Here is a 144,179-nt window from a genome sequence, read left to right as displayed (position 1 = left end):
AACAGTGTAGTATGGCGATGGATTTTTGCGGCAGTTTAGTGGCCGCACTGATGTTCTCCTCCCCAATTCCTTCTGCAGGCATATCCGCTCCAAAAATCACCACAGCGCAAAACCCCTCGTATGTGTGGTACGCACTTTAGGTTGTTGACCGACATGAGACACCATTGGGAAGCGCTCACTGGGATAAAATGGCTGCTGCGCTGACCTGTTTCTGCAGCCCCATATGCCGAGCCCTGTACGAGTGGCGTTCGGCTACACTGCTTCGCTAAAGGCTACAGATTGTCGATCGGTAACGTCGAGCCTCTCCATTTCTCTGTGTGCTAGCAGCTGCGCAAAGCCTCCGCCGCTGGCGTTCGGGAAGACGCAAACGACGAAGAAAGGAAGGATGCAGCTCTGCCATGTACCCACGATGAGGCATTCCTCTACAAGAAAAACGTTTTCAGGGAAAGGAGACTGTTTGGCATATCAGCACTGGATCTTGTACATTGTACCTAGAGTTATTAGAAAGTGCTGACATAAAAGCTGATAGGAACGTACTGAAGGTTGTGGAACCATACTGAAGCTTGTAATGAACCATACGGCTTCAGCATTCTTAGAAATAGAAGGATCAGGCTGCTTTGTTTCCATAGACGTGAATACATACATACATACATACATACATACATACATACATACATACATACATACATACATACATACATACATACATACATACATACATACATACATACATACATACATACATACATACATACATACATACATACATACATACATACATACATACATACATACATACATACATACATACATACATACATACATACATACATACATACATACATACATACATACATACATACATACATACATACATACATACATACATACATACATACATACATACATACATACATACATACATACATTGATGCATACGTACAGTACTCACGGATTGAAATAGGACATTCGGAGCGCTAGCCTTGCAGTGCCACGCAGGCATGTGGTAAGCCACAGGCCGGCTCATTGGCTACTGGAAGGAACAATTCTGCTTTGTAGATGTTCTCCCTCTCGCGCCATACCACAATGCACCACCTTGGTTCCATGAGCGTCTACGGGCGGCGCTCCATGAAGCGACGGCCACGCGCTCCGAATGTCCTATTTCAATCCGTGAGTACTGTACGTACATACGTACATACATGCATAAATACATATTTATTTTTGCAGAAATTGTAAAGGTCTCCGTAGCTAAAAGCTATGAGCTTGACTAGGCCCAGAAGACCCAATACATGGCAATAGATGTGTCTACAAAAAAAAAATAGATAAACATTCACCCAAAAAGTTCACAAAGGAAATTGATCTGTACTATTTCAATATCATACACATAGCATTCAGCATACATGATGCCTATCACAAAAAAAGATCTCACACAAAGCAAAGCAACAACAAAAGAGTAATAACATCAATGTGCAATTCAATATGAAATATTGTCAACAGAACAAAAATAGCAGTAGAAATCATATATTAGCAAAATAGGAATGCAGCTGGTTGACACTGTATTCAAGAAGAGAATAGTATTTGTTGAGCGCAACAGGAAGGTTATGGGTCAAGGACTGATGTTTATAGAAAGTGCGAAAGCGCGGAATCGCCCATTTGTCTGTGTTTCTTCGGTTTATGTTTGAATGTGTCATGCTCTTTTAAAGACGCCAACAAAGCTATAGTGCTTTTTAGTTGTGGGGAGGAGTGGCAGGCTGCCTGTAATAAACGAAAGTCGTATAGGTTATCCATGGGACTAATGTTTCGGGAGGAAACATATTGTTTAGAAGATGACCTAAATGTAGTATTTGCGATGCAACGGGCAATCTTTTCTTAATAACTGCAAGCTTGTTGAAATTAAACCTCGAGGTTCTGCTCCAAACTAAAGAACAATAGTTTAAGCGAGAGTTAAAGAGGGCATTATATATTTGAAGTTTGACTGATAATGGAAGTAACCTACGACAGCGTGATACTACACTATCGATTGGGGAAAGTCTTATGGAAAGGTTATTTATGTACACGTCCCAGCTTAATGTTGAAGAAAAAGGAACTTCGAAAATTTTATGATGATCGACAATATCAACTACCTCACCTTGTAACATAACTTCACTCGCTAAAACTGCTTTATTTTTAGATTGAAACATAACATCTTCTGTCTTAGATGGGTTTTTCTTTATTCGATTAAGCTTTAACCAAGCAGACAAGTGTTTAAGCATCTGATTACATTTTATTAACATATGTTGAATATTGAAACCAGAGATCAGCATTGGGCTGTCGTCGGTATACATAACGAACGGAACTGTGTTATTTATATTTACTATATCGTTCACATATAAATTAAATAGAAGAGGACCTAATACATTGCCTTGTGGAACACCCCATAAAATGGGCAATAATAGTGCACCGGCAGCCGGAATGTAGGCTAAGCGTAGAGCTTGTCACAGCAGGGTGCAGAATATATGGTGTCCTAGGTAAAAGTGATAAAGATTAAAAAAACAAAGCGAACCTAAATCAACAGATTTTTCTTAGTAGTAATTTAATTCACTGGCTACTATTTCATTCGTTCGAAGTACCAGGATAGGGCAATTTTCATTGCGCTCGACAAGTTTCCTAGCCGCACATCAGGCTTTAAAGTCTTACTTAAGTCTATTTTTTACGGCAAATTATTGAAGTAGGCGAAACAGAAAAGATACTTACCGTTACTTTACAGAACCGCTAGATATATTTCACTTGATTTCAATTCGGAATAATGCTCTTCTTCTCTATTTCTCTCGTCAGTGCTGTAATCAGAAAAGAAGTATGCAGTTAGTAATGGTGACAGTTAGCGTGCATGTTTTTATTGGTAAATTAGGCGCGGCGTTATTCCTACAGCATCCGAGGTACAAAATAATTGCCTCGAAACCTTCAGTTGACGGAGCTGACATTTCAGTAGTTTTTGGTGGGAAGCTCGCCCTAAATGGGGCGCACAAGTTTCACAAGGTGTTTCTTGGCTTTCCATAGCTTGGGAAAATTAGCGAAATGGAACGTTTCGCAGTAAGTATGAGTATTGCAACGTTAACAGACGTGCAAGCGAAGTTAAGCACCTTAAGTTGGAAATTTGATGGTGCAGATCTCTGTAATTGCCTATATATACGACCGCCTTTGAAATTCGATAGACACATTCATTCTATCAGCTATGAAGAAAATAAATAGGAGCAGCTTTCGAGATTACGTCAAATAGCTTTATATATGGGTCCACCTGCCCGCCTAATCTGTGTGGGAAAATGACTTTTACGCACTTTTCTATGTTATATTTTCTCAAATTCTTAAACGCTAAATGCGAACATCATGGGAGGTTCTGAAGGTGCAGACAAGACCGTTCTAAAAGGTAGAATTTCACTGACTGCTCAAATACAGCAGATTATGTTGGAAGCGCGCTAGTACAAACCCACATCTCAGTTGTACATGCATTAATCATTTCATATGCCCCAGAATGGATACACAAATACGAAAGCACTTCCCTGAACTTTACACATTTGATATACCAATGCACCCTTTATTTTTAGGTGATAACCAGATGTTTTCATTAGATAGGTTTTTAAATTTTTAACTGATGTAGGTTTCTTACGAGAAATTTCATATTCAGAGTAACCTCAGCACCACCTCATTGCTGAGGAGAGTGCTGAGCTTACCCATAGCTGCCAGAGGCCTCGCCCTCCTTGCTCAAGCAAGGAGTGTGGTTGAGGCTACCTGGCTTCTTCTTTATATATAAGTCCTCTTAAACCGAGTTTTAGGTGATATTTATCACTTTAAGCCATTCCAGCAGATATTTATGCATCCTGTTTACCCTCTATAATTATGCATATACTCACTACTCTTAGGCCCTATACATCTGGTGCTGATTTGATCATTTGTACTTATTTTAGCCTGAGTCGATCAAAAACATCGTGTTTGGCGCTCTTTGGACTTAGGTGCTCTTGCGCCATAAAAACCTAGCATCATCATCGTCAGTACAAGGAAACTGACAAAAATTAGAAAGGCTGCCTAACTGCGTATTCGTTTGTTTCTGCCGAATGTTATGCTGTCTCTGTAGTTGTAAGCAAAAAATAATAAATGAGATTATTGAAAACTGCATAATCTACACCTAGTCTGCTCACGGCACTACGTTCCAGAAATATTGCCATATCCTTAATACGAAACATAATACACAACATGACCCATCGAGACTGCATGAAATTATACATAGTAATTTGAAAACTAAATTGCGGACATGTTGGGATAATGAAATAAACAAGCTGCATTGGAAGACCTGTAAACAGCGGGAGCGTTTTATTAAAGTAATTTTATGTCGTCTCCGCATAGGAAACACGCACAATACACATAACTTCAAACTGTAAAAACAGGAGAAAGCTCTTTTTGAAAGATAAACCATATTTTACTGTCATGCTCAAATCTCGGAAAACTAAGAAAAAAGTACTTTCCTCTGTTTTATAATGAACACAACGCTTTTCATCAATTGCTTCTCTTAGGCGATAATGCAAATGTTGGCATACCGTATGTTTTTATCTTTTTGCGAGAAAGTTGTTTTTCTTATAAACTGCAAGTTCGAACCGGGAGCCTCTCTTTTCTTTATAGACCTTGTGGTAATCTTTATAAACCTTGTGGTAATAGACCTTGTGGCTCTAGTGATGCACCGCGACTGCAACCCCCCCCCCCCCCCCTCTTCGGCTTCCCTCTGAGCGGCAGCGGAGAACGCGGCGGTGAGGTGGAACTACCCTACCCCACCTCTTGTCTCCCGGCGCGTTCACACTTGGGCATTCGGCGACGACAGCGAGCGGAATCCGGTGCCGCAGAGATCCTACCGAAATACCCAGCGGAAAGCCCGATCGGTCCAGGACGGAATTCTGTCGCCGGAAAAAAAAAATCCGCCCAATCTCGTCAGCCAATAGGAAGGCGAGTACGAAGTTGGATTCCCACGGTGAATAACATGGCGGCGCCCTTCGATGCACGACGCTTCGCTTCGGAGTGAATTCGTCGCTGTTGCTGCCTTTTTCAGTGCGTTCACTGGCCATAAAATAGCCAGCGGTCTTTCGCTTCATCCCATCTCGCCTGTAAGAAAACGTGTGAGTGATAAATTTGCTCTATTTTTATTTCGGGTGACGATTCTTCCCATTTTAGGCTTATTACGGGCGTCGATTTGTTGACAACAATGGTTCCTCTCCTAACCACCAGATAGCGCCACTAGGCTAAACTTACCGTTTAAAGAGTGATAATGTAATACCCCTGTCACACGGACACTTCGAAGGCCCTCTAACCGATAGTCTATCGACTCAAAGGCGATCGAGCGCTGCTACACGGTCAGTTTAAATGGCCATCGAGTCAACGGAGCAGCGTGCGCGGAACTTCATTGAGAATTCGAGGGTCTTCGAGCGTTGCTCAAGGTTACTAGCGTTGCTTCGAGCGACTCCAACGCGCACTTTCGTACACGATGCATTCACGATACAACATCTTGAACAAACATTATTCGGCTAAACTTTAATGCAGTAAGTCTGTGCAATAATTTTATAATTGTATCTGTCTGGCTTTAAGCTCATTAATCGCATTACTTTTACTCTGCGGTCTTCGCGTTGCTTGCGCACGTAGCGTTGACAACATGGCGGCGCCCTGTCCGCCCACTTCACAGCGATAACAGCTTCGTTGCTAATCCCTCAAAGGAATATCGTGTTCTAAACTTTGGTATTCTCCTGCGATTTGATTATTCATACCCTCGCATAAGGTTTAAAGAGACAAATAGGTTTTGATTTTCGGATATAAAGGCGATTTCCCAGATGTTAAGCCTGATGGTGTCTTCGACTGGTCGCTTTAGATCGCTTTAGAGCGCTCTGAGAGGCGACCGCACATTCGGCTGGTCGAAACCGGGCGCTCTGACTACATTCGGCTGGTTCTTCGTGAGCGCTCGCCTCCAGCTCAGAGCGCTCTGACGCGCTCCGAGAAAAAAGTCAGAGTGGCTCCGAGATGTGTTCACGTGACAGAGCCACTTCCGCTACGTCGCGAAAGCGGTGCGAGTTAACCGCGGCGTCCCCTACTCATAGGCAGTAGCAAGTGCCGGCTTTTGGTGTAGTCACGCAGTTGTAGCGTCCTTGCTGTGTTGTGTTTTGCGTGGGCTGCGCTGTGTGAAACAAAAAAATGTCCAAGAGGAGCCGGTTAACGGCGCTTGGAATGCCGTCTGTGTTGCTGTCGCACAACAACAGTGATTCCAGCAGCAGCTCAGACGAGGACGACAGTGCTATCCACAAGGCGATGTTCGAAAAATGAGCGTCCCGTAGGACGGAAACCCGGGGAAGCGATCGATACAGGCTAAGCGCCGACCGCGATGCAAACTGTGTGCGGTCACGTGTGGCTAAAGGTAATCAAGGGACCTTACGTGCAGCTACTGTTGACATCAGCAGCGGTGCCGGGTAGTGGTTCCGGAATTTACGTCCCCCTTCTGCCTCCTGCGTTTCCGCTCTAAAAACTCGCTGACTATTCGGCTTGAATAGTCTCGCTATGCCCTCAGAGCGAGAGCGGCTCCCACTCTGACAGATCCTATCCGTATTGCGGGAGCGACCAGTCGAAGACACCATGACGAAGCAGCGCTCCGAAGCAATTCGACTGGCTTGGTTTTGACTCGTCTTGCATTCGAGTGGCTACAGCAGTGTCTGCATGTGTCAGTAGATTGCGCTAAAACAGCGCGCGGCGTCCGTCGCGTGCATGCAACTAAAAGAACTTTAAAAGACATGCACGCATGCGTGTATTTCAGCATTAAGTATATATTCTTGAAATATTTTTGTTATTTGCGCAAAATCCAAAGTAGCGATTGTGGCGCCACACAAGCTTGGCGTAAGACACGAGAACCATTTCAATGGCTATTGGGATTTGCCGTTGAGCAGCGACACAACTCCTTCGAGTTTGAGACTTTCGAAGGCCCTCGACTCGATGGCCATTGAAATGGCCGTGTGACAGAGGTATTAGAAATGACGTAACGTCCGGCAAAGTAGCTGCATTTAGCCTACGCAAGCGTTCATAAGGTTTTGGTATGTAGACAGCATCGATTCACCTCTTTCCATATCTGTGTACGCCGTGAGCAGACGACACGCAGACGATGAGCGGAGGCGCGCTGGCCGGGAAGTGTGAACGAGGCAGCATTTCGGCGGCCGCGGATTCCGCTCGCTCTCGCCGTCGAATGTCCAAGTGTGAACGCGCCGTCCGGCGGCAGTGAGAGAGTTAGCGGTAGGAGAGACGACGAAGCGGCGGCGATGCAGGCGGGGGGGTGGGGGGGGGTCTTGACCAGGCTCGGAGCCGAGGCTGTCAGAGGGACGCCACTCCCTCCGCGCTGCTCGCCCACCTGCCGACAGTGCTGCTGCACCGAGGAGGCCACAAGTTGAGGAGTTTCCCAATAAACAACTTTGGTTGCTTGCTATTCCTCGGTGTGTTATTCTTCGTGGCAGGAGCTGTGGCCCCAGCTAGTGGAGCGGTCTTGTCTGAGACCGCCACTGCAGACCGCACAACCTAAGCCACTTTCTCATTCCTGCGAAGAAGGTGCCTATTTCATTGCATCGGAGCCTCGAGATTCTTGTCCAGACAAGGGTGGCCGCTGAGGTTACCTGACCTCGTTTAAAGAGTTTACCATAAGCCATTGATGAAAATTTTGTCTTTGATTATCACTCGGTTGTACTAAATCACTCCTTAGGACTTTCACAGCACCGCTGTTTTACACTTCCTCTTTCTGCCCCGCCGTGGTGGCTCAGTGGTTAGGGCGCTCGACTACTGATCCGGAGTTCCCGGGTTCGAACCCGACCGCGGCGGCTGCGTTTTTATGGAGAAAAAACGCTAAGGCGCCCGTGTGCTGTGTGATGTCAGTGCACGTTAAAGATCCCCAGGTGGTCGAAATTATTCCGGAGCCCTCCACTACGGCACCTATTCTTCCTTTCTTCTTTCACTCCCTCCTATATCCCTTCCCTTACGGCACGGTTCAGATGTCCAAAGATATATGAGACAGATACTGCGCCATTTCCTTTCCCCAAAAAACCAATTATTATTATTATTATTACACTTTCTTTTATAAAGTCATGCACAAAACAATTTTCTGTACCTTGTGTTTGGCGCATGATGGCCTTAGATGCTTCTGCGCCACTAAACTCAACGCAGCTTTTTGTAACTCTGTTCGCAAGAACATGCAAGTTTTTCGTGAGTTTTAACAGTTCATGTCATACCTTTCATTCATCAAATTTCATGTCTGTTTTCATTTTGCCCTTTCAATACATCTGTAAATGGGCCTGCACTAGCTTGGACCATTGGCCCAATAAATACTTGTATCTATTTTTACTTGCACTCAAATAAAATGAGGACGATGGCTATAATATAAGTGTTTGAAAGTTTAGGTTCCTTTTCAATTTTTTCGACAAGAATGTGGTCCATTCTTTAAGAAAAAACAACTCAGCATAAGCTTATTAATCTCAAGTTCGAATTCTGGCCTTTCTCAAGCTTTCAAGAAAGCAAACCTACAAAATTCAAAACTTCATTTTAGCCAAAAAAGGAACAAGAAATAAGCGGTTACACTGGCGTCGATTTTGTGCACAGGCGAGAAAACGGGAATAAATTAAGGTGCCATAATTGCATAGTATTTCCCCGTTTCAGTACACTGTGTTCTGAGCACGTGAAGTTTTAAGGAAGTGACACGAGAACTTGTCTGTCAGGCAGCCTTTCGTACTGCTAGTTTCTGGTTGCAGTTGAATAAAGCACTGACCTCGCCACGTACAGGTAGGATATCAGGGCACAAATTATCAACGCCCGTCAGTGTCATGTACGCTGATGCAAGCTCCTGCATTCATCGACCTTTAAGAGACAAGGCGAGTGCACCTCGCAGCAAACAACGTGTCATTGTTCTTTCCCCATCCAAGTTCTCCACTTCCACCCAGCTGGGGAGTCGGCAACATTCGGCACTCCCTCGGTGGTGTCGTTTTCAGCGGTCGAGCAACTTCCAGAGAAACTACAACATAGCAAATGTCATACACGTGTGTTCGACGGCGCGTAAATATAGACGAAAGAAAGCAGTCACCCATCAGATTCTATTACAGTTTCCGTTGCAGTAGGCAGGAAAACTTATGTTTTAGCAGTAAATAATCTCTTCGTTATTTGCACCCCATAAAATTGACTCAATCTCTATTTTCATCATCTACTGCATCCTGTGTTTTCGCATGAAACGCGATTATTGCTCCTGTCACGTAGGCCCCAACTTCCTGTGGGAGACTTCGAGCAAAGACGGGTCTCGACGCACTTGCTCATATAAAGTTAAAAAACAAAACACAGGGAGGCACTTCTTCACCTGCTAATGACCTCAAACGAGAATAAAAAAACAAATTTTTGAAAGCAATCTTTGCTAGCTAACGGCGAGCGTGCTTTAGTTCTCGCGCTTAGTGTTAACTTCTGTACCTTTCTAGTTGAATGGAGCAAATAGTTTTTTTACTAAATAAGGTGTTAGACAAGTGAGGGTATAAAACGAATAACAGTATTTTCTGACCCGCATTGGTAGCTGCATTATGCAGATGTTGGTGCGTTCCGACACCAGGGGTTCCTGAGCATCCGCTGGGCCATCCCCGCAAGGGGATGATGGTGAACACTGCATCACCACGGAACCGAGCACCCGCGCCTAGCCGTGCGTGGCATCGCCGTGTCCAGGGAAAAGGGGATCCTGGTGGTTGAGCCGATGCCGAGCGTTTAGAGCCTTAAGGCCCCTCGGCAGAGACAACACACCACTTTGGCCCCAGCTTCCTGTAGACGGCACCTCCAGCCTGACCCGACCGAGGGAAATCGGCACTCGACTTTTCTATCCTCCCCCCTATCTTTCACTTTCCTGTGCCTTTCTCACAACTCTCCTGCACTTATTTACTTCTTGTATTTTCCTTTTTTCCTAGCTGCAAGGGTTAACCTTGTGTGGCCAACCACCCTGAGTTGCGTCATATTTGGTTATAGTTAAGGCGTACAGCTGGCGTGAGAAGGACTTGCTTGCAACTTCCTGTCCCGTCTCTATGTTGGGCTCCAAGATGGGTGGCTGGCACCATGACCGAAAAATACTCGTATTGTATGGCTAATTCTCTCTCAACAACTGGTCGCCCTCTCAAGAGAGGGCGGACCAATGTAACTAAAAATTCATGCAGATAAAAGCGAAGTTTCCTTAAATTTCCAGTAATACACAGTGAAGAAACCTAGAAATTCGCCAGAATAATCTCAGCATTTATTGTCGAAAAATGTCTGACAAGAGCCTTGGGCTTAGGCTACAAGGTTACAAAAATGGCTAGTGGAGACCTCTTGCTCGAACTCCGAGATGGCGTCCAACACTGAAAACTTTCCAACTTTGTGTCCATGGGTGACATACCTGTCTCCATCACTGCCCATTGATCCCTAAACACAGTCGGTGGTGTAATTCCTGAAATGACTTCCTCCGCCTCACAGAACAGAAATCAAAGAAGGGCTTGCTGAACAAAACGTCGTTGTTGCTCCCAGGATAAAATTAAGAAAAGAGGGCGAAGAAATCCTGACAAAACACATAGAACTGACATTTGCGCATAGTATGCTCCCAGACTCAATTGAAGTGGGTTATCTGAAAATAAATGCGAGACCCTACATTCCTAATCCTCAACGATGGTTTAACTGCCAGAGGTTCGGACACGGTTCACAGAGTTGCCGCGGTCGCAAATCTTGCGCGAAATGCACTTCGAAAGATCACTCTTCTGATGACTGCGACGGCGCCCCACGCTGTGCAAACTGTGAAGGATGCTATGCTGCATACTCCTGTGCGTGTCCGTCATGGAAGAAAGAAAAAGGAATAATCGCACTTAACACTACTGAAACCATTTCTTTCAAAGAAGCAAGAAGGCCATGACCTCAGACAAACAAACACATTATCCTTCACCGTAAAAACAAACTTCGCCGATGTGGTGCGTCGGCGCGGCATACCACACCACGCTTCGGCACTTGCCCAGGCGACTCGCAAAGAGCCTGTGGCGGGGCCATCCGCGCCCCTGGGTGAAGTAGCTAACACTACTGCGGCAACCCTACAGGAGGCATCGCCGACCCCCAGGTCGGTGACCTTCAAGACGCCCTTCTAAAGAATGAGGTCTAATTCTAACATCCACGCGCCCTCTGCACGGCCGTCCAGCGCTGGTTCAGAGGCGATGGGCGCGATCCTGGGCAGCCCCGTGCCGCCCACGTCGAACGGTCGGCGGAGCTCTCTGGATGGGTCAAAAATAGCAGGCCCCGAGTCACTGGACCATAAACAACTTGATCTAGTTTTGCACTACATAGAAAAACAAAATTAGGATCGCTTTCATAATTCAATGGAACTGTAGAGGACTTTTAAATAACTACAGTGACATAAAAGATGTCCTGGGAGAACACGCTCTTGTTGCATTTTTTCTACAAGAGACAAACTTAGCTCCTAAAGAGATAATTTTCTTTAAAATTGTACTGTTTTCCACCGCGATCGAGAACAGGTGAGCAGGCTGTCAGGAGGTGTCGCTATCATAGTGAAAAATGGTGTCCCGGCTAGTGAGCTCATACTAAACACAAGACTCGAGGCTGTATAGCTTCCACTCTGTTTGCGCATAAAATCATTACAGCGTGCTCTGTATATATTAAGCCACAGCTGAAGGTAACACTCCTTGACTTAGAGGGTCTTTTAAAGCCGCTGCCAGAGCCATACTTGGTAGTTGGCGACTTTAATGCACATTCTTCTTTTGGGGAAGCGAGACAACTAACGCTATAGGGCACCTTATGGAGGATTTTCTTCTATCCACTAACGACTGTTTGCTGAACTCGCGTAATTCCACAAACTGTTCTCCATCCTCAGGGAAAATAGTTGTTTTAGATTTGTCTTTTAGTTAACCGCCTGTTTTTAGCGTTTTTAAGTGGAGTGTTTTAGGCAATTCATATGGAAATAATCATCTCCCTGTTATAATAGGTCTGTCATCCTTGCCAATAGTTATTCCAAAGAAACGACAGCGTTGGAAACTACATTTGGCTGATTGGGCATTGTTTACAAAAAAGTCAATTTGCAGGGTATAATTTTAGAACAACATATCATAAATGAGATCAATAAAATGTTGACAACATTTATTCTTTCTGCTGCACATGTACCAATTCCAAAATCCACAGGAGTGGTGCCCCAGAACCACCATGTTTGGTACACACGAGAACGTAAGGAGGCAAAAAACAACAGAATAAAGCCTTGGGAGTCTTTGCAGATACCTAACTCACGAGAACCTCCTTTTTTTTTTCAAAAAGACGAGAACACAAGCGCGGGGTCTTCGGAGCAAGGCCGAGAAAACAATATGGCAAGCTTATGCATATTCTATAAACAGCTCAACGAAATACAAAAAAGTGAGAGCAAGTTCGAAAATTAAATGGCCCCTACTCACCTTTGGCAATTCCTCTTTTTACAACACCTGATACACAATCAAGTATAGAGGAACCGGCAGACATATTGGGGGTGCACTTTGCTGCAGTTTCCGGTTCATCACACTATACGCAGTCATTTCTAAAAGACAAAAATATAGCCAAAAAGCAAAGGCTCCCAACAAGTAGAGGTGCTAATGAACAATACAACAGTCTTATTACACTCCAAGAAATCAATATTGCACTGTCTGCTGGCAAAAAAAAAAACCGCTCCAGGACCCGTTCATATACATTATGAAATGCTTGTCGATCTTTCCGGGCCTGCCGTAGAAGCACTTTTAAGATTCTTTAACACAGTTTCCTTATCAGAGATTATGCCCGAAGCCTGGAAAAAAAATATTATTGTACCGTTTATTAAACCTGGGAAACAACCAACCTCTCATAGCAGTTATAGACCCATAGCTCTTACAAGCTGCCTTGCCAATTCCTTTAAAAGTGTCCTTGATATCAGATTAACTTCCGTCTTTCATTCGTGTGAATTTCTTGATATCCATCAGTGTGGTTTTAAAAAGGGATGCTCCACTACTGATCACTTAGTCCGTCTTCAACATACTGTTCTAGAAGCTTTCGTTCATACACAACAGTGTCTTGTATTCTTCAATCTAAAAAGAGCATACGATACGGTCTGGCGGTTCCGGATTCTTCAAGACCTTGCCGAGCTTGGCATCCGAGGAAGAATGTTGAACTGCCTAAAAGGCTTCTTATCTAACCTTTCATTTCATGTCAGCCTGGGCACACCGCTTTCGAGGAATTTCATTCGGGAAAACGGAGTACCACAGGGGTGTATTTTAAGCACAACTCTCTTTGTTGCTGAAATGAACCCTCTTACGAAAATAATTCCAAGGTTCGTTATGTATTCAGTCTATGGAGACGACCTTCAGATAGCTTGCACATCCTCAAATATATATACATGTGAAATACAAATGCGATTAACAATAAACTGGCAACATGAGCAGACAGAAATGGTTTCCGGTTTTCTCCACAGAAATCGGTGGCCATTCTTTTTTCACTCAAACGAGGTATACAGACTGATCCCACTTTACACCAGAACGAAATACACTTACCCGTGAAAAAAGAACATACATTTCTCGGTCTAATATTGGACGGAGAGCTCACTTTCCTGCCTCGCATAAACGTGTTGAAAAAGAAAGCCTCTCGATCCCTCAACATACTCAAAGTGCTGTCGAGAAAACACTGGAGGGCCGACAGGGCGTGTCTCTTACAAGTTTGCCGCTCTGTAGTGCGCTCTACCTTGGATTATGGATGTATAGTGTTTGGACCAGCCAGACCGTCGTAACTTAAACGACAGGACCCAGTTCATAATTTAGGTTTACGTCTTTCCACTGGCGCATACAGGACACCGCCCATATACAGTCTATATGTAGACTGTAACGAACCAGTCCTCGCAGATAGAAGAGCCATGCTCGCATGTGCATACGTCCTGAAAACGCGTTCACTACCAAAACATCTCTGCTACTCCATAGTTTCGAAATGCCCGTCTAAGCAGCTTTTTATTAACAAACCAAATGCAACGAGACCCCTTGTCCTCCGTTTTGAAGAAAGTTTTCAGGAATTAGGTATTTTGGACACACTACCTGATGTTGCCCCTAGACCCGATCACTTCCACCTTGGTACACCTTTCCCGCTGTAGGTGACTACACATTGACACAGTTTCACAAAAAGCAAACTCCACGTGAAGAAATATTACAAGAATTTTTCGCGCTAGACGAAAAGTGAAAAGAATACACAGCTTCTTGTACAGACGGGCCTAAAACAGCACATTACGTCGGAAGTGCTGTAGTGCAAGATAAATGAGAAAGGTATCCAGATATCCTCAGTGCGGGACAATTTTCTCAACGGAATGTTATGCCATTTCGGTGGATGTATCAAAAATAGTCAAAAAGCACATTCAAAACAGCATTATCTACATGAACTCGCTGCATGCAATCACAGGAGCACTAAACGCAAGGAATGTAAGAGAACCTTTAATAGGAAATATAATACATAACATAATAATAACATTAATGCTGAAACACAAGAACATGAAATTAACCTGTGTTTGACAGCAACCCGTCTTGGAATTTGTGGCAACGAGAGATCTGACACTTGCGCTGCTCAAGCTCGCCTTAAGGAAATCAGGACTCTAAATATACCCTATGAAGACTGCATAAAATTAGTAAAAAATGAACTTAAAGAAAAACGGCAGTCTAAATGGAATATTGAAGAAAATAATAAACTAAATTTAGTAAAACCTATGCTGGGAAAATGGGGATCATGCAGGCATAAATTACGTTTTATAGAGGTAATTTTATGCCGCCTGCGCATCGGACACACCACCAAACACATAACTTTCTACTGACGAAACAAGACAAACCCTTAAGTGCGAACTGTGGAGATGAGCTTACAGTAAATCACATCTTATTCTCGTGCACACAACTCGAACGGCTATGGAAAAAAAAAATATTTTACTGTATTTTACAATGGACGCATACTCCATTACACCCCAATTTACTTTTAGGAGATAGTCCACTTGTAAGAACTTTATCTGTTTTTAGTTTTCTTAAAGAACCGGCGATATTAAACAAAAATATAATAGCACAGAAATATCAATTCTAAAAATTCTTACCCTGTGCTTTGTGATACACCTTATCCTTTTTCTCAGGCCTAAGAAGAAGGCATGAGGTCTACATTCGATTTGTTGGGCTCCTCGGAGACCTCGTCTGGACAAGGGCTTTCGCTGAGGACACCCAATTCTTGAAATAAATTATACCATGTGTTTGGCGCATAATAGCCTGAGTTGTGTATGCGCCATAAAACCCAATACAATACAATACAGTATTTTATGACTTGAGTCCAGGTGCCGTAGACCGTACGCCGTGGGGTAGCGGGCATTAGAGAAGAAACTACGTCTCTCAATGGTTCCGTGCCAGCTTTAAATTTAGTGATGCCGGGAGCGGCTAGCAATTCTTTTCGATGACCGCCGAGCAGGCTTCTCGCTATCGCTCCCGCTGACCTGTACAGCTCTTTGTGATTGCGAGTTCGTCCAATGAAAAGATTTAATTTTACTCCACTCGGCTCCTCGATTGTCTGCGGTGTTGTCACCATCGCGAGACATAACTCTCAAAGTTATCTCTCGTGGTCCGGGTATGAAGTCACTATTTGCCCTAGCTAGATTAATTACCTTCTTCGCATGCAAGCCATCTCAACATATCGTTAACGGCACTTCCCTTCTGACATTAAGAATTACTGCAGTCACCTGCATCATATTTAGAATAACCGTTCTGCTCTGCCTCTTTAGGTCACTGCCACCGTGGTGGCTCAGTGGTAATGGTGCTCGGCTGCTCGCGAAACACGCGGGTTCGATCCCGGCAGCGGTAGTCGAATTTCGTTGCAGGCGAAATTCTGGAAGCCCGTGCACTGTGCGATGTCAGTGCACATTAAAGAACCCCAGGTGATCGATATTTCCGGAGCCCTTAACTACGGCGTCACTCATAACCTGAGTTGCTTTGGGACGTTAAACCCCCTTAAACCAAACCATCTTTAGGTTACTGATCGCTTTTCGCAATTCGTCTCGTGAACTCTTAGCAAGAAAATAACACTTGCGAATCGGGAATTCTAATGTAGACTCGATTACCTCTTTCCACAATTCTCCTTAATCCAGATGTCAGAATGCCCCTCTAAACTGGGGGTGCATAGTACTGGAGAGATCGCGTCTCCCTGCCTGACACCCTTCCATATTGGAGCCTCGCTATGAACGCTTTGGAGAACTATGGCTTTTCTAAAGCCGCTGTAGGTATTTCCCATAATTTTTATATACGCTTCTTCTGCACTCAGGTACAATTATTTTTGCATGACTGCTAAGGTTTCGACTCGGTCGAATGCTTTCTCGTAATATTTGAAAGCTATGTTATCATCATCATCATTTAGACCCTATACACGATATTACATAAGGGGGGAGGGGGAGGCGACGTACATGGAACAATACATGAAAGAGTCAAAGAAGTTGAATCGAGTGCAATCAAGTGGGAACCAAGTTAAAACAGTAACGAAGAATGCAATCAAGTACACCAAAAAAAGTACGGCTGAGCTACTCAAGTACATTAGAATAAGCATATGAAAACATCATAATTTTATTGTTCTAAGCCAGACAGTAACAGATGTTTAAATTTTAAAGGATCACGTTCCATGACAGTAGTATCTGGAAATTCATGCAATTTCGTTATTGCTACTGGTAAAAATGGTTTATTAAAAGCAGACGTTGATCCATGGAGGCGCTGTACACTTAAGGTGGCGGTTCCACGGCAGCCATCTTGCGAGTAGTTCTGATTCTACCACCAGGCTACGACACTGATCCCTGACTGAGAAAGTGTCTTCCCGCCTGTACCCTGAGCGACCTGAGACTGGTTTTGGTTGAGATGTTGAGATGTGTCCTCCGGTCCTTCCTTGACCCGCAGTGCGTGAAGGCTTTTCTTTTGTTGCTGCGCCTGCCTTCAGAGGGTTACAAACGAACCATGGCAAACCCGGCTGCTTGTCCCCGTCGTGCCTTGGGGGGGGGGGGGGGGGGGGAGAGGGGGGGGTAGCTGGGGTGGTTCGGCACGTTTCTTTCTCTGCCTGCCCCTTGCTCGGTTTTCCACATCCACGCACGGTAGCTGAACTGCGGCTTGCTAGCTTGCCTAATGCGCGTGACACAAATAAAGGACGTGGATCACCAACTATAGTTGGGTACAACCGAAGAACAAAGCAGCATATTCCCCTCAAAAGCGACCCTCCAGCCCAGTGCCTCGACCGAACAGCTTTCTGCGGCTATGCAGCCAAGGCTAAGCTATAGAGGGAAGAAGGCCCTTTTGTCCTTGTCGTCACGAGTGGGGCTTCCTTTATTCGGGCTATGGTTGTGGAAGGGTGAAAGGAAAAAAGTTAGAGAGCCGGGACAAAGAGGGTACCGTCTTTGTCCAAACGGTATCAGAGGTGGGGTTATCTTTGTTCGGGATAAGGATGCTTGGCATGGGAACAAAGGACCGTTTCCTTCCCTCTCTTGTTTAGCCTTGGCTGCATAGCCACAGAAAGCTGTACGGTCGACGTTACTGCCTGGAGGGCCTCCTTTGAGGGTATGTGCCACTTCTTGAGTTCGTTCTTGAGTTGTACATATATTAGAGTGGGCAAAGAAAAAGGAAGAAAATTAACGCTGCACAGCCCGCACTACCTAAGGCACAACTTCGATACAGTGGAAACTTGGGAGAGTCAGTGACACATTGTCGGCTTAATTGCACAGCGCAAATTACTAAGCAAGCGAAAAGGGAAAGCGGACGGCAAAAAAAGAAAAAGATGTGATATCATGCAAATTATTTATGTTATGTTTATGTCCCATGCATATATTTCTGGCGGTTTTCTTTTTTCAACGAACCTTATAGTTGAAATCTGTGCCTTCCTTCTGCGCTCGTCTTTTGCGCGTGCAATCACTTCGTCACTGCTGATGCAGTGTAATATTAGTAGTAGTCGGAACACTCCTGGTCTAGAGTGTAACCTACCAACTCTTGCGCTAAAAAAATATTTTTTTTTATCAAATGATATTACATCTATGACAATACAACTATAACAAAGACCGCTTGACAACTTCAGTCAACGCTCGACGGATGCCTGTTGAACCTTAGAAACTAGGCTTGGTAAAGAACAAGCTATAGAGATGTGGGCTATTGCCAATTTCTGTTTACCCTTGAGATAAATCGTCGTTGCGCAAGAGACGTGAAATTGCTGCCGAGAGGGTTAGCACCGCAGGGTGTCCAAACGTGTTCACATCAGAAAAAAAAATATTCGTCGTACATGCTTCGGCATTTGCAACCAATTCCGATCAACCTAGAGATAATTTTGCCAAGGTTCACAAAAATGCGGTATATATGAATATCATTCTCGAGGCCACCTCAGAATAAACATTGTACGAAGAAAAGGGGGGGGGGGCGGTGTGCAGAAACGTTGCCAAAAAAAAAAAGGGTCGGCTACAAAAGGATAGTTCTGTAAACACTTAGGGCGTCTTCCTCCCCTCTCTAGCTTGGACCCTCAACTGCGTGCTTTTATTTGTGTTAGACGTGCGTCTTTCTTGCATCCAGTTTACATCATTAGGTTGCTTATTGCCACTAGAATTTTCCATCGCGTGCTTATTTGGGTTGGATTGAATATGGAAAAACGTGCGCGCGCATGTGTGTGTGTGCGTGTGTGCGTGTGCGTGTGTGTGTGTGTTTGTGTGTGTGCGTTTTCCCGCGCGCGTACCTGAAAATTGAAGGAACAGCTGTTATTTTCACACCGTCTGTTGTCAGACAACTATAACATGCTTGTAATCATTTTAAGAGATTTTTTTCCCGCGGTTTTTTATTCAACACTGAAACGCGTTGTCAAGAGTGGTACGCTATGGAAGAACGTTGGCAGCTTCGCCCCTGTCTTGCTTCAGGTTCCCGTGATAATTCACGCGCTAAAAGCAGTTTTCGAACCGATATATTGGGTGGACTGCTGTTCATTATTTGAGTGTAAGCAGAGTGTATTTTCGCATTTATTGCTTTGGGAACACGCAGGAAACGTGTGTACTTTCGTGTGGACCCCGCTCTTTGGTTTCATGTGTTGGTAGCAAATAGTTTTGAGATGAGGCAGTTGCCAAGCATTCACACATTCTCCGTAAAATATTTGGCTTCTGATTTTTATTCCATGCAACATCGTCCATTGCTTGCGAAGAACGTTGGCAGCTCCTCCCCTGTCTTGCTTCAGGATCCCGTGATAATTCACGCGCTAAACGCAGTTTTTGAAGCGATATATTGGGTGGACTGCTGTTCATTATTTGAGTGTAAGCAGAGTGTATTTTCGCATTTATTGCTTTGGGAACACGCAGGAAACATGTGTACTTTCATGTGGACCCCGCTCTTTGGTTTCATGTGTTGGTAGCAAATAGTTTTGAGATGAGGCAGTTGCCAAGCATTCACACATTCTCCGTAAAATAATTGGCTTCTGATTTTTATTCCATGCAACATCGTCCATTGCTTGCGAAGAACGTTGGCAGCTCCTCCCCTGTCTTGCTTCAGGATCCCGTGATAATTCACGCGCTAAACGCAGTTTTTGAAGCGATATATTGGGTGGACTGCTGTTCATTATTTGAGTGTAAGCAGAGTGTAGTTTCGCATTTAATAATTAGGGAACACGCAGGAAACGTGTGTACTTTCGTGTTGAGCCCACTCTTTGGTTTCATGGGTTGGTAGCAAATAGTTAGAGATGAGGCAGTTGCCATGCATTCACACATTCGCCGTAAAATAATTGGCTTCTGATTTTTATTCCATGCAACATCGTCCAATGCTTCCGAAGAACGTTGGCAGCTTCTCCCCTGTCTTGCTTCAGGTTCCCGTGATAATTCACGCGCTTAAAGCAGTTTTCGAACCGATATATTGGGTGGACTGCTGTACATTACATGTGTGTGAGCAGAGTCTATTTTCGCACTTATTGCTTAGGGAACACGCAGGAAACGTGTGTACTTTCGTGTTGAGCCCGCTCTTTGGTTTCATCGGTTGGTAGCAAATAGTTTTGAGATGAGGCAGTTGCCATGCATTCACACATTCGCCGTAAAATAATTGGCTTCTGATTTTTATTCCATGCAACATCGTCCATTGCTTGCAAAGAACGTTGGCAGCTTATCCCCTGTCTTGCTTCAGGTTCCCGTAATAATTCACGCGCTAAAAGCAGTTTTCGAACCGATATATTGTGTGGACTGCTGTTCATTATTTTAGTGTAAGCAGAGTGTATTTTCGCATTTATTGCTTAGGGAACACGCAGGAAACGTGTGTACTTTCGTGTTGAGCCCGCTCTTTGGTTTCATGGGTTGGTAGCAAATAGAGATGAGGCAGTTGCCATGCATTCACATATTCGCCGTAAAATAATTGGCTTCTGATTTTTATTCCATGCAACATCCTCCATTGCTTGCGAAGAACGTTGGCAGCTTCTCCCCTGTCTTGCTTCAGGTTCCCGTGATAATTCACGCGCTAAAAGCAGTTCTCGAACCGATATATTGGGTGGACTGCTCTTCATTTTTGAGTATAAGCAGAGTGTATTTTCGCATTTATTGCTTAGGGAACACGCAGGAAACGTGTGTACGTTCGTGTTGAGCCCACTCTTTGGTTTCATGGGTTGGTAGCAAATAGAGATGAGGCAGTTGCCATGCAGTCACACATTCGCCGTAAAATAATTGGCTTCTGATTTTTATTCCATGCAACATCGTCCATTGCTTGCGAAGAACGTTGGCAGCTTCTCCCCTGTCTTGCTTCAGGTTCCCGTGATAATTCACGCGCTTAAAGCAGTTTTCGAACCGATATATTGGGTGGACTGCTGTTCATTACATGTGTGTGAGCAGAGTGTATTTTCGCACTTATTGCTTAGGGAACACGCAGGAAACGTGTGTACTTTCGTGTTGAGCCCGCTCTTTGGTTTCATCGGTTGGTAGCAAATGGTTTTGAGATGAGGCAGTTGCCATGCATTCACACATTCGCCGTAAAATAATTGGCTTCTGATTTTTATTCCATGCAACATCGTCCATTGCTTGCAAAGAACGTTGGCAGCTTCTCCCCTGTTTTGCTTCAGGTTCCCGTGATAATTCACGCGCTTAAAGCAGTTTTCGAACCGATATATTGGGTGGACTGCTGTTCATTACTTGTGTGTGAGCAGAGTGTATTTTCGCACTTATTGCTTAGGGAACACGCAGGAAACGTGTGTACTTTCGTGTTGAGCCCGCTCTTTGGTTTTATGGGTTGGTAGCAAATAGTTTTGAGATGAGGCAGTTGCCATGCATTCACACATTCGCCGTAAAATAATTGGCTTCTGATTTTTATTCCATGCAACATCGTCCATTGCTTGCGAAGAACGTTGGCAGCTTCTCCCCTGTCTTGCTTCAAGTTCCCGTGATAATTCACGCGCTTAAAGCAGTTTTCGAACCGATATATTGGGTGGACTGCTGTTCAATATTTGAGTGTAAGCAGAGTGTATTTTCGCATTTATTGCTTAGGGAACACGCAGGAAACGTGTGTACTTTCGTGTTGAGCCCGCTCTTTGGTTTTATGGGTTGGTAGCAAATAGTTTTGAGATGAGGCAGTTGCCATGCATTCACACATTCGCCGTAAAATAATTGGCTTCTGATTTTTATTCCATGCAACATCGTCCATTGCTTGCGAAGAACGTTGGCAGCTTCTCCCCTGTTTTGCTTCAGGTTCCCGTGATAATTCACGCGCTTAAAGCAGTTTTCGAACCGATATATTGGGTGGACTGCTGTTCATTACTTGTGTGTGAGCAGAGTGTATTTTCGCACTTATTGCTTAGGGAACACGCAGGAAACGTGTGTACTTTCGTGTTGAGCCCGCTCTTTGGTTTTATGGGTTGGTAGCAAAGAGTTTTGAGATGAGGCAGTTGCCATGCATTCACACATTCGCCGTAAAATAATTGGCTTCTGATTTTTATTCCATGCAACATCGTCCATTGCTTGCGAAGAACGTTGGCAGCTTCTCCCCTGTTTTGCTTCAGGTTCCCGTGATAATTCACGCGCTTAAAGCAGTTTTCGAACCGATATATTGGGTGGACTGCTGTTCAATATTTGAGTGTAAGCAGAGTGTATTTTCGCATTTATTGCTTAGGGAACACGCAGGAAACGTGTGTACTTTCGTGTTGAGCCCGCTCTTTGGTTTTATGGGTTGGTAGCAAAGAGTTTTGAGATGAGGCAGTTGCCATGCATTCACACATTCGCCGTAAAATAATTGGCTTCTGATTTTTATTCCATGCAACATCGTCCATTGCTTGCGAAGAACGTTGGCAGCTTCTCCCCTGTTTTGCTTCAGGTTCCCGTGATAATTCACGCGCTTAAAGCAGTTTTCGAACCGATATATTGGGTGGACTGCTGTTCAATATTTGAGTGTAAGCAGAGTGTATTTTCGCATTTATTGCTTAGGGAACACGCAGGAAACGTGTGTACTTTCGTGTTGAGCCCGCTCTTTGGTTTTATGGGTTGGTAGCAAAGAGTTTTGAGATGAGGCAGTTGCCATGCATTCACACATTCGCCGTAAAATAATTGGCTTCTGATTTTTATTCCATGCAACATCGTCCATTGCTTGCGAAGAACGTTGGCAGCTTCTCCCCTGTTTTGCTTCAGGTTCCCGTGATAATTCACGCGCTTAAAGCAGTTTTCGAACCGATATATTGGGTGGACTGCTGTTCAATATTTGAGTGTAAGCAGAGTGTATTTTCGCATTTATTGCTTAGGGAACACGCAGGAAACGTGTGTACTTTCGTGTTGAGCCCGCTCTTTGGTTTCATGGGTTGGTAGCAAAGAGTTTTGAGATGAGGCAGTTGCCATGCATTCACACATTCGCCGTAAAATAATTGGCCTCTGATGTTTATTCCATGCAACATCGTCCATTGCTTGCGAAGAACGTTGGCAGCTTCTCCCCTGTCTTGCTTCAGGTTCCCGTGATAATTCACGCGCTAAAAGCAGTTCTTGAACCGATATATTGGGTGGACTGCTGTTCATTATTTAAGTGTAAGCAGAGTGTATTTTCGCATTTATTGCTTAGGGAACACGCAGGAAACGTGTGTACTTTCGTGTTGAGCCCGCTCTTTGGTTTTATGGGTTGGTAGCAAATAGTTTTGAGATGAGGCAGTTGCCATGCATTCACACATTCGCCGTAAAATAATTGGCTTCTGATTTTTATTCCATGCAACATCGTTCATTGCTTGCGAAGAACGTTGGCAGCTTCTCCCCTGTCTTGCTTCAGGTTCCCGTGATAATTCACGCGCTAAAAGCAGTTTTCGAACCGATATATTGTGTGGACTGCTGTTCATTATTTGAGTGTAAGCAGAGTGTATTTTCGCATTTATTGCTTAGGGAACACGCAGGAAACGTGTGTACTTTCGTGTCGAGCCCGCTCTTTGGTTTCATGGGTTGGTAGCAAATAGTTTTGAGATGAGGCAGTTGCCATGCATTCACACATTCGCCGTAAAATAATTGGATTCTGATTTTTATTCAATGCAACATCGTCCATTGCTTGCGAAGAACGTTGGCAGCTTCTCCCCTGTCTTGCTTCAGGTTCCCGTGATAATTCACGCGCTAAAAGCAGTTTTCGAACCGATATATTGGGTGGACTGCTGTTCATTATTTGAGTGTAAGCAGAGTGTATTTTCGCATTTATTGCTTAGGGAACACGCAGGGAACGTGTGTACTTTCATGTTGAGCCCGCTCTTTGGTTTCATGGGTTGGTAGCAAATAGTTTTGAGATGAGGCAGTTGCCATGCATTAACACATTCGCCGTAAAATAATTGGATTCTGATTTTTATTCAATGCAACATCGTCCATTGCTTGCGAAGAACGTTGGCAGCTTCTCCCCTGTCTTGCTTCAGGTTCCCGTGATAATTCACGCGCTAAAAGCAGTTTTCGAACCGATATATTGGGTGGACTGCTGTTCATTATTTGAGTGTAAGCAGAGTGTATTTTCGCATTTATTGCTTAGGGAACACGCAGGAAACGTGTGTACTTTCGTGTCGAGCCCGCTCTTTGGTTTCATGGGTTGGTAGCAAATAGTTCTGAGATGAGGCAGTTGCCATGCATTCACACATTCGCCGTAAAATAATTGGCCTCTGATTTTTATTCCATGCAACATCGTCCATTGCTTGCGAAGAACGTTGGCAGCTTCTCCCCTGTCTTGCTTCAGGTTCCCGTGATAATTCACGCGCTAAAAGCAGTTTTCGAACCGATATATTGGGTGGACTGCTGTTCATTATTTGAGTGTAAGCAGAGTGTATTTTCGCATTTATTGCTTAGGGAACACGCAGGAAACGTGTGTACTTTCGTGTCGAGCCCGCTCTTTGGTTTCATGGGTTGGTAGCAAATAGTTCTGAGATGAGGCAGTTGCCATGCATTCACACATTCGCCGTAAAATAATTGGCCTCTGATTTTTATTCCATGCAACATCGTCCATTGCTTGCGAAGAACGTTGGCAGCTTCTCCCCTGTCTTGCTTCAGGTTCCCGTGATAATTCACGCGCTAAAAGCAGTTTTTGAACCGATATATTGGGTGGACTGCTGTCCATTATTTGAGTGTAAGCAGAGTGTATTTTCGCATTTATTGCTTAGGGAACACGCAGGAAACGTGTGTACTTTCGTGTCGAGCCCGCTCTTTGGTTTCAAGGGTTGGTAGCAAATAGTTTTGAGATGAGGCAGTTGCCATGCATTCACACATTCGCCGTAAAATAATTGGCCTCTGATTTTTATTCCATGCAACATCGTCCATTGCTTGCGAAGAACGTTGGCAGCTTCTCCCCTGTCTTGCTTCAGGTTCCCGTGATAATTCACGCGCTAAAAGCAGTTTTTGAACCGATATATTGGGTGGACTGCTGTCCATTATTTGAGTGTAAGCAGAGTGTATTTTCGCATTTATTGCTTAGAGAACACGCAGAGAACGTGTGTACTTTCGCGTTGAGCCCGCTCTTTGGTTTCAAGGGTTGGTAGCAAATAGTTTTGAGATGAGGCAGTTGCTATGCATTCACACATTCGCCGTAAAATAATTGGCTTCTGATTTTTATTCCATCCAACATCGTCCATTGCTTGCGAAGAACGTTGGCAGCTTCTCCCCTGCCTTGCTTCAGGTTCCCGTGATAATTCACGCGCTAAAGCAGTTTTCGAACCGATATATTGGGTGGACTACTGTTCATTGTTTGAGTGTAAGCAGAGTGTATTTTCGCATTTATTGCTTAGGCAACACGCAGGAAACGTGTGTACTTTCGTATTGAGCCCGCTCTTTGGTTTCATGGGTTGGTAGCAAATCATTTTGAGGTGAGGCAGTTGCCATGAATTCACACATTCGCCGAAAAATAATTGGCTTCTGATTTTTATTCCATGCAACATCGTCCATTGCTTCCAAAGCAGTTTTTTTCTTTAAGTACTAAATGATTAGAAGCATCGACCAGATCTCATGTTGTCGGATCTCGAGTGTGCCAAATTTTCAATGAATTTGTCCACACAAATGCAGTACAGCGGCTATGCATGCCGTATGCGGACAAACAGACGAACATCCGCCTAAGCTATCGCATGTCAAGCCTTGCTAGCATGGTTAGACGACACCTTTCAGAACACGGCAAGGCGACACGCGAGAGCAAGCTTCAAATGAAAGCGGAACAAAATGGGCGCTGACATCACGGATGGGTCTGGCACCCCGATGGCACGAAACCGTTCTTGGTTGAGATACGGGCCCGATTAATTCTCGAAACGCACCGCCTGACGACCTCTTCGGTCGCTACACGATCGAGCTGAAACAGGCGTCAAGATGCGTTAACACGTTTTGGCGGGCTAGTTGGTTAAGCATCTTGAACAAACAGCGCGAACAAAGACGAGCTGTTCGCGCTGTTTGTTCAAGAAGGCGTCAAGAAACAAGACGTTTCCAATCTGTGCCTTTTTTACCTGGCGTTACCAGTCTACCCCGCCTGCAGGAGGGGCGCACAGCTCTTGTCTAAGCTGGAAAGGGAAGGAGGCGGTCTTTTGTGCCAGTTCCGAGGGAGGGAACTTCTCAGCACTATACTCGGTTACAACCACGTGGCTACAAATAAAGAATCAAGCGTCACATTCAACTCAGAAGGAGCCCTCCAGCCGATCACGTCGATTTCTGCAGCAGCCAAGTCTGTGAAATAGAGGGAAGGAGACGGCGCTTTGTCCCGTGTCGTCTAGAGTGGAATGTTGTTTGTACGGGATAAGTCTGCGCGTAGCCTTAGCTGCTTAGCCAGTAGTAGTTTATTAAAAGAATAATAACACAAAAATAAAGGAAAAGGTTTTTGCTGCCACGGGCATCGGCCATCGTCTCTAGGAGCACCTAAGCTGGGGCAGCAGAAAGGAAAGGGATTGCGAGCTGACAGGTAGGAGGGTAATAAGAATGTGAAAAAGAAAGGGAGAAAGGACAGGGTAGTAGTTGATGTGGCGCCCCGTCTATTGTCTCAGCTGCACTGGCCACTGCAGGAGGCGGGGGGGGGGGGGGTGGAGGAGGGGGCGCTCACCTTTTGCACATGTCCGCGTGAGAGCGTCTTTTGCGCAAAAGCGCTGAACGTTCTCGGTGGGGTCGTGTTCGGCATCAGTCGGTCGTGGCGGCTTCAGTCTCCACCGGTGATGTCGCGGCGCACCGGTGGAGACCAAACAGGAAACTGTTCGGTCGACGCGCTTTCCTTGGCGGCCTCCTTTGATGGGCATGTGCTGCTTCGTTCTTGAGTTGTACCTGACTTATAGGTCCATTCGATTCACCTGCACCACATGAACTAGTTCTCGCGGCGCTGCACCTCACATGGATTCATTTCAGCGCTAGAACATGGCGCCCTCTGAACCACGGCATTCGTTTTAAAGAAGTGCAAGTCTAGTTCATAACAACTGTGCACCTTCTCAGTGGTTAGTGCTGAAATAGTGCAGCTGCAGCCGCCATGGAGGCATGATGGTTTGGACGTTGTGATAAACGGCGGAAGCTCAAGTAATTCTAGTCGTCTTCAAGCTAGAAGTTTGAGTTACCCAAAGAAACAGCTACGCGTAATTGACACCACTGTAAAAAGCAAAGAGGTCACGAGGTGCACATGCTTGCATCCAGGCTGTTTCATGGCAACATTTTATTGTGCTGTGCCCTTTGAACATTCCTTCATGAGGTACGAGATTTTGGCAGTCGCTGATGTGGGCTGTAAACAGCTGGCTGCAATTCATTGGCTTCGCCAAGGCTAGCAGACGACCAGGCCCGCACTCGACCATCCGATTTGGAAGCAGACAGTGCCAAACTGCTCTCCAACTGCCGGAACTAGCGCTACACACTCGCGGCACCGCCGCAGAACTTTGCTGAACTGGTGCAGCGAGTACAGGTGAATCGAGCGCTCTCCAACTTCCCCTCCACACCGCTAGCGGGAACAACGAACAACCGACGGCACGAAGCAGAAGCCTGTCCCCTTCCCTTGCCTGTCTCTTTAGCAATGCCAAAGCTGTCCCCGAGAAATAAGACGACGCCCAGAATGCGTTTCGTAGCGTCAGGTGAAAAAGCAATCCAGCAAAGCAATATGGCGGAAATCTGCCTGGAAGTTCAACAAATGTTCAACACACAGTACAGAGGGCAAAATGGAGTGCAACGTGCAAACATCGTAGAGACATCAGACGTTTTTAGCATACCGGAGACGTATACCGGTATACCGGACGTGCAGTGTTCTAGAAGGTTTTGTAGTGGCAAAAGCGGCGGCCTCCGCGTGGAGCTTTAGAAGCGGTAGCCGCGGCGCGGCGCTTGCGTACACTCCTGCAGCAGAAACAGCGCGTCGTCGGTACGCGCGCTGCGCGGCTACGAGGTGCCGACAGGACAGTCGCGCTGCATTTTGTGGCGTTATCACATAAGTATCCCATTTTTTTAATCCATCACCGCTTGGCTGCCAATGAAGATGCAGAAAACGAATGAATAATTATTTTTAACCTTTCAAAGGGAAATCAGTGGCTGTGTTTCAGTGAGGGCGCCAATGGTAGGCCATTAAGGGATGGCGGCCGCAAACCCGAAAATTTGCCCGGCGCTCCTTTCTGTCACTGGAGGAATTGATTTCGTTCGCTCACAAGCACCTAAGCGGCTTAATATTTGTGTTGCGTTATGCAAAATCAATATATCGTTGTCTCAATGCCGCAATTTTTTCTTTTTATTTTGTCTGGAAGAGGATCAATGCACAAACATTTACTCCCCCTTCAACGTACGGCACCCCCGTAGGATATCCTCGGCAGCCTTTGGAATGGTAAAACCATAACTTACAACTTTTGGCTGCAAGTTTGTTATATTTAAAAAAAAAGCAACTGTCAATTAAGGTTTTTCCGGGGTTTTGTTTCATTATTTTTGTTGTCATGAAGGTCAGGTTCAATATCTTCCGGACGAAATAGGATAGCGCTTAAACGATGAGTCCTCAAGTGCCTTTTACTGTTTCGCTCACTCGTTGAGGTAGAAAACAAAGGACACCATATGCTTGTTTTTTTTTTCGTATGCAATAATTCACCACCGTTCTTATTGTAGTTTTATGCGTGAAATTTTTTAATGCTGCTAAAATGTCATGCGTTCAAGTCGTTCTTATAAAGCTACTGGGAGATTTTACAGCTACCATTCCATAGTTGGACATTTCATGGCTGATGGAACGGCCGGATGTGGCATCAGCTGCATTGGAGTACGACGCCCGCTATTTGATGAAGGGCATTCATGCATTAATGAAAATCGCCTTATAGTGCGCGATTTTTACCCATAGTGTCAGTTCTTACTATTTGTTCATGTTCACTGAAATTTTTTGCGCCATTAATTATTATGGCCAACCCATACTGTCCCTGGTTCTTAAATACTCGCTTCACAAAGATTTGTATTTCATTTATAATTATATGCTGACCATTAAATTGAGTTTCATGTCGTTCCTGCCTAATGACTGCTTTTCAAATTTAAGTTTAACGTTAACGTACCTACAAGCCAAATGAATGCAATTTTAGAATTATAAAATGCTAATATTGATGCCGTTAACAACGCAACGAACTTCCGCTTTTAACAGAGCATTCATTTTGGAATGGGACGTACATTCTCAGACGGAACATATTCACTAATAAAATAACTAAAATAACAGCTGTTATGTTCACATGATACATATATGCAGAAAACTGCCCCGTTTCTACTTTGTACTGGTGCTCAAGCGATGGAAAGAGTGATTCAAAGGTACCGTGGCGAATGCCTTAATGGTGTCATTGCAGGGACTGCAGCTGCCTGCCAGTCTTTGAGAGCTGCTCAGTGACCACGAATAGTGACCGCCTTATCAAAGATATAACTGAAACCGTTCAAATTACTTCTGCCGCATCAGCGAGCCTTCTCTTATTCTCACAGAAAGGAAAATGTCGCTTTTGTCCTTGTCGGGTGACGTAGGTATCTAATCTGTTTGTCTCTTGGCATAGTTTTATTTCTTACCTTCTTTTTCCTGCTTAATGAGAACTTGCTTTATTGTATTTTTTGCGCTTCCCTTTTCTTTCGCCGTCGTGATGACTGATCAATGGCTGTAGTGCACGCTCGGCTGCAGGCCCGAAAGTGTCAGGTTGAATCCCGGCCACGGCGGTGACATTTAGATGGAGGAGAAGTGCAATCAAGGCACGCGTGAACTGCGGGATGTTAGTGCACATTAAAAGACGTACCCAATGGTTCGAAATTATCCAGAGTGGCTACGGCGTCCTTCGTAACCCGAGTCACTTGTCCCAATAGCGACTCAGGTTACGAGGATATACCCCAGGTTGAACTTCATAAAACCGTTCCAAACGTTTCACTTTTTTTCTCCAACACCTCCGTTCGTTCATTTTGCTCTTCGTCCACACCCTTTCATTCTTGCTTTACCGTCGTTTCGTGCTATTTCCGAGTGGTTTCACCTCCATTTCATTTAGCCAATCTTCTTTCACCTCCTCCTCGAGCTTCACTGCTCATCGCTTGTAACTGTCTTTAAACTTTGCCCGCGTTCGCTGGCCGCCTAATTGCTCTGCAGTGCACTTTTCTTGCCCCACGTGGTTTTACGCTCTTTGTGCCTTTGTCTGGCAATGCATCCTCAGGGTACCCCACTCAGGCGGTCGCCTGGGTGTCGAGTTCGCGGTCGCCTGGGTGTGGAGTAGTACCCGCGTTTTGTAGACTTTTTGCATATATTTATGTCTCCGAGGGACGCGCTTACCTGCTTTTATTATCCCAACGAGCTTAAAGCGCCACCCTTTCCCACCGACAACGCTCAAACTCGCTGAATGCAACGACGCAGTAAAGCAAGCGGTCGGCTTTTCCCCTCCAGTAATCGACGGCAGCGCCGAGCGCGGCCAACCGTTTTTTTTTTTTTTGCTCCAGCGCCTCCCATCAAAGTCCGCATCGTTGTTGCCACTACAACTCCTTCTAGAACACTGTACCGGATCCCTTTTGCGCACGCGCAGTGGCTGCGCCTCACCCCAACAATGCCACTGCATGCGCAAAAGGGGTCCGGTAAACCGGTATACTCTCCGCTAGTAAGTCTCCTCCCAAGTAACACAATTACAATGACAATATTATTTGAATGATATGAAATGTTGCCCAGTAACATTATTTCAAACTTGCTAGTTTCCTATTTTTCGCATGTGAGGTAACGTTTCTAGAAACGTTCCCCAACGTAAATATAACAATCTCATAACGTTTCTCCAATAAGAAGCTAATATTTACAAATTGTTATATTAAGTGTGACGTTGCAGGTAACATACAGCTTTAACGTTCTTCAAGCGTTAGCATCATGTTGCGAGTGTCAATGGCGGTCATAACGGTTAGCTTAACGGCATCTTCAGCTCTTGCCCATTGTTACTGGTTCCTGACGATGCTCATCAGAAAGCCAGCAACCATGAGCAGTTTTGTATAAGTGATGTGAGGAGTGTCAGATGCTAGCCGAAGGGAGTGCTTGTACGCGTAAAATGTAGGCAATCTAAGCAACAGCAGCTACCATGCGCACCACTAATGATGTGCCACCAAATGAAAAGGTTGCACAGCACAGAGGGCCTGTTAGCCAAAAGCAATTATGTTAGCATACCGCTTCAGCTCGGCACGTAATTTACACGAGGCCCACCTGATTAACGTGGTAAAGATGACATGAAGACCATGCAGCATTTATTGTCTGTTGGCCCAGATATACTTGCCCTTGATGTATGCAGTGAGCAGGAGCATTAAGCGCATGAAGTCTTCAGAGGAACACTTGTCCTACACAAATAGCAAAACACAAAAATTTACCGCAGATGCACTGAGGAGAAAAATGCATATATGGCAGCACTTTCCTGAAAAATGCCTAACAAGCTGCTGCAACATTTCGGCCACACTGGAACTATGTTGGCATAGCTGTTTGCAATACATTTTAGTACACTGAAAGAAAGTAGCAGTTCGAATTAAGCAGCTGGTCTCTTGATTAGGAATTTTTTCGTCCTGAACAAAGTCTCATTTATTATATCACTTGTGAGGTTTAACGTCTCAAAGTGACTCAGACTATGAGCGACGCCGTAGTGGAGGGCTCCGGATAATTTTGACCACCTAGACCCCAATATACTGTAAAACATCAGTGCGCAATATTTCACTGACATTGCATAGTACATGGACATCTATCATTTTGCCTGCATCGAAGTGCGACCGCCGCCGGCGGGGTTGAACTCACATCTTTCAGGTCTGCAGCCGAACACCATTACCACTAAGTTACAAATACACCAAAATTAGGACGCAGATAAACACTGGTGTGTCAAGGAGGCACTTCACCACTGTAAATGTATACAACCGGATAAGTTGTATTCAAATGTCATGGGTGCCATTTTGTTGTCCAGCAGGTATCTTCAGCGGTGCAGACCCGATCTGGGGAGGGTAAGCCGACTAGACACGCGTAGCAACCTTTAGGCATGCTCCGCGAGCAACTAATAATGGTCATTGCCATGTCGTGAATACTCATGTGTCCACATGAAACAGAAAACCACATATAATTAACTGCCTCAGGAACCTTTACTCTGGCTTTCTTCAGATAACCTTGTTTACAGCATGCCAAAGCTACAAATGTTTGTTTTTCTTCAAATAGTGCCTCAAGTTCCACAATTTTGCTTTGTTAAACAGTGAATCTGGCCATAAATAAAGTTTAAATTTGTTTGATTCTTGATCTCCAGCAGTTATTGAATAAATCACGGCCAGAACTGCGATGCAGTGGAGTGCGCTAAGAATCTCTGGACCTAGTTGTTCGAGCCGTAGCTTGCATTACATATCACAGCAGTCAGGAGGACTGGTGAACCACATGCATGCATTCTCATACAGAGGTATGCCAAACGGAGGAGATTGTGGTGTGGTTTTGAATGGTGAACTTACCACAATAATCAAGAAGTGAACAAGTGAAAAGCAAGAGGTAGGGTAACTAGAGAATATTGACACAGTGCATTCCGCATGTTTGCTTAGCGCTGACCTGAAGCACGCGCCGCCTCAAAAAGAGGAAGTGGAAGTGACAGCGATATAGTGACAGCGATCTGGAGCTGTGGTCAAGACGTTCGTCGAAGCCCGCCGCTGCATCTTGTGATCAGTGATCTCCCGCATTCACGCGTGACATCTTGGTGGAGGTGCTGGTTAGCGCACCCCATGCCAAAGACCCCTCCAGGAAGCCGGGATCCCAGCTCGCCTGATTCCTTGAAAGTCGAAGCTACACCCACTCACCAAGGTAGCCGGCGGCTGCAAGGACTGCAACCAGAGTTCTGTCCTCTGCAGTCTCGTCCGACCGTGAGGACATTGACCTCCGATTAGGAGCGACCATCAGTGTCCACAAAAACCCAGTCAGCATTCCGGATGTCATCCCTTCGCCGTCCGTTGTGCTGCAGCAGCAACGCGAGCCACCCACCTTACAAGGTTTTCCAGGCGGGGACCCACAGGACTGGCTCGAGAAGTTCGAGCGCGTAGCCCAATACAACAGGTGGGATGACGACTCGAAGTTGCACGTGTTCTTTCGCTGGAGGGTGCAGCTCGGACCTGGTTTGAGAACCGAGAGGCCACAATAACAACGAGGGCTTCCTTCAAGACTCAGTTTTTTGCAGGCTTTTACCACCGTCTTCCGGAAGGAACGTTCCGAGCTTCTCCTCCAGACACGCGTCCAACTCCCCAACGAGGCCGTCCTCGTTTACTCCGAGGACGTGGCGAAGCTCTTCCTCCGGGCCGATCCGAACATGTCCGAAGAGAAGAAGCTGCGTGTTCTTATGAGGGGCATCAAGGAGCAGATCTTCGCTTGGTTAGTTCGAAGCCCGCCCAGAACAGTCGCCAAATTTGTTTCCGAAGCCACTACGATGAAGATGCTCCACACGCGATCTAGACTGTACGAGCGTCCGCCGTCGCTGATGACAACCAGCGGTGTCGGTGCTCCTAGCCACGACGTCCTTAGGGAGACCATCCGGATCATCGTACGCGAAGAACTCCAAAAGCTCTTTCCAGCCCCGCAGTCGCCGCAGGTTTCTTCCGTTTCGGACATTATTCGTGAAGAGGTCCAACAGCTGCTCACGCCGCCAGACCCTCTTCAACCGAACACAACACCCGAGACGATGACATACGCCGCAGCCGTACGCCGTCCACCGCCGCCTCCAAGTCGCCCTGATACACCTATCCACATTCGCTGCCCCGCGCCCCTGGTTCCTCACCCTTCTTAGGTGCCCCCTCGGAAGAGCGACGTCTGGCAAACTGCTGATCATCGCCCTCTGTGCTATCACTGCGGCGGGCCCGGTCACGTCTACCGCAACTGTCGTTACCGACGTATGAGTCTGCAGGGATATATTGCCGATGCGCCCTGACCACAGCGTGGTCACCGGCCTCGAGAAATAAGCGATTACCTGGCCGCGGCATCCGAAGCACTACACTACTATGCCCGGTCGCCGTCTCCACGTCGTTTCTCGCCTCCGCGACGTTCTTCCGCCGACATTTCGCGCGGTAGGTCTCCTAGTCCCCATCGGGAAAACAAGAAGCGGCAATCTTTGGAGGGAAGGTTGCTCACCGGCGACACGTCCAAGATCCTCCACCGTTGCACAGACATGACCGACCACTTCTACGGCGCACCGACGATTACCAGCGCGATAACACGCCTCATCGCATCAATTCTCCGCCGCAACGAAACTGGCTGGCGCCGCATCGCAGCCGTGAGCGGACTCCGCGACGTTCCCGTACACCTACGGCTACAACTGCTGATGTGAACATTTCAATCGACGGTACCGACGTCACCGCACTTGTGGACACTGGCGCCGACTACTCGGTAATCAGTGAACCTTTTGCCGCGACTCTGAAAAAGGTGACCCCACCTTGGACGGGCCAACAGCTTCGTACTGCCGGGGGTCATTTGATCACCCCAGCTGGCGAGTGCACGACAAGAGCGACCATCGAAGAGGACGCGTACCTGGCCGCCTTCGTCGTTCTCGACCAGTGTTCCCGGTACGTAATCCTTGGAATGGATGTTTTAACAGAAAATGGCGTGGTCATTCACCTTAAATCAGTCACTGACGCTCTCCACCAAGCGCGCAATCCACAGTGCTTCCGAACGTCCCGCGGCTCTTTACATCCTTGATGACGTCACCATTCCAACCCGTTCGAGCGTTGTGATATCTGTCGGCGCGAAGATGCTGCGGAAGTTTGAAGGTGTCGTCGAAAGCAAACAAATGATGCTTTTCGACCGCTGTCTTGCTGTCGCCAGAGGGGTCGTTTGCCTCGAAAATGGAGGAACCTAAGTACTGCTTACGAATTTTGGAGGTGAGCACCAACATCTCAGCCTTGAATCACTGTAGCCCACATTCATGGATCGCCGACATTCGACGAGCGCCCAGCCTTGCCATGGTGTCGTCAACAAAAGTTCACACCTGTGTTCCTGACTTCCAAGACGACATTAACCCCGCGCTTTCGCCGCAGCAGCGAGGCCAAATAGAAAATTTCCTCCAGCGCAACGGCGATACCTTCTCGTCTTCTTCCCGCGTCGGAAGAACCCACTTGGCCAAGCATCGAATAAGTACCGATGACGCCGTGCACCCTCTCAGACAGTCACCTTACCGTGTGTCTTCCAGTGAACGCGCCGCAATCAGCCGTCAAATTAAGGAGATGTTTCGAGACGACGTCATTCAGCCCTCCCGTAGTCCCTGGGCGGCACCTGTCGTCCTCGTGAAAAAACAGATGATACACTGCGGTTTTGTGTTGAATACCGTCGCCTAAACAAAAGTAACTAAAAAGATGTTTATCTCCTTTCTCGAATCGACAATGCTCTCGATCGCCTCTGCTGTGAAAAATATTTCTTCATCCATGGACCTCAAATAAGGATATTGGCAAATAGAGGTGGCAGAACGGGACCGAGAAAAAACCGCATTTATTACTCCGGGCAGGCTCTATGAATTTAAGACAGTGTCATTTGGTTTGTGCTCTGCACCCGCAACGTTCTAACGGCTGATGGACTCAGTTCTGGCAGACCTGAAGTGGCAGAGATGCCTCGTCTACCTTGATGACGTTGTTGTGTTCGCCCCAACGTTCGAGGAGCACCTTCGGCGCCTCGAAGTTGTGCTGCACTCCATAAAGACTTCTGGGCTAACGTTAAAAATGAGACATGCCACTTTGCTTACACTGAGCTAAATTTCTTGGGTCGCGTCGTCAGTTACGAGGGAGTTCGGCCAGACCCACACAAAACCAAAGCTATTGCCAATTTCCCTCCACCAAAGGATCAAAAGGCAGTCCGCCGCGTTCTAGGATTATGTGCCTACTACTGTCGCTTTGTCAAAGATTTCTCCCGAAACGCCGAAACCCTGACACGTTTGACGAGGACAGACACGCCTTTCACGTGGGACGCCCCTCAAGCACAAGCATTTGAAACTCTTCAACGCTACCAGCAAGCACCTCCAGTTCTGGCTCACTTCGACAAAAACGTAGATACGGAGCTTCATACCGACGCAAGCAACGTAGGCCTGGGTGCCGTTCTGGTTCAAAACTACAGCAGTTGAGAACGAGTCATCGCTTATGCCAGCCGCTCATTGTCTTAGGCGTAAGCTAGCTACTCAGAAACTAAGAAAGAGAGTCTAGCGATAGTGTCGGCGACGTGGAAATTTCGACCCTACTTTTATGGAAAACGTTTTACTGTAGTTACGGACCATCATGCCTTGTGTTGGCTGGCGACCCTGATAGACTTGTCATCTCGCCTTGTCAGGTGGAGTCTGCGCCTCCAAGAATACAACATTGCAGTGGCGTACAAGTCCGGCCGGAAGCACTCGGACGCCTTTTGCCTCTCGCGCGCCCCGGTCGAATTCCCAATAGAGGACGGTACCTACGACGACTACATAACCTTAAGTGCGATCAGTGCAACGAGCCTCGCTGAAAAACAATACGCCGACCCGGAACTTCGGCACTTCATGGAGTTTCTTAACGGTGTCCGCCCGACTGTCCCGAAGGCTTTCAAGCGCTCGGCAGCATCAATCTTCGTTCGCCATGGCGTCCTCGTGAAGAAAAATTTCGCCGCAAACAATACGCAGTGCCTTATTGTCATACCGACGAGTCTACGTGACAAAATTATTCAAGCTTCCCACGATGAACAGACTTCTGGACATTTAGAAGTAGACCACACGCAGCAAGGATTAAAGAGAAGTATTACTGGCCCCGCCTTCAGTCGGATGTTGCACACTACGTCGGAACGTGCCGAAGCTCTGAACGTCGCAAAGCGTCCTCAACAAAGCCAGCTGGATTCTTGAAGCCTATAGCACCATGATCGCGGCCTTTCCAGCAGATCGGGATGGACATGCTGGGCCCATTCCTTTTTTCAAATTCGGGAAACAAGTGGGTCATCGTGGAAACTGACTACCTGACACGATACGCGGAAACATCAGCCCTGCCTAGCGCCACAGCCCTTGACGTGGAAAAATTTTTCATCCATCAGACCGTTTTGCGTCACGGTGCACCGGAGATTCTAATCATCGACAGGGGAACAGCATTCATGGCTGACCTTCTACAACAGATTTTACGCCGCACTCATATAGACCACCGAAAGACGACATGCTACCACCCTCAGGCGAATGGTTCAACGGAACGATTAAACAAAACGCTAGGTGACATGCTCTCAATGCATGTGGACGTTCAGCACAGAACTTGAGACGAAGTGCTCCCACAAGTAACCTTCGCATACAAAACGGCCGTTCAGAAAGCGACAAATATGACACCGTTACGTCTCGTTTCCGGCCGCGACGTGACCATGATGCTGGACGCCATGATACAGCATGTGGACGATATCGCCCCGAATGCGGATCTTCACACCTTCCTGCACCTCGCTGAAGAGGCTTGTCAGCTGGCCAGAGTGCGGATCCTCGACCAACAATGCCGAGATGCCCAACACTATAACCTGCGACGCCGTGATGCTCGATACGCATCAGGAGACCGTGTGTGGGTCTGGTTTCCCATTCGCCGACCCGGACTTAGCGAAAAGCTCCTCTGCCGATATTTTGGACACTACAAATGGATTAGGCTAATTGGAGACCTCAACTATGAGGTCGTTCCTGATGGCTTTCAGAAGTCTCGGCGCTTTCTGCACCCTGAGGTGGTACACGTTGTGCGTCTCACGCCTTACTAAGAGCGGTAGAGCTAGACTTTCGCGTGCACATCAAGCTTCCCCCAGTGAACTTTTTTTTAAACACGCAGGCTACGCATTGAGACGATGCTCTTTCTTTCCGGCTGGCCAGTCGCACGGTGCATTCCGCTAACACGCGCCGCCTCAAAAGAAGAAGAAGAAGCAATCTGGAGCTGAGGAAAAGAAGAAGAAAATCTGGTGCTCTGGTCAAGACGTTCGTCGAAACCCGCCGCTTTCTCTTGTGATCAGTGATCTGCCGCATTCACACGTGACAATATAAAGAAACAACAAAGCATGAAGCTCTCAAACCTCACAGTGAACATAGAAGGAGCAGAGCCATCAAACCTAGCCAATAATTCGAAGCTAAGCAGCAGAAGAAAATATATCAAGGCCAGGATTGAGCTAAAAAAATTAATGGAGGAAACCTAAAAGCAGCAACAAGCAAAGAGAGTATGCAGGAGCGAAATATAAGCACTAGAAGACAGACAGCAAGTAAGCTCCGATTTGTCGATGGTGCTGTTAAGTATATACAAGTATAAATTTCAATGTATGCTTGAGCACCTAAGCAGAGAAAGAACTCCGGGCATAAAAAGAATAAGCATAAACCACAAGTGAAGTCTAGTAGTCTTTGAAAGGAACTAACAGCCTATGATGAGTAGAGGAACATTAAAAGCGGTAAGGGAGCTCTATGTAAGTCAAGTAAAATTTGGAGAGCTAGACCATTACAAAGAAATTATCAGGAGATACAGAATACCCTGTAGTGAACTCGATGGGCATTCTTGTGTTCTGAAGTAAAAGAAAAGCCACGTCTTGAAACTTGGATGCTGACAATGAGGCTTGAGATTAAATGCAGGAAAAATAGTAGCCCACACAGGTGAAAATGTTAGCGGTAAGACTGGACTATGGCAACACTGATTTCAGAACAAACCTGAATTGTCAGTACTATGGCAGAAATTAAAAGAAGAAAATGGAACTGGGCAGGGGATACGATGGAGAGAATGAATCACCAATAGTGTCTTATGGCAACAAGATCAACTTCATGATGAATTTTAATGGCACAAGGGCATCTTCACCTCTATCAAACCCCGCGTGTTTTGATATTTGAAAACATGCTGATCTATTGCACTACTCCACCAATAGTTTAGACACGAACATCAGGGTCCATGATCACTTTGCTGGTTATTCATGCCATCGATGCTTGCCCACCAATTTTCAATAAACTAGACCGCATTAACAGGAAGACCGGAAGATCGGGCAGCAAGCATTGCAGAGCTGTCAAATTTGAGTGCTACGAGAACAATTTGGCAGTAAATTTTCAGAAGAAAAACAGTCTCGGAAAGAGGACACTGTGGTCTGCTTTATATTGAGTTGATGTTTGTAGGTTGCCGCTGTACACAAACAATATACAAATCAACTATCCACACATGCAGCAAGAAAGCTTAGAAAAAGCAAAGAAATAGAAAATAGGCTTACTGCGGTTAGTTCGCCATTCCAACTCACACCCTATTCTCCACCGTCTGGCAGACCTCTGTAAGAGAATGTGTGCATATGCTTACTGTAGTGTACAATATTCAACTGTCCCAACAGGACAGAAGAGCTTCTCAATTAAAGTGGTAGGTTGAATTAATAGAAATCACTTCGTGAATAAAATTTCTGCACATATAGCAGTTACTGAGTCGTGAACTAAATGGTCAGTTTAAAACTTGAAATCAACATCCTGCAATATATTAAAAAATGCTTTGTAAAAAATATATACAAAAAATGCTTTATGTGCTCTCTCTGACATGACATCATTTAATCGCACCATAGTGTTGGCACTACACAATGCATGTGCAGAACACATACATGCACCATTTTTGTTCATACCTTACCATGGCCTGTTCTGTGCTGGGCAAGAAACAGGTAGTGACTAATGTTGTGTTGCAACATTTCTTCTGGTAGAATTTTAATCATGTGAAGTGCAGCTGAAAGTTCTTTCATATATAAGTATACTTCATGCAACACAACAAAAAGTGCACAGCCCCATGCTGAGTAGTGGTTCAAACTAATAGTGAGCATTTTACTATTCTATTTATCATGTGATGCAAGTCAGTGATAATGGAGGCATAAAACTATATATTGTGAGGTACCAATAGCTAATATGAGCAATCAAGCCTTTAAGAGATATCGTCAATATATATGCTCCTGAATAAACTAAAGTCATTCTTAGGAGCACTCAGAGCAACACAGTTTTGTAAAATGCCATTAGCCAGAATAGGCCTTTTATGAACCAGTTGCAAATGTAAAGAATTTTGCTGCCACGCTGTACGTGTTATAACGCCAGAACAGTTGCATACCAACAATTTGTGTAATACACCCCAAGTTTTAGGGCGGGTCGATATTGCCGAATTTTGACTCAATGCGGTGAAAAATATGTGCTTTAACACAGACCTCTGCTTGCTGAAAGCAACAAATAAATACCAGGTTTTTAAGGAAGCAAGGGAATCCATCAGGTTCTGAACTTCAGGCGAGTTATTTGAAAATATCAATCCCTGACAGGCTAATGATTGAAGTTTCAACAAATAACACTTAAATTGTAATAGTAGAAACGCTCTTATTCAACGTATGACTTTTCAAAAACCTGCTTTTCATGGCAGCTCTAAAGTACCCCTGATAAAGAGGAACCAGTAATGACACACAACCAAGCCCTTATAGGCAGGAAACGGTACATTTTCAACTATGTCCCTGTAATTAGCTTAAAAATAATTGTTAAACAATACAAATCCCTTGATTTCCTTCATGACTTATCACTGGTGTATACATACAAAGATAACCGTACAAGATGTGGTTACCTGCATCTTGTAAGGCAATCTTAGGGCTTACTCGAAGGTAACTCACCGTAAAAGGAGTGCATGGTAGAGGGAGGGTAGGCAGATTGTTTCTTGACGCTCACAAAACTCACAAAGTGAACAAAAGAAGGGGAAAGCCTGGGGGTTATTGCCAATGTTTCAACAAGAGGAGTTGTTTTCATCTGGGATCAGCATGCCCAGAGGAAACTTAAAATATCTGATGTAGAGGGCTGTCCACTCTTAATGCGAACAAGCGAGCACATGGTCATGCTTGCTCTTTGGAAGACCGCTGCATCCGACATTGCCGCACATCGAGGCGAAGTGACAGATGACGACATCATCATCAGCCTTGCTACGCCCACTGCAGGGCAAATGTGTCTCCCATGTCTCTCCAATTAACCCTGCCCTTTGCCAGCTGCGTCAACTGTATGCCTGCAAACTTCTTAATCTCATCCGTCCACCTAAGTTTCTGCCGCCCCCTACTACGCTTGCTTTCTCTTGGAATTCACTCCGTTACCCTTAAGGACCAGTGGTTATCTTGCCTTCACAATACATGCCCTGCCGAAGCCCATTTCTTCCTTTTTATTTCAACTAGGATATCATTAACCCGCGTTTGTTCGCTCACCTACTCTGCCCGCTTCCTGTCTCTTAATGTTACGCCTATCATTCTTCTTTCCATAGCTACCCATGTTGTCCTTAACCTGAGCTGAACCCGAAAGTTGGCCTCCACGTTTCTGGCCCGTAGAGGAGTACTAGCACTACATTCAGGTCCATCTTCTTCTGCGCCATTTTGCAGCGATGAGTGGATCTGTCACACGCAATGAACCTCTGAAGAGTGCGGCCACGCGCCCTCATGTTTGCACTAAATGTGGAAACATGCATATTCCCGCATTGGCGTAATGATTTAAGAAGGTCTTACACGTGGTCAGAGGTTTTTCCAGTATTTCATATTGCTTATTTATCGTTTCTTTCACCCTGCACCTCCAGCCCAACCCGTAATTTCATTCATCGTTATACTTTTACCTTATTCTCTGTACCTCCTACAATCACTTCTCAGGATTCCTTTGCTTCTACACTCTTTCCCTCCCCGCAATCTTCCTTCTGCCTTTTCTTTGAACCCGCCCTCATTTTCTCTTTTCCTTTAAATTTTTTACAGACAATTACCGTCAACGCTAATTAAATGAGCTATGGCTTAAAGGTTTAACGTTTATACTTTGAGGAACTGAAAGGGGCGAAGTTATTTCAGCTCCCTTTTCCCTGGCATTGGAGTGACTGGTGGCTCCACTCTAAACTTTGATCAGTCCTGGATGCACTTCCATGTCAACGTGCTAAGAAGTAACTCACAGCATCCAGCATGATGTGGCACTTGTTTGCCATTCATTCATCCCTTGGAACTTCGAGGGTCCTGAACACATTGAATATAAGTCAACATTGGCACTGTACATGAATTTCCTCATGCTGTGGTGCACCTTGACCGAAAGCATGATAACTAAGTGGATGAGATAAAGAAGTTTGCGAGGATAAGATGGCCGCAGCTGGCACAGGACAGGGTTAACAGGAGAGGTATGAGAGAGGCCTTTGTCCTGCAGTGGACATAGGCTGCTGCTGCTGATGATGATGACAAACACTAGTTTTGGCCCGGGGCATGCCAAGCGAAAGGAGCCATGAGTCGGTGGCTTGAAAATGATTTACGAGGGTTTACTGGACAAAAAAGAGGAATTTATAGACTGAATTACCCATATATGTTTTCGGGGTGCATGCTCATGAGAGGTGATTGCAGCTGTGGACGCAGCTGTCCATCGAAGTTTTGAGCCAATGTCGAGATAACACATGGGGTAGCATACTCTTGTATTGATGCTGAAGGCAAATCATCAGCGAGTGCAGTTGCCTTGCTGTTCATTGTGGATGCCTACTGCTCAAAGTGAAGAATACTAGGGTATGGGAGATGCAGCATTTCACATTATGGTTTGATCAAATGCAGTAAAAATGAAACAGACTAGAGACGTGTCTTATGATGTTTGCACTCCTTACTTTGCACCAGAGGGAAATAAATTTTTGAGCAGTTGACCTACTGCTTGCCAATCTGCTAGAAGAAATAAATCCAGGTCAAAGAGAAGACTGATGGTGCATGTGCGTTTCTCAGAACTGTCCTGAAATATGTAGAAATAACTAATTTTTACTGCCTGATTACACATTGTAATCTTTGCAAGGAATATGAGGTTGATGGACTGGAAAGAAAAAGACAGGAATGGTAACCTTGGTACGTTGGCACCTGGTCAAACAGCTGACCCACTGGGCATCCCCAGGGGCTCTGTTGTCAGGTGTCCCTAGCAACAGTAGCCACTTGTCCATATCCAAAGGAACCACACGAATGATTACCGAGAGTTTAAGTGTAAGGAGAGCAGATGCATGAACACTAAATAGCTTTTCAGCGTTGTTGCATTGGGATGAAGGGTTCCATGCATCTACACTATATCTGGTAATAAACAAATTATCAGAAGACCACCTCGTGTGCAGAATCATCTCAAAGCACATACTACAAGCAGTACCAACATGGACAGTTTGTGCTTAATTGAATCCAAAAGTTTACGCTGATTGACAAATGTTACTTCAAATGGATACGGAAAGTGCATGCACGTCGTACTGATGTTATCGTGAACAAAACATGCGACGACACGCACGGTTACAAAACAAACAAAAACACTGCATGGTTAAATAAAAGGGAAAAAAGGCTTTCCATGTTTCTGAACAAAATTTTCACCTTGTCAAAAGTTCGCCAAACCGGTGATGTTACCGTGTGGCTGCCACCAAAGTCAGTCGCGATGCACAGAAACGAGAAATACAGCGCCGCAGACTTTCCCTGAGCAGTTTCAGTCGAATAAGCCTCAAACTGTTCGCACCGACAAACGTGCACTTCGACAAGTGTAAGCGCGCCATTTACAGAGTTGCAGAGAAGCGCAGCAAAATCATAGTGCCATTCGCGTATTTGCGTCCATGCTCGCGTCGTTGACGTCGCAAAGGCGCGCAACGTTATGTTTTTAAGCAAAGTTAAGTATTTAATTTTACGGTAGCTTTTTTAGCTTACAACCCCAATGATTTGATACATAAAATTTTTTTTCGTTGCATGAACTTTGCTACAATAACAGCTGCGGCTTAGCCATAGCAAAGTCGAAGCGCTGGCCAAGCCCACAGTCAGAACTCAGTGAACAGGGAACAGCATGGGGAACAGGTGCATTGGAGCAGTTTTTGTTCTTCTGTGTTCGCTGAGTGTGTCCCGTGCGTTGCATTGCCGTTAGTGTGTGTGTGTATGTGCGGCCCGTACGCTGCATTGGATTGTACAACCGTACTTGGTGTCCCATGTGGCGTCTATGCGTAGTAGAACAACAGTGCAGAATCTGCGTTACAATGCCAGTGGCCCTGCACGAAAGAGTCGACTTGAAGCCGATGGAAAAGCTGCTCTCCCTCGTGGGACTGCAAAAATCTTGTGAGGAACAGGTGACTCGCGTTTCGTAGGATGATTCCGTTTATCACGCCAAAAAAATCAGCGCTGGCCAACAGAACTGATGAACTGCTGCTGCATTATGATATAAACACCTGTCTAATGTTTGATACAAGCTTGTTGGATGTGAACGTTGCCATGAGTGGTATTTGTTGAGCAGGAGGTGGCACCAGTCGATACCTGAAGACGATTACTGTTTGCCCGCGCCCTGGCGCCTCGCATCCAACCGCATGCATGGGCATTAATTATTTATATCTGAATTTCAAACGTAGTTGACCTGTCGCAAATATTACAACCGCATCGTTCTAACGTACCGTGTGAACGTTCTAACGTGCCTTTTTTCATTTTTAGCGAGGGGGGGGGGGGTATGAGCGACTGCTCAAATGTTATTCTTTATTATTTTGATCTTGAGGGTTGACCACACTCGCCTGTTAATTGCACTGTAAGCTATACATTCACTGGGTAGAAATTTATTTGATGTGTTGGCACACAGTTAATGATTGTCATTGTACTGTGGTGCCATGTTCAAATAAAACACATCATTGTGCACTCTCCTTGCAGGATGTCTAATGGGGTACAAAATTACTGTGCAGTGAGTGTGCACTGTGATAAATGCAAGGAACGTTACTGAATTACTTCACACTTGGTATGTTCTGTTGTTCGTGGTTACGTATGTCTTGGTGCCTGCTGTTTTCTAGTGTAGGGGTCATAGGCATGTCAAGCTCAACTTAGCTGCTCTAACAGCTTTCTACTGGTCAAATGGCAAAATAAACTGAACATAATGCGTGCTTGCTCAGGCTAGACTACATTTCATTTCATTTTTTTTTTTGCTCTAACAAAAATGCGTGCGTAATAGGCATAAAAATTTAGATCATTATTTTTTTTTTTTTATTCGAGAAGTGTGCCATGAGGCATAAGTTGAAAAAGGAAAGGGGGGAAGGAATGCACGGGATTGAAAGTTAAAAGAAGGAGTGAAGAACCGTTGCGCTGAGGTAGTCGCAGAGGTTGTTAATGAAACGGTTGTCCATTGTCCACTTCACGAAGTCACTTTCGCGGTTCCACCGCAGGCCAACCTCCCTGAGGAGCCGTTTTCTGATAGCAGCCGTCGCTGGGCACGTCCACAACAAGTGCCGCACATCACATATGTCCGGTGCAGCGCCACAGTGAGGGCACCTGTCAGGTAGTGGCAGATCTTTGGCACGCCACCGATGACGGACAGATGGTGTCAGAGCCGCCCCTGCCCGAATCCGGCGCACGGATACCTCCTCCTGCCGAGTAAGACTACGGGGGAGAGGGTGCGAACACGGAGGAATTAGAGCGCGTGTTCGCTGGCGCAGAACTTCGGAATCGGAAACGTGGGACAGGAACGGATCTGGGGGAAGAGGGGAAGGTGGCGGATCGTCTAATGTATGAAGATGAGTCATAGCATCCGCTTGAATGTTATGTGGATCCTGGGCATGGCCGCGAATCCAGTGTATGCGCACAGGACATGGATACTTTGCGCAGAGCACATGAATAGATTGTGAAATCTGGAACGTTCGTCGAACAGCCTTCAGCTGTTTAAGGGCGGCGCGGGAGTCGGTGTAAATGTGAACTGTATTGAATGTTGGAACGAGCGGAAGGGAAGCAATGGCATTGTAAATGGCTTGAAGTTCCAATGCCAGGGGAGTGCACGTATCCGCAGTATACGTCGCGCGAGAGTTGAGATGCGGATGAGATGGACTATACACAGCAGTAACTCCCCTCTCTGCAGAATGAGATGCATCCGTGTATAATATGCACCCTTCAGGCAGATACGCTGCTGATACCGACGGGGAAACAGTGGGGCGATTGTCAGTGAGCTGGCAATAGGACCACGGTGGAAGTGTCTTTAAACGATGAAGTTTGAGAGACTGTTTTCGAGCTCTATTTGCCACCCGTTGGTCGATGATCTCACTGAGTGTATTAAGTTGGGCGAACTCCTGTAGCACAGGTATGGGTGTTAAACGAGGCAGATATGTTATGACGCGCATAGCCTCACGATTGATTGCTTCAAGGGAGTCCCACTGTCTGCGGGTGAGACGTTGAAATTGAGCCTGATATACTATCCGTGGCTGAAGGATAGAGCGCACAAGCTGGCGGGCCGTATGAGCACGTGCGCCACCAGAGCGCATAGCTATGCGACGAATCAGACCTAGAGTAGCGTGAGCCGATTTACGGGTGGCTGTCAGCCACGGGGTGCCAGTCCCAGATGTATGGAGGAGAAGACCAAGAATACGAACAGTTTCTACCTGAGGAATCAGAGAATTATGTACCGTAAAATTTAAAGGGGGAGCTTTCCGTAAGGCGGCTTTATTTCCAATTCGAATGAAACATGATTTAGTAGGAGAGAGTGTTAGACCCAAAGGTGGGAGGCGAGATGTCAATACATCCAGCGCGTGTTGAAGGACCGACTGATGAATAGACGCATCTGGATGACAGCACCACAAGGTGATATCATCGGCATATGCAAGCACGCGGATAGAAGGGATGGTCTCTAGGGCTCGAACCAGAGGAATTAAAGCCACATTAAATAATGTGGGGGCGAGAACGGAGCCCTGCGGCACTCCTCTATTGGAAGTGAAATTACCAAAGGGCTTTCCGTGGACACGCACGCTGAAGGTTCGATTTGCTAAAAAGGCGTGAATGGAGAGGAGGAACCGGTGAGGGAGACCAAGAGTTTGAAGGGAGGCAAGAATGGCAGAGTGAAGGATGTTATCATATGCCTTTGTTATGTCTGTAGCGATTACGGTTCGTACAAGGTGACTCTGTGGAGAGTGGTCAAGCACGTCAGCAGCCAAAGTAGCAAGGCCGTCCTCCGTTCCAATATGTGGGCGGAAACCAATTTGGGAATCTGGGTAACAATCATGGGATTCCAGCCACCATGATAAGCGTGCGGCTAGAATGTTTTCATAAAGCTTGCAGATGGTAGGGGTAAGGGAAATTGGACGAAGGGCCGAGAGAGATACTGGAGGCTGACCTGACTTGGGGATTGGAACCACAATAGAATGCTTCCAGTCTCCCGGCATGATGCCAGAAAGCCACACTTCGTTAAAAGTATCAAGTAGGGTTTCCAAAGCCCTCCCTTCCAAGTTACGGAATAAGGAGTTAGGTATGCCGTCGTGCCCGGGAGTAGTAGTAGTTTTTAAACGGTCAATGGAGGCCAGCAGCTCTGCCATGGTGAGGTCAGAAGTAATCCCATCGGGGGGCTCTGTTACCGATAAGTCAGGTGGAGACGTAGCGGTGCAGTCATGGTTTGGAAAAAATTGACGGGCCGCTTGTTGTGCAAATGTGTCCTCATCCACATTTAGCGCGAGGCGAATGCTCTCTGTGTAATCTGCAACCTGAGAAGGGCGCTCCATGGCGTGAAACACTCTCCAAAGATGTCGATTGCCCTGCGTAGAGGACAGGCGGGCACACCATGCAGCCCAGCGTTGCCTGCCTAGCCGCTTTGCATAGCGCCGCGCCCGTGCGGTAGCGCGGTGAAGAGTAGGAAGAGCCGAAGGGTCATCGGGGTGACGAGTAGCGTAAAGATCCGCCTGGCGACGAAGAGCCCACAGATTCAAGAGATGTATGTCCGGGTTTGGGTCATCTTCATTTACAGTAGTGGTAATAGTGTGAGTAGCGAGAACATCAGATAGAGTAGACAATGCTGAAGAGGGGTTGAATGTAGATAAATGATTGTCTGCGCGTACAGAATCCCATGATGTTATTCGTACAGTGCGGCGTATTTTCCGTAGACGCGTAGGCGTGAGGGAGATAAAAATAGGGCTGTGATCGCTACCCCAAGTATCAGAATCAACAGCCCAACGAGGGTTACCGGGGCCTAACCACCAAGTCAAATCAGGTGAATACGGGCCACCTCGTGGGCGGGTAGAAGTATTCGGGTGGTTTAAAAGTTGAAAGGAATGATCTGAAAAGCTCCCTTGGATGTGTGAACCCCTTGAGGAATCCGATGGGTAACCCCACGCAGTGTGTGCGCCGTTGAAGTCACCGCCAACTAGAATAGGGATACCCGAGTTGGTAGAACGTAGAAAACGAACCCATCCCAGATTGGGAGATGCGGAGCCAGGACGACTATAAAAAGAAACTAGAATAAGGGGTGTGCGTGCAGGTTTTACGAGAAGGGCGACAACCTCTTGACGTGTGTTGCACCACCGTGAAAGGTCGAGCGGTGTGTGCGGAACTGAACTGTGAATATAAATTGCAGATTTACCTGGGCTGAGGGAGGAGGCGGTGCAACGGCGATCAGGGATAGATGGTGAATGGTATGCGCAGAAACCTGAAAGGCGTGGGAGTGCATTATGCTCTTGCAGTAGGAACGCCCATGCCCTCAGCTTTCCGTCGCGAAGGCGGATGTTCACTTCAGAGGCCTTATTAGCGAAACCTCGACAGTTCCACTGCACCACCACCGATGATGATGCGCTATCCATGACGAGGCCGAAGAGCTTCCACGATGAGGGATGTCACCTGCTTCATCAGCGCTAATATCTTGTCCACTGTCGGGGTAGTCACGGCTAACAGGTGGTCGGCACCTGATTGTGGGCCAGTGCTTACCCTAGGTGATTCCTCTGATGATTGCTCCCGAGTTATGAGAATTCTTCGAGAGGATTGAGAACGACGCTGTTCCCGGCGCTGGGTGAGTTCGTCTAGTCGGCGGCGAGCCTCCGCGATTGCATTGTCTAAAGCTGTGTCTTCATCTGTAGTATCCACATGTGATGGATGCACTGGACGTTTGGGCGTACCATTTGATCCGGGAAGGTGAGCCGCTTGTGCATATGTACGCTGGCGAGGAGACGTATGGTGAGCAGCAGGCTCAGATAAAGAAAGTTCAGGGAAGTCGTTGTCGTCACATGCGAGAGCTGCAAAGCGATTACTTGTAGGGACATCCATTTTTGCAGGCGACTTGTGAAACTTCTTCGCTTGCTTCTTCTTTGGACAAGCGGGGGAGCGAATGTCATGGTCCGGCGATTTGCACAGGGCACAATGAGCTGTTGGTTCATTCATGTCGGCCACAGCTGCTGGATTAGGGCAGGTATTTTGCATATGTCCTTCTTTGTGGCAGTGATAGCAAAAAATACGACGAGGTCGGAAGGGCTGTGGTTTGACGATCGCACCGTAGTAGGTAAGGTACTTCGGGAGAGTCAACGGGCCTTGCAGGATGAGCAGGTATGAGCCCCGGTGACCCATAGGCCGTGCTTGCAGTACAACATGAGTTGAGCAGCGAATATTTGCGCGCACCTCCTCGGGAGGGCTCGTGCTGTCGACATGATAAACCATGCAGCGGATTGTGTCAGGACCAGATGCAAAATATATTTGCACCGGGACATGCTTGCTGTCATCCAGGGGGATCCGCGTAACTGCGCAAAGTTTCTGGGCGTCCATCAAGGATGACAAGTTTACCGTGATGGTGTTCGATGGGCGATGGACGACAAACCCGCAGTAGTTCGAAGAACCAAGGGCATGGTCAATTGTGGCTTGAACATTCCGGGCAGGGATGGCAGTCATATCAAAGCGCAATGTAGGCTTGATGGTAACGCGGAACGAGTTCGCAGCAGGCGAAAGAGAGCCTTGACTCACGGGAGGCATCTGTGGAGGAGGCTCAGACGCTGGTGACGGCCCTTGGTGGGAATACTGAACTGGCGCGACGGGCACAGTTTCTTGAGGGAGTGCCACGGGCACGGAGGCGGTAGAGCAGTCCATGTCACAGGCCAAAGTCGTAGCATCGGAAGACGGCGCAGGCTGGAGGCCTAGAGGCGCTGACGATTGCGTGGACGTGGAGGCTGCGTCAGGTGGCAACACAGCGGGCATCCGCGTAGCCGTCGTCGACAACGCAGAATCCATGCAGACGCGTAGCGCGGCCTCGCTCGGCAGCGCCGAGCTAAGCCTAGCTTGCCCCTGAGGGTTCCGGTTGGGTTTTCTCACTTGAGAATGCGCCCGCCGTGCCGGGAATTTCTCCGTAGGGGCGTCGTCAGCATTCGGTCGCACGGAGGGCACTGTCCGACCCACGCCACACACGAGAAGACAGCGAAAAGCGAAAACACAGACCTAGAAGCAGACACGTATCCACCCACTAGGTCTTCGTCTTCTTCTTCCATCCTTTAGATCATTATACACGGCAGACTTGAAGGCGTTGGTTGCCGAGGTGAACATGACGGAGGTGGAGGCAATTGGAAATGTAGAAAAATAGAGATCTGCGCGAGTTGGTACAAGACTTACGCGAACACTAGCAAAAAGCTAAGAAGAGGCTGATGATTGAGGCCAGAGTTAAAACTGTGGTTTAACACAGAAAAGCAGCTACAAGCAAACAAAAATGAGCACACGCAGCCAGCTATGTGAACACAGAACAAGGAAAATGAAACTCATTTAAGGACAGAAGAAAAGCAAAGCACATTGCTCACTTTGATGCTGCTTAAAACTAAATGTCTAGTTGTTCCCCTTCATATCTGGTCCTCCCATTCCCAGCAACTGAAGTGTAATCAAAAAGGAGCATCTCCAATCACTTTAATGACATGGGAGATACACATCTCCAGATGTCAGAGCCTTGGTGTCTCCTCACCTTAGAGGCTAGCTAGTTTGGTCGATATAAACACTACCGCGTGTATGAGGTATGTGGTAGCCTTGTAGGTGGAGTATTTCGTACGTCTAGCAGCATGTTGTACAGTGCAGGTGTTTTTAAATATTTACATTGCAGTGATACGTCGGCACAAGCTATAAAGTTTGTAACTGAGCAGAAAAAACAATCTTCATGCCATGTCTTAGCCGCATTCTTAGTGCCATACAAAATACAATGCGAATAAGGAAACGCCTCATTTTTGTTAGCTTTTTCTTTCTGAGCCTTGATCTTTTGCAAGTTGGCAAAATGCTACAGTCTTCTGAGGCTGTGAGCTGGCCCACATGTTTTTCAAAGCTGCTGAGTATAGAAAAAGTCGTGTCAATTAATGCAAGCTAAGCGAAAGAGGGACTTCAGAGTATATTCCAAAAAAACTGCGATCATTTCCTACTCAGGATGCTGAAGGAACACTGCACTGTGGCACTGACGGTGCATATCACCCTTGTCATTGCAGAAATTAAGGCTGCTTGCTGCTTTTTGACACCGTTTCATTTATCTGCAGGAAGAGCAGGCGTGAATGGGTGGAAATAGGTACCTACTGATTTAAACATTGCAGTGAGCGATATTTTGTTGTGCCTTTGGTTTTCTTATCTATGAAAGAGTTCGCGTTTCTGATTGATGGTTGTGTAGCAAATAAGTGACTACTGTATTGCACTGCGTTCACAGATTTCTTTGCTCATGCTTTTGGTTTTCTCAGTGGTTCGTTTCCTTACCAAACAGCAGCTGGAAGTTTGGCTTTCAACCTGTGCACTTTCTTCACGTTTGCAATGCATTTTTAGGTGGTGTTCAATTTCAAATGGAAATGTTGTCTAACTTTTGTCTAACTGTGTCTTAATGTTTTCTAACTGTTGACATCATTACGTTGTGTTTCTAAGAGAAAGAAAATGTTGCCGTAACATTTTCATTAAACGTTACGGTTTTGTGTGGCTAGCAACAACTCAAAAACGTTTTTTCACAAAGGTTCTAAACGTTGCTGCCTTCAAGTTATAGCGACGTAACGCCGTTGTTATTTAACGTTGCGCACACTTTGTAACAATCACTCAACATTGAAGCAAAATTATGCGTTACTTGGGCGGCATGGAGGAAAAAAACTAGGCGGGAGCGTGACGTCATAATCTTGAAGCCTATTCATAAAAAACATGGAAAGCTTAATGGGAAATAGGCCCTCACGTGACAAGGCAGCGGTAGCTCTCAGCCGGATTTCTGTTTCGGTTTCGCTCTCTCGCTGTTTTGCGTCAAACTCAAAAGCACCGCGATCTAAGCTGGTTGGCAGTGTGGTAACTGTGGAGGGCCTATTTTCCAATAGTCAGTGCGCAAAAGGGCCCTCGGCAGCGGCGTCAGAGGAGGATGGCTTGCAGAGGCTGAGCGCGTGAGGTCATGCTCCTTAAGTTTTTTTCTTCCTCCATGGTCTCCGGTATGCTCAGGAACACCTCCCGATTTTAGCTAAATTTAGTTGTATGGCAGCGCCACATACGTCATTTTTCTGAACTGTGACCGATCAGTACACTTGCACTAGTATAGATGGCGCTATTTACCAAATTTACCGCATGTCGCTGCGTTATTGCTATAATTGTTTGTATATTGTGGACTTTGTAGTTGATGATTGTTGCAAGTTGATTAAAAGAATGAGAGCCCGATATTTTTAGAGTGTATTTTCCAGAAAAAAGAAGCCGCGGAACGTTTCAAGATCTTGTGCCCTTTATAAGCACAACGAAAAAGGTAGCTAAAATCAACTTGACTGTGCACATTCCTCGAAAGCCGTAGAGTAAAGGCGATGCTTACCCCTGTAGAGCGAAGTATTAAGTTTCTTCATGCAAAATCTCAGAATTGTCAAGCGCTTGTTACCTGAACAGTATAGCATTTTGTTTTCAACTATTTCGGAAAAACGCTAACTTTGATCAGGAATAACTTTTAAAGTAAATGAGGCAGATGAATGATATTTTCAGAAAGGAACGACGATTATACTATCCCCAACTTTGCAAATAATCGCGGCAGGACAATGCATATCCGAAAATTTATTGCAGATTGCATTGTTCTGTTTTCTACGTTTTTCAAACATGCGTGGCTTATAAACTAACCTATACACATATTTCTAAATATTTAAACGTGCTCATTAGCATCAGATCTCAAAGTATCTCGAAAGATTTTTCTCTAGGTGCATTAGGTTTTTCACAACTTTGCGTCTCCTGAGACAAGTTGAGCTCAACTGCCATTTTTCATCTGTTCGTTTTCTTTTACAGTTGAAACAAATTTGCAGCTACCGTTAAAGCACATGATCTTATCAAAGCAGAGAAAATTTGCTTTTGGAAAGATGTGAACCATATTTATGACGCTAACGAGCGAGGTACAGTCGACGTAAAAATAACACCAAAAATGTTTTCCGTTCACCGTCAGAGACCGGCTTTCTTCTTTCACTCCCTCCTTTATCTCTTCCCTTACGGCGCGGTTCAGGTGTCCAACGATATATGACAGATGCGGTGCCATTTCCTTTCCCCAATAACCAATTATTAATATCATTATTCACCGTCAGAGTGGGACCGCCACCTTAAGCTATTGAACAAAGGTCGTGATGAACGGGCTGGTGGGTGAAGAAGAGACTGGCGCAGATGTCTGAAATGATAAAATACCTTGTGAAAAGGGCATAGTCGGAATATTTTGCGGCGAAAGACCAAAGGGGAAGATCGAGTGGCGATTTTATACAGCTGACACTGATTTTGCAGTCGTAATTCCAGCTGCGCGGTATTGAACAGGGTCTAAAGAACTGATGACGCAAGTCTGTTGTGGACACCAAATTGCGCATGCGTATACTAGATTTTATTGTACGAAGGATTCATATGCCAGTTCACAGACGGCAGGGGGGAGGGGGACAACGTTAATGTTCTTCTAATAAAGCCTAGTCCTTTGGCTATGTTTGGTTTATGGCGGTTCAACGTCCCAAAGCGACTCAGCACTCAGGCTATGAGGCACGCCGTAGTGAAGTGCTCCGAAAATTTTGACCACATGGGGTTGTTTAACGCGCACTGACATCGCGCAGTGCGCAGGCCTCTAGATTTTCTCCTTCACCAAAATTCGACCTCCGCGGCCGGGATTAAACCCGGGTCTTTCGGGTCAGGAGTCGAGCGCCATAATCCCTGAGCCATCGCGGCGGTCGTCTAGTGTTTCAGAGCTCTCGGCGACCAGTTTCATGATATGTTCAGACCAATTTAAATTACTTGAGACTAAGACACCGATTAAACGATAGGTTTGTACTTGTCAAAGATTGACTGAGTTTAAAGAGCACTCGTTGGTAATGTTAGAGCGCTTGCGCGAAACTTTCATAAACTTTCATCATGAAATATGAAGCTGCAGCAGCCACTTATTACACCAGTTATCTATTAAAATGCGTCATCCTGAAGCAAGGTCTGGTCGGTTTGAGGTGAAATTCGGCGGTAGAGGACACAGCCATCTCTGAACAGACGTCTTGATGATGAAACACCACAGGGGAGGTCGTTAATAGAGATGAGAAAAAGTAGCGGCCCAAGGACTGAGCCTTGGTTGAGGTTGAAGGACGACCCTACAACGGTGTACTGAAAGCGGTTGGTGAGGAGGCATTTAATCCAAGATAAAATTTAATGGGTCCAGACTGAGAGAAGAAAGTTTAGAGATCAGTCATAAATGCGGAACACGATAAAAGTTTTGTGTATCGTAATTTCTCTATCACCGGATCGATAATGTGATGCGGTCTATTCACAAGTATCCTTTACCAAAATCAGCCCGGTCCTTTCTTTCATTGAGGCTAAGGTTACCCTTGATTCAATTAACGATTAGCTTAGTAAATACCTCGTAGGAAACAAGAGGAACTAAATCAGACTGTAGTTTTTAAACTCCATGATGTCATCATTCTTATGGATTAAAATATTTTTAGCGTTCTTTAAGATTCTGGTGAGCTCAGTGTCATAAGGCATTGCGCTTTCAAGATGGTCAATTTTTCTAGCACAATCTCCCCATCGTCCTTCAACAAATCTGCAGTTATCTGATCCTCACCAGCTGCTATTCTCATTTGCATTGCCCCCAAGGCCCCTCTTTTGTTACTGGCGGAATGTCCTATTCCGGTGTTCAACTGCCTCTCTCATTAGCGTCCTGATTACGTTGGCTCTTGTATAGATTTGTGTAGAACTGTTCGGCTACTTTAACTATCTCATCCATACTGCAAACGACATTGCCCCCTCTCTTTCTGAACGCATACATATAATATACTCAGAGCCCATACTGTGTAAGTGTTACGGTTCTTGTTGAGTATTTCGTGCTGCTTTAAAAAGATGTTGTGCCTCTTCACAGATTAAGTATCGTTCGTTCTCCTAACTAACAAGTACCACGTACGAGTTGCTACATCTGGAATTTCACTTTTTAGGGTGCCTTATTTAGAAGAGTGCGGTGAGAGGCTAGCTGGTACGATATTATAAAAACAATAATTGCCCAAAAAGCGCTCTTTCCGTGTGTTTCTTCTCCCTTTTCCCATCCTTTTTTCGCAGTTCTTGTTTTTGTTTTGCCTTATTTGCTTCTTACACTCGATGACTTTGATGAATTTGGGCCATTTCTGATCCAGTGAAATGATTTGAGTGCGCACTGCTGGCGCGGCTTTCACAGCTGGGTTGTACGCGCGAAAGAGCACAAATATACGTACAGCTTGTTATTTTCTTTCGTCGGTGCTTCCGGGAACGACAGGTGCAGCAGGGCGTCGAAACAGTTGCCTGTGCTTTATTGCAGGAAGCTCCTTCTGCGTCGTCGAAGGATATGCGTCACTTTTCTAATTCCTTCTTGGTGTCGCTGCTCACGTTCAGGGTGCACCGGCTGCAGACTCCGCATCCGTTATCAGGGTCAGCACGGAAGCGAAGTTTAGCCTTACAGCCCCACATGCAGGCTCGTAGTTTAAAAACATTCAGAACACATCCGTTCGACGATTGGGGCCGGAATTTTGTCGGTAGATATTTCGCGCTCTGCGTTCGTGTTTCCGGCTGGCCGATAGGCTTCACGTGCCGCACTCGGCGCATGTTCACCGACAAAAAAAAAAAGTGTGCCTCCCGAATGCCTTCTTTAGCGTTTGGCGTGAAAGGCAACGCTGTTTTGGCAAGGCATGCCAAAACAAGTTACGGGTGTCGTCAAGCGCTCGTCTCTAAATTATCGTGTATAATACGAGACAGTAACCTTCAGCCGAACACACTTTACTCGTCCAAGTTTCTTCACGCAGACCAATTTCATACCTCAGTGCAGAAAGGTAAGCCAGGAAAAAACATCAGCACAAGCTGACTCAAAAAAACATATGTATAACGCAGCAGTAGAGCGATGACGGGACATGGTTAGAAGCAAACATATACGATATCTGCGCACTGAGATGCTGCAGTTATAGCAAATAAAAGAGATCATGAGCCATTGCCTAAATGCATATAATCTGGCATGGTCATAAGACGGTCGCAGGTCACTACTACTTGGATGTGGTGGTTCAGGCCCTCCAAAAGCTTTCAGGCTGTTCTCGTGAAAGCCTTCAGCGCGTACAAGCACTAGTTATTGCGCTCTGCGGCAAACATTTTTTTCCTTTGATCTGCATTACCTATGCTAGCTATCATGTGTGCGTGTGAGGGTGTGTGCAGAGCTCGAGAGCAACTCGCATTGCGCGCTTGCATTGACATTGCTATCTCAGAGAGGTGCTGCAAACAGCCAGGCCGTGAGCGGGTCGCCGCTGATATTGCGCTATCGTTTTGTAATGCTCGTTTGTTCAAGTTCATCTGTAAATATTGTAGCCGAATGAAACTGATTCTTCAACGTTCTAGGCTGTATTTCGCCGCCTTTAAATAAGGCAGCGTGGCTGAGGGCGTCGCTGATTTTGATCTTCGACAAGTGCCGAGCACGCTTACTGCCATCACTGCCGCAGAAATGTACCTGTCTGTGGGCGCAAGCTAACTAAATATATATTTAGAGTTTCGGTGTACGCGAGTTTTTTGCTTGGAGTCAACGTCTTCGTTGCTTCTGGCAACATAGCCGTCTGACGTCTAGGAGAGGTGATGGGTATGCCCCGGAGCCTTCCTTCAGCAGCCGCCAAAGACACGTCCGCACAATGAACCGAGGAAACAAATGCGAGGAAACCAAGCGAAGAGAGTCAAATCAGCCGCAATCTCCAAACGCTGGCACCTAAGCACGCCACCCTACCGGATCGCACCCCACACCAGAAAGAGGCTTCAACGCTTGCCGTGAGTTTACTGAGCCGGAGTACACGAGATCGAACCCGACCGCGGTGGCAGGGTTTTTATGGAGGCGAAAGGCAAAGGCGCCCGTGTGCTGTGCGATGTCTGTGCACGTTAAAGATCCCCAGGTGGTAGAAGTTATTCCTGAGACCTCTACTACGGCCCCTCTTCCTTCCTTTCTTCTTTCTCTCTCTCCTTTATCCCTTCCCTTACGGCGCGGTTCAGGTTTCCTCCAAGATAATGTGAGACAGTTACTGCGTCGTTACCTTTCTTCAAAAGCCTGTCGTGAGTTTTGGCCGTGAGTTTGCCACCACTGACGACCTTACTCAACCTGCAGCTACTCCCGGTACCGTGAACCTTAAATTGTTCACAGGGAGAAGACCAGGAATAATGGCTCCAATGATACGGAGGTGTGGCCGTATTCAACAGGTGGGAGCCTGACATGAAGCTCCGGTACGTTTTCTATTCGCTTCAGGGCACTGATAAATTGCGTTGTGAAAGCCACAAAACCACCTTAAACAAGTGAAGTATATTCAAAAATATTCATGGGTCCTAAAACAGTGTGTGTAAAGAAGGGATTGACATGCTCCAGCAATCTAGAATACAACAGCCAAGAGAAACTGAACAGTTATGTTAAGAAATGATGCTCCTTCTGCTTGGAGTGGTCCAGGACACGACTAAAAAAAGTAGGTCGTGCTCTTAATGATTGGCGCAAACGAGACGCTTTTTGCGGCCCTCATACGATACCTGCCGAAAACCGTCACCGAATTCCTCCAAGTAGCGTCTGTCATAGAGAATACCCTCGACCCACGCCGCTGACAATACAACCGCCCGACACAACTATGCGCAATTTACCCAAACACGTCGAACCGCAGCGGTGGCCTAGTGGATGAGTATGCGCCTCGCATGCGGGAGGTGCGGGGTTCGATCCCCAGTGTCGCCGATCAGAGTACTGTCTGCCGAAAATAACTGCTCCTGGACCCGACCAAATACAATATGAAATGCTTGCCCATATTGCCGAGCATGCCGTAGAAGCACTTTTAAGATTCTTTAACACAGTTTGGATATCAGAGAAAATACCTGAAGCCTGGAAAAACGTTATTATTGGGCAGTCTCTTAAACCTGGTAAACCCCCAGCCTTTCCTAGCAGTTATAGGCCCATAGCCCTTACCAGCTGCCTCGCCAAATTATTTGAAAGTGTCCTGAATATCAGATTAACTTTTGTCCTTCAAAAATTCTTCTTGATATCCATCAATGTGGTTTTAAAAAAGAATCCTCCACTACAGACCACCTAGTTTGTCTGGAAGATACTGTCAGTAATGTTTTCATGCACAAGCAAGACTGTCTTGTATTTTTCGATTAAGAAAAAGCATATGATTCAACCTGGAGGTTCGGAATTCTTCAGGACTTAGCTGAGCTCGGCATATGCGGCATAATGCTGAACTACCTTAAAGACTTTTTGTCTAACCAATCATTTAATGTCCGCCTAGGCTCAACCCTATCGTGGAATTTTATTCAGGAAAATGGAGTACTTCAAACGTGTATTTTAAGCACAGCTCTCTTTATTGTAAATATGAATACTCTTAGCAAAATAATACCGAGGTCCGTTATGTACTCAATCTATGTAGGCGGCCTCCAGATAGCTTGCACATCCTCCAACATATCAACATGCGAAAGACAAACACAATTATCAATAAACATACTGGCATCATGGGCAGACAGAAATGGCTTCCGGTTTCCTGCACAGAAAACAGCCGCCGTTATTTTCTACTCAAACGAGGATTCCAGGCAGATACAACCCTACATCTGAGCTAAACCGAGTTGCCCGTAAAAAATGGAAACAAATTTTTAGGTATAATATTTGACAAAAACTCCCTTTCCTCTCTCACATTAACGCGTTAGAAAAGAAAACTTCCCGATCACTGAATCTACTCAGAGCCCTTTCACATAATCACTGGGGTTCTGACAGGGCAATCCTTCTAAAAATTTATCGTTCTGTGGTACGATCCTGCTAAGACTATGGTAGTATAGTATATGGTTCAGCAAGGCCATCTTATTTGAAACCACTCAACCCAGTGCACAATTTAGGTTTACGCTTTTCAACTGGTGCTTACAGGACGTCACCTATAAACAGTCCTTATGCTGAAACCAACGAACCGTCTCAAAAAGACAGAAGACCTATGCTCACATGTTCGTACATTCTAAAAATCCGCCCACTGCACAAACATGTTTGTTATCCCATCGCTACAAAGTGCTAATCTAGGAGGCTGTTTATTAACAAACCGCTAGCTATAAGGCCACTCCTCCGTTTTGAAGGGATGTGCCAGAATCTCGGCGTACTGAACACATTACCTAGCACTGCGGTCAGACGTGAGCTACTACCTGCATGGTACAATTTTTCCTGCGATATGCGATTTCTCTCTTACACAGTTTCACAAAAATTAAACTCCGCAACAACATATAGTACAAGAATTTCGTGCAGTCGAGGAACTGGCTTTCACTGGCTTTCATACTGATTGTTCAAAAACAGATGCTTACGTAAAAAGCGCATTAGTGCGAGGGAATGAGAAGGAAACAATAAGACTTCCACAGTGTGCATCAATCTTCATAGCCGAATGTCATGCTGTCTGCCTAGCCGTATGAAAAATAGGGAACGAGAAGCTCAGAAACAGCACTTTTTACACAGCCTCCCTCAGTATACTTACAGCTCGGTACTTTAGTAATAAAATCACTCCGATTATTGGTGACATCATTCACAGCATTAAAGTAGCCACAGATCAAGGACAAAGCATAAAAATCTGCCGGGCACCAAGTCGTGTGGGCATAAAATAGAACGAAAGAGCAGATTTCTGCGGCGCTCAAGCTTGTGGAAAGGAAATAAATAATGTAAACATGCCTTATAAAGATTGCATGAAGTTAGTGCATTACGAAACAAGAAGAAAATGGCAGGACGCTTGGAACAACAAAATAAATAACAAAATACACTTAATAAAACCAGTTTTAGGCGAATGGAACTCATGTGTGCACCCGAAACGTTTCAAGGAAGGCCTTATCTGCCGTCTCCGTATAGAACGCACACACACATTGCACATATGTTTCTGGTAACCAAAAAAGACAAGCCAGTGCATACGGAGATGAGCTTACAGTCAATTGCATTCTAATTTCATCTTCTAAACTAGAAAAGCTACGGTAAAAGTGCTTTTCTCCATTTTGCAACCAGTGGATTCTCTTTTAACCCAGCACTGCTCTAGTGTGATAATGCAATTGTGGACATGTCTTTTGTTTTTAGATTTTTAGCAGAAGCTGGTTTTCTTAAAAAATGTAAATCATAATCAAGTACTTTGCCTGATACACATCAGCTATTTCTCATTCCTGAGAAAAATGCTGAAGTTTTTATTTATTGGTTGGGAGCCCCGAGATCCTTGCCCGGGCAAATGAAAGCCGCTGAGGTTACCGGACCCCCTTTAAAAGTTTTTAATAGTAGCCATTTCTATTTTTTCCGTTATGACGAGGTAGTTCTAACTAAATTATTTAAGCAACCTACACCACCGACAATTTTTCAGATTTCTGAAATATTATCCAGAAAATTTCTCTTATACCTCGAGCTTGGCGCATGATGGCCTAAGTTGTCTATGCGCCATCAAAACCAACACAACACAACAACTGTGTTTTGTACCAAGTCATGGCGCCATAAAACGCAACGTGAGAGCAGACTTCTGTGCTGCTGAAGCTTGTCGCATACAAATTAAAAATGTAAGATGCCATATAAAGATTGCCTGAGCTTAGTACATACTAAAGCAAGGTAAAAATGGCAGTCCGCTTAGAACAAGCAAATAAATAAATAAGAAGTTACACTTGGTAACACCAGTTTTAGGTGAATGGAAGTCATGTGTGCTGCAGGAAAGTTTCAAGGAAGTTATTATCTGCCGTCTCCGCAGAGGCCACACACATCGTACTCAACTTTTTGCTGACAAAACAATAAAACCAGTTTCTACACGAGGAGATATATTTACAGTAACTCACAATTTATTTTAATGCTCGAAACTCGAGAAGGAAAGGAAAAATGGCTTTTGTCCGCTTTATAATCAATGCATCTCTTTTTGCTCAGCGCTGATCGTAGGAGATAATCCAATTGTGGACATGTGATCTTTAACAGAAGCTTTCGGAAAATAACCGGAAAATTTTTGAAAAAGGCTTTCTTCAAAAAATGGAATTCATGACTCAGTGCTTCGCCTGATTCGCCTCAGCCACTTTCTCATTCCTGAGAAAAAGGCTGAGGTATTTAGTTGATTGGTTGGGTGCGTCGTGATCTTTGCCCCGCCAACCGTTTCCAAAATTCTTCTGCTTTGGTATTACTAGACAGTGCAATCTTTTAGGCCATCTGCACCGTCGACAATATTTAACATTTCTAAGCTTTCTACAGGAAACTTATTTAATACCTTGAGCTTGACGCATGATGGTCTTAGCTGCCTATGTGCCATAAAACCCAACCAAACCCTTTGCCCAGCCAAGGATAGCAGTCGAGGTTACACGACCCTCCTTAAAGGTCGAAGTACCCATTTCTAATTTTTTTTAATCAGGAGGTAATACCAACATTTTAAGCCCTCAACATCACCAACGATTTTTCACATTTCTATAAAAATTTTATAAAATTCAGAAACTTTTTTTATACCTCGAGCTTGGCGCATGATGGCCTCAGTAGCCTATGTGTCATAAACCCAGATCTGTTTAGTTATAGCAATCTTTAGTTATAGCAAGTCATGCAAAATCTAAAGCAGTTAGAACACCCATAGTCATTCACTAGTCGCAGGCTCAATAAGCAAAAACACGTTTCAAATTCCTGCTGCAGCAGATCAGCAATCAGAAATTATGCATCACAAAATACACATGTTCGGTCTAACACAATCAATAAAACAAAAAGCAAATCAGACACCACCGTGGAGCATATTTTTTCGCAAGAAAGTAATTGAAGATTGCACAAATTAGAGCGCTCAAGAGCTCTATGCCAGCATTGGGTTAAGTAACTACTTGAAAAATATACCTGGTTGCCTACTGCAGGAAATGATAGAATATACCCACCTGTAATCTATTTATTAAAGAAGGTTGTCAAAAATATATTTTTTCCTCCTGCCTTAAATTGGGAGCTTGCCTTATATGTACAAGCAGTGAGATCAAAATTATTGCCCCAATAAATTCCGTAACACTTTTCCCGTATACTGTGTGTAAAATTCTAGCTAGCTGGGGTTCTTCGAGATGGAATTTTGAACGAGCTCACCATGAACGCCTTTTTGATACTACGCGATGTGTGCTGAACAAGTGCGTGCTAGACTGAGCACACCCCGAGAACGTAATAGTTTTCAGTGCGCGCTTTCGCAGACGAATAAGAGGTTCCATGTAAGTGCACAGATATAACCCCAATACCTTAAACAATAACATAGTTGGCGCGGAAAAAAGGAGAAATAAACAATTGTAAAATTGTGTAGTTACAGCATCCACGTGCCTTAAGTGAAATGCAATAACTGTGAGTGAGCTTTGAACAATGTTGTAGAATATGGTTTTCCCAGTGCACGTCGGAATCGGATGAGAGGCCTAAATAAATATTTGTCAGAGACTTCTTGTAGTTGCGTGCCACATAACGATTTATCTAATTGCTCAAAATTCAACCCCTCTTTTTTTCTTGAATAAAACACTTTATAGTTCGTTGCACTAAGCTTTAGGACCAGTTGATTAGCTGTGAACAACGTGGACAAGAAGAGGTTTTGGGCAGCACCGGTCGTACTCTTCAAAACCAAAAAGATTAAACTATATAACAAAAAAGATGTCTACCTCCTTTGTTATTTATTATTTATCACATTACCCACAGCGCCTGCTTGGCATTAAAGCTGGGGGAAGGAGAGTTACAACATAATCATGCGACACAGTGGCAGAAGAAGAAAAAGAAGTCACAGAAAATACATTGCGGCATAATTTGATGCGAACAAACACAAGCATAAAATTACATCAACGAGGCGAATGATTCATTAGGTTTTGTTGAAACGAGCTCCTGGGGCAACTTATTCCGTGCATTTATTGCTTTTGAAGAAAATGACATTTTCAGTAAGACAGTTCTGCATTTCATATATTTTACTTTGAAAGTGTACTCCCTTCTTGCAGATTTGTGTGGTCCCTTCTTGCAAATTCGACTATAGCCTCGGCCTACATTCTCAGCCCAAGTGTTGTCGATGGCCTTCAAGCACGGGTACTGGCAGATCGGCGTCAACGAGAGGGACTCAAAGACGGCAATCATCGCCCTGAACAGGTAATTCAAGTTCAATCTCATGCAATGTGGGCTACGCACTGCGCCAGCATGGCTTCGAGGTACGCAGACGGATTTGGCAGGTAATAAGTTGAAGACATGTCTCGTTTATCTTTACGACGCCATGGTATTCAGTGAGAACATCGAGGAACAGCTACAGCGGCTTGCAGCAGTAATCGAAGCAATCATATTAGCAGCACTCCCTCTCAAGCCACAGAAGTGGCGCTCTGCGTAGTAAGAAATTTCTTTCCACGGCCATGTCGCTAGCTAACACGGGGCTATCAATAACCAGCTAAGACGGCTGCTATCGAGCAATTCGCGCAGCCACCCGACAAGAAAGCAGTACGTGCGACATTGTGTCTATTACCGGCGGTTGGGGAACGGCTCCTCGCGTATCGCCGAGCCTTTTAGGCATGTGACTAAAAACGCCTCTTTGCTCTGATGAAAAAAGCGCGAATAGACGTTTCCACGGAACCCCAGCGCCGTTTGCAAAAGCCAACCATCCTCACCCATTTCAGTAAATACGCAGAAACCGAGATCCATGCCGGCGCCAAACGTTCAAGCCTCAGCACCGTGCTCGTTCAAAACAGCAGGACAGAGCTAGTTATCGCCTGCACGAGCCGCTTTCCGTCAAAGGCAGCCAGAATATCAACAACAGAAAAAAGAGTGCCTCGCGGTCATATTCGCTCTATAGAAAGCCTGATCACACCTCTATGAATGGCTGCCAGTGACCGTCATGCGTTGTGGCGGTTTCACCACGCCTCACTCGCAGGAGTCCGCCCATTTAAGAGCTCAATGTCGCCATTGTCGAGAAATCTGTGTGCTAGCACATCGACTCCACCTGTCTGTTTGAGCCCCTCCCGACCCGCCCTTAAAACTTAGGATGATGAAGGCACATTCCTCGGCTAATCAGCGCCCTCACGTTTCGTACACAACAACACACTCACCCTGAGCTTCATCGAATGCCTTGAGGACAAAGGACATCCACCCCCTTCCGCACTGAAGCGTGCATTGCCCTCGTCCGCCTACAGAACAGCGTATTCAGGAGAAAGATCTAACACGACCTGTTGTCTTCCTGTAGTGTTTGCAAACCTTCGAATTAATTTGGAGCCAAACTAGCAAGACGAACCAACGGCTGGGTATCTATGGCTCTCTTGCACTCCTCGCCAAATACTTGCTCCTCAAGAGCTGCTTGCTCTGTCTACCCTCTGATGGCGCACGCTACACATAAGTACTTATGCATGCTCTCAACGCCGTAAAACTCACCCAGCGAGCCCGACTAAACCACCAATGTGGCCGTTTCAACAGAGCACTATGGATCTACTCGATCATTTCCCCAGGTCGACGCCCGAGAATAGTGGCTACTGACTTCCTACCCCCATGCGCCGTAACAAAAGCCCTGCCAAGGAGCACAGCAGTTGAGATTGTAGAAAGCAGGTGAGGACAAGGCCTCCAACTTACCGTCCTACAAGCCCTAGACAAGATATTCTAATTTCTCAAGCCATCCCGTAGCCCGAGTTATCGGTTGCGCAGCTCGTGTCAGGGCCGTATTTTAGAATTTATTCTGTGCAATAATGTGTGCCTACTAAATACCGAAAAACACACGCACTGCTGTCCAAGCGCCGGGAAAATGAGTTTCTTGTATTTATCTTTTATTTGGCGATTTGTTTTTACAGATTTTAAGTGGGATGCGATAGATAAGCCGAACGGAAGTAATCATTTCCCAGTGAGTATCAGCCTATCATCCTCAGCATCAATTACCCCGACGAAACCTCGCCGTTGGAAGTTGCATTAGCCGATTGGGCACTTTTTCTAGAAAAAGCCAGTCTGGAGAAAGTAATTTCAGATGATCGCGGTATAGATCTGGATGAAATGTCAAACCTGTGTAATCACTGCCGCACGGGTCTCTGTTTCTCAATTATCGGGAGTGGTGCGACAAAATCATAAAGTTTGTTATAAACAGGAAAGTAAAGAAGAAAAAAAAAATCCTGGGCCATTTTCCGTAGATACCCGTTAAATGAAACCCTTATGAGCTTTAAAAAGTCACAGCCAGGCATAAACATTCGTGCGCTGAAAAACTTCATAGCAAAACTATATATCTTCCATAAATATTTCAATTATATCGAAGAAAATGCCGGAGCAAGTCCGTAAACTGAATGGGTTGCTACTCTACATTCACAGTCCCTTTTCTGACTGCCCCAGGAACACAAACAAGTATTGACGAACAGACAGCCATACTAGCTAGCATTTTTCAGCCGTCTCTAGTTCCTCACACTCTGCACATTCATTTTTAGGCCGCGGTGGCCCAGTGGTCAGGGCGCTCGGCTACTGTCCCGAAAGACGCGGGCTCCCCGGCCGTCGCACTCGAATATCGATGGAGGCAAAATTGTAGAGGCCCGTGTACTGTGCGATGTCAGTGCACATTGAAGAACTCCAGGTGGTCGAAATTTCCGGAGCCCTTCACTACGGCGCCCCTCATAGCCTTAGTCACTCTGGGACGTTGAACGTGGAAACGTAGGCCGTCGCTATCGTGAGTTTTATGCCTGCGCATACGCTTGGAGTTCCAGCTTTAGCAAAAGCTTTTACCATTAGCCATTTCAAAAATTTTTCTACCCTTTACATTCACTGGGTGGTATGAAATGACATTTTAGGTCCTTTACACCACCGTGTTGTTTTTTTTTTTTAATATAAAATCCTGCTCAGGACAATTTTCTATGCCTTGCGTTTGGTGCATGATGGCCCTAAACACCTATGTGCCATAAAACAGAACACGGCGCCCCTCATAGCCTGACTCGCTTTGGGACGTTAAACCCCCATGAACCATGAACTATCTATCCTGCGAAGCCAGAGCGCTGGGTTACTTACCCAGCACGACGGCCGGCGGAAAGCAGCAGCTCAGGGGTTCCGTGGCCTCGTGCGACAGAGTCGGGACCGAGTTTCGTTCCGCGGTAGCCGACGCAGTGAGCGCGTCCTGGTAGTGTTCCAAAGCTCTGCATCTTCTCAGTGATGGCAATAGGAATCGGTCGTGGGTCAGCAGCGGTAGAGCATAGGCGGAGGGAGCACCCGTAGCCAGCCGCCTGCAAAACCCAGGAGAATATTTTATTCTAATCTCCTCGAGCCGTCCCGGGAGCCGAGCTCTCTATAACGCGGCTAGTGTGTCTGTCCTCACCGGCCGCTGATGCCGGTAAAATGGCGAAACGGTGGCTTATTTATTATTTTATTTTATTTATTAATACCTCAAAGGCCCCATTTAAGAGGTATTACATGAGGGGGTGGAATTTCAGCAGTACATTTCTTCTATGGACGATCTGAATGACGATGAGTCGATCTGATCAACGATGGCGTTTGGCAGGTCATTCCAGTGCCTTGCTGTATGAACAAAAAATGATGACAGATGCGCAGAAGTGCGGGCAGGGGGAGGGTAGACTGTCTTCCCGCGGTTTGTGTGATTGGAGATGCGATGTGTGGGACTGATTATGTTGTTGAGATGTGGATGATGATAGAATTTACGAAACAGACACAGTCTGGAAATTTTTCGGCGGTTCGCTAAAGTTGTGAGATGAGCATTGCGTTTTAGTTCAGTTACACTTACATGATAACAATAGGCTGAGAAAATGAAACGAGCTGAGCGATTCTGTGCAGATTCGGAAGTAGTGGAAAGGTTATTTTGATGAGGGTCCCAGATCACGCATGCATATTCTAATTTGGGACGGATAAGTGTTAAGTAAGCAAGAGACTTCACTGATGGGGGGGCTAGTCGCAGGGTTCGTCGAAAGTAACCAAAGACCCGATTTGCCTTGTTTTGTAATCTGAGATACATGAAAAGACCAATTTAGATCAGGTGTCAAATAGGTGCCTAAATACTTGTAAGTTAATACTGAAGCAATTTCGGCATTCCCGATTAGATATCTGGAAGATGGTTGTGAATGACGTCGGTGGAATGAAAGCAGAGATGTTTTTTTCACATTTAAGGACAATAGCCATGTATTACACCAGGTTAGTACGTGCTGAATGTCAGACTGAAGAAGAAAAATGTCATCGCTGTTAGTAAAAGGCTGGTAAAAAACGGAATCATCAGCGAATATGCGAATGTTAGAACATCTATTAGCAGGTAAATCGTTAATATATAATATTGCGTGGTTAGTTCCGCAGCAGAAACGGTACGCCGCACACAGAAGACACACCACGAAACGGGTCATACAAGCACTTCTTCTCCTTAGTAAGCACACAAGCACTAGCGGCAGCGTTTTCGTCTTCGTCGAATACTCAGCGACACAACAACTTTGTCTTCGCTTGGCGACTGCGTACCGTAACACTACCCCCGCCCTCCGCCCCGCAGGAGAAGGAAAAGACCCGGGGAGGCCTAGGTGGGTGGGTGAGTGTGGTAGGGTTTAAGACGGGCAACGTGCACAAGCTGTATGGACGGGGCCACGGAAGGAGATGGGGGTGCAGCGGCGTGAGTTCATAGGTCACATCGCTCAGTTGCCTCAAGACGCGGAAAGGACCGACGTAACGAGACAGGAGCTTCTCACACAGTCCCACACGGCGTGCAGGGAGCCAGAGGAGTACCAGGGAGCCGGGAGGGTAATGGACGTCACGATGATGAAGGTCTTAACGACGTTTTTGAGCGGTCTGAGAAGCGTGGAGATGATCCCTAGCGATTTGGCAGGCGGCGTCAGCATGGGCAATGGCGTCACAAGCATAACTGTTAGTAGAAGGGTCAGAAGGCAGTAAGCTCTCGAAGGGTAGCAACGGGTCGCACCCAAAAAGCAGGTAGAAGGGGGAGTATCCGGTGGTATATATCATGTCGTGAGGAATTGTAGGCGAACGTCACGAAGGGTAAACTGGCGTCCCAGTCACGATGGTGGTCGGAGACATACATGGACAGCATGTCCATCAGGGTGCGGTTAAGTCGATCAGTAAGGCCATTAGTTTGGGGATGGTGGGCCGCTGTGAACTTGTGACGGGTGGAGCAGGAGCGGAGAAGGTCGTGGACCACTTTAGAAACAAAGCAGGGGCCTTGGTCTGTAAGCAGATGACGAGGAGCGCCATGAAGCAAGACGACGTCATGGAGGAGAAAGTAGGCAACATCGGAGGCACAGCTGGTCGGGATAGCGCGCGTGATAGCGTACCGGGTCGGGTAATCGGTCGCAACGGCAATCCATTTGTTCCCGGAAATTGATGTGGGAAAAGGCTCGAGCAGATCGAGACCAACATGGAAAAATGGCTCAGTCGGAATGTCGATGGGCTGAAGTGGGCCACTAGGCGGGAACGGGGGCGTTTTCCGGCGCTGACATTGATCGCAGGCAGCAACGTAATCGTGGACAGAGCGGTAAAGGCCAGGCCAGAAGAACCTCCGGCGCACGCGGTCGTACGTGTGGGACACGCCGAGGTGCCCTGAAGTAGGTGCGTCATGAAGCTGGGCAAGGAGCGTGGAGCGGAGATGCGTCGCGACGACGGGAAAGAGGTCGGCACCATCAGGGTGCATATTTCGACGGTAAGGCTCAGGTCAGGATCGGAAGGGCCGCTTCGGAGGCGGTCGATTATAGGGCGCAGAGATGGATCACGGCGCTGCTCGTCATCTCTGTGTAGAAAGTCCGAGATGGACAAAACACAATCGTCGGTATCATGGTTGTGGGAATCAGGAGGATCGACAGGATGGCGGGGCAAACAGTCAGCGTCTTGGTGCAACTGGCCAGACTTGTAAACAACAGTAAATGTGTATTCCTCCAAGCGCAAGGCCCAGCGACCCATTCGGCCTGTGGGGTCTTTAGGAGAGGAAAGCCAACACAAGGCATGGTGGTCCGTAACGACGCAGAAAAAGAAGGGGGCCCAAGACGGTGCCCTGAGGTACCCCAGATATAACAGAGGAATAAGAAGCTGAACATTTATTAACAAAAACAAAGTGCTGCCGATTAGTGAGAAAGCTGCATATCCAATTAAAAACATCTTCGTTAAGATTGAGACGAGAAAGATCTAGGAATAGTCGCTTGTGAGGAACTTTGTCCAAGGCTTTTTCAAAATCGAGGCAGAGGGTGTCAATACGAATGTTAAGGCCAATGCTAGAGCTAAGGTCGTTAATAAAGAGGGCTAATTGTGTTTCACAAGATAAACCTTATAGAACGTCATGCTGGTTAGGGTGGAAAAAGTTGACGGACACTAGAAATTTTATAATTTGAGAGAAAATTATATGTTCCATTAGTTTAGAAGTGATGCATGTGATAGATATTGGTCGATAATTATGGTGAGAAGATGAAGGCCCTTTTTTCGGGACTGGGTTGACCTTGCCTACTTTCCAGTCATGGGGTATGATGGCTGATGAAAGACATTGCTGAAACATATGAGACAATATGGCGCAAGTGGTATGTTTTGTATTTTTAATACTTTAGTATTAATTCCGCGAACACCAGCTTAAGAGGTTAATTTCAAAGAGTCGATTAATACCATCAGGTTCGAAGCTCAAGTCTGGCATAGGTGGAGTCATGATCTTCAATTGGATTATTATCATCGTCACACAGTGTTACATTTCTGATGGGGTTAGGATTGATACACTTCCAGAATTGACGTTGGTTTGTACGAATCATGTCGGGTAGAGTAGAAGAAAAAAATGAGTGTTTGGTTTTGTATACTCGTAGGTTATAGAATATTCCTGCTTCGTAATAATTTTGCCACATATTTGGGTTATTGGTTTCCTTGGCGGTTCGGAAAGGTCTTTTCTTTTTGTTATTCAGGCGTGTTAGCACGGAATTGAACCAAGGTGATTCATGGCGTTCAGTTACGGTGATGGTAGGTATAAATTTTCAACTAGAGCGTGTATTTTGTTTTTGAACAGTAGCCAATTAGTTTCAAGATTGCGATCATGAAAATTGGCTAAAAACCAGGTTTGGAACGCATCAAGTTCACTGTTCATGCTTTCATAGTCTTCTTTGTCATAAAATGTGATTGTTTTAGTTATTTTTTGGGGGTGCGGTAAGTGGTTTAGAAACGTGGCGTGTATTTCTGAGTGGTCACTGATACCCGGCAGATTCAAGTTTTCTGTATGTGACGTTAGAATCAGGTCTAATATGTTAGATGATTGAGCATTCTGTCTTGTTGGGCTGGTGATCACTTGGGTCAGACCAAAAGTGTGTCAAGTATTCAAGAAATCGCGCGCACACGAATTAGTCGTGTCAAACGGGTTCTGCCAATAAATTTCGGGAAAGTTCAAGTCACCTAGGACAAAGAGACAAGCGTGTGGAAGCTCAGAAGTTATCCTATGAAGGGCGTTGTGGAAGGAAGGAATGAACGAAGCATCACTGTCTGGAGCACGATAGCAAGCGCAGATTACTGTCGGCGGAAATGAGGCTTTTGAACAGATGAATAATATTTCAATGGGAGAGTCAAGTGGCATAACATGGAATTTCAGGCTGCGGTGCGTTGCTATTAGGACGCCACCGCCTCGTTTACCTATATGCGGTCGCAGCGGAAGACATCACAGTTGTGGAATGCGGTCTGTACTTCGCTATCCGTTATGTTATCATTCAACCATGTTTCTGTTAGTAGGACTGCGTTGCTTTCTGTGGTATTGATTAGGCCAGATAGAGCATCGCGTTTAGGCAGGAGGCTTCTAAAGTTAGTGTAAAGGACTGAGAGCGAGTTGGAAGTGCCTTTTTGGGTGTGTTTAGATGATAGCTATGGTGTTCGAGGCAACACTGATTGCTATGCGCGATCGAAGGTGTACGTGGCGGTTCCGGTTACCATCCTGTCGTGTCGGAGGCTAAATTTTTTGTTGACTTTTAGCGTAATCTATGAGGTTTTTACGGGCAGTACGAGTGTTACGAGAGTAGTCTGTGGAAATGCATGTTTTGCGTTTGAAGGAACGAGTTCCTCGGTTTTGAGGTGTGCGAAAATGAGGTTGGTGCTTATGTAAGAAGGGCAAAATGTCACGTAGCTTTGTATTATTTGTTGCTTTATGCTCGATGCGCCAGCGACGGCCATGGCTTAGTTTGGGGCTGTAGAGGCAGCAGTATTTAGCTGGCAGTTTTGTAGCCGCTTGAAACTGCGCCTGCTATTTGGAGCTGGTCGTCGGGGCTTGCTGTACCTAACCTCGAAAGTTCGTCGCCATTTTGAAATTAAGCGTGGCCGAGATCAGCATTGGTACGCATCTCGACGGCTTCCCAGCTTCCTGCTGTCGCCTTTTCCAAGATTTTATTTATTTATTTATTTATTTATTTATTTATTTATTTATTTATTTATTTATTTATTTATTTATTTATTTATTTATTTATTTATTTATTGTACTTCAAGTGCCCCTTCAAGGGACATTACTTGAGGATGGAGTAAACAACGGCAATAAACATTATACACATGGTTAAATGAGGGGCAATGGTTTTGGACAAATGACCGTGTTTCTTCGATGGCAGATTTGAAGAAATTAGCTTTGACAATGACCGCCAGTTTGGTCGGAAGGCTAATCTAGTCATGGGCTGTCTTCACAAAAAAAATTATTGATGAAAAGTAGTGGTATGGGCACGGACAGGTTAAACTGTGTTCGGGTGGTTATGGCCGGAAATGTGGTGTGTGCGTGAGATGAATTGGTTTGCGTCCTGAATATTATGAAAGAACTTAGGACATGAATATCATTTGCATTTGTACGACGAGAGACCAGTGTAGACAAACCTAGGCAAGATTTTAGTCCAGAGATGCTCCTTATGGTATGAGTAGTCAGCTGAGATGAATCAGGCCGCACGATTCTGAACCGATTCAATGGTGCTGATCAGGTTAGTGTGATGCGGGTCTCAAATAGAGCTGGCGTATTTCAGTTTTGGTCGGTCGACGGCTATGGAAGACAGTGATTTAACAGTACTGGGTGTTAGATTGAGATGGCGCTGCAGGCAGCCAAGGACACTGTTTGCCGAGCTAGTTATGTGGGTGATGTGGTCTCCCCTAGTTAGGTTCAGGGAAGTGTAGCCGCGTAAGTACTACTACGAATCGACGGAGGAAATCACATGGACATTAATAGTGTGTATAGGCGCGGCAAAATTAGGACGACGGCGAAAGGATATAATTGAGGTTTTGGATCTATTAAGAGCCATAAGCCATTCGTTACACCATTCTTACACTTCTATAACGGCATTTTAGAGGGCAGTAGCTTCTAATAAATTTGTTATGGGGGTATGTATGGAACAGTCATCAGCAAAGAGCCGAATGTTAGAAGAAATATTGTGTGGAAGGCTTACAGACACAGAATAGCCCAATAAATATCCCGAATTTCATGTCATACTTTTGTCCGCAGTGATAGTTTTCGTTCCAGCTGTGAACGAAGCCACGTGAATATATTACATGTTAAGGAAACAAAACGTAAGTAATGGTGGTCTGTTTTGAAGACTATCATAAACGATGGGCGCTTAATGTGCACAGCAGTAATTAGTGGCAATTATATTTCTGAACTTTGCACCATATCGGTTAGTATCAATGTTTCTTGCCTTTGACATCTATTGTTCATTTGTCACTGATAAAAAGAGAGCTTAAACTTTAAACGCTATGCACCAATTAAATCGCAAATTACCATTCTAACTCGTGTAGTCAGCGAACACGTCATTCATTTTAAATGTTGCTATCATCGCTCAAAATTATTTATTCACACATATAATGAAAATTTGCTCGCACAAAAATCAACTTTGTTTGTCAGCGTCGCTTATTGAAACAAACCTTCAATTTTAAACAAACCATTCAGCCCATGCCGTCACTGCAACAAAAGCTCTCCATTTTGTGTTCCATTTTATTCTGTTTTTTCATTGTTAAAAGTTCATAAATTTATTCGCTCTCGTTTAACGAACCTGTGCAAGTTTTCAACCTTTAGAGCGGAAATAATTCCGAGAACACGCTTGGCTTTGCTTTTTCCTTTGCATTAGCTGGTGCAGTTACTGTGGCATTGACCTTCCGATTCCTGAAAATAGTGCGTTTTCTATTCTGTCTTTATCGCATACCTTTTTTTTTTTTACTGCACAGCTCGAAAGGTACAAAAGCTTGCTTTAGGAGATTGAACACTTTAAGCAGCGCAGAAGCTGCTTTGCGCTTATAGTTGTAATGGCTACTTCCAATATTTTGTTGGCTCTCCTTAATGTGGTTACCGTCGTAGTTTTCTTTGACTTGCCAACACTCACTGTATACAACACACTGATCCTTGACAAGGAGTATGACTACATAATCGGTGAGTTTTCTTTGGAAATATCAGCTTTTTATGATTCCTCAACCGACAACGTTGCTGAAGGTTTCATAGTGCGAAATATCCGTATTGCGTTACGCTTCACTAATTTGCTACCAAATGAGCTGATATCAAGTTGGTTTCCTTCACAACCAAACATGAAGTATCTATAGTAGATCTTGACTTAAGAGGAACGAAGTACATGATTTGATTAGCATATTTTCCCAATTAATGTGTCGTAATATAGCTCCGTGATTTTTATTGATATGTGTAGAGAACCGACCTAACCATGTCGTCACCACCCGAAGCGCGAGTATTGAGGTTTCGCTTGCGATCAACGCAACGCCTTACTGCCCAGCCGCACAACTGGACCTCATCGCCGCTGCTAAGTCGTGATGCCGTTGGCGTTCGGCTTCTTACCGCAAGTTCGCGCGGTAGGAACTGGCGGTGGCCGCCGCTTTTCGATGGATGCGAGATGCTTAAAACCACGGATGCTCTTAAATATCATACTTTAAAGAACCGCAGCTAGCCTAACTTAATCCGGAGCTATCCACTACGGCGTCCTTGATAAGGTGTAGATAGCGAAAAAGATACGGAGACCTAGGAAGAACAAAAAGGCGAGCGCTGACATTAAACCGAAGTTTTATTGCTTGCCTCGCGTAAATATATACATCGCAGGCCAAGCAGTAAAACTTAAGTGAAAAGTCAGCGCTCGTCTTTATATTCTTACGATGTTCCCGCCTTTTTTGTGCTGTCTTCACTCGGGGATTAACAACTCGCCCAAGCGTGTGTTTTAGCCAGTTTCATTTCTAGTGCATTGGGCCCTTTTACCTGTATGTCCGTCCATCCCTTTGCCCTTGTGGTCTACATCGCTTCGCCGTGTGCCAAGCCAGAAACTTAGCCTTTCTCATCAGAAAAAAAAGCGTTTTCCACGACCAGTTCTGCAGCTGTCTGGCGGCTAACAGCCAAAGAGCTGGAATCTGCAGTTTGGCCGGAAGCCGCTGCTCAAGGATCTGCAAAATGCTCAACGCTGTATGGAAGAGACAAGCTGGGTTTCACCGAAACTGCACATATCCCAGGCTGCAAATGACTGGGGTTTACCTCAAGAGAAGAAAAAAGGAATGACTTCTCCGACCTGGCCTATTCAACCGCAGGCTTCAAATGGAGACAAACTCTTTTCAGCTCCGTGCTTCTCAAGCCAAAGAACACAAGACGGAGAACGTCATCCACACCAAAGGCACCATTTTCCTATAAATATACGCATGATAAGTTCTATCTCAAAATCCTAACTTTACTACTGAGCCCAAGTCATTGGCTGAACTTCTAGGGATGGCTAGACAACTCTCCTGGTTAACGCCTGCAGCCGAAATCAACAGGTGTGTGTCCGAAGGAGTCGATGCGCACTGCTTTGAAAGCCTCCAGTGAAGACCATGCCTCTAAGGAAGACTATTTCGTATCCGATGGAACATTATTTGTGCCGGCTTCCGGCAGACAACAAATAAGGTGTTCTTGTGCTGCCGGCTCAGCTTTATGTTGCAAAAGGCCGCGAAGCAATTTTTCCGTCTTTTAATCACGTAAAAAATGTCTTTTTGGCAACGGCTAATTCTAAAGCAAGCAGCTATTTAGTGCTAAGATAAAAAAAACTCGACTGCCCATTTCGAGTAATTGTTTTTGAGAAAGGTACGTGGCAAAGCTGTGTGACAACATGTTTAAAGATTTTAAACTTCTTAACCTTAGACGACCAGTACCAGGTGAAAAATTTAGAACCTATGTGATTAAATCTTTGAAAGTGCATAAGAACAAAGGTTATATGGCCTGCTCGTTTGATGTGAAAGATCTGTACTACTCGCTACCGCATAATTAGCTTCTTTCGTGCATAGATAATTGCATTGACCGGCGAAGTGTCAACATTTACCACCTGGAAAGATGAAATCTACCTACAGAAACAAGGGGTATGCAAAGCTCATGTATTGCATCTGTGCTTCTGTTTCGTGGACGATTTTCTTGTCCTGATTGATTTCAACGTTGATGACTTCGACGTTAGGTCGGCAAAGGAGATTAAGAAGTTCGCAGGGATACGATAGCCACCGCTGGCACAGGGCAGCGTTATTTGGAGAGAAATGGGAGAGGCCTTTGCCGTTCAGTGGGCGTAGTCAAGCTAATGATAATGGTGACAATGATGATGATTAATGGCACTGCCCTCTAATCACACTCTGCATTCTTTTTTTGAAGCTTTGGAAGGACTTTGCGTACGCTACGTTGAGGTGATCATTTATTATTTTAATTGCTTGAAAATCCCATATTTGCCTGCGGTAATTAGCTCTTGTGGCAGGCGTTCTGTGGTGTGGTTTACGCATTGCTAACGGATTGCAACTGTTCACAGGTGTGTTGTGTATATTGTTTTACGAATTTACTAGAGCAGTTTGAAGTAGAAAGTTGATCGGCTTAAAGCATGGTATATTTAGTCGAGAGCGGTTAAGTTCGAAGCCCTCCTTTATCGCCTACCTAGTTTTACACATTCTGAATATTTTCTTTTGAGCAAAATTACTTTTTTATAGTTTGAAGAGGTCGTGGTTCTCCAAGAAGCCATAACAAAGTTTTTAGTAGGAAAGGTTGTAGTGCAGGGTTTGTTTTAGCCAGGTGAGTAGTACATTTTGTATACTATATATATATATCCGGTAACCTTCAAGACAGCTGGCATTTTAGTTTTTTAATGTGAGTATTTCATGTCAGGTCCTCTGTAAATGACATGCCCAAAAACTTTTGCTCGCTTACGTGTTCTAGTAATGAGCTTTCAACTTTCATTGAACGGGGTAGGGGCATTTCTTATTTCCTTTCCTAAAAATTACATATTCGGTTTTTGTTGTGTTTAAACTCATTCGGATTGCCGCTGCGGTGGCTCAGTGGCTATAGCGGTCGGCTGCTGACACGAAAGACGCTGGTTCAATCCCGTCCGCGGTAGTCGCATTTCGATGAAGGAGAAATGCTAGAGGCCCGTATACTGTGCAATGTCAGTGCACGTTAAAGAACCCCAGGTCGTCGAAATTTCCAGAGCCCTTCACTACGGAGTCCCTCATAGCCCTAGTCGCTTTGGGACGTTAATCCCCACAAAACAAGCCTAAACTCATTCGGTTGATTTTAAACCAGCTAGAAAGGTTTAAGAGGTAGTTGTTTGTTGATTTTTCTCTTTCCTCTTTAAAGGCGCCAGTGAAGATGTCATTGACGTCGGAGTTGATTTTCACTTCAGGAGAGCAGGGTATTACTCTTATGTCATTTGTCTACAGAACAAATAATAGGGGCCCTAAGATGGCTCCTCGAGGTACGCCGTATTCTAGTTTCGGTTTTTGAAATTCCATACGTATTAATGTCGATTTGAAAGAAGATTTAATTAAATTCTGCACTACACCTCAAACACAATATGCGGTTTCTTTTTTAAGAAGGATAAGTTTTACAGTGGCAAACGGCTTTATAAAATCTAAAAATATTCCCAGACTGAGCTCTTTTTTTCTCAATTTTTTCTATTATTTTGTCTTCCATTTTTACCAGAGCTTGTCCTGCAGACGTATGCTTCTGAGAACCGTATTGAGACTTAGTAATTATTCAATCCTATTGCAAAATGGTTGTAAGTCTGTCAATAACAAAGGGTTCGAATATCTTACAAAAATGTGCAGAACGGAAATCGGTCTTTCCTTATTCAATATTTTTAACCGGACCTCTGTAAAAAGGCGCAACTTTGGCTATCTTTAATTCTTCTGGAAGTTCATTGTGTGCAAGCATCTGGTTCGTTATACAGGTTAATAAAGCACTAATAACATACGCGACATAATTGATAGTTGAGGCTCTTATATATCGTCCCCGGCGCCAGCGTTTTCATCTCGTCATAATATTAGTTTTATATCAGTAGGGGTCATTGGTATAAGCATAATTGAATAGGTTGTCCTCTATAAGCAAAAAAATGCACTGCTGAATTTGTCCACTATTTACCTCTGGGCTAACATCTATCATTCTGTCACAAGTACTTTTTCAACTAAACTGATATTATTAGTTACAATTTCATTTACGATGTGTTTTATTTTCTATTCGCCCATTAAATCGTTCAAACTGTTCCACAGTTTCCATTGTTCGTTTTGAATGTTGTGAAATTGCCTTTCGTAGTAATCATCACAGGCCTTTTTCAAAACCGAGTTTAGTTTATTTCTAAATAGCTTGAACTCAGTCAATACATCGCGGTCACCCGATTTAATGAAACTGTGATACAAATTATTTTTTTATGTAATCTCCTGTTTGCGTCAGTAGTTACCCGCGGCGTTCTAAATTTTTTATTTTTTTTTGTTTACGCAATCGCAGAGCGAAGCCTGCTTTGTTGCACTGTTAAAATTTAAGCAGGAAGTTCTTGCACGCAGTTGCAGAGTTGGGCTGTTCGTAGACGGCCTGACACCTTTCATGGTTGAAAGGAAGCTGGACACGTTTAGCGCAGTTTCGTTCATCGTGCGCGGCAGAATGTTTCCCTTGTGATTATTTTGTTCTTTATACCGGAAGCTTGCGAGACAACGCACGGGCAGGTAATCACTAATGTCATTTAAGATTACACCAGCAGAGCTGCCTATGCGACGCAGATGTCAAGGAATTTGGCGGTGTCAACAGCCACCCTAGGGGGCAGCGCTAGCACTTTCGCACTTTTTTCGAATTAAGCCCGTCATTCAGAAGAGTGGAAAGTCGGGTTTGTTGGTTTAAGATCCTGGTGTTGTATTCTTCCTCAGCCCGTCATATTTAGTGGCACGAGCTGGGACACCTATTTTTTTAATTTCTTATTAGTCCAATCTTGGCAAGCGATTAGCCCATGTGCAGCACTGGGACACTTAATCCACCATACCACTAAGGAAACAACCTCACCAAATGTGCAACAAGTGCCTACGACGTGATATTTTAGCCGTTTTTTTACGCTTTAATATTACGCGAAATAACATTTTACGTCGCACTTTTCGCCATGATCCCTGGAAAGTTGCCTTCCTTCATTTATATCGTGGTAACACAATCAAATCGACTGTAATTTCTTTAACGTAAAAGCGAATAAATAGATTACTACCCTTAGTCACGCATACCAAAAGAAAATGCTTATTTCACGCAACGCATGACTTACAAATGCAATGAATTACACGAATACAAGACAAATCTGGCGCAGCCGCTGATCCACACAAATCAGGATAATGCTGGCCGTGTGCCGCTACCATTTGTTTTTATATCAGGAGAGAATTTTTATTAAACTCGCTCTAGACTCTTCTTGCGAATTTATATATTGCTTAAAAGTCCGCAGTTCTCAGAAAAAAACACGTGTGCCCCCTGCATTCACTCCAACAAAAAGCTTCCGCCTGTTCTCTCTCCGAAAAGGGCGTTTTCTCCCAACGTCACAAAACGTCGCCGACAGAACTGGGTCGTGAATCGTAGGAGTCCGTAACAAATATTATTGCCCACGTTGCTTTCGTTGACCTTTTTTTATTCTTTCATTAAGGGCGCCAGACATAAGCTACATTGTTAGGCCTAGTGCGAAGTTAACGGCTATCGTGGGCTTTTACATGCGCCAAGTCATCCTCCCTACTTTAAAGGAATGGTGTCCATTTGAGAGGAACGCATACCCGAAAATTCAGGACAAACATATTTTTTTTCTACGCGAAGCTATTTAAGAAACCAATTTTCTCGCACATCGTAAGATTGCCTCATTACTATCACTATATCCCCATATTTTCCCGAGGGACGCTTGTATTCATTCATTGCGAAACACACACCCAATAGGTTTTCTGCGCCGGTCTTAACTACTCAGTGCAAGTGCAGGACAAACTTTAACGGGGCTCTGAAAGAGGCCCTGGATAAATATGACATGTATGTCACCGGACTCCACCCAAGCCACTCAGCAAGAATTTTGTAATGCAATTTTTAGATCAGTGGTTGCCTTTAGCCAAAATTGTAATCTCAGCGTCTTCGCGGTACCCGGCGCGGTGGCTCAGTGGTTAGAGCGCTCGGCTCCTGAGTCGGAGTTCCCGGCGTCGAATCCGGCCGCGGAGGCCGAGTTTCGATTGAGGCGAAACGCTAAGGCTCCCGTGGGCTGCGCGATGTCAGTGCACGTTATAAAGATCCCCAGGTGGTCGAAATTATTCCGGAGCGCTCCACTACGGCACCTCTTCCTTTCCTCTCTCATTCCTTAATTTATTCCTTTCCTTAACGCGCGGTTCGGGTGTCAGCCGAGATATGAGACAGATACTGCGCCATTCCTGTCCCTCAAAATCAACTTTTCAGTTTTCTTGGCGCATTTCTGTTCTCTTTCCGTAACTTTTTCTATAATGAATTCGCGGGAATTCCCCGGAGTGCGGAGCTTCCTAACCCGCCGGGCGCTGGCGCTGACTGACAGCGGCCATTGTAGCTGCCTGAAAAACTAATAACCTCTCTTAAACGGTATGAATAAAAGCTCGAAATGGAGGAGAGTACGAGCATGAAAAAGCCGCCTTGAAGGGCTGCTCAACTTTCGCGCGTGATTTCGCGTTCTCTGCGGCGTGTATACAATATATTTGTCGCCGCTGCGGTGGTTTAGTGGCTATGGCACTCGACTGCTGATCCGAAGGATGCGGGATCTAGAGGCTCGTGTACTGTGCGATGTCAGTGCGCGTTAAAGAACCGCAGGTGGTCGAAATTTCCAGAGCCCTTGAATACAACGTCCCTCACAGCCTGAGTCCCTTTGGGACGTTCAACACCCATATACCATAAACCAAATATAGTCGTCGGCTCACGGGGTCATGACAGCAAAATGCAGTGATTTCACTTCCCTCAGAAGGTGTTTCTCATACGAAAACGTCCTATGGGCGTCTGTGGAAAAAGCTTTGTCCGTCTATGGCCTTTTATGAACGTCTATAAGCACCCACAGAGGTGCTTATTGCCAGCTATTAAAAAATCTATGGCACTAAAGCTATAGCTTTGGAACCATACAACTGTGTTAAGCTCTCTATAAAAAATATATCAGCCTGTATATACAGCTATAGACAGAAAAAGGAAAGGTCTATAGCTATTTGGGCCAAATCCTATAGCTGGCCATAGGACATTTTTGTATGGGTTCAGAGCCGCTTTAAAGAAAGCTTTTGCTGCGTATCGCCAGGTTTAGACCGCGCCCATCCATATGCTCATAACAAACTCCTACGATGTGCCACAGTTGCGGCCAAATCATATCGAAAATGGGCCCCTCTCTGAAAGGGGTGATCAACAAATTTGCCGTGTTGCTCAGTTATTAAAGGATACAGCTTCACGAATGTCATCAGCAAAAATTTTTTTATAGCGCTGCTTTTAGCACCCGTTCTTAGTTTGAGCTGCGTCGCCGCAGACGGGGTTGCTGAGCATAGCCGTCAATAAATAAATAAAAATAAACATTGCCACAACAGGGATTCGAACCCGCAGCGCAGTGAACAGTTTCGCCGACCACTGCACGGGACACTAGGCTTTCGCCGACGCTGATCACGCCTGGTCGTGAACTGCAGCACACTCTCGCGCTGTCCATTGCACATCATCGTGCTGATGAACAATATTGTTATGAAACTAATATCGTCGCCAGATGTGCCGACGACCCAGAAAAGCAAAACAGTGAGCTTACGAGCCTGAGACACCTACAAATCTGCGCTGAAATTTTGCTCTAGGGAGTTTCGAAATCGTCTTTAGAATTTTTAATGCTTTTTGTAGAATCTTAGTTACCTACTTTTTTTTAAGGGGGGGGGGGGGGAAGGAAATGGCGCATTATCTTTGACATCTCTAGGGACACCTGAACCGTGCCGTAAGGGAAGTGAAAAAAGAGGGAGTGTTAGAAGAAAGGGAGAAAGAGGTGCCTTAGCGGAGTAGGATAGGATAGGATACACTTTAATGCCCTAACAAGGTCTTTCGGTCAGACAGAGGTCTTCATCTTCAAGCAGATGTCTCCCTCCGTCTTGCAGAGCTCCGGAGTAATTTCGACCACCGGAGGATCTTTAACGTGCGCTGGCATAGCACAGTAACTGATACGGCTATTACTCATTGGCATCCACCCAAGCGCAGCCATAGGTGATTCCCCTAAACATTTGACCAATATGGCTATCACTTGCGGTCAGCAACGCATCTCTAATTACAATCACGTGCCTATCTGCAACAGACAAAAGTTAACGATTATTTGGCCATCCGACTTACTAAGTTACACGAGCCGCCTCTTTTTTGACGCCCATCAACACAAATATTACTTTCTTGGGATGGTGTTGGGCAAACGACAACACGTACACGGGAAAAGTAGAAGACAGATAGAGACAGACGACATTGCCCTCTATCTGTCGTCTTCTACTTTTCCTGTGTACGTCTTGTCGTTTGCGCAACGCCATCCCAAGAAAGCTATGCATCAACTCGCCCAGCAAGACGTTGTTCTACATTATAGCTATTACCATGCTGAAAAAGCCTTGTTTTTATCATAAAAAGGCCATATATAAAAACTACTGGCGAAACACCTGGTATAGTAACGTTACTATCCTTGAAGTTTTGAACCAATCAGAGTGCTGATTGATGGTCAGTACATATATACAAAGAAGCCTTCCCGCTATTATGATGAAACAAATCCTTTTTTTTGGGGGGGGGGGGGGGGATTGGAAAACGTTTATTATCGGCTTGAGTTATAAATGGGTTTGTTGATCTTGTTAGGTGGCCGTCAGTGGAGACTGGCAGCGACCTCTTCGGCTCTCATCACCACCAGTACTTGGGTTTTCAGGTCGGAGCTGAGCAACAAGGTCTCCCACGGGCCCGGGAGCGCGAGCCTCTTGAGCGATATTGGTGGGGGATAGTAGAATTTCAATGGTCGTTCGTTTCTTCGAGGAAGGTTTACGAACCCTTGCTCCAGTGTCGTTCGCCTTGGAAGATGGACAGGAGGCGAGCTTGTAGATGATGACAGCAGAGCATATATTTACAGCATACATATACAGAGAGTTAAACTGGAAAAGGCAGAACTGAATTTACAAAACAACAAACTTTGCGCTACTTTACTCATCGACCGGGCAGGTTAGAGCCTAAGTAGCATCACGTTACATACTAAGCATGGAGCCCCAGCTCAGACTGGACTGGACTGCATCCGTTTACATGCGCTTTTAAGCACTTAATTAACAAAGGACTAAGGGCGGTCTTTTTCAGTGACCCGCCCTAAGCATCAATTCTCCAATAAAAAATAACATGAGAGATGGGGACAACCCATTGGGTTGGGCTTAGCATCGAGCCCAGGGTCTTGTTAACAACACAAACTAAATAAAAGAAACAAATACGCCACCACTCTCTCTCAAGTGGGAGTATCTACACGCTGTCCCTTCGGAGCTAATCCTTGCCTCAGGCATACCGCCACCCACCATCGGTCCGCGTCGTCCGTCAGCAACAGAGGAGGGGGCGAAAGCGCCCACGATGCTGCCGCGCTACCGACGGCGGGACACAGCTAATAAGCATGAAGGGGTTTGTCTGTCGCTCCGGGAAACCAGATTAAGGATCGCCCCTGTCTTCCCACATTCGTGGTGAGCACTGCCTGTCCGCCATGACAGGTGTCCATCACGGCCCTCCTGGGAATACGGTTTGGTTCACGAGGCCCGGCGGGACGCTGCGGTTGCCTTCCCGGCGATAGCCCACGTCGTTAGGGAGGGGGGGGGGGGGGGTGGAGAAGGGGGTCCGTGCGTCAAGCGACCGTTTTTATTCCCCGTATGTACTCGGGGGCTCTCGCTTATACTGGGGAGTGGTTTCCGCGTGTGCCGGCGTCCTGCTTCCTGCAAAGGTATACAGCTGGAAAAGAGGGGCGGCCTTAGAGGGATCTCTCGGAGAGTCCCAGAAGATCTACGGTGGCTTTGCCGCCGCATTTGCTGCACTCCGGCTTAAATCTATGCGGGTACACATGACTTAGGACAGCTGGGTTAGGGAGAGTTTCTGTTTGAAGTTGTCTCCACACTACCTCCTGTTCTTTGTTTAGGCTTTTATGCCGAGCAGGGAAAGTTAGCTTTTCTAGCCTGTAATGCTGAGTAATCTCATGGTAGGTATTAAGGCTGTCTCTCGTCATTTCGGCGTCCGTGTTAGCGTCCACAGCTCGGCTGATAGATCCTCGAGCTTTATCGTGGGCGGCCTCGTTCCCCGGTATTGACGAGTGAGCCGGTACCCAAACCAATTCCACGTCTGTCCTGTCTTTCGGGTAATTCCTGAGAATTTCCAAGGAGATGGGAGATATTCTGCCATTGGCGAAATTGCCAATGGCTGCTTTTGAATCGCTGACAATCACTTCTGCTCGCGGGTTTGTCAACGCCAAGGCGATTGCCGCTTCTTCGGCTATTTCTGAAGAGTTGGTGCGTACTGTCGCGTTTGCTATGAGTTGGCCTTCCTCGGTCACCGCGGCTATCGTGAATGCTTTCACGGGTGTTGCGTAAGCTGCCGCGTCTACGTAGACTACGTCCTGTCAGCCCTCAAGTTTCTTAGCTAGGGCTTTTGCTCCGGCCTTGCGTCTTCCCTCGTGATGGACGAGGTGCATATTTTTCGGTAATGGTTTTACCGTGATTGTCCTTCGGAGGTTGGACGGGATTTTTCGAGTATCCGCGTTGAGCGGTTTCGCGTTTATTCTGAGCATTTCTAGAATTGCTCTACCCGCATTGGTTCTAGTGAGCCTGAGCTCTTGCATTCTACGATGGGCCTCAGTCAATTTGTCTTGCGTATTGTGTAGGCCGAGTTGCAGTAACTTCTCGGTGGAGGTGTTGACTGGTAGACCTATGGCTGCCTTGTAGGCCTGCCTCATGAGTCCTTGAATTTTGAGTTTCTCAGCATTGTATAACTGTAGATAGGGGAGGGCGCAATTCATCCTGCTGTTGACAAAGGCTTGCACCAACCGACATAGATCTTTTTCCTTAACTCCTGTTCTCCTGTTCGCTATGCGTCGGATCAGTCTAATGGTTTGGTGAACTGAGGCGGTTAATTTTTTTTTTATTTCTGTATTTTGGCGGTTCCCTTGGATTATCATTCCAAGGATTCGGATGGAACTCACTTGTCTAATTACTTTTCCTTGCACTTGTATGCTTATGTTGGCTGGCGGGAGGCTGGATTTCTGTCCTCTCGGAATGTCTCTTCTAATTAGAAACTCCGATTTGGGATGAGAACATTCTAGTCCTACCGTTGAAACGTAGGCTTCTATGGTATCGACGGCCCTTTGTAGGGTCTCTTCTATCTCCCCATCATTTCCCTTCGTAATCCAGAGGGTATTATCGTCAGAACTGCGGCAACTCCCGGCTGCGGCAGCCACTACAGACAATTTAAAACTTGAAAATTGTTTAGTTTTTGTTTTTTTGAGCAAAGGAAATGACGCAGTAACTGTCTCACATATATCGGCGGACACGCGAACAGCGCCGACAGGGAAGGTATAAAGGAGGGACTAAGAGAAGCCAAAAAGAAAGGGGTGCCACAGTGGAGAGCTCCGGATTAATTTCGTCCACCTGGGGATCCTTAACTTGCCCTGCCATCGCACCGCACACGGGCACATTTGGCGTTTCACCTCCATCGAAATGCAGCCGCCGCGGTCGGCTTCGAACCCGGGAACTCTGGATCAGTTGCCGAGCGCCCTAACCACTGAGCCACCGCGGCGGGTCTTATCTGTAGTCAAAGTTTGAATTTCAGCATATTGGGATCTTTTCCCCTACTTCCGCCAGTTTTTGCACGCACAGACAGGCGCTCCTCCGCAGCCCCATCGCCGACGAGAGCGGGAATTACCCGGGGGGTGGAGCTTCCTGACTTGCCGAAGCGACGCTGCTGACTGACCACTGTCATTGTAGTTGCGTAACGCCTGGAATAATCAAACTAATAACCATCTCTGAACAGAATTACGCAGCAGTGCTTGACGGGGGAGGGCGCGATCATCCGTCGCACACTGCTGCGTATTTCTGTTCAGAGATGGCTATAGGTTTGATTATTCCAGGCGTTACGCAACTACCATGGCCGTGACCAGTGAGCAGCATCGCTTTCAAGAAAAAATCCACTTAAAGGACTCGCCGATTTTAGCTCGCGATTGCGGGTTCTCTGCTGTGTGTAGAAGCGTGTTATTTGGCTCAGGTGCTCATGACGAGAGAACGTAGTGATTGAGCCAGTTTGTGTTCTCTCTTGAAAGAGGAAAACACCGCAACTAAAACGAAGGACCAGGGAAAGGAAAGAGACGCTCAAGCAATGAGCTTGCAAGTGGCTGTTATTTTTTATTTGAAATTACAGCTTTTATTTTTTTATAGGTAACACAATCTTCTCCCGCGGCGGCTTCCTATTTAACTCTATTTTCCAGTTTAAACAGCCAGCTTACAGTTCAGCGGTTGTGCATTTCTTTCCTTTTCTTTGTTCTCCGTTTTAATTGCGCTTTTTGGTATCATACCAGCTCGCCCACTATGGTATATTGCTATGCACTATCCTCAGAAGGTGTTTCAGAGCTTATTTAACTACTCCATGAGATCTCAGGACAAAATTAAAAAGCAAGAATTGTGACGCATCGGAAGGTTGGACCACTCCTATCATAATGCCAGTAACTGTAACTTGCAATATTCCTAAGTTGCCTCACATTTTAGAGTCATGTCCAAATATGTACTTGACTGCATTATGTTGCGCACCTCTGACCCGCACCCTCTGACCCGCACAAACACTTTGCTATTAACAAATATTCGGCGCCCTGTGTACAAATTTGGGGAGGCCTTATTACGAGGCTGAGACATATTCCACATGATGTTGGTGCAGTGGGCGCCGGCTCTGCAGGGTGTGCCTTGGCCAACCGGCTTTCTGCGGACGCCAGCAGAACCGTGCTGCTCCTGGAGGCCGGCGGCCTCGAAGACTCGGCGGTCCAGGTGCCTTTCTTCGCACCGCTCTTGCAGCGCACATCACTCGACTGGGGATACGGAAGCGTGCCGCAACAGAATTCCAGTTTTCTCTACGACGGAAACGTGAGTTGCCTGCAGTGGCTCGCAAGAGGAAAAACCCGAGTTTTAAAATGAGTTTCTTTATCTGCGGAGCTAAGCTCTACATCGTCAGAAAGCCAAGCATTCAGCAACGACAGTTGATCACACAAGGCAGACGCTTCTCTTGCAGAAGCCATGTTTTATGCAGGATGAAAAGTACATACACGGCACAGTTATAGCGCGTTCGCTGGGCATACTGCCACATATGGCATTTCGCTGCAGAGTACCCTAGTATTTTAACGCAACACAATTCACTCCGAGGAAGGTCGAAGGCCGCATTGTTGACGCTATGACGATTAAATCCCAAAACTAAATGCTACTGGGGCCATCGAGGGAGGGCACGTGCACTGTAAGGCCGCCCCTCTTTTCCAGCTGCATACCTTTGCAGAAAGCAGGACGCCGGCACACGCGGAAACCGCTCCCCAGTATAAGCGAGAGCCCCCGAGTACATACCGGGAACGAAAATTGTCGCTTGACGCACGGACCCCCCCCCCCACCCCTTACGACGTGGGCTATCGCCGGGAAGGCACCCACAGCTTCCTGCTGTGCCTCGTGAACAAAAGCGCATTCCCAGAATGGCCGTGACGGACACCTGTCAGGGCGGACAGGCAGTACTAGCCAAGAATGTGGAAAGGCAGGCGCTAGTGAACAAAAGCGCATTCCCAGGATGGCCGTGACGGACACCTGTCATGGCGGACAGCCAATACTCGCCAAGAATGTGGGAAGACAGGGGCGACCCTTAATCTGGTTTCCCGGAACGACAGACGAACCCCTTCATGCTTATTAGCTGTGTCCCGCCGTCGGTAGCGCGGCAGCATCGTGGGCCCTTTCGCCCCCTCCTCTGTTGCTGACGAGCGACGCGGACCGATGGTGGGTGGCGGTATGCATGTCTGAGGCAAGGATTAGCTCCGAAGGGAGAGCCTGTGGATACTCTCACTTGAGAGAGAGTTGTGGCGTTTTTGTTGTTTATTTAGTTTGTGTTGTTAACAAGACTCTGGGTTCGAGGCTAAGCCCAACCCAAGGGGTTGTCCCCATCTCGCATGTTATTTTTGATTGGAGAATTGATGCTTTGGGCGGGCCACTGAAAATGACCGCCCTTAGTCCTTTGTCAATCAAGTGCTTAAAAGCGCATGTAAACGGTTGAAGTCCAGTCTGAGCTGAGGCTCCATGCTTAGCATGTAATGTGATGCTACTTAGGCTCTAACCTGCCCGGTCGATGAGTAAAGTAGTGCAAAGTTTGTTCTTTTGTAAATTCAGTTCTGCTTTTTCCAGTTTAACTCTCTGTATATGTATGTTGTAAATATATGCTCTGCTGTCATCATCTACAAGCTCGCCTCCTGTTCATCTTCCAAGCCGAACGACATTAGAGGAAGGGTTTGTGAACCATCCTCGAAGAAACGAACGACCTTTTGAAATTCTACTTGCACCATAGGTTTTTTCATAGCCATGAGCGGTGCGTTCAGTTCGCAGTGCATGCCTACTCAACTTCCTCAAGCACGTGAGAGTATGATTGTGCTGCTACTTCCTCGGGAATTGAAACTTTTCCAAATCCAACGGCACGCTCTTGCCGACAGAGCTGTCTACACGAAGCAATGCCTGATATCTGATACGTGATTTAAAATCTGCTGCGGGTCCGTGGACCCAAGATATTATACTTATTTTTCGAATATGGCGGAGTGCTTGGCTTGAAGCACTCTGGCACGGGTCGGCCCGATATTGCACTGGCTCCGGGATCCCTTTCTTTTTATCTTTGCTCTCCTGTCCTTCACCTCTCCTACTTTCAGCACGCGGCAGCGAGCGTGGCGCGGCTTGAGCCAATAGACAGGCCCGTGCACTTTCCTTTACTTCCTTCCTATCAGCAACAGCAGCAGCAGCAGCAGCAGCAGCAGCTGTCTACACGACATAAGGCTCTGATCGCAGCATCTGCTGTACTTAACTTTCACCACTGCCGACTATATAACGTCGCATTCACCGTAATTCAGCTGCATTTTTTTTTCTCATCCGCGCGGAGAGCTGGCGAACGTCTTCGCCACGTGCGCAGTAGCGCCATCAACTGGCCGGGCGCGTAAATATCTTCAATTAAAAACACATGATCACCCTGGGTTTACCTGCTATAAACAGCTACTGATGCAAAACTCAGGTATGAGAGGAATAGAGGGAGGAAGCGTTGAAATTTGAAAATTTGTCAGGGCAGGGTGGGAGCAAGACGGTGCCAATGCGTGAGAGATCTATTTCATTGCGAAAGGATTAGCCCACAAGGTCGAACCGGCTCACCGGATTGTGCTAAGCTTGACCTGGAGGATGACCTTGCGAAAATGGTAAATAAATAAATATGGCTGCAGATGAGATTCGAACACGAGGAGGCGCGAACAGACAAGCTTCGCTGGCCACTGTTCGACAGCACAAATCTAACGACACAGTTTCTTTTTTCTTTATTGCATGGAAATAGTGCCGTAAAAAAAATCTAAGCAAGATTACGTAACCAAACACCAGGCCTCCATACCCCTGCATGACCGCACCTTCCAAAACGTCAAAAGTCTGGCAGGCACACACATGTATCCAGATAGGAGACCCAGCTAGGCGGCTCTTCCAGGGCAGCATATACTCCCCGCACCAAAGCGCATTGCTCACGAAACAAAGATTTCGACTACCGTGGTGATTCGGCGTGGCGTTCCATCATGCGGCTTTTCCAGGGACTGAATAGTCTCAGCAACATAAAGAGATCACATGGCACAACCCCGTTTTTCTCCACAGGCAAGAAACGTATACTGTAGGGTGTGATGTCAATGTCCTTCTTACTTTTTCGTTGTAATATGTCCCAAAATAAAATAGCTTCAATGCACAAAATAAACAATGGCCAGCCGCAGCCGGTCACACCACGCGTCATACTGGAACGCGATCTCGCGCAGTGCATTGCGCATCGTCATCTCCTTCAAGTAATAGTATTATCAACTAAATTATTCGCGGTTTGGGCTACGTGGCGGCAGTGACAGATAATTGGGCGCTGCATGTGTTGGCGTGGACAACGTTGTGGCAGAAACAAGGCACAAGAGCAATACGCGTTGGCGTTGACAACATTGCTGCAAAACGAGGCACTGAAGTGCAGCCCGCCTGCGTACATTGGGTAAATTGGCACTGACGCTGAAAAAGTGGAACACGCGTATAACTGGCTCCCTGTGTGAGCGGACACCTCAATCGCGCTTTCAGCAACGTGGCGGTGGTGTACACCTGCAAACCACAGTGCTTTCGCACAATATATTTCTTCCCTAGAAGTGCTAAACCGCCAGTAATTTTTTTTTCTAGAGTAAACAATGTCAGGGGTCAAAAGTGCTTTTTCGCTGTTTATAATTGATAGTCGCGAATCAGGACCACTTCCTTTTAACTAGAACGTAGCAGCGATTATTAAACTGGCTAGGCATGCCAAGTAAAAGTTGTCGGAAGTATTTTCTTGTTATTGGTTATTGGTTTCTTGCATATTGTTGGCTATAATGTTCGTTTCAATACTGCATATATCTTCACGACTGAGGTTTGTGGAGGTACAGTTGCGGCTAAGATATTACAACTCACACTTCGGTGTTAATAATTCGAGTACACTTTCCATAAACATGATATGATGGTTTAATGGGTTAATTCCCAAGTGCACCAATTGCGTGTGCTATCACATGTGTAAAGTCTACACAAATTTTCGCTAAGTAAGGCATGACTAGAGTGTCATCACCGATTCTGATCACTGGAAGAGTAGGTGGCCAGGACAGAAACTTAACGCGGTTATCACGAGCGTGTGAAATACGATTCTTCTGTGTTTGCAATTGAATGTTGTATGTTCTTCAAAAACTTGTCAAGCGGGAAGTCGAGAGTTGGATGAAAACTCATCTGACTGGGTAAAACCATATAAAACCATAAGAAATCCGACACCGAGCAAAAATAAACAGCAAGTTTCAGTTCCCTTGCGGGAACCTGGTTTACGGCAGTTATACTAAAAGTGAGCAGGTTGATATTCGCTGTTGTTATTTAGGATGTGAATAGCGCTTTTTATGGCTAATAAAACTAACTGACGGAGAAAAGATATAAGTTATAACTTCCTTTCAGCAAACAGTACCTCTGCTTTCCCTCAAACGATGTCGTACCCCTGCTGATGCGTAGCGATCAGCGATAGCAGTGAGAGTTGCCTTCAGTCAGCATTTTTGTGCTGCCACCATCTGACGCTATTATTGATTATGTCCAGATCTATACTCCTCAGCGATCATCGAGGTCATCTGTTAGTTGTCATAAAAAGCCTCTTTCTGCGCTTCCTTCGTGGTTTTCCGTGCAGTATCTCTGCGCATTTTTCATCAAATTTTTGGCCTTGAACTTTCCCGGTCTAAAGAATAGTATCTCTTGTGTCGCATTTTCTATACTCAGCGTAAATTTTAATTTCTAAAAGTTTTTGTTGCTTTAGACGCTGCAATCTTATTACGAGGTTTTCCCATCACTAAGGTTGCAAACATTGCCGAACCTTTGTGACGTTCTTTGTACTGAGGCATAAACAAGTGGATCGACAGTTCAATAAACTCCCCGCAAGGGGGCTTCTGCAGCGAGCAGACGTTGGTGAATGGCGACATCACGGGTTCCTGAGCATCCGCAAGGACATCCCCGCGGGGGGATGATGATGAGCAGTGCGTCACCACGGACTTGAGCACCCGCGCTTAGCCGTGCGTAGCAACGCCGTGTCCGTGTGGATGCTTAGTGTATGAACCTTTAAGGCCCCTCAGTGGAGGCAACGCACCATTTAGGCCTCAGCTTCCTGTAAACAGCACCTCCGGCTTGACCCGACCGGGGGAAATCGGCAGTCGCCTTTTCCCGTCCTCTTCTCCACCTTTCACTTTCCTATCCTCTATCTTACAACTTTTTTGCCTCCACCTCCTTTCTCGGCTTTCCTTTTTCCGAGCGGCTAGGGTTAACCGTGTGTGGCCACCTACCCTGAGTTGCGTCATATTTGGTTATAATTATGATTTACAGCCGGCGTGGGCAGGACTTGCTTGCATGTTCCTGTCCCGTCCCCTAGTTGGGCTCCATGGTGGGCGCCTGGCACCATAACTGAAACACTTAATTTTTTATGCCTCCCTCCCCCCCCCCCTTCTAAACATGGTCGTTCTCTTAAGAAAGGGCGGAACGAAGCAACAGATTTTTTGTCGAAAAAGAAACAAACATTTTCAAACGTCCACGTAATCCGCAGTGAAAGTGATGAAAAACAAGTCAGAATGATATCCTCATTCCTTGTGTCGAAATGCTTAACCGATACCTTGGGCCCTGGCCACAGGGTCTCAAAAATGGCTAGCGGCGACTTGCTGAACCGCGCGACAGCATCATGTGTTCGAAACTCCCAAACATTGCGTCTATAGGGGACATCTCTGTCCCCGTGACTCCCCACCTATCTCTCAACAAAGTCCGAGGCGTTATCTCTGAAACTCACTTTATACATCGAACGAAAGCCAAAACGCTTCAAGGACTCTCTGACCAAACTTAAACCGACGTACACAGAATCAAAATCCGTAAGAATAACAAAGAAATAGATACCAAACACATGGTACTCACATTCAACACCAGCACCTTGCCCGAAACTATCGAAGTTGGATACCTCAAGGTCAACGTCGGACACTAAATTGTCGGAAGTTCTGTCACGGCTCACAGTGTCGCCGCAGCCCAAAAACATGGGCGAAATGTGCTTCGAAAGACCACCATTCTGAGGAATGTGACGCCGCCCTACGCTACGCTAACTGCGAAGACCACGCTGCGTACTCCAGGGCCTGTCCGTGCTCAAAAAAGAAAAAAAGTGATAATCACCGTAAATACAAAGAAAAATTTATCATTTCAAGAAGCGACGAGGCGTTTTGCGCTTACCAACACATTCTCCTTGACAGCAAAACAAAACTTCGCTGATTTGGTGCGCAGGGGCGTAGCACCACACAGCACTCTGGCACCTGCCGAGGCGGCTTCGACCGAGCCTATGGCAGGGCCATCCACGCCCCAGGCACGGTACCCGAAAGCTGCCCTGCCATTGCCAAAACAGGGAGCGCCGGTCAATGGGTCGGCATCCCGCAGGACTTCCCCCCCCCCCCCACCCCCCAATCGGGGGAGGCCCCAAAGTAACACAACCGCGGCTTCGCGTTCTTCCAGCATCTCTTGCGAGGTGATGGACGTAACCCCCAGTCCGCCCGCTTTGCAGCGTTATCATTCCCGCCCCAAAACATAAAGATGGCTATTTTATTTCAGTGGAACTGTAGAGGACTTTTGAGGCATTAAAGTGACATGACAAATATTTTAGGACAAATATTGCCCGTAGCCTTATGTCTTCAGGAAACCAGCGTAGGTGCACAACATATCAGTATTATCAAACATTATAAAACGTTTAGACGCGATCGCGAGCATGCAAATAGACTCTCGGGAGGCGTCGCGATTGTTGTTTAAAGCGGCGTCCGTGCTCGAGAAATTAAAACAAAACTTGAAGCCGTTGCGGTTAGCATCATCAGTTATAAAACAATTACTATCTGTTCTGTATATATTTCTGCACATTTTACATATACAGTCCTTGATCAACAAGGACTCATCGCTGAACTTCCAGAATCATATTTAATAGTTAGAGATTTTGACGCTTACTTCCCTTTTTAGGGAAGCGAGCGTTGTGACTCTAGGAGTCAAATAATCGAATATTTTATCCTCACAAAAATTGTGTCTTTTAAATACGAAAAGGCCACATACTGCTCCACTCCATCGGGGAAAATAATCTGTTTAGATCTGTCACTTAGTTCACCTTCTGGTTTAACCATTTTAAAAGGGATGTCATTGAAGCCCCAGATGGTAGCGATCACCTCCATATACTAATCACTTTAAGTTCTGCACCGGAAACAATTTCAACAAAACCGCGACGCTAGAAGCTGAATCTAGTAGCAGACTCGTAAAAATCTGTTGACAAAAGCCACTTTACAAAATATAGGTTTAGAAAATTTGAGCATCGACGGGATAAATCAAAAGTTATCCAATTGTATCGTAACTGCTGCAGCTATTCCGCGGTCTTCTGGAGTAGTGCGACAAAACCACAAAGTGTCGTGGACAAAGCACTTCAAGGAAGCAAAAAACAACAACAAAATAGACCTTGGGGTGAATATCGCACGTATCCGACAAATGCGAATCTAGTAAATTTTAAAAAGGCAAGAGCTAAACCACGGTACATCCGTCGCATTGCCGAGAAGGCTTCATGGCAGAGTTATGTTTCATCTATAAACAGTCAAATCGCGTGTTAAAAATGCGGCAGCAGGTTCGAAAATTAGATGACAACTTCTCACCGTTTACAATTCCTCTTCTGACAACACCTGGCACACAAACAAGCATAAGGGAACAGGCCGATATTTGCAGTTTCCAGTTCATCGCACTATACGCAGTCGTTTGTAAAACAAGAAAATATAACCGAAAAACAAATACTTCCAATTAAAAATAGATAAAAAACAATACAACAAGTTAATTACTCTCCAAGAAATAGAGTACTGTCTGCCGGAAAAAAATACTGGTCCAGGACCCGACCGAATACATCATGAAATGCTTGACCATCTTTCCGAGCCTTCCGCAGGAGCACGCGTAATATTCTTTTACACAGTTTGTCAAATACCTAAAGCCTGGAAGAATTCTAATATTGTACCATTTCTTAAACCTAATAAACCCCTAACCTCACCTAGCAGTTATAGACCCAGAGCCCTTACCAGATGCCTCTCCAAATGGTTTGAAAGTGTCCTTAATATAAGATTAACTTTTGTCCTTCAATCATGTGAACTTCTTGATATCCATAAATGTGGTTTTAAAAAAGGATGCACCACTACAGATCCCCTAGTACATCTCAAAAATACTGTCAGAGAAGCTTTTTTACACAAACAAAATTGCATTGTAGTCTTTTTCTATTTAGAAGAACATACGGTACAGCCTGGAGGTTCGGGATTCCTCAGGACTTAGCTGAGCTCGGCATTCATGGCAAAAATTCTGAGCTCCATTAAAAGCGTTTTTGTCTAACGGTTCATTTAATGTCCGCCCAGGCTCAACCCTTTCGATGAATTTTAATCGGGAAATTTGAGTTCCTCAAGGATATATTTTAAGCACAACTATCTTTATTGTAAAAATGAATTCTCTGAGCAAAATAATACCAAGGTCCGTAATGTATTCGCTTATGTAGAAGACCTCCGGATAGCTTGCACATCCTCCATCATATCAACATGCGAAAGACAAACTCAATTGGCAATAAACAAACTGGCATCATGGGCAGACAGAAATGGCTTCCGGCTTTCTGCACAGAAAACAGCAGCCATTATTTTCTTATTCAAACGAGGATTACAGGCATACCCGACCCTACAGCTGAACGAAACCGAGTTGCCCGTACAAAATGAACACAAATTTTTAGGTATTACAGTTGACAAAAAACTCACTTTCCTGCCTCATATTAACGCGTTAAAAAAGAAAACTTCCCGATCACTCAACATTCTCGGAGCCCTTTCATATATACACTGAAGTTCTGACAGGACAAGCCTTCTAAAAATTTATCGCTCGGTGGTGCGATCATGCTTAGACTATGGTAGTACAAAATATGGTTCAGCATGGTCATCGTACTTGAAACGACTCAACGCAGTGCACAATTTATGATTACGTCTTTCAACCAGTGCTTACATGACGTCGCCTATATACACTTCTTATGTTGAAACTAACGAACCATCACTACAGACAAAAAAATAATGCTCACGTGCTCACACATTCTATAAATCCGTTCCCTACCGAAACATATATGTTACGAAATGGTTATAAAGTCCCCACCGACAACACACTCTAATCACAAACCGTAAACTACCAGGCCACTCCTCTAGCGTTTTGAAAAGATTTTACAGAATCTCGGCGTACTGAACACATTACCTAGCACTGCGCTCAGACGAGAGCTGCTACCTCCATGGTACAACTTTCCTGCGATATGCGATTTCAGTCTTACGCAGTTTCACAAAAAGCAAGCTCCGCAACAACATATAGTACAAGAATTCCGTGCAGTCGAGGCAAGATACAATGGTTTTACGGACTTCTATACTGATAGTTCAAAAACAGAAGCCTACAAGTAGAGTAGTACGAGGGCATGAGAAAAAAATAATCAGACTTCCACGGTGTGCATCAGTTTTCGCAGGCGATTGTTACGCCGTATGCTTCGCCGTAAAAATATAGCAAACATAGTAGACTCTCTTAGTTTACTTACAGCTCTCCACTCTAAAAATGCAATCACTCCGATGCTCGGTGACATCATACACAACATAACAAAAGCCGTAGCTGAAAAAAAAAGAAACTTTGCTGATTGCGAAGTCATGTCGGAATTGAAGGCAACAAAAGAGCAAACCTGTACGCTGCACAGTCTCGTGGCAAGCAAATAAAAAAAGTAAATGTTCCCTTTAAAGATTGCAAGAACTGGGCACATTGTGAAATAAGGAAAAAATGGCAGTGCGCTTGGGACAATGAAGCAAATAACAAAATACACTTTGCAAAACCTGTTTTAGGAGAATGGAAATCCTGCGCCCACCAAGAACGTTTCAAGGAAGTGATTATCTGCTGTCTTCGTATAGGACATACCTCGCACATAATTTCTTACTTACAAACAAGATAAGCCCCGCGGCAAATTATGCGAAGATGAGCTAACAATAAACCATGTTTTATTATCATGCAGAAAACTCAAAACACCGAGGAAAAAGCATTTTGCAGTTTTTTACAACGAACACTTACCATTCCACACATAATTACTCTTAGGTGACAAAGTGTTTTTCATATTTACGAGGTTTTTAAGTTTTACACAGAGAAGGCGTATTAAAATGATTGTAGATCTGATAATATATATTAAGTTTATAACAAGTGGCATTTTTAACCACACCTCAACCAATTTCTCATTCCTGAGAATAGGGTTGAGGTTGGTTGGGAGCCCCGACATCCTTGCGCAGGCTAGGATGGCTGCAGAGGTTGCCCGACTTCCTGCATAGCTTTAACTAATGTCCATTTTTAAAATGTCTTTTCTTGGCATCAATAGGTAGTAAAACACATTTTAGGGTTCCTGAATCACTGATCACTTTTTATATTCTTATACTGCAGAAACCTTTTATATACCTTGTGCTTGGCGCATCATGGCCTTAGATGCCTATGTTCATTAAGCCCAACTCAAACACAAACAGTTCAATGAACTATCTCTTCTGAAATGCACTACGCCATGATGTGCAGCTCAAATACGCGACTACATTTAAGTGCAGCGGGCGCATTCAGTCCTTGTCACATATTTTTGCTACATTGGCATAAGGTTCTGTCTGCGCTTTAACACTGTCGTAGTTGCACCCAGATCACTGTAACCTCCATCTCCTGCTTGCTGTTAATCGCAGAGGAGTGCAAATGTTCTTTCCTGATCATCCAAGTTATTCTGAAATTACTTTTCAGATTAACAGGTATCCTCGAGGGAAAGACTTGGGTGGTTCGAGCTCCATCAACTACATCATTTACTCCAGGGGAGATAAGCGAGACTACGACACATGGGCGTCTACATATGGCGCCACAGGGTGGTCGTACAATGACGTGCTACCCTATTTTGTTAACCTTGAAACGTCGTACCTTGGATACAACACTGGTAGGTGACGTGCATTCCTTGGGTTTATAACTACTGAGAATATTCACGAGAAATCCTCTTTGGAGCACTTACAATGCCGGATTCATTCAGATGGAATTCACAAGGGTACTACAACAGACGAGTTAGTTTTACACGAGGAGCAGGTACATCACGGACACCGGACACACCTCACGGACGTTTACAAAGCTGATAAGTTTCCTCGGGGCCACAGATTGTGCGTGCACTTTGATTGTCCTTTGTCCACGCTGTACCGTTCCTTTCTTCAAACGTGCTCTTTTCATCGAATAAACGCCGAGCAGCGTCTCCCCAGCTGCAGCCAATTGGAGGAGCGCGTTGCGCCAGCTGCGCCCGAGTAGAGAGAGGGTGTGAAGGTGAGCAGCGAGAAATACAGTTGCGTGCGCAGTCAGGCACCAGAAGGAAAAGGCGAAGGATGAAGTCGCTGGAGGAACGCACAGTGCAGCACACAGTAAACCTTAGAAAATGCCGGTCTTTCGACAGATTCAAAACCCTTAAATGTGCAAGCCGAGCTGAGCAGCAACGAGAAAGAAGAGAATGAACCGATCCAGTAGATATAGGGAGGCAGCATGCCGACCCAGAGCAGCGTGTACAGTATACCTTGCTGAACGGGATGCAGAAACAGTTGAGGAGCGAGAAACGCGAAGAAGATCGCGGACAAAGAGGCTAATGTTGAAGTCTCCGAGGAGCATGCAGTCTAGTGGCGTGTCAAGTTGCTTCAGTGATCGCCGAACAGAAGAAACGGCGACTCGAACCGCAACGAGCAGACGAAGCTGCTTACCGCAATGCGGAAGCCGAGGAATGGCTGCAACAACGTTCGCCTGCAAATCGAATTTTCAAGCTTATAAAAGCGGTAAACAAAGATAAACAAAGTTAAACGAGGGCAAACGTGCTTCGCATTTATCTATGGTAGCTAATTATATGACAATGTGTTTTGCCCACATCAAATGTACGCCCTTTCCCCACAGTGCTGCTCAAGCTGTGGCTCAAAAGGCCGGTCGAAATTCAGGAGCCGTTAAGAGCTGGCCTACTTACCTCTTTAGCACACGCTCTCGGATGAACTGGTAAGGAATGTCCTTCACACAAGGGTGCCAAAGGTTCCAAAGACGAAGTAAAAAGCACACATACAAATTGCCTGCTGACAGTTGATGGGGCATTCGTATATGGGCGCATGTGGTTCTTCACTTAACCCCGTAAATTTTTGCCAACTTTTTGTGACCGGTCTTTCACTTTCATCTCAAGTGAAATTAAGTTCTTTCTCTCACCTGGTACGTGTTTGCAACACGTGTTTTGCGTTTAGCGATTTCTCCTATATAAAGATTAGCGTTGATAGCGATCATGGAGTCACCAAAACCTTATACACATATAATACTTCACTTTCATGCGAAAAGCATTGAACACCCATTAAAAGTAGACCAACTACAACAAATATTTCACAACAGCATATTAAGCAAACAAGTTTTATTATTTAATTCACTTTCTAGTGCTAAACCGATGCGCTTTGCACTCTGTAAGCATGTTTAAAAATTTTCAACTTGTGAAGACATTTTATTCTTCATACAGCAGGGATTCCCCAGTGCTGTACTGTTAATATTTGTCAATTCGAATATGGAGGACAGCGTCAAATACTTAAGTGTCTTGCTGAACTGTAGCATGGCTCGCTTTGTGCGTTGTTTTGTTCAGCATGCCATGAACTGTCCTTACTATAAAGATCTGACAGTCAATATTGCCGACCAATAAGCACATGAATGCAATACTTTAATATAATTCAGGATATCTGTAAGATATACAGTCTACAAACCTTTTATTGCCTTCAGGGGGGAAGTACAGATCGCTCCCTATACATTAATTGGTTTACATGTATGCATTAAAGAAAGCAGCGTGAACAACTTTTCAGCGGAGAGAGGAACCAGCGGAGAAGTTCCAGTGACTTTTCCAACTTCACATACGGTAGCCAGTGATGCATTTCTACAAGCCGGCCTTGAGCTGGGCTACCAACAAGGTGACTACAACAGTGGGTACCAGAAATGTGAGCAGCATTTTGATTGCACCGCTTTTGTATTCCAGCACTATCCACATTGTTTTTTTTAAAAACCCTGTGAAGGTGAGACGCCAGACATTCAGATAATTTGTATGACTATGTAAATTGCTGCCAGCACCTAAAAACATCCATCGCTAGCTGTTGCGAAGTCTTCTTCAATCCCGATGGGTAAAATTTGGAACCGCTGAGAAAAGTACAGTTCGCGTGAGCAAGTCTCCGTCGAAATTCTCGTTCTTTTCCGGGTTAAGAACAATTTTCTAGCATGCTGGTGTTGCTGAACACTATTATTGCCAATTACATTTGGCTGCAATAAATGGAGTTCCTCGGCCTGGTAGGCATGAAAAAGTGCGTTGAACTGACATTTATTGTATAAAAATATTCATGTATGCTGAGCCACGTAATATTTCACTGTTTATTATGCCCTTCAAATGTGAAAACCCTATTCATAGTGCTGAAGAATACATCATTTCCGAGGTTGAAGAAGCTGCTAGCAGCTTTCTCACATTTCAACCTTCCTGTCGTAAGCCTGACACCACGTAGCTCTCAAGCAGAAAAGGGGGGGGGGGGGGGGGGGGGGGCTCCTTGACCGCCTTCTTAAAGGAGTGCAGACTCCTTACTTTTGAATGCATCTTTTCTGCTCTGTAATGATGCGCAAGACATTATTACACATGGATTATCGTGTGGTGGTCTCCTACGACCGCCAAGAAATTTGTAATCGAATTTCTTTGTCTTGCTGTTTCGTTTTCGGTTTCAAGAGCCGAACGATGACTGTAATGTCAAAGTGTGGTTAGAGGTCATGAAAGGCATGAAAAAACTGCGAATCATCGCTGCTTCTACATTCATTGTCATTTCCGCTCTTGAGGAACGCTGGATTCAGCACCGAGGTAAATTAAAACAATGAATCAGCGTTTATCTCGCAGTTTTCTCGTGGGACACGTTACATGTAATCATACGGACGCCACAGCCATCGTTGGGGTGTTGAACTCAAAAGAGAAAGGGCATGACAGAAAATTTGAATTTTCAATTATTTACCGGTCGTAGGCAAACACTACACCGTGATTCATGCATAGTAGTGCCTTCCGCATCACGGCAGAGAAGAAACATGCCACTAAAGCTAGGCGTCTGTACTCCTTTATTGAAGAAATGGTGACAGTCTTGGAAAGTTGGCTCACTCCCAAAATTTCAAAGACACGCAAAACTTTATAAGTAAGCCCACACGAGAAAATTGACTAATGTATATTAGTTCGGATTAGCGAGTGAATCAATGTTATTGCTGGGGATTAGTGGTTGTGTTGATTAAGGTGATTAGTGGGCCGGGTAAGTATAATCCCATATTATAACCGAATGGAATGCACTCGAACATTCTAGTCCTCAGATTTTCAAATTCAGCGGTGCTGGTGCCGTCACGGCCCTCTGGACTAATCAAGGAACTTCATTACGGAGAAACTGGTTAGTGTTTGCAAGACGCAAACCTGAATGCTATCAAATTAAAAACTTTTTTCTAGTATTGGCTGCCCCCCCCCCCCCCCCCCCCCCCCCAGTCTGGAAGCGGTCCCTTATTATCTTGGAAAAGCGATTATCGTATTACTCTTCCATTAACTTTAGGCGCCATCACGACATACACGACGACTGCTAGATGTTGTGGCATTGGGCTACCTTACTCAAGTGAGGGAGTTGGCATCGTGGTAGCGGCGGCTCCAATGTGGGGCCCTCAGAGTAACAGCTCTTACATTTATTGTGTCTGCGCACTTACAAAAAAGCCTCAACACACATTTATTCCAAGACGCTGCTACGGCATGCCTTAGAGCTGGGTTAAAGCTCTAGCAAGTAAAATTTTTTTACTTTAATTTCAGCAACCATTGCTCAGCAAGTTTTGGAGTTGTATACAGGAGTGCTTTTTAAAGGTTTTTTTTTTTTGCATTCGAACGTATTGAACCAAGCAGCAAGCCTTTCTGACTCACGCAGATGTAAATACAGCAAGCTGCATTGTGGGTCTGATGGGTATAGAGCATGTAGATTAAATATATATTTGTCTTGCCCTTTTCTTGTAGGTTTACAATGAACAATCAATTGATTGTTTTTATTTAAACAGAACGAAGACGAGAGACAAAAGGGGAAAACCTGCGTCTAGCTTCCCCAGATTCTGGACACATTATAAAAGGCAAGAAAGCAGTGGTGGGAATGATGCAAACCACTAGAACAAGAAATTTCAAATTTTAGGAAGAAAAATCACGCGAATAAGTACAGCATGCTCATTGCAGTCGAGAATAGCACTGCGTCAAAATTATTCAGAAAATCTAGAAGGGCTGGCGAGAGAGGCAGCTGAGAAAAGTGCAATAGAGACCTTACAATGCGAGGGAAAAATTATAGGACATACAGTGTGACCGCCGCTTCCGCTGAAGCAAGATTAATCGACTGGCAGTAAGTAAAGGCGCAAGACCGATCGTTTCCAATGAACAAGGCAGTGAGTACATTATGTAGAAGACAGAAACAATTTATCACCGAGCGAACGCAGCTAATTAGCTTAAAACTGGAGACGAAACCAATGCCTTAATGAGCCCCTCAATTGAAAAATGGCGGGAGAAATTACAAAGGATCGGCGCAGCATAGTCCGCGACGCACGCGCCGAAAGCAGCTGCACCCGATGCTCCGAGTGTTCGCTTCAGAAACTGTAAGTTCGATCATCTCAGATACAAAGCGAGCTTTCTGCTTCTGTTCTTAACAGAGTAAAGCCAAGAGTATGACATAGTGCTGAAATATGTATGTTACTTTGGCAATGGTGAAATGCTTATGATCGGGATATTCTCGGACCCTATTAAAAGCAGCGCTTACGACTCGTTCGGTAGAAAAGCCGTCGCCGTGGCCCCGGATTGACAATAAAAAACCCATAGAATTCTGACGGAAATATTCACAGAGGTTTCAGATTTTTAAAAAATTCGCCGACATTGGGGTTCGACCCTCAGCGTGCCAGCCGGGCACGCAAGACATATGCCACAAAAGGTAGTTGATTCAAGCGTCTTGGAGGGGTACCAAGTGAACGCGTTGTGTGTTTGTATGACAGTAAATTGCAGTGGGGATGTGTACTGTTAGATAAAAAATAAAATAGAAGGAAAACTCTCTACTGCGTCTGTTCTTAAGGCGAAACTTAAGAGTTCTCCTGATTTTATTCTTGAGGACGATAATGTTTCCAAAGTTGAATAATGTAGCCGTACAATCTATAAGGTAGCAGTAAAGCACATGTAAAGTGAACAGACATTTCAATAGTAACAGTTTAATTAGAAGTGAGGGATATGACTATGCTGACTCAAAACGGCAATGACGCGGGTGCGTTAAAGGCTAATACGTACGACAGAGGAACCTCAAGCTTTTTAGTGTGGAGGCATAAATATACTTTGATATAAAACATATTGATCGAGTAATATTTTTCTCCTTGTTTTGGGTGAAAGAACGCTTGGTTTCCGGAGTATACCTTTGCTCGGCCTTCCAGCGTCTGGGTGAATGTCTTCTAATTCGAATCATATCTAACCTTCATGAACGCCATGACAATTTAGGATTCTGTAGATAGGCTTCTTGACTTCGTGCAAGTACAAGAGCTTTATAACTGTTTCCTGCTTTTGTCACTACCAAAAAACACAAAAATTTCGGAATGCCAAGTGTATTACGAATTACCTTTACTGATTTGTTTTAATAGCGATATGCAGTTCCATATGACAACAGAAATGTCCAGTATCAGTAATATAAGCCGGCGTGGTTGGCACTTTCCGAATTGCACAAGCGATCCTGAATGCAATGCCAGTATGAACTATCATAGAATCTTCCGCTGCATTGCATTTGGGTTACTGTTGTCTAATAACCCTGAAAAAACTATGTTCTCCGTGTTTTTCACGTTGTTCTGCAGACTATTCTCGTGTTCAAAACAACATCAAAAACGGTGAGCGGTGGAGCTCCAGCAAGTCTTTTCTGCCTCCGAAAATACGAGTGCGACCGAACCTTGACGTGGGCCTGTTCTGCCAAGTGACCAAAGTGAGTGAAGCAGGTGTGCAAAAAAACGCTGCAATGCGAAGACACACACGCATTAACACGAAGCAGTGCGGATGAAGTTTCGTGTATAAACTGTCACGTATACTTTTGTCGGGGAGCGGACCTACACTACAACATTCGGGACACTAGAAGAATATTCGAATCGATTAAATCTACTAAACTTGTTCGAAAATAAGGCAAGAAAAGAGACGTGATGACAGGGCAGAGCGCTCTGTCCTGTCGTCACGTCTGTTTTCTTCCTTATTTTTCGCCCAAGTACAGTCGATTTAATGCGAAATGAACCAACTCGTTCAAATGAAAATACTCGAATCGTGCAAATCATAGCAGTTTATGCTGCTACACAAGAAATCGGGAGTGGTGTTAACGTAAGTTATTAAAGCCAGCCACTAAACAATCGGCAAAAGGAGAAAAAAGAGAATATCATTGCGTGTGAAGAACAAAGTCACACTCAAACATGTTGTGGATGCCACGCTTTCGAAATCAAGAACTGAGTTTTTTGTGTTCAATCGAGCGCATAAAAACTAAAAGGAACTAAAGTACTACAGTAATGCTTTCCAAAACCTGCTTCGACGAAAATATTTGTGACCCGTGGCGCGTGCATGTACTTCCTAAAATTGCACGCTTTGCCTTCCAGACCTTTTAGCACAGTCAATGTGAACAACTAGCGTGTTCCGTAATATATATTTTATAGCAGCTGCCGTAGGTGCCTGTCATTGCAGAAACCTTTCACCCCTCATATGCTAAGACCCTCGTGAACCATGTGCTTTCCCTCCATCGTCGTCGCGCTATCACTGATGCAAAATTCGCAGGAAAAAGTACCTGATTTACGCAAAAGTCCTCTTTTCTTCCCTCTTCCGCTATGTTTTCGACCACCGCTGGAAGGGCGGTCCTCACTAAGCACTCTCCACTCCCCACCTCCTTGGACACCCTTCGCACGATTTCTTCCCTGAGGAGCGATAGAAAATGCGCCACGCTTTGCTGCAGAGATGGAGGGCCTTGGTCCTAAACACCCCGCAGCACGGCCTCCAAACTTGGTACGCCTTATCCATCCGAGTTAGAGGTGTGGGAAAAACTCCAATGGCTGCCGGAGGACCATGAACGCTACTATGCGACACCGACGCAAAGCCTACCGCTTAAGGGCACAGCTTTAAGCGCTTCGTAGAAACGTGTATCTCTCGAACCACATCGCCCACAAGTGACTTAGTAAAAGCAAATCTTCTTAATCAGCCGCTATAAAGCATCTTCTTATCATGGGAGTTTTAAGGCAAAAGCCTTACTAGCCCCATTACGAGAAAAGCCGGCGTTAGTATATTAGTGCGTGCGTGTGTGTGCACTCCCAGATGGTAAAGAAAATCCCAGCGATGGCAAAACAAAAATAGGGTGACGTCCCCAAGCGGCCGTAGGAAGCACACAGCAAGCTGAACACCGCCGTTTCAGACAAACATGTGTATTTCGTTTTACCGTTCCGGGTGGTGCCATACGCATAAGATTTCTCGTTGCATCCAGCATACATGAGCTAGTCAGGTTGCAGGCTAGATTTCGACAGGAGAACCGACAACGTGTGCACCTTCAGTTGTATGCTTTCTCAGGCTTTCTACCTTTTCCCTTATGCCACGGATGAGGAGTCCAACGCGATATGAGAGAGTTACTGCGCCACTCCCTGTCCTCAAAAGCAATTTCAGTATTGATATTATGATGCAACCGTCCGTCGTACACTCTTGCGGGTGGTGTCATAAAATTTCTCGTTCCATACAGCAAACGTTTTTCAGTCAGGTTGGATGCTAGCTGGCGGCAAATATTTGAAGCCAGTGTCCGAGTGTCGTACTTGGACCTTTGTGGATTCAGCGTTAGCGGGATGAGCGTTCGGAGGCGCGTCTTTTCTGTGCCATGTCTGTGCATGTTGAAGAACCCCAGGTGGTCGAAATTTCCCTCATAGCGTCCCTCATAGCCTGAGTCGCTTTCGATGTTAAACCTCCATAAACCAATACAAGTCTCCGCCACTGCGGTCGGATTGCGCCGAAGCCGCCTAACGCGTCGGCGGTCAAGCGCCGTTGGAGTGTAGAGGGTCTCGCTTTCGCCAGTGGCGTCGCCGTGCCGGGTGCGCGCGCGCGTTACGTCCGAGTGTAAACGCGCCTTAAGTTAGAAGTTAACATGCGTTTCAGAGAGAGAGAGAGAGAGAAATAAGAAGAAATAGGCAAGGAGGTTAACTACGTGACCCCCAGTATGCTACCCTACACGCGGAAAGGGGAACGGAGGGAGACAAAGAAAGGGGAGCAAGGGATAGGAGTTCAGGTTTTCACGTGTTCGTACGTGATTACTAATAGGGTACACAGGGCACACACTGAAAGTTTACGACTTTGACCCCAACACTGAGGCCCTTGAGAACTTGAGAAGTGCCTTCACAGCTGTCCTGAGATGAAAGTTTTGTCCAAAGACGACATCTTGGCTTCTGTAAGTGGATAGAGGATCCTAGCGGCGGAGCGTTGCAGCCTGGAGGACACACTCACGCCGAGGGCATTCACAAAGTAGATGCTCAGTTGTCTCATTGCACCCGCGGTTTTAACGCGTAGGAGAGTCAGCCATCGCGATTAAATTTGAGTAGGCCTTTGTAAACTCCACTCTCAGCCACAGGCGACACAATATCATAGCATCGCAGCGGGAGAAGCCGGATTGTAGATTGTGCCGAAGTAAGGGGTCGATGCATTGCAAATGACGTGCCGAGCTTCCATGGGTAGGCAATGCCACTAAAGTCATGTTTCGGCCAAGCACTCACAGATGCCATGATGCGTCGGCTCTTGTAAGTGGTCACCAGACAATGTTGGCACGGCCGTGGGCCGATAGAGCTGCATCGTCAGCTAAATAATTTCTGACCATGCCACAGTGTCATGGTAGCCACTGGAAGAATAGCCACTGGAAGCCCTCTTTCAGTGCGCGGCGTTGTAGATGTCTTATTTCCGCTACTAGTTGCTCATGATCGCCATGGCGTAGGGCAGAATTGAGACTTTGTAGGGCAGCTTTAGAATCGCAGAATACGTCCCATTTATAGGGTGTTTGTGTACCGATGTAGTGCATAACCGCACGAAAAGTGGCCAATTCTGTTGCGGTCGAAATTCTCCGATCCGAAATTAGTTGGTTACTTCTGGCTTGCCTCGCACTGATGTCCACGGTACAAGCTGAACTACTAGATGAGACCGAGCATTCTGTATATAAATGAGTGCAGTCAGTGTATTCGGCGTGGAGTAAGGACAGTGTCAACTGTGTAGGGGCTGACATCGATAAGTTAGATTTCATCACTATACCAGGAATTATAAGGCACACACATGGCTCCCGTAGACGCTACAGCGCAGACGAAGGTCGTGCCGCCGGGGTGAACTGTGATGGAATGGACAACTGCTGGGCTGCTAAAACCCGTTGAAAACACAGCGCGCGGTCTCTGTACCGTCACTGGCACTAGGTTATGCTGAGCGACCCTTTTTAGATGACGTATGAGAATCTGCTGTGTGGCAGAGGCTATATACGTCGAAAGCGGGTAACCCTCGGCGACTGTTGATGCGTCGCTAAGGAGACCCAGGCCTGTGCGAATGTACTGGCCTTGTTCATACTGCAGGGCACGCAAATTTACTGTTGCATGTTTTTGAAAGAACGGGTGTACTGTACTGCAGAAACCTCGTCAGTAGTGCTCTGTACAGCTGCAGCATTGACTGAACCAACGAGCATCATGATTTACCGTCCAGAAACATCAGTACGTGAAGAATACAAGTTAGCTTTTTATTCAGAAAGATTCAATGCGGGCTCCACGATATATTTCTGTGTATGAAAAACGCTAAGAAAACGATCCGATGTACAACAGGAAATGCTACGGCCGTCAGTAGTTACGTGATATTCAGTCATACGTTTGCGTGTACACATACGTGCGATTGAATAATCAATACGAAACTGCCCCTTTTTTATTTGCCTTGGTCAGGTGCTGATGCTGATGCTAGATTTGTTGAATCCAGTGATATCAGCTGTCCGATAGCTGGCACAACGCATCCTTCAGCTTCATAGTTCCGAGAAGTCGGGATGTGTTACGTTGTCATCAACATTATCAGCCGCAGCGGCAAGCAGCCTTTCCCCACACTAGGCCCGCCGCGGTGGCTCAGTGGTTAGGGCGCTCGACTACTGATCCGGAATTCCCGGGTTCGAACCCGACCGCGGCGGCTGCGTTTTTATGGAGGAAAAAGGGTAAGGCGCCCGTGTGCTGTGCGATGTCAGTGCACGTTAAAGATCCCCAGGTGGTCGAAATTATTCCGGAGCCCTCCACTACGGCACCTCCTTCTTCCTTTCTTCTTTCACTCCCTCCCTAGTCCCTTCCCTTACGGCGCGGTTCAGGTGTCCAACGATATATGAGACAGATACTGCGCCGTTTCCTTCCCCAAAAACCAATTATTATTATTATTATTATTATTATTATTATTATTATTATTATTATTATTATTATTATTATTATTATTATTATTATTATTATTATTATTATTATTATTATTATTATTATTATTCCCCACACTAGAACGTCTGCGCTGCCTGTCTGCCTCATATCAGTGATAGAGGACTGTAGATCTGTTCTACTCAGGTCGCAGTGTTCGGCATCCCTCAAGGTGTGCAGACTACAGCTGCGGCGGCCTGTGACTTTCAGTGCGCTTGTCATTGTTTTTCGTGCTAGATACAGACCACATAGCTCTACGTATTCTTTTACGCCCCCTCATACCTCTCCTACAGTGCAGGGTAGCCAACCAGAACATTCTTCTGGTTAACCTCCCTGCCTTTGCTCTACCACTTTTTTCTCGCTCAGGATCTGAGCTCCACCATTCTCCTATCTCTTTACGAAGTGTTCTGTGCTACATGTAATCATGTCAACACTCTTAGCACGCTTGGCAATTGAAATCATAACTGCTGTCTCAAGTCTTTCTTCCATGACGCGTTGCGTCCGGCTGCATTTTGCAGTGGTCTTTTTACAGTCTCATAGTTTGTTCATTTTATTCTTAATTAGTGAACGTCTTTTGATTGTAGTATCCATTCAAGGTGGCATATTGCTGCGCGGGAACGATCAGAACAAAGCCAGAATAAAAATTAAGTTACTAATGGCTGGCAGGTTGATTGTGCCCACTCGGGAATAGAGGGCAGTAAACACGGATGAGGCAAGCAGAGAACACAGGCGCTGACTGGCAACTTCGTTTATTGCCTCCGACTAGCTTATATATGAACCGAACTCATGAATGTAAAGAAATAAAATATCTCCACATCAGTGGCACGATTATCCCTCCCCTCTTCCCGCTTCCCTCTTATAATTCACGTTGTCAATTCGCGCCCAGAAACCGGTGCTCTTTGTTGCTTAGACGTACGGAAGGCTCGCTGATGTATTTGTCAGAGAACTTTTTAACTGGGATCTATTGCTGTAACCCTTCTGTGGGCAGCGCCGCACGCGGCAGGTGTGCACTCCTTATACAGAAAACGGTGAAGGCGTCGACCTCGTGAGGTAAATCTTCGAGTTCTTTATAGTGTTCTTCAAGTCTGGTATTCAAACACCTCCAAGTTTGGACGATGTGGACATTCTCAAATGACAAGAGGACTGATTAAACAGGGCTTTTCTCGCTCTTTCAAAGAGATAAACAGTGTTTCATCAAGCACTCGTGCTCTCTGGTTGTGTAAGAGTTAAGTATTCTTCGGCCGCCAAGACAAGTTGCATCAGTTGTGTGGCAATATCTTAATCGGCCAAACTGGAAGGTGCATGAATATCAGACTTCAAGAACACAATAAGAAATCCAGAGGATTTATACTCAGGGTGACTAAGCCTACACTCTGCGCACCTTATCTTCGGAAGAAATGTTTGGCTCATGTGCAGGAACATCGCCACAAGAGTGATAGCAGAAGCACATGCCATTTCAAATTTCTCATTTAAATTTGTCAGCAAGCCTTCCGCACGTCTAAGCCAATTCTAGTTCGAATTTCTCGATTAAGTAAGTCAGCAAGCCTTCCGTAACTCTAAGCGAAAAAGTGGTGATGTTTCTGAGCGCCAGTTACTACGCAAATTGTATAACAGAAAGAGGAAAAATAATCGGGCCACGGATGGTTGAGTTGTTCTCTCTTTTTTTTGTCATGATTCTGGTTTATATTACCATTTTATGGTGACGGCCGTCAGGAAGCCGAAGGGTTTCAAAAGAACCTCTCTCTTGACTTGACTTAAGCTCACAGAAAATTGAACTACTCGGCGGCTGCTACAGCTTTAGGCGTGATCGGCAGTCTTCAACGGACCGAAACACCACAGCACTCACCCGCGCTCATTTTAAAGCTGGAACCACTTTCCATATTAGGCGTTGTTGAGGTCTGTATACGACAACCTCGAACGATAGGATATCTTCTCAGAAGAAATGGGATAAATAACACATCAGTTGGGTCTAGTCGGTGCATGGTGAAAAATACAGATGATCGAAGTGCGCAAAACATTAGACGAACCACGTACACGGGAGAAACACAAGGACTGGCGCAACACTAACAACTATTTTGTTCTTCTAAAACCAACGCATAGATATACATTTACACGAGCTTCCCCACACGAATGTTTTGCAGTGTTTAGGCATCCAACTTGAGGTCTGTGAACGCTCGGAATACCTACCACGAGCAAAGAAAGAACTCTTACTTTTAAGTCTGCTCGCTCAAAGATCGTGAAAAGGGGCATAGCATCTTGATGTATGGAATCGGCCCTCAGAAAATGGTGCGGTAATAAATTGCAAGCAAGTTTTGATAATCAGGTGCGCCGGCTTTTGGCAGCAGGCTACCCTGTGTCGCTTTTGACAGCTGTGGCTGAGGCGCTGATCCGGAAGCATAAATCCAGAGCGCCAAAAGAGAGGGCGGCCGAATATGAAACTTACAGACCTTTAGTGATGCCTTACCTACATAAGGTCTCCCACCAACTCAAGAGAGTGGCTAGCAGGCATCGAGTTCCTCTGGCGTTTTCTGCGCCGAACAAGCTGTGCTCCCGCACATGCGGTGATGGAAGGCATGGCTGCCAAATCTGGCATGGGACAACCTTCGTCCCTTGCACCACCGGAGTCGTGTATGCTTTCCCACTCTCGTGTGGAAAGACGTACATCGGGCAGACAGGGCGTTGTATAAATGATCGACTCAGGCAGCATGCGCAAAATCTAAGGAATAAAATTGGCAAAGGTGCACATCTTGTGTTGCACAATATTGACTGCAGCAATTGTGCACCGCGATTCCAAGAGACAGCGATTCTGGGCAGGAACAGAAATGAACACGCGCGGCTGGCTCTCGAAGTATTCCATATTAAGAAAAAGGCTGAAGGTTGTGTTAGCGATACTTTCTTATCACTTTACTCAGTCGAATTGAAGATTTTATACTCGCATCGTTGCCAGTAATCTCGCATGACTGGGATTTATTGTTAGCTTGCGCAAGTGTGGAAAAATGTATATCTATGCGTTGGTGTGAGAAGAATAAAATAGTTGTTAGTGTTGCGACAGACCATGTGTTTCTCCCGTGTGCGTGGTTCGTCTAATGTTTTGCGCACATCGATCAAATAGAATAAAGCCCAGTGTCGGCGCCTTTGAGCATAAACAAACAAGCCTGACAGAGCTTCGCATCAATATACAAGCTTGTTCAAAGCCATAAACCCAATCAGCTCAGTCAGCGCCTGCGTTTTTTCTTGTTCTTGTATCGTCTATGTTGCTACTGTGCGGTAGTCCCGAGAAAAACTTGTCTGCCAGAGCTAAGGTATCACTGCATTAAGGCATTCACAGCAAGTCGAATGTGCGCATTTTTTGTCCAGGTAATATTTCAGGGGACCACCGCTGTCGGCGTCCAGTACACTCGCTACTCGTTGAACCTCACGGTCCGCGCAAGGCATGAAGTAATTCTTTCAGCCGGCGCAATCGCAACACCTCAGCTTCTTATGCTTTCCGGGATTGGGCCAAGAGCTGACCTCCAAGCTTTAGGGGTAAGCATTACTACTTTAAAAGAAATCATCAGATTTTTAAGCAAATCTTAAATAAGATGAACGTCGTAAAATATCAAAACGTGTCATGCAACGACTGAAATCGAACACTTCTAAGTGCTCACGGGCAATAAAAAGAACTTCGTTTCTTTTCCTTATTACCTGGCATGACACATTGGAGCTACAAACCATCAGCTTCTTTTTGAACAAGAGGTCGGGAGATTAATTCAAAAAATTGTCTACGAAGATTTTTTCTCAAAGACTGCAGAGCAAACATAGACCACTATACGAAAACATTAAATCAATCAACTAGTCAACTAGACGTGAAGTAATACGATAGCGCAGCCTACTGCAGCGCCGATGTTAAGTGCCTCGTCTTGATAAGACGAGGTGGCATTCTTACAACAATTTAACAACTTTGTTGCCTATAGTAAGATGCGCTATAAGCCCTTCTCCTCATTCTCGCCTAATCTCTTCCCTTCTACTACGACAGCACCTGCAGATAAAAGGCCGTAGCGGCTGCTTCGAAGCAGAGGAATATCTCTAGGCGCACCTGCAAGAACATCTGTACTTTTCGCCCTACCCCCGAGCGATGAAATCATAGTAATAGCTCCATCGCAGCGCACTTCAAATCCGATTACCTCGCCCCATCAAATTAAAATTCCACACGGCTCATGCAGGTTGTTTCAGTTATAAAGGGCCCAGCTTTTCCGAAAGTAACCAGGCTAGGAACAATAAACTGGCGCAGACTTCAGGCAGTCCTCATAACCAGCTCGTAACATTCTTAAACATGCTTAGTTCGCTGACTACCAGAAATAAACGAGCAACCATTTATTGTTAAATTAAATACATCTCCTTAACGCTCCAGCATGGAGCCGACAAGGCACGGCAAATGTGTATGCATTCAACCATGAACGCGGAGTCTACACGCAGTTTATACGCAAGACTACCGTTCTCTCACCACAGACCTTCTAATCGGAACGTATAGATGCAGAAGGCTGCCATACTGAAGGCGTCTGCTTCAAGGGAATTGTCCTAAGAACCAAATAAGCCTTTTCCATACTCTCCACACGTCGAGCTCCGTTTACCAATCAGCACGCCTAGTTACTCTACGTAAAAAAACGCAAAGCGTTAGATGAACTTGTATAAATTGACGCAGAGAACAAATTGGTGTCGGTCTGTACTGGCGGATAAACGCGTTTTGTTTAAAAATAGGCCTACCTTTCTTGACAAAGCAACTTTTGCAAGTAAAGAAATGGAGAAAGTTCGTTTTCTCAATAATGTACTTGACGTCATGTCACTTTTCAACGGTCATCGTCACAGTCTTCCAAAAAATGATAAAAGAGTTCTCGACCTTAATTAAATGAGTTCCAATCTAGTTGCATGAAAAAATATGCTGTACTTTACTTTAAATTTTCTTATTTAAAACTAGTGCGTGTTTTGTTACCTGCAGGGCCATAGAGCTCATATCTATAGAAATAAGAATCGGACAAAGTGATTTTCAGTGCAGCTTGAAAATTCAAGTAAAAAATAACATAAACATACGCTTTCTCACATTTTTCTCTCAGATACCTGTCATAGCTGACTTACCCGTGGGTCAGCATTTGCAAGATCACATGACTGTCAACGGCGTGACTGCTACTGCCAAGGAAAACATTATCCTCAACTATTACGACCCGCTAATTATTCCTCAATACGCGTTTGCCCGAACAGGTAAGCTTTGCATTTGTAATTATGGAAAAGCCACTTTAACTCAACCTCTTTCTCGAAAGCCGTAAATTTCACTAAAAGAGTTTAGCTATAGTTGTAAAGATAAAGAAGTTTGCGGGAATATGGTGGCCGCAGCAGGCACAAGACAAGTTAACTGGAGAGCTATGGGGGAGGCCTCTGTCCTGTAGTGGCCGTAGTCAGGCTGGTGTTGATTATAGTCGTGCCTGCAAAGGAAAGGTCCTCAAGAAACGCTCTTTGCCATATATGAAATCGCGGACGCAAGAAGGGAATAGTTTGTAATAATGATCACGCTGCCCACTTGTTCTGTTCACAACTCTAGAAAGAGCAAGGTCTGAAAACAACTGATGGTTATTGCAGATACGCTGATGCTTTTATTGCTGGCTGACGTGTTTAGTTTAGGTAACATTTTTATATGTCATTGTCTGCTGAATGGGGAAAGTAATCTGAAATTATTTCTACTCAGAGGAAATATCAAGAGGCACAGAAAATTCTCAGTCACGTGGAGGTGCGCTTCCACGTTTGCGTGCACTGATGATCTTGTTAATATTGGTTACTTGTAACTTGAAATTTTTTCGTTCTTATGAGTGGAATGTTTACAGGTTTATGCTTAATGTACAGTTTGTCAAATTGTTTCTAACTGTGAATTTTCTTCTGACATGTCGCGAAGAGTTTGAGCCGAAAGTGTATTTTTCTAATTTTGGTGGTATTTGTTTCAAAATGGAGACAACCTACACCTAGGTTTTTGCAAATATTTCGAGATTTCTAATACCGAATCAAAAATACCTCCTATTAGTGTATTCGATCGAGTCAAATAGTGTTTGTTCAAAATTCGAAACAAATCGAAAATGTCTTCAAGGTTTAGAATACGACGCGAGTAGTTGGCGCGAAGTTCAAATAAGGTCAGCCCTATTTTTTTCCACTACTGTTCCAGAGACAGGAACCATGCCCGCCGCATTACCTTGCTGCCGTGATCGGCATGCGCGGAATGGAGGGTTCCGCTCCGTGGTGCGGCCCGTTCGCATGGAAGTGTGCATAATCCAATCCTCACAAATGGCCTCAGAGATTGGACGACGTGGCCGGGCCCAGGCAGGTTCAGAAAACCCGGCCTTAATGCCTGACTTCGGAGGCCATTCCTTACACGTAGCTCTCCCCCGTTTAATGCATTGAGGTGGGGCGCTTCTTATCTTCCGTTATCGACAGGAAAAGCTGCTTTTCCTATGCGCATAACCCGATAATGATAAATTTAATGCACTGATGTTGTGTAGCGACTCCCAAAAATTGAGATCAGTGTTGTGCATTTTATTGGGTACAGCTATAAGCGCAATGTGTTTCTCACGATTGCTCACTGAATATTGGCACCAGCAGCGAATATTCGTAAAAATATTCGATTCGTATTCAATTTGGTTTCTAGCTAGGCTTTTTGTATTGATTTGGTGGCAAAGCTGCTGCAATCGTATTCGATTCGGTTTAGAAAAAATGTACTATTCGCACAGTCCAACCCTAAACCGCGAGCACTCAATGCGACCGTGTCCAAAAATGCATCTACTAAACAAAAGAAAATTCCAGGACAAATTTTTGACGGAAAAACAAATATAACCACGCTAATCTCAAAAAGGGCAGAACCACAATAACTTTGGCCAGCGACTAAAAAAAATCACCTTTTCCATAGAGATATTGCGCACTAAATGAATATTCATAAGAATTAAAAGCCTGCTGCTGGTGTTGTAGCAGAGCGGTGTACTAGAATATTGCTGGTGTAGCAGAATCAACGCCTGTTATGATACGCGTTTTTATGCACACCGCTGATCCTTTCGGCTTTGGATATTTGTAATGATCGTAGAGTCAGTCGAGTTATTCTTGTCGACTTGAAAGTCCTGCACCCTTCGCAGGCTTTGCGCACAGTAAGTTTTTTCTTATTTCGAAGAGCTTTATCTTGGAAAAGTTAAAGGCCGCATAAGTAAAATAATGAAGTAAATTTGTGCGCATGTGGTGTCTCTTTCTTGTCTGTGTCCTTATTTGCGCAGCCGTTCATTTCATCATGCACCAACTCGCCCCTCAGGCGTTATTCTAAAACAATGCAACCTATGCAAACCGGTTTACTAAGCAATATAAACATTATTGACATATCTTTTACGGACCAACTTTATTGCGGAAAACCTCGAGCAAGCACATTCAAAGATAGAATTTTCACGACAGTTCGAAGGAACTTTTTGATGTTAATGTTTCACATCTCGTCTACTCCGTTTTATACTATCAGTTGTGTCAGCATCCATAACCATGCTTCCTGCTCCTGCATCCATAACATATCTTCCTGCTCTGCCGTTGTGTCACTCCAGGAGCATCGCGCAGACTTTGTTGCTAGCAGCAGGAGGTGCGGTGTGCACGATAAGGAAGGAAGGAAGGAAGGAAGGAAGGAAGGAAGGAAGGAAGGAAGGAAGGAAGGAAGGAAGGAAGGAAGGAAGGAAGGAAGGAAGGAAGGAAGGAAGGAAGGAAGGAAGGAAGGAAGGAAGGAAGGAAGGAAGGAAGGAAGGAAGGAAGGAAGGAAGGAAGGAAGGAAGGAAGGAAGGAAGGAAGGAAGGAAGGAAGGAAGGAAGGAAGGAAGGAAGGAAGGAAGGAAGGAAGGAAGGAAGGCCTCAGACGTTGCTGGCACATACCCACTACGGGGGAGTGGCCAAGACACAGGCGGTTAATTACTGGATACAGGAAAGTTTTGACGGGAAAAGGAGTGGTAATAGTATGTAGTCTGATAGATTGGTAGAGGGAAGGACAGGGGTCCTGTTAACTTGGAGATCGAAGACGGGACAATGGCTTAATATGCATAATAGTATACAATGCCTGTAATGTTCCAATGTCGATATCGTACTGACTGAAAGCGGGAAAAAGAAATTAGAATGGGAGCCGCTGCGTTTCTTGAAGAAAATTTTGCACAGCAGAGCGCACACTCCTGTCGCTTCGTCCAAGCAAAGAAGCGCCAATGGAAAGAACAACCGCGGAGGACACAGGCAAGCCCAGTTGATGAAATGGAATTTGCAAAAGACGCCTCCTCAAATGAGAGAAGCGGCGGCAGAACAGCAGGAAGTGATCTATTGTCTCAGGTTCGGCACAAAAAGGGCACAGTGGGGAAGCTGCCAGGCCAGATCTGTGAAGGTAGAAATTTAGAAGGGGTACCCGGCAACGCAAGCGCGTGAAAGAGACCTCTAGTCTGCGTGAGCGCCAGTCTTTGCTGCTCCAAGGATGCAGAAGATGCTGATATTCGGGAGATGATGTAAGAGCCGAGGCAGCAAATTCCTGAAATATTGTGTAGCTGCGAAACCTCACCGCAGCTGTATATGCACACGTTGGCAGGACAGCAACAAATGGGCCGCTGAGATAGGCTGTTGCTAAGGAACCTGCAACCTCATTTAAGTGAAAGCCCATGTGTCCTGGTACCCAAAGCAACCTTACCGAATTTAGATGGAGCGGAATCAGGAACTTAAAGAGGCGAGACTCAGTGGGTGAGGATAAGGAAGAGCAAATGGACAGAGAGTCTGTCATAACCACGACCTGGGAAACGGTAGTTTAATTTTCGTAAGGCTAAGATTACTGCTAATAATTCATCCAGAAAAATTGGAGTGAAGTCAGGAAAACGGAGAGAAAAAGACCAATTCAGTGAAGGCGAAAAAATTCCCACACCTGCCTTTTTGCGATCCTGCGAGGCATCGGTAGCAATAAGAACATGAGAGGGAAAGGACCTTAGGTGGTCCTGCAATAGACCCTGAAGAAGCGGGAAGGGCTGCAGCTTTGCATTCGATGGTAAAATGTCATCGAATTCAATCTGGACATGAGGAGTTGTTATATATTTGGCGGACATCTGTGAAATGAATATTTATGCGATCAAGGTGGGAATGCATGCACGTAACATATCTGCGGGGTATGAAAACGAGACCAGGCAGCACTAAAAAAGGCGGAAGGTTGACTAAGAAATATTATACTGGAAGCGTGAAGAGGTGACTCGCACAATGTTAAAAATGTTTGAACTGTTAAAAGGCGAAACCTAGCTGATAACGGTGCCATTCGCGCCTCAAGGTGCAGAACAGCATTGGCGACATATTTTGGAAGCCCCAGACAAAGGCGCAACGCCTCACGCTCCAAAAGTACAACAGGGCAAAGTTTATAGGCAGGAGCTCCTGAGAATAAAACACACCCGAACTCCAAAATTGGCTGGACGTACATTTTATAAATCATCAGAAGCGTATGCCTTCTCATGCCTGACCTAGCACTACAAAGCCTGCGCAGGATGCCAATGGCCCGAACTCCTTTTGCAGAACCTTGCCCAATGTGTGGCCGCCAGGATAGAGTAGAGTCGTATATTACTCCGAGATACTTCACCGTCTGAACTTGAGGCATTATGTTATTTCTATAGGCCAGGCAGATATTTACAGGAACAGAAACTGGAAATACTAGCAATGCGCAGTTCTTCACATTAAGGGACAGATGAATTCTTCCTAGCCAGTTGTCAAGAACATTGAGGTAATTTTGCAGGGTTCGATAAAGAGTATGAATGTCACCTGCTGATGCAAAAAATGCAATATCGTCGGCGTACACATAAGTTTTCACATTTTGAATGCATGGAATTGAGCTTAAGAAAAAATTAAAAAGAACAGGTGAGAGAACTGATCCTTGCGGAACACCTCTTGTCTGTGGAAATCTCCTTGAGGAAGCACCATTTGGGCAGCAGTAAAATTCTCTATTTTCCAAAAAAAAACAGAAATCCAGGCTACAAAATAGCTTGGGAAGTTGAGTTCCTGTAATCTTAGTAATAGATTCGAGTGCTCAACGCTGTCGTATGCTTCACTGACATCCAAGGTGACAAGCGCAGCAAACTGTTTTCTATTGCGAGCTAATTTAATACGACTCTCAAGGTCAGTATGAGCACACCAAATTGAACAACCCGGCCTGAAACCAATTTGACATGGATTCAATAGAGCATTTTCTGAAATGAATGACATGACACGGCTGAGAAGGACCCGTTCCACCAATTTCACTAGGTTCGATGTTAACGAAATAGGGCGTATATTGTCTAAAGTTAAGCCCTGCCCTTGCTTTTTAAGCAATGGAACTATTTCAGCAAGACGCCACTCATGCGGTATCCAAGGACCTTTAATAAAATGGTTAATTAGAGCCAACAGAATTGACAGGTCTGCAGGAGATTCATTGAACAAAATTTTGATCATAGATGAAGTGACCTTATCGGGGCCAGGAGCCGCTGGAGATAAGCGCAGAACAATTTGCGACAGCTCAGGCATAGAGACCTCAGTGAAATCACTTGAGGTGCATGTGAATATAGTAGGAAAAGGTAAAGCAGATGTAAAGCGAAGCTCTAAGCCACACGCAATATCCTCTAAGGCCTTTGCGATGTCAGCAGGGGACTGAACGAGGGATTCAATGTTGGCAGCCAGAGGAATCGCCTTGTTGCGCCTCATGAAATTAAACAAAGCTCGTTTATTTCCTGATTGTGAAAAGAAATCAGAATGATTTGTATTATACTCCTCCTTTGCACGGGCAACAGTGCGCCTAAATGTTGCTGCAACATACTTATAATCCAGCCAATTTTTTGGGCATTGATTGATGAGAAGTTTCTTCCAAGCTGCTTTCCGTCGTCTATATGGACGCGTGCGCTCCGCATTCCACCAATTGTTCGCGATTGCACCCTTTGTTTTCTTAACCAAAAATTCAGACTTTTGCCTTGCATGGTCCAGTACTGAATATAGATGTGCAGCCTTGCTTTCGGCACTTCTCTGAGCGCAAGTGTCTGAATTGATTTGGAGGGCTGATTTTAGCGTGTCTTTACAGCGACTGTAATTTATTAACGTGCGCTGATGTCGCTCATGAAGAGTTAATTTACACGCAAACTTGAAACTAATCGGTAGATGATCACTGTTTGTTGCACAGTCAACAGGCGCCCAAGACATAACAGAGACTCCTGGGGAGGAAAAAGTTAAATCCAAGGCAGAGCGGCATTGACTCCGAACAAACGTAGGCAATCCTGAATTGTTGCAGATAAAGTTGTTGCCAGAAGCCCAATCAAATAGTCTAGAACCAAAGCTGTCTGTTTTAAACCCCCACGTCACATGGTGCGAATTCAAGTCTCCAAGTAATAGAACCTGAGATCGGCTACTAGACATGAGTGAGTCAAGGGGCCGAGTGTCACGCACACAAGACGGGAAATATGCATTAGCTACCGTAAAGGGCTGTTGACTTGGGACACTGAGGTCAACCGCAAGGATTTCACATTCATTGTCCGCATATTGAAAATAAATGCATGCCCTAGCTGTGGCAAAACTTTGTAGATATGAGCACTAACAACCCTCTCCCTCGTGATGACCGTTCAAGCCGGAACGGACGGTAATCCTTGAGATGATAATTGAAATTTGAAGTTAGCCATGTTTCCTGTAAAGCAACTAAATCTGGTAGAAGCTGATTGCATAGACAATTTAAATCTATTGAAGCTGAGAATATAGATCGACAATTCCAATGGAGTACACTTAAGAACCCCATCTTGGCGGGAGTGCCGCAGCCGCGACTGCCTTTTCTAGAATCCTGGTCATAGCGATTTGACTTAAGTTACTTTTCTTTGTCTTTGACTGGGAGCAAGATGGAGCTGCAATATTCAGAGGAGACCCACTTCGTTTCTGGGCGCGGAGATCAGACTCCATATCCATACAACCCATAGAGGATGCGTCCATGACGCTGTTCGAAGGAGAGGCCTGGGAGGTCTTTTGTTGCTCACATTGTTTTTGGCCCTGTGGAGCGGAATCGATTACTACAGAAGGAGGGGTAGCTTCCGAGGCCAAAGAAGACAAGAGCGGAGCGGTGGACGCCTGCAGAAGATTGGTCATCTGAGCAGCTATGACCTGCGAAATGCACGTGGACACGGTTTCCATAATGCGATCCTTTGCATTTGCCACAGCTTTCTCAACTGCCGCTGTAATAGCCTGGGACCAACTAGAATCCATTATGGGTGGGCATTTGGCGGCCACACTACAGTAGCCTGAGGATCTCTCCTTGACTGCGGCAAAAGCCTCTCTCCACGTGCATCTGCGCTTGTCTATAAGCTCGAGCACCTGAACTTCTTGTGCTCGTGCAGGACAGTCGGGCGAATCAGCAGGGTGAGCACCGCTACACAAACAACATTTCTCTTGCTGTTCAAGACATTCCTCTCTGCAATGACGTTCCCCATGGGCACAGCAGCGTAAGGCCGATTTGCAGGCTTTGCCGCTGTGGCCAAATCGCCAGCAGTTTTGACACTGAAGGGGCCGAGAGTTAAAGGCATCTACTCGAAAAACCAATGGCCACACCTTAATCTCTGACGGGCAAAATATTCCTGCAAATGTGGCAATGATGGACTCCGTAGAAATTTTTACTCCGTCAACCATCCTGCTGCATCGACGGACAGCAATCACTCCTGCAGGCGAGAGGTTCTCAAGCGTTTCCACAGGGGTCAATCGAGAGTCGACCCCTCGGACCAAGCCCTTGGAACATGCTAGATGAGGCGCAATGAATGCGCTCACCGGGTGGTCGGCGAAGGTCGTATACTTTAGAAGGTCTTCAATACAGTCTTTATCCGGCGACCTGCACAAAATACCACCCCTGCCGAACTGCCGGACGTCGGTAATGTGCATAAAGTGCTTCGATGTGGACTGAAGAGCCGCCTGCACTGCCTCCGGGTTGTTCAGTCGGATAGCGCCTCCATCGGAAGGCACTAAAGCGACCGGAATGCTCGAAACACCGCTGCGGAAAAAGTGATCAATTGGGAACTGGTCTTGAGGAAGAGATGCCTACCAAGGGGAAAACCCCTGGCCAGAAGTAGACATTAAGCTCTCGTTCCGCGCCCAATCGCCCCAGAACAGGAGCAAGCAGGCACAGACAAAAAGAAGGAGAAATTTAGCAAGCTAGCGCAACACCGCCAGGTACTTAGCCACTGCCCCGCAGCCTGGGTAGCTGAGCCATGTCAACAGAAAGAGACATCCTGGAGGCGCAGAATTCGTCTTGAGACGAACAGAGAGACGAATCCTCGCGATAAGCACGGGACCAAGAATTCGGTCTTCTCCTTCTGTTGATGCCAGGAAAAATGAAAAGGAAAGTGCACAGGCCTGCACACTGGCTCAAGCTGAGCCACAATCGCTACCACGTGCAGAAAGTAGGAGAGTTTAAAGATAGGATAGAAAAGACGCGCGCTATAATGCCCCAGGCCGATCCCGGAGGCAGTGCAATACCGGGCCAACCGGTGGCGGAAGTGAAGCAACCTTCATGCACTCCACCACATTTCCAAAAATATGCTGGGTTCAAATGGGACCCGTATCAGACATTCTATAACCGAAATCGGCCCATGGGGCTTCTAATGCAGTCTAAGGAGTATACCACCGCCACTACTATTGCACCGCGAGGCGAGACACCCAGACATGATGTTAAACCTTTTCTAGCTTGTCTGATTGTGCGTTAACCTGTGTTTTCAGCCGCCCAAATGTGAATACTTGGTTTTGGGTTCTGGCGACGTTTTAGGCTATTGCGCCAATAAATAGGTTTAATAGAGTACCTCGTTCATATAATGAGGTGATAACAGCCCGTCCAGAAAATCCTGCCGGCCTTTCGTGTTCCCTGAAATTTAAAAATGCTTTTTGGGGAAAGGAAATGGCGCAGTACCTGTCTCATATATCGTTGGACGCCTGAACCGCGCAGTAAGGAAAGGGATAAAGGAAGGAGTGAAAGAAAGAGGTGCCGTAGTGGAGGGCTCCGGAATAATTTCGACCACCTGGGGATCTGTAACGTGCACTGACATCGCACGGCACACGGGCGCCGTTTTCGTTTCGCCTCCATCCAAACGCGGCCGCCGGGGTCGGGTTTGAAACAGGGAACTCCGGCTGAGTAGCCGAGCGCCTCAACCACTGAGCCACCTCGTTGCAGAAAACCAGTTTCTTCACATCTACAAATTGCGTCGAGCCTCGCAGAAGAGTTTCTTTAGACACGCTGTACCTGCAGGCAGTATTATGAAGCGTATATTTAATATTTATGAACAATCTGCTGTGTCCAGTTGGCGTTAAAACTGTAGGCTTCAGCAGTTTTGGTCGCAATAAACGCGAGACCACCAAAGCCCTTTAATGAACTCTTTTCGAAAAATGCGCCCACCTAGTTTTGTGCGCTTTCAATCGATGTTCGACGCTTTTATTGGCCCTACCGCGTCAAGTGGCTTAGCACGCTTCTTGTTTGTTTCTGTTCCTCCTCGCCCGCACTTCCAGACAATGCGAGCGGCGCATGCAACCGTTAATGCGACCGCTGCGGAGGCGGTCTGCTCATTCAGCACGGTGCAGTGAAGAACAAAGGTCGAAATATTAACAGTCATCAGCGGCGCTGGTGGTAGGGCCAATGTTCAGCCAATCGACACGTTGCGCAATTCCCTTCTGTAGTGGCAGGAGTAAAGGCAACTGGAGCCTCGCATCTTTGTCATGGCAGCGATATACAGTAGAAGAAAAAAAAAAACTTCGAGCGAGATTCTAACCACCGCCGTCGACAACAAAGCAGCTTCGCTTCCTGACAAGCCATTCAATATTTTTAGCGCAAACGGGACAGTACGCAGAAAGAAAGACAAACACGGGCGTCCTGTCGTGTTTTCGCTACAAAGATAATGCCTTGTTATGAAAACCAACTCGCCCAACATTCAACTATTTTTAAATATATTCGCTTCCTGTTGCCTCAGATCAGGAATAATTCATTCTTAAACGTCAATTCACCTCTAGGTACCGTGTTCAATCAAGCAGTTGAAACCAAAACTACCTGGAGCTTCCTACCCCTGGCGGCGCAGGAGGAGACAAGAGCAAACGGCGTTACTTTTAGATCATTGGGAGGCTTTAAAAACCAAATTCTGACTACTAGATACAGGCGCTTGTCTGATAACGTTCTTGCTCGTTCTCGATAAAGCCCAGTTGGGTCATGCACGCAACTTCCGGCTGCGACAGCGCGCCGAAACTGGTCCCTATACATGCAGGCGAGTTGCATAGAAAAGCGTAACAAGTTCGACTGAAAAATGGTTACTCCTCTCGCTGGGCTATATCCTACGGCGCTGCGATCGACATGCGAACCTCATCGCAGGTTTCCTATCTTTAAATACTTCGCAATCTATAAAAAAGTATATAATATTAAAGACGCCTTTATAACCGCCATGCTAAATCTCTCTTGTTCTGTGTTTCCTTTAACTTCGCACAATGTGTTCCTTTTTCAGTAAAAGATATGTCAGGAAATTTATTATTGTGTGATAGATATGCTTGCTTAGTATGCAATGCAAACTAACTGTGGTTGCCTTTAGTAAGACGAGCTTTTGAGCAAGTTGGTTCCTTAGCTTCGACATAACTTCAGCGCGAAAAAAGAAGAACGCAATGAAAGGAAAACACTCACGACACGAACAATCGCTTTTTGTTCCTTTTTTTTTGACAGATAAAGTCATGAAAAGTTCGCAAAACATTTTTCTTGTACCATGTTTTCGAAACGTTGGAAAAAAGAATAAGCTTTAGAAAGCAAACAAATGGATGAAGTCTACGATGTCAGTTATTGTTATCTTCAACATTTTCTGCATCTTCCGGCAGGTATTCACAAGTTATTCATAGCCAAATTCGAAAAAAAATAAAAAACAAAAATGCGTGTAAGCGTGGTAGTCGACCATTCTTGATCAAATATTTTCGTACATCTAGATCTGTGTGCGCAGAAAAGTACCTACTGATACCTTATTCTCTTTCAATACACATTCAAACGTTAAAAACATTGGTACTTCATACGGACCCGATGCAGTTTTTTCTCAAGTACATCAGACGGATCGCACTAATGCTTTTCAACTGAGGCGCTATTGCTATGCCGGACGGACCTGGTACATTTTTTTTTTTCCGAGTACAACGAACGGATCGATCAAGTGTGTTTTTAAGGTGTGTATCTGACATGCGTATCTGACATGCGTTTTTCAGAGCGCGGCCTTTTGATTTTCGCTGTCTCCTCGATTTTTGTTTTGTTGTCCTCTTTTGGATTACCATCTATGAGAATAGTTTTACTTTGTTCAACAGCGTTCCTTCACCTCGGCTACTTCGCTCGGCTATTGATCTAGCTTCGCTCGGCTACTGAGCCGGAGTTCCCGGGTTCGAACCCGACCGCGGCGGCTGCGTTTTTATGGAGGAAGAACGCTAAGGCGCCCGTGTGCTGTGCGATGTCAGTGCGCGTTAAAGACCCCCGGTGGACGAATTATTCCGGATCCCCCAACTACGGCCCCACCTTTCTTCCTTTCTTCTTTCACTCCCTCCTTTATCCCTTCCCTCACGGCGCGGTTCAGGTTTCCTCCGATATATGAGACAGATACTGCGCCATTTCCTTTCCCCAAATACCAAACCAAACCAATTACCCCCCAGAATGGGCCGATTCGAGTTCAGTTCGCATGCTTCAAGAGCGCCAGATATTAACTGCTTGTTCTGCTACGCGCATGATTGCAAACTCTATGTCCTTCATTCTCAATGCTTGCCGAACATGATTTGGTTGCGCCGTGTGAACTGCAAAATTACTCCTTGTTGTTTCCATGCAAACTTGGGGCACATGTGTTTTTCTGCAGTGTGCCGAAGTCCGCTCTTTGAAGTTTATTTATTTAATACGTACTGATTGCGTCACTTTGAAGCCATAACAGGAGCAGGTTGACTTAAAATTGAAACAGCACAAAAAGCAAGAAAACAGCAAAAAGCAGCTTGGTTATTGGCGCATAGTGACAATGTTGTTCCGAAGTTTCAAAGTATCTTGTCAACTGCAGCACAGATGTTTCAAGAGACATCTGGTTTGCAATTTCAGAAGGCAACAAATATCACTCTAGGGTCACGCTAGAAAAAAGAAAATTTGAATGTATCACCTTGGAATCTGTATTCATTTAGATGTTTTGCGTGCTTCTGGTGACGCGGGTTTTCGGCTCAAGCAAGCATCTAGTTTTACCACGTTTCCTGATGTCATTTCAGAACATGAAAAGAAAATTTAGCCGCAGCAATCTGTCCCTTGTGTGGGTAGTAGGGAGGCAGGCTGTTTACAGAAGCAGTCTGGGTGTCTGATGACGGCTATATTTATTGAAGATAAGTCTGACAGATTTACACGATGCACTGTCCAATCTTTGGATGTAGTCTCTGGTGTAGGGCAGCAAGCTAATTATACTGTATTCTATCACAGAAGGGAAAAGTGAAGCGTACGCCAGAAGTTTTGTTTCTGGCAAAGCAAGTCAAAGTGGACGTCTTATTGTGCAGAGAGCGGGATGTCCTACTTTGATAATTTGCCACGTGCTTGTTCCATCGTAAAAACGAGGCAATGATCATGGCAAGGTACTTGAACTGTTCTACTTTGACGAATTGGAGGGTTTCCCTGCGGCGAGCCTTTGTCCTCCAATCAAAGTTGACCGCATGCCGCATAGGTGCTCCAAATACATGTGTAGCTTGTAGAAATGGCTTAACTCGGGCCCTTCGGCTCACGATAAGCTCGAACGCGGCTGAAAGATTGAACTCCATGTGCGCGAACTTTCAGGCAGGGGACCAAACTGCCAACAGGGGCTTAAATTTCCTCGTCTCCCCCTTCCTCACCCCACCCCTCCAAAATTTCGCTTTTTTTTCGGTATGGCTCGTACCCGCTTCCGGCACTTCCAGGTTTTAGGCTGCTCCCCCGTTCATTGCGATGTAGCATGTCTTCACCTACGCAGGCACGCTAGCCGGGTCATCGCCGCTTAGTGACCGCAGTCCTGAATAAGTTCCACATGCTATTACATTTGCCATGTATGCGCAGCAGAACCTAAAAATATAAAATATGAACATTCTATGTGGCTCTAATAAAGAACTAGCATACCCTTTCAAACGCACTACGGGCGGGTGCCCTGCAGGGCGAGATATGTGTGTTCTGCCGGGTGCGGCCACTTGATCACCACCAGTTATGCGGCTGCGCTTCACAGGTCGTTCCACAATTGTCGCCGGCATAAATGCTGGCGACAGCCTGGTTAAATTATGAGCAGAACGAGGCGGCAGAATACGAGACTGTTTACTAAGCCGGAGGTCGAAGGCGTCAAGCCAATGAACACCTTTGCCGGCGTGCGACGCGTCGCCTGGCGCCGTCGCTTTCATGCGACCCAGTGCGAGCGTGCTCGCCGCACACAAGCGGGCGTGAAGACGGTGACCCGTGCCATTTTTGGGAGTGCTCGGAGTGTCTCACTTCCTTAAACACAGTCATGCACATTTATGATCCCGAATTATTCGTGCATTTCAGTGGTTCTTAAGCAAAGGTGTAACGTGACCAGCGTACGAGCTCGATGTTTATTCGTCGCCGCATCGATTTAGCGGCCGCTGGGGAGATGAGAATGGGTCAACTTCTCTTTGCAGTCCCTCCAAAGTCGCGAATGTGCCGTGCAAATTGCAAACCTTGCGCGGGGAAGAGCGTGCAGCCAGTAAGCACCACTGGCGCCATGACACGCATTACGCTGGATGCTACTTCAGCCATAGACATACTGACACTACACCGATGTCCGCCGAACCTTAGTGAGAACGAACTTGGTCTGTCGGACCCAGACACATCGTAAAATTTTAGGTAAATCGGCGATGCTGACCAGCTGCGAGCGGTTTCTTATTATCTAAAATCACTTCCTCAGGAGCAGTGGTGTCCTAGGCAGGTCCAAAATTTGCACTCGAAGACGCAGCTCCAAAAGGCCGTTCCCCTCAATACCAAGTTGATACAAGAATGAGCGCTAATTGTTGCCTAATTCCTACAGCACCTGAACGTATGCTTGAATGCAAGACCCTTCCATGAACATACAGTAACATGGATAAGGTAGGGAAATCAACGACTTGTCATGTCATATATAAGGTTATATAAATTACGTAACGAGTCGAGTCCCCCAATTTCCTTACTTTATACGTATATCATAAAAAGCCCTTCATTTCTCAACCCTTGCCTAAAAGTAACTTATAGAGTAACTCAGCTGTGGCAGTGGTCATGCTGTATATAGCATAACAGGGTTCTCGCAAAGCTGTTGCACTCATCGTCCTATAACGAGGGTGGTGCTAGTGAACTCTGTGAAGGTCTGGGTAAACGCAACTTATATGCCCCTTAAAGCAGAACATTCTTCAGCCGTCGCCATAGCTTAGTTGGTATAGCACCGTACTCGACGTACGGAGGGTGTTGCTTCGGATCCCACTGGCGGCATCTGGTTGATTTTTCTACTCTCTAATCAATTATCTTTTAGTCCTAAAATAAATACAGCATTAGTTTCTCATTCATTTACGCCCAAAGTTAATAAAATGTAAAGAAAATAATGTAATGTAATTAATGTAATGTAAGTAAATGTAATGTAAATAATGTAAAGTAAGTTCCTCTGTGCTTTTCACAGTTTCTGTGACATACTTTCGTCTCATGCACGAACATGAACAGTACATAGAGTTGAGTAGACATTGGCGATCCATAAAATGTCTTTAGTATGCGACGATAAAACTAATGACAAGTATTGCTAACTTTTCTTTCTCTGTTTCGCACGATGTTTAATACAGGCGTGCTGAGCCGTGCTTTTGGCGTCGAGTGCGTGGCTTTTGTCAGCACACCGGCGACTGATCCAGACTACCCCGACATTCAATTCCTGCTTTCAACACTCAACCCCACGACACCAGAAGCAGAGTACATCGCTCAACAGATTGGCATTTCGCAACAGGTGAGAGAGGCGCAAGCCGCTTTAAATGAGGCGTTACGGAGTGTTTGGGGTACTGAAAATATGAATTCCACATCTAACTCCCGCGTTACGCATTCAAGTCTCCAGCCTGGCGCTGTAAACCAGCCTGGCCACATTTATGGGTGGTACCTTCAGCTGTCGATGACGTTTCCTAAAGGATAGAGGCCTCTTGTGATAACAAAAAGGCGGCAGCGTTCAGATAATCGTGGCTGCAATCGTGTGTAGTGAAAGCACCCACGTGGCTAACGAGGTCGCGTACGTGAGCACCGCAAGGAGGCAGCGGTGCCTTGCTGGGAGCATCCATATTCTCCGGGTATTACGCAATAAACCCGCGTGAAACGGTTGTTGAACACTCGTTTTTTAGTGCTCTAGCACTAGGACTTCGACTCCGTGGAAAAGCCGTTGCCTGTTTGTCTTATGGACCCTCGCGACCTGTAAGACCCGATGGCAACACCTGCCATCGCAGGGCAGTTGCGCGTAGCTCAACCGCTGCACCACTGCCCCAGAAATGGTATCAGGACTCCGGGCCCAGTGGTCTATGAATTTAGAGAATGACCAACTCTACTGCGGTACAGTCTAGAATGATGCAACATGAGGCAAACTTACATCATGTTATATTTCAACAAAGGTAAGCTAGTTCAAATCAAGCAAAACCGTAGGAACTTAATATCATATTCATCAAAATCATCAGCCTGACAACGCCCACTGCAGGACAAAGGCCTTTCAATAGTTCTCCATTAATCCTGTCGTGTGCCAGCTGCGACCAACCTATCTCAGCATACTTCTTAGTCTTCTATCAAGGTAAACCATGAAAAACGAGGGCTAACCATGATAGCGCACGGAAATTCTTGATTCGCCCCAAGCTAAACAGCCTGACATTTTTTTTTTTTGTGCCCACCGGGGCTCGCGAAAGGATTATCGAGAGTAGTGCACTCCTAGAACTAGCGTAGAGGATCCTGCAAGGCTGCAGTCCTATGCGAAATTGGACGTGTTTCTCAGGATTCTATGTCATGATGTAAACAGACTGCTGCTGAATATTTAGCGTTCTAAGTTTTATCGGATGTTTCGCGAAACGCATCGGATATAGGGCGTCCAATTTCACAGGAAGCAGTTAGTGCGTGCAGACTAGAAGTGATTATACTGAAGGCAAGTGCGGGCACGCTTCTACAGGTTAGGCAGAATGTGAAGTCATAAGTGGGGTCGACGTGTTGAGAAGGACCATAGAGACGGTGCCAGTCGCACCGTAGAGTGCGTTGCAACCGCCAGGCTAAAGCAGCCACAAGCGTCGCTTCATCGCTCCGAGACTTGAAATGAATAACCTCCTCTCCAGGGCAGTGTGGCTTCACCTTAATTACACCAGTAGCTTGTTTCGCCTCTCCAGCTCCGTGATGTCGCACCGAGTAGGTACATCGCAGAGAAAATGGCGCAGTCATGGAAGAGAAAGTTTTATGAATACAAAGTGCTCTCGTCAGCTGGGGGCATTTTAGCGGAACGCTTTCGCTATACCTATATGCTAGTTTTCGTATGTTGTTTTTGGGTAAAGAAAGATTTATAATATGGTGACTGACCCAAGCCTATTTTGGAGTTATAACTACAAACTGGGATCTTATAAGATCCCAGTTTTTTTATTAGAATTTAGCCGATAATAGCGCATAACATGTGCCAGTTTGTGAAGATGCTTTTGCCGCCAATAAAAGTTCCTCATGTAATACCGGACCAAGCAAAAATTCAGCTTAACTTTCCAGTTCTTAAATAAAAAAGAAGAGTTGACTATTGGGCTAATTGGTTTTCAGTCATTATATTCATCTCATTTAGCTCCAAACACACACCAGACAAAAGAAAGAAACTCACAGAACGAAACACGAGCGCTGCTCGCGACTGATTTATTAAAGGAAAGATCAAAGCATATATATGTTCGCTGACCTGCGCAGACGGCACCTTACAAGCATTCTTGGAAATTAACACACAGCAATCTAACAGATGAGGTGTGAAAAAAAATGATCTCCCTATTGTAGAGAGCAAGGGAAGTATCACTGACACAATCCTGTCCCGCTTTTCTGATGAAATAAGCTTCCAACGTTTCCCGACCGGTTTTTTGCCCTCTTCTGCCTAGGATTCATACGCAACACAAACGCTGTGTACAATCGGTGCAGTGGTAAACAAGGTGCGTGCGTTAGTTATCAGAAAGATCTTCTGCGTGCTCCATGAGCCGCTCGTTCACACATCGTCCCGTGTGGCCGATGTACGATTTACCGCACGACAGGGGGATCTCCGACACGACGTTGGTGTAACAGTTGACAAAACGCTTTTCATGCTGCTGTTTAGAGCACTGCTTTCGATTCTCGCAAAGGATGCGACTGCTCAGCTGAGAAAGCTTCTTGGGGGCTGAAATAACAGACGGAGCCGCCGCGGTGGCAGTGTGGTTATGGCGCTCGGCTGCTGACCCAAAAGACGCGGGTTCGATCCCGGCCGCGGCGGTCGAATTTTGATGGAGGCGAAATTCTAGAGGCCCGTGTACTGTGCGATGTCAGTGCGCGTTCAAGAACCCCAGGTGGTCGAAATTTCCGGAGCCCTTCACTACGGCGTCTCTCATAGCCTGAGTCGCTTTGGGACGTTAAACACCCATAAACCATAAACCAAAGACAGTCGGCACGTTGAATCGATTAGACACCTTCTTGAAGTTGTGCGAGAACTTGTGCATGTATTGAACCACTTCCGGCCTCTTTTTTCCATCCGCGGTAATCGCATGCGTTCATGCCAATGCCGGCTTTTATTTTCCTCAAAAACGTTTCAGCCGCAGCCACCGCGACCTGCCCAAGGAAGCGAGCTGAAAACAGCCTCTCAAAAAAATGACCAAATTTTTTTGGACAGACGATCTCTGAAGCGCGGATTCCCAGCAGGCTGCTGTTGTACCTCTTTTTACTCTTTTCGAATGGGCTGAGTGGTAAGAGAAGAGCTCATTTTTGTGCGCTTAGCCGTTGGGTCTCACTGTTTGTTTGTGGCCGCTTTTGCGGCAGGCTGCAGTTCAACTAGTAGTGAGAGGCTGTGCGGGAAGAGCACCCTGGGTCGCAACTCAACCCGAGTCCCACCAATGGCAGCGCTTGCCCCAAAGAAGGGCAGGGGCGCATCGCTTGACCGGTGCTCCACTGCGCCAAAATTGGTAGGAAGACTCCCAGGTATCTATTGGTGAATTTCAATCGCAAGCCCGGAGCGGTCTGCACGCTCTGTGACAGAGCGCAGGCCTGAATCCGGCGCCGAGCTCTTTGCGACCTGAAATTGCGATTGGAGTGCACTTGCTCTGGCCGCAGCATGTAGGTTTCGCTCGCGAACTGCTGGAGAAAGTACCCGTCGTTCCTTGCGGTTGCCCGCGCTTTTCGCGCGATTCACTCCTGAGTCCATAGCGGCGGGCGCAGCTGATCGTCTGCTACGGAGCGCGGAGAGGAGCCGGCGCGGCGGACGCGAAAAGCCCCGGAAATGGAGGGCGCCGCTGAAACAGAACGTCACGCAAATATCCGGTCGACTCCGCCGATTTCGGCGGAGCAGTCCGAACTGCTCCACAGAGAGATCTCGGCTCGGCAACCACTCCCTGAGAACGATTGGAAGACGCGATCCGTGGCTCAGATCTGCGTTTGGAATACAGTTGCTCCGAGAAGAGCAGAAAACGGTGCTCCCGAAGTGCTCCAACTCTGCGATTGGAAGTCACCATATGGATGGGGTGATAGACCAATTCCACGTATATCGACGTTAACCCACAATCGTTCTCCAAACAACTGCCATCAGTGAGCACTGGATCTGAGCACCGGAACCGAAGGAAAAGCTGACCTCCTAGAGCGCCTCATTCGCATTTAGCGTAACTACGCAAATCGACCACCATTTCTTTTTTTTTTGCACGACAGAAATACGCCCAGCACACGTACCTTTGAATGAATTGTATACGTAAATCTAAAAACTGTAGCTTTCCTTCATCGGGAAGATCATTAGTAAAATTTAGTTTTTACTTTGTGCGCTCTTTAGTGCATCCTCTTTCGCATAGGAGCACTGCTTATTCAAAACAATTAGGAAGTTGTCCACATAGCGAAACACTATAAGAATTTTGTCACCGTCAAAAAATATTGCTCGCAAAACATTGGAGGCTAATTTCATCAGAAAAGCGATAGAAGATTATGTCACTGGCACTTCCCTTGCTCTCTACGAAGGGGAGATAAATTTGCTCTCACACCTCATCTGTTAACTTCCTCTGTGCGCATTTCCAAGATCCCTCGTAAGGTGGTGGTTGAGCATGTCAGCCAAAATATATGTTCCCTTGAATTAATCCTTTCCTTTCCTCCTCCTTCCTCGAATAAATCAGTTGTGGGAAGCACCCGTGTTTCGTTCTGTGTGGCCCTTTCTTTTTTCTGCTGTGTGTTTTGTGCTAAATGAGGTGAATATAATGAAATAAAATAAAGCCACCAATAGTGCCCTTTGCATCGCAGCTTAGATTCTTTCTGTACCACCACTCTTCCTTGCCTCAAGGAATCAAAAATGCATTTTAGGTTCGATGAAAATCTATTCGAACTGGCCTTAGATGCCCTTGCGCCATAAAAAGCGAGCATCATCAAAATCCATTCGTAACAGAACGCACAAGACTGCTTTCTTGAATTGCAGCCTCCCTGAAATGGTCACGTGAGTTTTATGACGTTCCCTATAAACTCCGCTTGGAAATAACAGCTGACCACATAGTCAAATTTCATGTAGTGATATTTCCCACGGCAAACAATCTACCTCGTGCACGGTAAAAACGATTCGGGCTTGTAGAAATAATATTTCTAAATTTTTAAATGAAGAGATTTTTTGGAAGTCGCATTGATGAATTGAAAGTGCCAATCGGAGTTTGTATATAACGGTGCCAAAGTTTCGTGCAGTAGGAATAACTCCTGTTACCTCTGCTGGTTATTCCAAATTTTAACTCTAGTTTCTGTCCTCGGACGCGTAAGCTTAATAACTGCCATGCAAAAAGTGATGACCACGTTTAGTAGCGGCAGAAAATTCAACGAAGCAGTCAACTACCTCTTTGAGATGTCGCTTTGATTTGGATAACCTGTTCATCGTTTGCAGATGCTGGACGGCTACTACAAGCAGAAAAGGGGCCAATACGCCTTCCAGATTGTGCCAATTCTCCTTCGGCCCAAGTCTGAAGGGTTCATCAAACTTCGAAGCACTAACCCCACGGAGTACCCAATTATAGATCCTAAATTTCTTTCCAACCAAGAGGATGTGAACGTCCTCGCTGGAGGTGAGAAACACAACAGTCACATGGCGATGTGCTTATCGTCAGTTGTGCCGCCCAGCTAAAATCGAACAATTCTCTCTGCTTACCTGACGGCCGATCGGGTTCACATTTAGCGCATAAATGGCACAAGGCTGCCAGCTTTGATGCGTTTTGCGTTTGGGTGAGATACTTAAAAAACGTTAGAGACCTCTGTGGCTGCACGCATTGGAGGAATGCGGAAGCATTGACGCCTCCATGACACTCGTCGCCTCTCTTGGTCCCTCTTTGAGTCCATTTAGGCTTGCTTCTAATTAATTACAAATTAATCTATGTCAAACTTTTTGTTCGATTATTTGTCACTCATCAAACACAATTCAATCCATTTCAACCTTTATTTTCACTTCTTTGCCTATTTTTTCACTATTTTGCCGTCCACGGCTGTGTTCCCGTCCAAGTACTATATCGACGTCCACGCTATTTCTATGTTTTTTTATTTATTGCCTCTAATAATTAACTAATCATCCTACTGACAGCAATTTTTTGCGCATCATCCTCACATCGTCCTCTATCGAACACAGTCATTAGTTTGATTCTAACTATTCTGCGGCGTCACAATCGCTACGGACTCGTTTTGGTGGCAAGCTTTGGTGACACGACTCCGCCGACATAGCCTAGAAATGCTTGCGCATTAATAAGAGCTTCCGCAGCAAAAGCACCTGTACCACCATCTCGCGCCCACTGCAAGAGCGAACCCATCGACGCTGGAACGCTCGTTCCTGCTTTAGGCGTGAGATGGCGCTACATGTACCATTTCTGCGAAAGCTCGATTGGGTTAGTTTTTGCCGCAGGCGATGAGTATTTAATGAAATAGTATTTAATGAAATATTCTTGCCGAATGAGGTAAGTACCCTGTGAAAACGAAGTAGAAAACAATAATAACCGCCAAATTTTACACTCATGTAAAAATTAAAGCGTTGCGTCTCTGGGGGACCCAACGCTCATTATGGACACGCTGAGAATATCAGGTGGTGCGAAAGTCTTCTTATTGGTAATTCTCTCTTAAAGCGTTACTTAAAGGATCTGCATTCAACCATCATTTTTGGTTAACCCAGGCAACGCAAAGACGACCTGAGTATGACAACAGGATATCCGCGACAAGATGTTCAGACGTCCTCAGGCTGTCTGTAACTGGTCATCAAGCAGTCCAACTGGGATCCATTTGTCCATCTGTTGCGCATACTCATGATGCCTTGAGGATCATGTTCGGGGACGTTTTCGGTACGCCTTTAGGGTTTGTGTCAAGAGCTTTTTTTTTTTCACGTGAGTGCCGTATTGCAAGCTAATGTATGAGAAGGTAACCATAATATGCAAAAAGAACGGGTTTACCAAGGGCCGTAGAGAGTATCTCCCTGAACTTCAATGCTCCTGCCTGAATAGAAAATGATGATAAATCAATATATATTGGGCCCGAAAGAAATTGGTGCTATGTATACGGTTCAACCTTGAATTTTGTGGTGTTCAAATTAAATGCGGTGCTCGACGAGGATCTGAGGAGGAGTTCATCCGTTGCAGGCGCTCGCATAGCCGTTGAGACTTTCAGGACTGAAGCCATGAAGAAGGCCAACGTGACACTATTCGACATCCCCGTTCCGGGCTGCGAGACGGCGGGCGCACTGTGGAGCGACGAGTACCTCCGCTGTCTTGTGCACCAGACGGGGTCCAGCGGATGGCACCCCTGCTGCACCGCACCAATGGGCACGCACGCGGCGGCTGTCCTCGACGCCAGGCTCAGGTGAGCAGCGTAGATGCCTCCTTCCTCGCTATTGGCTAGAAACACAAGCCGAAGCACCAGTCTAAGCTGAAAGAGACACTCGAAAAGCAGGTGCACTGACTTTCTAAGTCCTGCACGAATCGCTTTAGGCAGGAATGTGTGCGCAAGCTCTGTCAATTTCATCGTGTTGTGTCCGTCTTATGACGGTGCATACGCGGTTTGAAGTATCCACCGCAATGCCTATGCTGACCAAATCAGCGTCTGCGAGGGATGAGCGTTCATATATAATGAAGGTAAAGTGAGCGTGTCCACGGCAGTGGTCTGCAAAATATGGCGGCTTAAAGACAAGGGAACGAACCTAGACAGAAGAATCTATAAGTAAAATTGGTATATATTGAAAGTAACTCAAATTTATACTTGAAAGAGGCGTGAATTCGATGACAGAGATTGTTAAGCTTAAGAAAAGGGTGTATATAAAATCAATAAATTCTGATCATGGCGGCAGCCGCAACCTTCCCGTTGCAAAGCGGACTCTCCTACTTCACAGACATCTATCCATTGTCAGCCGTATTCCGTTAGAATGCTGTAATATCCCTCCAATATCAACTCCACCAATACCAGTATTACTGAGTCCCTAGACTTCAGGAATAACGAAAGTAACCTCATCTTCTCCAAGCAGACGTCAGTAAAGAACAGTACGAAAATCGATGGCTTAAAAGCGGGTAAAGTAACCTAACCACAAGTTTTTAGGACTCCCGCTCGAAATATCCTAAATAGCATCGAAATTCGTATACAAAAGAAAAGTGAGTTCCGTGATAGTTCTTGCTACTATCAAAAAAAATATTTAAAATAAAAAAACTGCATAAAATCCTGGGCCTGTTGGTGTACCCACACCCCGCTTCAGAGAGGACGCTGCAGCCATCGATTAATCCATTATTCTGGAATAAAAATTGCGGGATAATTAAACTCCGCCTTAGGGGTACGACTGGATAGCGTTAAAGGGTCCCTCCAGTGCCTTGGTGTGCGCTTTGCATATCATATGGTTTGCAGACGGTTTTGAGCGCATTCGTTTTCCTCTCCTCAGAGGCACTATGTAATGGCAGTGGAATGACGTCACGACACTGTGGACCAATAAGAAATTGTGCAATGACGTCCTTATTGTTGTACTGCATGATCGTTACGGCGCGTTCAAATTACCCGCGCGACGTCGTGTGGTTGTGACGCCACGACCATATAGACGAAACCCGCCATCATTATGGAATGAGGGACCGCATGGATCCCGAATTATTCTGAACACAGTACCTACAGAGGGTTGTTAAGGTGGAAGTGAAAACCACAGAGTCTACCTCAAGTGTGTGGCCCCGATTAGAGTGCATATTCCTGGGCGTTATTGTGCTGCAAGCGTTATTCCGGTGCTGTTTCAGCGTTCTGAACATTCCTACTTTTCTAATGCGGTAAGCGGCCATGCGTTTGGTTCCATATCTTGTAGAATACTTATTTTGTGCCCTATGTAAAGCCATTTTTGGATGTGTTTGCTTGAAACACGAGCTCATTTGAAAACGCGAGTTAAGGTGTTTTTTTTCGCGTGTATTTCAAAGCATATTTTTTATTAGTAAACTCAGATTTTGTGTTTAGGCACTGATTATTACATAATAAAAGGCACAAAATTTATATATTTTAATGTTGATGATGATGATTATGGATTTTTATGGCGCAAGGGCAGCTATGGCCAAAGAGCGCCATGTCACAAGGTATTTTTCTTTTTCTCAAGGTGGGGTCAAAGACCCATTTCCCAAGTATTTCACCCTAAATAAGCCGAGCACCAGACCAGGGGAAAGCTTGTACCCATTGTATCACCGGTGGGTACCCGGCGGCACTGGGGATCGAACCCCGCACCTCCCGCATACGAGGCGGATGCTCAACCACTTGGCCACCGCTGCGGTTATATTTTAATGTGGCGACAGCTGTATGTGGTGTACAGCCGTCGTCGTCGTCGTTGGCCTCCTCTTTGCTATGTCCATATCGCTCACCCCGCGCATGTTTCCCTCGGTCGCCTGTGTCGCCGGACGTCCCTTGCTTGTTATGAAAGGAGTGAAAATCGTGAGCAACAGTGCATGGCGCGCAGTGGCACGCGCGACGCACGGCGATCCTACGCACACTCCATGACTCGTTACGTCACCTGGCTGCAACACTCCTATCAAAGGGCATTCACTAGAGATTATTCGTAGTGCTAATGCAGGTCTGCCGGTAGAAACTTCACATAGTATAATAAACGCTCCGCCCGACACAACTTTCGTAGCTCCCCAGCTCGCGGCGTTCCCGCCGCCGCGTTCTCGTGAGAAAGCAAAAAACCAGCACGAAGAAAGACTCTTCAGGCGCCGCGTCCAGAGCAGATGCAGACCTTGAAGAGGAAAAAACAGACACAAAGAAATGGTGATAGAACATGGCAGAAAGCCCTAATCCTAACGAGGGGAGTCGGGGGGGGGGGGGGGGGGAATTATCGCCGCCATGCCGCGACATGTTTGAAAACAAAGGCGCCTTTCCTCCCCCTGCCGCAAAGGTGAAAGACGGAACGGGCAGGCACCAACTTTGTGATACGGTCGCATTTCGATGGAGGCGAATGCTATAGGTCCGCGCGCTTTACGATGTCAGTGTGCGCATTAAGGATCTGCAGGTCGTCGTAATCATCCGCAGTCCTCCACGACGGTGTCCCTTCATAGCATGAGTTGCTTTGGACGTTAAACACCATAAACAATCAAACAAACCAAATATTTCCGCATCTCGTTCGCAAAATTCACTCACTAATCGAGAGGGTTGCGACGTCATCAGGTTGTGACTGTGAGAACTATAAACTTTGAGTACCTTCCTTTGGAGTGTCATAGGGGGTATACTATTCCTACCCACTTATTCACATTATTCCACCCACTAATCTACACTAATCGGCCTTAACCCACCGAAGAGTCCCCACTATAGTCCACCTGAATCTGCTTTCTGGTGTGGACATATTTCCAGATCTTTGGCGCTCTGGGAATTACAGAGACCGGCACTTAGGCGCCCGTTCGTGGATTTCGCGTCGCAGTCGTCGTCAACTGGCAGGTGACGTTTCGCTCTCCCACTGCCTTCCACGGCGAAAGCGGTGGAAAGGGCGACCGGAGGGTGGCTGCCACGGGAACATAACGGAGGGTGGCTAGCAGCGTACACGCCACCTGACAGTGGTGGTAGGTGGCGTGGGAAAAGCTGCGCTCAAATTTCCCCTCTACCGACTATCGTTATCGTCCGCATTTTTTTTAAGGTGCGCTAACATCCAAATGCTCTCATATTTCTTTAAGAATGTGTTTAAAGGGCTATAGACACCAAATACTTGCCTGCGTGTTTTCTTTTTTTAAACGGCGCGCTAGACGTTGATATGAGCAGAGCACCACGTGGTATCCGCCTACGACCGCTAAATAATTTATAATTGACTTGCTTCTTGAAGCAGTTTCGGCTTCGGTTTCATAAACCGAACGATGGCTGTGATGAGTAGTTGATGTTTAGGTCACGTGACACATTTAAAAGTAATAATATAAAGGCTTATGTTTTGCTTTAAAGCATTACAGCACCTAAACCATTCTGCTTCAATAGCTAGAACGACAACAAACGACGTATCAGCAGATGCTGATTTTTGTTGGCTCACGTGACCTAACATCAACTACGCGTCACAGGGATCGGTTGGCTGATGAAACCGAAAGAAAATGAAAGAAGAAATTCAACAGTATGTTATTTACAGGTTCAAGGCGAAAACCATGCGGTGGTTCTTGTATTCAAATATCTAACACATCAGTTAAAAGAAGAAAACACGCAGTAAAATTGACGGACTTTTAAGAAGGCCCCCAAATTCTTTTCTTTGTAGGCTTTGAAAGTACATCGCTTGCTTCATGCAACTTCTCGTGTTGTCGCAGTCCCCGCGAGAGCCCCGTAATAGTTGCAGCGCTTACATTTTCACAATGACGCTATGCACCACACAGATCGAAACCACTCATGGACAAGCTAGCCGCAATAAATGCGGAAAATGTGTTAGTCAGCTCAAGACAGTCCATGCTATCAAAATACACAGGACCAGAAAGTTTGTCGGACCACGTGTTCCTACGATATCTTTTTTTACAGCTTTCTTTTTAGAGCTACCATTTTTTTGTTTACTGATACACGTTACTTGTAAGGCAAGCCGCTGTGAGGGGGTTTTGATATTTTCTGCTTGGTTCATTTTGCAGGGTTCGTAACGTCAACCACCTTCGTGTCGCGGACGCCTCTGCCATGCCGGCTGAGTTGTCAGGCAACCTGAACATTCCTATGATGATGCTAGGAACCAAGGCGGCCGTCATAATAAAAGAAGACAACCCGTGAATGCATGACAAGATGCTTTACATATTGATTTATTGCGCTGACAACCGCAGCAATTGTTGCCATCATCAATCTTTTCTGCCCCTTCTGTACCGCTCTATATTCTTATGTGAACAGTTGTGAATTCTTCCATCTATTCCGATCCCCACCACACACACCACGAAAAGTATCTAGGTGCCACTGTTACAATCTACTGTTAATTGCCATAACGGAATATCATAAACGGCGGCGAAGCCCGCCTACTAATCGCCGTTCTCCATTGGGAATCAGATGTCTTCCATAGCCAGGTGGAATAATCATAATAATAATAATAATTGGTTTTGGGGAAAAGGAAATGGCGCAGTATCTGTCTCATATATCGTTGAACACCTCAACAGCGCTGTAATGGAAAGGATAAAGGAGGGAGTGAAAGAAGAAAGGAAGAAAGAGGTGCCGTAGTGAAGGGCTCCGAAAAAATCTAGACCACCTGGGGATCTTTACCTGTAGCTTACTGTACGCAAAACAAACTTCGAAGGCGCATGCCAGCTTTTGTGTTGCTAATGCATGCATGTGCCTTAGCCGATGTTTTCTAAACGTTGCCGCGGGAGAGACTTTTGCCACTCAAAGGCGTACGGCATTTCTAGGCGTGGCGGGGCACGTCAAGGCGCGATCTGAGGCTTTTTTGCCTCGACCCTCATCATCTCTAGAAGGGAAATGAAAGCAGTTGAATTTAATTGTTTTTTTTTTCGGAAAACAAGGATGTTTTTGTCGTTTCTACACTCGCATATTATTTCCTGGTTTTAAAGATCGGTGAATGGAGCTCTTGCCACCTCATCTCGGATCTCATTCTTCTTTGCTTTCCAGTCGTCGTGTTGTGGCTGTTATAAAAACTACAAGTTAAATATGAAATTTGACAAAACCGTCTGTTGTGCAACCATAATCTCAGAATTTTGGGCACAGATGTTTTCGCAGCAGGGCATGAAAATGTCGCGACAGCGATTGCTTTTTGGGTCAGTGTTTACACCCTCCCTGCTAACGTTACGGCCTATCCACGTAGCAGCTCCTCGTAGCTGAAAGTGGCGCCTCTGCTACTGCTTCGGGCAACTCCTGGATACTTCAATCATTTAGCGCAGTAGCAAGCTACCGCCCATAACTCATTATATTCGGCATAAATCTCTGCAAATCTGCTAGTACAGAGGAAAGCCGAGAAGTTATGGCTTTGAGCCGAGGCCATCTCGCATTAAGAAGAAGGAAGGCCTTTAAACTATTTCGTCCACTTCGAACCTTCAATAAGCACTCTTGACATCCAGAGACGAGAAGCATTTGGAGTTGCACAATGTATTGTGTACTGTGGATGCGTTCGACAGGGAAGGCGTCTTTGTCTATAACGGTATTGAATTATACCGTCTTATTTCTTGTTCAAAAGCTACCGATGAAATCGACAAGCCTTTTGATAGCTGTACAACGACACTGGGAACTTCGTTTATTCTTTGTGGGATGTGTTCGCGTTCTTGCATCAAGCGTTCTAGCGGCTTTCTGCATTATATAAATGATATCATTGACATGCAATCTGCAGCAGGAATAAAGCTCTACAAGCCGGCGCCAATGTATGGCTGGAAAATTTACCCGCGTGGCACCATAATAATGAACTGTACTTAAACACTAAAAAGAACGGTACATTATATTCCGCCCGCGTAACAAGTGTATCAAACAGGAAACACTGATTCATTTTCGCTGCGAAGCTATCGAACGAGTCATATCACATGAATTCCTTGGCGCCTTTTCTCACTAGCATTTAAATTGATCACCTCACATTGATAAAGTTCATGTTGATATCTCTAGGTCCACCTGTATTATGTATACACTAAAGGACCTATTGCCTAACTGGCACTACAGAGAAATATACTACAAACTGGTACATTCGCATTTTCACTGTTGTCTCCTTTTTTGCTGCACAGCACGTATAACAAGCAAACAAAACATATACTTACCGAAAAGGAAATTTCTACATTTAATAGAACTTATCTAATGCACACTACCCCATTGTTTAGAAACAACAGTTGCTTACCGTATGGAAAGTTATAAACAAAGAGATAGAGTTAATCACTTACCTACGAATGCATTCCGATCCCTGCGCATTTTACCACAAGTATGTTGTGAAAGTACAGCCAGAAACAAACCTACATAACTTCCATGTTTTTAAGTGGTCATCATCCTACTGCGAACATCATTAAAAGCGTCAAGTCTTTAAACGCTTTCAAACGGACCATCCCTTTGTCCCTGCTGTCCTTCCAGGCGCAACCATTCTGTTCATTTTTCTCTTGTTTCTGTGTTTTTGTTTAACATCATATGGACGTTCAAATAAACTCGGGAATGTTAGCCACTGGATCTGTATTTCCACTGAGTCTGTGTTTTCTGCACTGAATGTCTTGTGCTCCTCCCTGGAAGCAACAAGGGGGGAAGACTCTTCGTCAGGCATTTATCTGCCTGGACCACTGTAAAGGCGTTGTCTAAATAAAACACTTTGACTTAACACTCTACATGGCCTTTGACCAAATGAATTGTACCCTTTAGTCATCAAGGTTCGATTCTTGGCAATGGACTTTTGAAAATTGTTAATTCAGCTTAACAGTGCTGTTGTGCGATCGAGCAATTGCGCACACATACCGCGCCTGGCGGATACTGAGAACACAAGAATAACTCAAAGAAAGGAAGAATAACGAAGCATGCTTCGTTATCTTTCCGTGCTTGGTGTTAGTCTTGAGTTCTTAGCATCCTTCATGCGCTGTACGTGTACAACGAGCCACCGACTAGCCCCGGTTATTTTTCTGTAAACAACTGTGGCATAGCCCAAATGTAAGAGTCAGCTGCAGTTCTTATGAAAGACACCAACACTCACTGAAACATGGCTTAGCATCGGCAATTCCTTTCGGTAAGCATGGGCGATTTCCCCATTCCGATTTTTTTTTCCCCGAACCAGTGGTCGGGGGGTCGAGCTGTTGACTACTGCCTACAGGTTACGCAACAGGCAACGGAAGTGCGTACGGAAAAAGTACCTTCAAGAGCTCAGACAGCCGCCGCCGTTGCTCACTTGGTAGAGCCCCGCACAAGCGTACGGAATTAGTCGGCTTCGGTCTCACTGGTGCAATGTGATTTTTTGCTGCTTCCGATCAAATTACTTTACATGTATATATTTTGACAATCTCAAGGCTTACAGGACGCATAACAGAATGAAAGGGCTTAACTACATTAGTACAATGAGGGGAAAATAGAATCAAAAGTAAATCAAATAATTACATCTGGAATGAATACAAATAAAACCAAAAGGAACTACAAATAAATGAGCACAACAGCAAAAACACGAAAACCCTTAAAAGCAAACAGCGCGAAAAATTAAAACAGTGATAAACGGCAACGAGGCAGAAAAGCAGCTTTAGCTGAAGACGTGAAGGAAGATTTCTTATATTGCGTTTCAAAGTGCATGTTTGCGATGTCGTCTTGTGTGGCAGTCAGGCTTTCCCGCTCATGACATGTGCATAATACGGATGAATACGAGTAGAGAACCGTGCGCTGCGATGGAACAAAACCTCTGAGCGATGTTCAACCCGTGAGGAGATGAGTCGCTGGTGTAATGCACCAGGACTTGAGGGCGTGGTATTGATACTCTATTTTATAGAAAGAAAGACGAGCAAAAGTTTGGGGAAAAGAAAGAAGTTTAATGTCAAGTACAAGATTTATATTAGGGACGCTGCGAGTGTGACGATAATTCTTTTAAGAAATTAATCGAACCAATCATTTTTGCAAATCTTCAAGGACGTTAGAGCATTATGACCAAGCTCTCATGTCGAGGAGGAGAGGTGACTTACATAAGTGACTTACAGTTGTATCTTTAGTGACAGTGAAGCTACGGGAAACTTACTCAAGCCCAGCTTTCAGGGACATGGCCGTTTAGTTCGGCAAACTGCCACCACGGGCCGCTTCACCCTGAACTCCTTCTTTCTCTTTTGCCTTCCCCTTTCCTGCCTCGCATAGCCGCACGCAGGCAGACGGGAGGGCGCACAGCTACGGGGTTGGGTTGGGCGGTTAACCATTGTTCGGATTCCACACTGTAGGATGAGGAAGGAGCAAGTAGGGCTTTGTGGGCGAAAAAACACTATCAATGCGGCGTGAAGCCTTCGCTGCGCCTGAGGAACGCATGTTCAGTAGCAGGATGTTGACAAAGGCGCCCAGTTAGAAGAGAAAGAGGGGACGGAAAAGGCAAGATGGCTGAAGGGCTTGTTGAGGCCGTTCGATAGGGACGCTGTGTGGAGTGAAAACGCGTGGTTGTTTTTGGCGAGTTGTAAGGTAGAGAAGAGATACATCCCAGCAGAAGCAGGACGCAGTGATACAGTGTGTCATGTCTCACCGGCGCCGTATCTTTTCGCTGCATTACAACTAGCCCAAAGTGCCACCTTAGTGAACTCCCGGATTTAGGCTCGTGATTAGAAGCCAAATTAATATGTATAAAAATTTAAAAAAATCAAGGACGCCGAATGCAGGGATGTCAGATGCTTGTAGCAGAATTTTTTGGGCGAACGCAATGGAAGCGTCCAAAAGGCCAATCTCAACAATCATTTGGGGAGTTAGTTGCAAGATGCCGTCTTGGTTGTGTAATTGCTGTCGCCTATCTTTGTGGCGGATCAGTGAACCAGCTCTTTTATCGGCGTAATGCCATGTACAGTTTTCAGAAACATGTCGAACTTCTCATCAGCACGACTATAGTTCAGCGCTATATTTCGCGAAAAGTAACGGTTATAAATTTTCTTTCTTTTTTTTTCCGAGGACAGTTACTGACTGCAATGCTCTCCCTGAGAGAGTGATATCCGCTGTTGACTTTCTGAAGGCCTTTGATGATGTATTTTAGTTACTGTATAGAGATATTCTTCAGTTTTATTTGTCGTGCATGCTTTTATTACTGACTTATTGCCCTTGTATGTTATATCTTTGTGCCCTTCCTGCTTGCACCCAAGCAAGAGGTCTGCAGTATTGGGTAAATAAGTAAATAAATAAATAAATAAATACAGGACTTCGTGTCCAGAACATAGCGTATCTAACATCAACTGGTGAAACCACGAATAGCGGCGCACTCCAGGTTTTTTTTTTTGTGTGTGACCGTAGTGAGACACTCCTGTGCAATCTGAGGAGACTGAAGGTTCTCTTGGAAACCGTCTCTCTCATCGTGTACCCTCAGCGTTCACGAACTGAGCGGTCAACAATGGCTTTGCGGGACAGTGGTAGAAACACGTTGTTTAAATTAAGGGGCTCAGATGGAGCAA

General features: G+C 45.6%; 1 protein-coding gene across 1 annotated transcript; it reads left to right on the top strand.

The window, feature by feature from the left end:
* Window positions 1–73,176: 73,176 nt before the first annotated feature.
* Window positions 73,177–138,888, top strand: LOC144129547 (4-pyridoxate dehydrogenase-like). The gene is made up of 11 exons (XM_077663694.1): window positions 73,177–73,300; window positions 86,060–86,262; window positions 96,745–96,931; window positions 98,844–98,975; window positions 102,886–103,010; window positions 110,851–111,018; window positions 112,584–112,728; window positions 127,314–127,471; window positions 132,584–132,761; window positions 134,310–134,529; window positions 138,756–138,888. The coding sequence occupies exons 1-11, from the start codon at window positions 73,177–73,179 to the stop codon at window positions 138,886–138,888; spliced, it is 1,773 nt and encodes a 590-aa protein (XP_077519820.1).
* The last annotated feature ends 5,291 nt before the right edge of the window (window positions 138,889–144,179 follow it).

The sequence above is a fragment of the Amblyomma americanum genome, chromosome 4, assembly GCF_052857255.1.
Source record: "Amblyomma americanum isolate KBUSLIRL-KWMA chromosome 4, ASM5285725v1, whole genome shotgun sequence".
Taxonomy (NCBI): domain Eukaryota; kingdom Metazoa; phylum Arthropoda; class Arachnida; order Ixodida; family Ixodidae; genus Amblyomma; species Amblyomma americanum.
Note: the sequence above shows the minus strand (reverse complement) of the source record. Positions and strands in the feature narration are given on the sequence as shown.

What these genes read in the sequence shown, in the direction of transcription:
- LOC144129547 (XM_077663694.1), top strand. Translation starts at nt 73,177, where the DNA reads ATGGCTACTTCCAATATTTTGTTGGCTCTCCTTAATGTGGTTACCGTC. An exon ending in TGTTCTGCCAAGTGACCAAA is followed by an intron (nt 103,011 to 110,850) that starts GTGAGTGAAGCA and finishes TTTTTTGTCCAG; the next exon opens with GTAATATTTCAGGGGACCAC. An exon ending in GTCCTCGACGCCAGGCTCAG is followed by an intron (nt 134,530 to 138,755) that starts GTGAGCAGCGTA and finishes TTCATTTTGCAG; the next exon opens with GGTTCGTAACGTCAACCACC.